At 39.5% G+C, this 144,179-nt stretch overlaps 3 protein-coding genes and 1 non-coding gene across 10 annotated transcripts; 2 read left to right on the top strand and 2 right to left on the bottom strand.

The window, feature by feature from the left end:
- Positions 1–56,623: 56,623 nt before the first annotated feature.
- On the bottom strand, positions 56,624–112,064 carry IFTAP (intraflagellar transport associated protein). 5 transcript variants are annotated; one of them, XM_069469836.1, is made up of 8 exons: positions 112,005–112,064; positions 102,260–102,368; positions 97,750–97,905; positions 78,060–78,199; positions 76,828–76,899; positions 75,400–75,466; positions 64,554–64,693; positions 56,624–56,834 (listed from the first exon to the last, which is right to left on the bottom strand). In XM_069469836.1, exons 3-8 carry the CDS (start codon positions 97,880–97,882, stop codon positions 56,670–56,672), a joined length of 717 nt encoding a protein of 238 aa, XP_069325937.1. In that variant the 5' UTR covers positions 97,883–97,905; positions 102,260–102,368; positions 112,005–112,064; the 3' UTR covers positions 56,624–56,669. The 5 variants fall into 5 exon arrangements, with proteins under 5 accessions (XP_069325937.1, XP_069325934.1, XP_069325939.1 ...); XM_069469833.1 differs by having other exon boundaries at positions 111,956–112,054; XM_069469838.1 differs by lacking the exon at positions 76,828–76,899 and having other exon boundaries at positions 111,956–112,054.
- RAG2 (recombination activating 2) lies at positions 108,090–114,516 on the top strand. 3 transcript variants are annotated; one of them, XM_069469831.1, is made up of 3 exons: positions 108,090–108,223; positions 111,613–111,803; positions 112,407–114,516. In XM_069469831.1, the coding sequence occupies exon 3, from the start codon at positions 112,435–112,437 to the stop codon at positions 114,016–114,018; it is 1,584 nt and encodes a 527-aa protein (XP_069325932.1). In that variant the 5' UTR covers positions 108,090–108,223; positions 111,613–111,803; positions 112,407–112,434; the 3' UTR covers positions 114,019–114,516. The 3 variants fall into 3 exon arrangements, with proteins under 3 accessions (XP_069325932.1, XP_069325931.1, XP_069325933.1); XM_069469830.1 differs by having other exon boundaries at positions 111,417–111,803; XM_069469832.1 differs by lacking the exon at positions 111,613–111,803.
- Positions 114,517–118,275: 3,759 nt separating this feature from the next.
- Positions 118,276–129,459, bottom strand: RAG1 (recombination activating 1). The gene is made up of 2 exons (XM_069469829.1): positions 129,348–129,459; positions 118,276–124,779 (listed from the first exon to the last, which is right to left on the bottom strand). The coding sequence occupies exon 2, from the start codon at positions 124,763–124,765 to the stop codon at positions 121,634–121,636; it is 3,132 nt and encodes a 1,043-aa protein (XP_069325930.1). The 5' UTR covers positions 124,766–124,779; positions 129,348–129,459; the 3' UTR covers positions 118,276–121,633.
- Positions 129,460–135,878: 6,419 nt separating this feature from the next.
- On the top strand, positions 135,879–136,016 carry LOC138385491 (U4 spliceosomal RNA). The gene has a single exon (XR_011233729.1). It is a non-coding gene; the product is annotated as a U4 spliceosomal RNA (small nuclear RNA).
- Positions 136,017–144,179: the final 8,163 nt, after the last annotated feature.

Here is a 144,179-nt window from a genome sequence, read left to right as displayed (position 1 = left end):
TCTGGAAGAATTCTGAAATCTTATCCATCTCTCTTCCACAGCCTGGGATTTGGTAGTTATGAAGCAGAATTATGTCATTGCCCTACATATCTGCAAATAAATGCTTTATTCTTGCTGTTAATACAGATAACTCTGTTAAGACATCCTGATAATCCCTCATGCTCCCTTATGGTGCGTGAAAGTTAGAAAATTTGGATATTCAGAAGCCTGGTGCAGGCCTTGACTGTGGAAGGCCTGAGGGTATAGGAATCTGGAGGTGCTTTCTGCCTTGGCTGTCGTAAGTTCTACCCTCCAAAGTCTCCCCTCCTGTTAGAGGAAAGGGCCCCTCCTGGGGAAAAGAGACTTCTGTGATCTCCATAAACCTGAGTCCAAAGCTTAAAGCTTAACACTGAGCTCTGCCCTGGAGGTTCTTCATATCATGATAATAAAATTGCCATTTACTATGAAACGGCTTTTCCTTTGTATGTTGTAGGTTACTCTGGAAACTCCAGGGACAACAGGAATAATCATGAGGAGTTAAGTGAGGTTCCCAATCCTGGGATCCAGTGATCAATCACAGTGAGGCTCCCACGGAGCTGCTTGAGGCTCCTGCACTGCCAAGCTCCCAGGAGTATCCCCATAACCCAGACACGCAGCACTCCCTGGGCCCTTCCAGGCTGAGCTTCTCCTCAGATTCCCCATTACTGTTATAAGTACCCTTAAAGCAAAGTATTTGGTACAAGAACCCCAGATTTCCTGCTACTCTTCCAAACATCCTTAGTGTAAGGTTTGTTGCACAGTCCTGAACCCCAGCTGGTTCCAGCCTCTGAGAACCAGATCTTGCCCTTCTGTATAGATCTCCAAGGCTGACTGAGCCCTGGTCTTATTCATTTGCTTGATTTTTAATTGGTGGCATCCTACAATACCACAGGCCTAGACTCATCTTCCCCATATCAAGCACTACCTGAAACATGCCAAAAATGGACACAGCCTTCGCACATGGAACCTTATCCTCACTCAGGGTGATCTTGGTAGAGAGGGTCCCCAAAAGACCCCAGCATTTCAGCGGGCAGATATGCCCAGACAGAACCTCTTCTTTCTCCCTTTGGTTCCTAATAAGTCAGCTTCACCCTTCTTTCTTTTCCATTTCATTCTGCCTTCTGTTGGAAATAGATGTGTTAGTCCATATTTGATGGATGCTTGATGTTTTAACTTGGGGTGGGGAATATTTTCATGTTGGAAGCCCACATTAATTTAGTTGTAATAAAATAAGGCTACATTCAAGAAACTTCAATTAGATATGCTTAAAAATATATTAATACATTATTTGGTAAAAATCTACTATATACTTAATAATTTCAAAAAATGAAAACTGTTCATTTTAAAGTTAACTAACCTTTTAATGACTTTGTTGTATCTGCTTTTTATTAGAAAGTGTTTGACTATTTGGTTGTAGCACGGAGGTCTGCAGTTTCAGTTGATCCTCTAGATGGGTATCAGTCATTTATGACCTTAAGGGCATCTTGATTTGGATTAGGGAGGAGAATGTAGATTCACAGCCACGGTGGTTGAAAAGCATAAAGCATTTTTCGGGCAGGTTGTCAAAGGCGTGGATATGCTACTGGATTTTCCCATATTTCAATTGGATCTTTCTTAGCAAAAAACAATGACTTTAAAATGTCATGTACTGACAGCTCAATCAATTGCATCTGTAATTCTTCAGGTGCCTAGGTGATATCAAGTAGGTGAGGCTGAAATGCTAATTTTAGTGTGATGTCATGATTTTCAAAGTCAGTTCCCCTTTTATTGTATTCTCCAATTAATAGGTCTATAACACCTGTGTATTCTTCAAATGATTTGTATATCATCCTGCTCATCAATGATCTTTGCTAACTGGGGGAAATGTTCATCCAAAATTTCCTTTTGAAGAAATGTTTTGAAAAAAGACAGCATTTTTCAAAATGCTTAGATTTTTTCCACATATCACATATAGACTTAGTTTTACCTCACAAAGAAATATTCAAGTTGTTTTGATTAGACATGATATCACACAGAAATACGTTTTCCTATAGAAATCTTCTTTAAGTAATTCACATTGCTGATTCTGTTCTTCATAAAATTTAATGATCTGTTCTCGCAGAGATAAAATTTTAGCTAACACCTGTCCCTGTGATAGCCAATTGAATACCTCATTGTTCAACTTTAGCATGTTAGGAAACTGACAATGCCATGTTGCCTTTGCAGATATGTAGTTAACAAGACTTACAACTTGTTGCAACTTAAATACTAGCTTTAGCACAGAGATTTTGCTGATGCAGGATACAATGAAAAGAAATGAGAGCATCTGGATCTGTTAATACTTTTTTTATCTGTGCAAGAAACCCTCATGTCTTCCCATCATGGAAGGTGCACTGTCTATACATACAATCACTAAATTTACCAAATTCAGTCCAACTTTATGACATTTATCTTGCAAGTTTTTGAAGATATCTATTCCCCATGTTCTGTTTGCAAGAGTGCCCAAAGCGAGTAACTCTTCTTAGCAAGGAAAATCTTGTGACCCAAATGAAGTATAAAACCTGTGCTGAGTCAACAGTATCAATTGATTCATCCAAATCAATTGAATAGTATATATTTTCCTTTTGAAGTATTGCATGAAGCTATTCTGTTAAGGTGAAGGCTAATTCATGCTGCTGATCAGTTGAAAGAGGCAGTTGTTTGTACTTTGAAACATTATCAGTATCTAAGCATCCTACAACTTCGACAATGCATTCTTTCACAATTTCTACCTCACTGAATGGCTTCCCTTTTTTCTCAAGTATATAAGCTATTTTATAAGTTGCCTCAGTGGCATTATTTCCAGGTCTTATTTTATTATTATTATTACTTCAGCATATCATGGGGGTACAGAAGTTTAGGTTACGTATATTGCCCTTGCTCCCCCACCCTCCCTGAGTCAGAGCTTCAAGCGTGTCCATTCCCCAGACAGTACACATCACACTCATGCTGCTTGAAAGAACTGTCTTTGCCTTTGCTTTTATCTTTTAATTTCTACAATATAACCTTTTGCGCCTCTCCCTCTGATTTAAAATATTTGTTGTCCTTATGAGTGTTATAATGATGATGAGCATTGAATTTCTTTAATATTGATACTGCAGAATCACAAAGCAAGCAAATCATCTTATCTTTACAAGAAACAAGATAATATTGCAATTCCCAATCCTCATTTAAAAATCTGTTTAAGGCCGGGCGCGGTGGCTCACGCCTGTAATCCTAGCACTCTGGGAGGCCGAGGCGGGTGGATCGCTCGAGGTCAGGAGTTCAAGACTAGCCTGAGCAAGAGCGAGACCCTGTCTCTACTAAAAATAGAAAGACATTATATGGACAACTAAAAATCTATACAAAAAAAATTAACCGGGCATGTTGGCGCATGCCTGTAGTCCCAGCTACTCGGGAGGCTGAGGCAGTAGGATCGCTTAAGCCCAGGAGTTTGAGGTTGCTGTGAGCTAAGCTGACGCCACGGCACTCACTCTAGCCTGGGCAACAAAGTGAGACTCTGTCTCAACAAAAAAAAAAAAAAAAAAAAATCTGTTTAAAAGAAATAATGTATGAAAAATAAACCAAAAACTACAAAATGAAAAAAAAAAAATCTGTTTGCTTCCTCCAGCATACTCTTGGTCATCTTTGACATGATGGGCTGTTAAGCAGGCAGAATTAAAAAATATCATCTAGCTGTGCAACTATTCACAAATTCCACTTCAAACAGAAACACAGTGCACTGTTGTCAAAAGCTGATAACAGACTGGCGTACTCGATCCCATAAACTGTCACCAACCAGCCGCCTGCAGTGGTGGCGCCAGTCAGGTGGGGCAAGTTAGAACTAAATCATCAGTGTCGCAGCCGTCGATTTAGCCCTTATGGCTACTGATGTTCTAATTGTGCCCGTCAATCTAGGGAGATTATTTTGTTGAAACTTATTTTACTCTTTGGTATTTTAAATATGTTCATTTTAAAAATACAATAATATAAAAGACAAACAAAAATGTATTAATAAAAATAAAAGGATTTGTTTGGTAAAATTTGGATTCAGTCAAAAGGCCGTACTTAAGGACCTAGAAGGCCACAGGTTCCCCTCCCCTGTTTTAACAAAGTAGGATTTTTTGATACAGATAGAACTATGTCCCCAAAATTCATACATTGAAGCCCTAAACTGCAATGTGGCTATATTTAGAGATAGAACTTTTAGAAAGTAATTAAGTTTACCTCCTAAATGAAGTCGTAAGGGTAGGATCCTAATCTGGTGGGATTAGTGGCCATATGAGAAAGGGATTATCTCTCTCCTTTTTCTTTCTCAACTAATACTCACTGAGGACCTATTATGGGCCAGGAACTGTTCTAGGTACCAGGGATATAGAAGTGAACAAAATAGATAAAAAACAAACAAACAAACAAAACAAAAAAAACCTTGTTCTCATAAAATCTATATTCTATCATGGAGATACAGACCACAAATAAAGAAATATATTAATATTATGTGTCAGATGGCAATTAGAGTCTATTAACAGAATGAGTGTGACTGGGTAGGAGTGAGGGATTATACAGTGTGAAAAGAGAAGGCCTTGCTAATAAGGTGGTATTTGAACAGAAATGAAAGAAATGGGAAATAAACTAGTGGGATTTGAGGGCAGACCATCCCAGGCTGAGGTGGTAGCAAGTGCAAAGGTCCTGAAGTAGAGCAAGCCTGTCCCAGAAACAGCTAAGAGACCAGTGTTGCTGGAACAGGGAGAGTGGGGAAAGGGAAAGAGCTGAGGCCAGAGAGGACAGCTCATATGCTTTTCTGAGATGCACTCAAAGCTCTCAATTCTTGCGCTGCCAGCATTTCCAAGGCCCATGAAGCAATGTAGAGATGGAAGCAGGACATATGCAACATGAGCCTGGAGCATCTAAACACGCCAGAAAGAAAGGAAGTGCTCAAGGGGGAAAAAAGGGCCAGGCACAGTGGCTTACGCCTATGATCCCAGTAGTTTGGGAAGCCGAGGTGGGAGGATCACTTGAGCCCAGGAGTTCGAGACTAGCCTGGGCAACATAGAGAGACCCCATGTCTACAAAAAAATATATTTAAAAAATAGCTGGGTGTGGTGACACGTGCCTGTAGTGTTCTAGCTACTTGAGAGGCTGAGGCAGGAGGATCACTTGATCCCCAGGAATTCAAGATTATAGTGAGCTATGATTGTGCCACTGCTCTCCAGCCTGGGTGACAGAGTGATACTCCATCTCAAAAAAAAAAAAAAAAAAAAAAAAAAAAAAAAAAAAAAAAGCCACAATGATGGGGGTATGTCAAAGGGACATGAAAGCCAACTGAAAGAGCTCTCAATGGCTATTTCTGGAATACCTTGAGCAACAATATTAATTTAACAAAAATAATAAGTGTAGAGAATTTAAACTCCCAACTGTCTATATGCCACGCTCTGTCACCTGGGCCCCAAAGCAACTTTTCTGGGAACTAATGTTTCTCTTGAACAGGTCCATCAGTTACCGACCATACTCCCTTGACCAGATTTTTTACAAGAAACAGGTCGATTTTCATTCCTACTCCTCTAACCAGAAGAATTTAAATCAATCCAACGAGCCCAGAGGAAACTGTTACTAAACCATCTGCTTCTTCTCCAATTTCCCTCAGCTCCTGCCCCCAGCCAAACATTTTCCTTCCTTTTACACACACACACACACACACACACACACACAGAGCGATTCTGTGAACACCGGAGGATATAAACATATGCTTGGAGGAGAGCGTGGAACAATCTGCACCAGCACTTTCCACACACCTCCCCATGAACAGCGCCAGGACATGACTTTTTACCAACTCCTTAATTAAATAAGAAAAAAAAAAATAAGGAAATTCTAGTGGGTTTTCATAAAACTAAATGTATTCCAACTAAATTTAGTTTTGAGATCTATTTTGATTAGCTGCTACAACAGAAACCAAACATCTTAGTGGATTTGTACAATAAAGGTATATTTCTCACTGTGCTGGTAATTAAGTTATTGCTGCTTTTCTGGAAATACCTTGCTATACTCTGCTCTGTGATGCTGGGGCTGGGATTCTACAAACCACATTCTGTTTTGGTAGCTGTTTCCTGAAGGTTCTACCAGTAGCTGGAGACTGCAAGGTTGGGGGAGAGATGAAGAGCATGCTCCTTCATGGGCTAGTTCTGTTTCTTTGTTGTTTGTTTGTATTTTTTGTGGGGTTTCTTTTGGTTTGGTTTGGTTTGGGTCTACCTGCCAATGTCACCTAAGCACCCTTTCTTTACCTGGCGATAGTAGCTGGTTCCAAAAGCAGTTGGTTCCAGTTTCCATTTTTGCCCCTCATTCCCAGGATAAGCCTCATTGAGCTCCAAGAGATACCAGCACTGCTGGCCAGTGTCCCCTCCCCAGAGGTCTGGGCTTCTGCTCTGTACCTGCTCCCTTAATCCAGTGAGGACAGTCCCAGCCAACAGGTGACCTCCCACATGATCATTTGGGTAGGCAGGCTCCCGTCACCGTGTGACTTAGCCACCATGAGGCTACAGTGATGGGGGCCTTTGAGGGCATCTGCCCCAAAGATGGAGAATCAAAAAGAGGTGCACTGTGAGGGAGGCTTTTATGGGCCAGGACAGCAAGTACTCATGGCTCATCTCACTACAAGCAAGGCTGGGAACTGCAATCTGACTGTGGCTTTTGCTGAATACACAGCAAACACTGCCACACGATGTCCTTCCTGCACTTGGGTGTTAAAATGTCCATTCATAAATAAAGGTAATAGTAGATGGGGGTGTATATTGACAAAATAAAAGGGTACTTGCCTCCAAAATCTCACTGCTTAGTAGGTCCATGAAATCCAAAAGGCTGAGAACCACTATTCCATGCTAATACAGCTGGCCTCAAATGCCTTCTTTATGCTCATCTGAAGGGATGCCCTGGATCTGTTTATGCTCATTTCCAAGTTATACTCTCTTTTCTTTCACACACAGTGATGCATAAAGCTGCTCTCCCACCATTATATGGAAAAACTTATAATCATACGTCATCCTCGATTCCTAACATCAGACTTATAATTGTTCTCCAGTGAACTAGCATATTTGAGGCTCCAAATGAGTATTGAAACTGGGGCAGAATGGCCCATGTTCTTTGAGCTCCCTAAAAAAAAAATCTATTAAAAAAAGAAGAAGAATACAAAGTTTAAAATAGTTTCTAAGCTGGTTTTAATATTATACTCATTTTTAGCTTTTTTAAAACTTGCTTTCTAGATAGTTGGTTAAGTTCACATATTTTCATTTGGCTCTTTTATTAATCTTTGAAAACTATGAAACATTTTCCAAAAACTTTCACTTATGCATAAATTACTATCTAACTCATATTAGGTATATAGGTCACTGAAAAGTTACAGGTTATCTGACCTTTAGAGGCAATGCTGATTATAAGACGCTCTTAGGATACCACCCTCTTGCCTGCAAAATAAAAACAAGTTTAGCATTCAGTACAATTCCTGTAAAAATAATAATAATAATTGAACCAGAAGCTTTTAGGGTGAACAGGCAGAACCCTTGTAATTAGTGTAGGAAGAATTTTTAAAACCCAAGTCAGGACTGTGGGAGGTAAAGAGGCATTTAATAGTCTTTCTCTCTTTATATTCATAACACCACCATTTAAAAGGAGAAACATCATGCCAGCAGGGTTTTTTGTAAGACAATTATTGTTTTTCTTTTTTCTGTAACTCTTGCAAATCCAGGATGAGCTAGATTGTAACTATGGATAGAATATCTTAAGTTCCAATTGCCTCGTGAATATCAAAACCAATGTATTAAAAACCTTCAGAAACCTACTCCTATTCCATTTGTTCTCTCCTATTCAAAGACAGCAACATCCACCCAATCCCTGGAGCCAGAAAACTTGGGATCACTCTTGGCAGCCTCTTATGTATTAATTCTGTACACATTAGCTATCATTGCATGCATGATATTACATTGTATTTATTATTAAAACTTTTCTCTCTTTCCAGCTACTTAAACACAGGAGCCATTCCCTAATTTTCTTTGTATCTCCAGTGCTTAGCCTGGTGCTAGCACACAGTAAGCACTAAGTAATGGGATGTGAGCTCTTCCTCTTCCCTATCTCTTTATTTTGGGTCACCAAGTCCTGACAAATTTTTCTCTAAGAGTTCTCTCGAATCCATCCTCTCCTTCAACATTCAGACCCTTGTCACTCTCACTTGGACTATCTGGAATCTTATATTAACTATCTAACTCCTCACCCCTCCTCCATATCAACCCTTCACACAGGTGCCAAGTTACCTTTCTAAACAGTTTCCCTTTTGTCTAATACCTTTAAAAAAAATAGCTCCCTAGTGTCTGGAATAGGGTCCAAATTTCTTAGCGTGATTCTCAACACAGTCTACATGCCCAAATTCATCTCCAGAAACTTGTCCCTGTGTGTTCTAAGCTCTAGCCATTCAAATACCTGATCATTTAATCAACAGAAATTCCTTTAGGTCCTTGTAATGTATTCTTTCTCCTTCCGCTTAGAATGTTTTACTCTCCTCAGAAAACTCCTACTGATCCTTCAAGACCTAGATTAAGTGTCATTTCTTCTATGTACACAAATTCCCCACATAACTTAGAAAACATTGCTTAGATATTGTTCTCCTCCACTAAATCTGTGCCCATTAAGTGTAGAGACCATATATAACTTATTAATATATTTCTATGGCTGTTACCAACTCAGTTTCTGACACATCAGCATCAACAAATCTTTGTGGAGAATAATTGCCAACTAGTATCTAGGGTTGCTTGGTATTCTTAAATACTAATTGGTATCTTCACTTCCATAAAGGCTAGATTCTGGCTTTTCAGGACTAATCCCTGAATGCGTTATTTTCGTGTAATTTGGAAACCTTCCAGCACCTCTGCTCAGAGTCACAGGCATGAAAACATCCATTTTTAAGGAGCTAAAGAAAGCGAATTTACTTCTTTGAGGGGAAAAAAAAAAAACTGCTGGCATTATAAATCTGAGACAAATAAAGTAAACACATAGTCCTTTTTGTTGACAATAATAATTTTGATAGTCTTACCTTGACTACATAATTTCTAAACCACTGCCACGTATATTGTCTTACTTGTTAACATATTGACATAGCCAGATATAGTCATGCATCAGCAAGGAGTTGGCTGGAGTTAAGGATATGACTTTGGCATTAGAATGGCCAGAATCCCTGTCCTAGATCCTCCTTATGCTAAAAATTTGGCCCTGAGAACATCACTTAACTTCCTTAAGGCTCCTTAAAACAATGTTTTCCACTAGTAAAAATAGGGATAACAACAGTAAGAATAATTATTGAGTGTTTCTTATATGCAATTACTATTCTAAGTGGCTTCCATGTAACTCATTTAATCCTAACAAAAATTGAAGTAAATACCATGAAATGCCTTTAAGTAGGAGACAGAGTCACAGCTAGCAAGTGGCAGGGCCAGGATGGGGACTCCTAACCACTATGGAAACCATCCCAGAGATTCTCATAAGTGTTAAATGATATCAAGTATATGCAGCTCTCAGCACAAAGGCTGAAACATAGCAAATCCTTAATAAACATTGGCTATTATTATTCTCATTATTATTATATAGAAGAACAATAAAAACCATGCAGCTGAACCATAATGTAATCAAATCACCTACCTACACTAGGCACCAAAATAGAATTGCTCAATATTCTACAGCCTCAGGAGGAAAACAAAGGGAAAAACAAGTGGCAACAAAATGAGAATGTCGCTATGAAGGCACCCTATGAGGAAAAGGTGCTTCAGAAAATGGGCACCAGTGCTGTGGCAGGTGGCAGAGATTTTTTGGAAGGTGCCACATCACTTGTATCCGGTTGTCCTACTCCCACCGTGAGGACAGCTCATTTTCCTCCTTAGCAACTGGCCCGATCCTATGGAAAAGTAAAAATGGCCCTAGACTGGGCTTTTCTGTGAATGAAAGTCACAGGATAATCCTGTCTGTGTCCACATGAGAGCAAGCATGGCATGGGAGGAACACCACCCAAACCCAGCCTCCCTCACTCTAGACCCCTAGAACCCCCAGAGGAGGCTCCCTCTTGCAATTCCACTGCCTTCCATGTATTACCATTTGACCTATTTCTTTTTCTCCACACCACATGGATTCACCTTCCTCATGCTTTTACTAAAAGCAAATAACAGCAGCTGTCACTTAACATTGGGGGATATTGATTATCTTTAATTGAAAGAACATGTGTTACTCTAAGCACATTCCATACATCAAGCAAAGATCCCCAATGCAGGAAGCTGTCCAACAGAATTTTCTGTGATTGTATTTTATGTCTTCACTGTCCAATATAGTAGCCACTAGCGACGTGTCCATACTGAGCTTTTGAAATATACCTCCTCTAACTGAGAAACTAAATTTTTTATTTCATCTAATTTTAACAAATTTAAATAGCCACATACAGCTAGCAACTACCATATTGGACAGCGCACCTCTATAGATTATCACTTACTAATATTAGTCATTGCAGAATGGTTACTAAGAGTTCCAGACCTGACGTCTCAACACAACCAAAAAAGTAAACTCAAAGGAGGCCAGTCCTCTGACGGCAAGATGACCTACATAACTATAGCCCTCAACCAGATGTTTCTAAAATTTGCTTCTGGAAGAACTGGGAGGCAGACCCTCAAATCAGCTGTGGGCCACTTAATCACAATTCGGTTCAAGGACGTGAAACAACTACTTCTATCAGTCATAAGCAAAGATGGGCTGCTGACATTTAAGCAGCAGGAAAAATTGGAATTGACTGCAACAGTTGCAGCAAGTACCGAAAGAAGAAATCGAAAATCAAGTATCATCTAAAGAAAAGCACAATTTGTCTTTATTCTTTATCCGTTACAGAAACATCTTCTTAGTCATGCTTTGGGCTAGCAACTGGAGTGATGTGCTTTCCTATGAAGATGGATTTGCTAAAGCAGAAGGGAAAGTGACAAGCTTTGCAAGGCATGCAAAGAGCAAAGCCCAGGCCTTTGTGAAGATGCATGTGTGAGCAAGGCAATGTGGAGCTTAACTCGTGAGAGAAATAGGAAGCTATTGAACGATTTGAGGCAGGGAGAAGACATGATGGGTTTGGGGTTTTATAAAGATCCCTGTGGTTGCCACGTGAAAGAAGTCTGGAGTGAGGCCAGAGGGGTGTGAGAGTCCAGTTACGAGGCCTTTGCCACTGTTCTGGCAAAAAGCAATAGACGTGAGGACAAGGAGAGAGCAAGAGAGCCAGAGAGCAGGGGCAGATTCAACAGATATTTAATGCAAAATGGACAGAGTTTCATAATATTGGCTAAAGGGTGAGGAGGAGGCAGGTAATGAGCAAGGGGTTCCTGGTTTTCACAGCTGAATGGAGGATGGAGATATTCACTGAGAAGGAGAAACCAGAAAGGACCAGATCTGGTGGGGGAGGGAGGGAGGAATGAGTTTCACTTTGGACACTTAGGATTGAAGCATCTGTCAAACACCGTGAGGATGGCAAGTAGACAGTTCGCTATGTGCATCCAGAGTTCAAAGAAGTGGTTTAGTCTATACTGCTGATTCCATTTTTTTTTAAAGGAGTAGAGTGGTGGTTTGATGGAATGTCTCACTTTTCAACCCATTAAAGCTGATGCCCAGAATTAGCATAAATAGAGGAAAGAAGATTTCTCCAGAATTTGCTTTTATAGGTCACAGCTTTCTCTTCACAGAACTTTAGGCTGCCCAACCCCTCCAGAAGAGACTACAGTCACCACTTATTTTGAGAACAAAATAAGTGTCCATGGTCTTGTTCTCACATATCCTACTAAGAGACACCTGCACATTTGCTGGCCCTTTTTTCTGCCTCTTAGGCTGGGATAGCGGTAAAATTTCAGCACTACCTGACTTTGGAGGCCATCTGCTGGCCACTTCCTCAATCTCCAGCCCCATGATCCCTGATCCCAGAGGAGGCACAACTGGCCTGGGGCTGGGATCACACAGCCAGTGTCTGCAGAGGCCAGGCTTGAGCCAAGCTGCTACCCAGCTTCATCCTGTTGTCATTCGGGAATACCCGGTATTGCTGGAGTTTACAAAAGAAGCTAAAAATGTGAGGGTTTTTAAAACATATATGAAATCTCTTTACTTTTAAAAGTTTAGCTTAGAGGATTTTTTTGTTTTGTGCTGGATTTTGGAGGAGTTTTGTTTGTTTGTTTGTTTGTTTTTAAAGAAAACCACCTGGGCCAAACAAAACCTCTCACAGACCCCCGTTGTACCAGGGGCCATCAATTTGTGACTTTTGGTCTCCTGGGTGACACATGTGCACCATGCATATATTCATTCATCCTTAATTGATACTCCTTCCTACCAAATCTGAATACACCCTCAGAATCCATCTCAACACAATCCTCCCCAAAGATAATGTTCCAAATATTCAGAGTTGCATGTGACTTGAAATTTACCTGCCATGTCTGTTCTCATGGTAACCAATGCCACTTCCTTGCAGGAACATAAGAACATCACAAAATGTCCCAAATAAAGAACTCTTTTCCTCCTTTCAAGAAAAAACTTCCTTGGGGCACACATACAAATGACAGAATCCTTCCAGTAGCTGCTTCTATTGGCACTGAGTCTATAAACTATTCCTGTTTCCTTTGCACTTTGTCTCTGCTCAGCGACCTTTTAAATGCCACTGTAGTTCAGTTAAATCAACATTTTTTTTCTTTTTCTATTCACTCTTGGCCTTCACTTCTCCTCTCATCTTTTTTTTGAAATCTGAACAGCATTTCCCTAAATACCTCATCCTGATTAAAAGTAAGACCTGGACACTTTTCTTTACATAATTCTCTAATGTGACAATAATTGATGAAAATGCCTTTTCACACACCGACCTCAGAACTCAAGGGCAATGGGAAGACTCTGCAAGCTCCTGTACCTCCTGCAAAGTGACTCACTTTGTTTTCACTCAAGTTTAAATGAATTGAAGAAAGAGTTCTCATTCATTCCAATTAGTAAAAATACGATCATTTTCCCATGTAAAATTAAAGCTTTAGCAGGCACCTTTCCTTGGGAAGATATGAAGCCAAACGCTTTTAATTTAAGCCAAACAAGAGCATTAAGAAGATGTATTCCTGTAGAGCTGTCTCCTTCAGGGGCCTTGAATGCCAGTTATTGGCTTTTTAGCCGAAGTGAAAGATCTTTTTGCTGTTGTCTTTATGGATAACCATTCGGAAAAGAACCAGCAGTTACTCCATTATTGAGTTTTCTTCAGTGGAGGCGGAGGGAGGAGGAATTATAGTCTCATGTCGTGGATAGCAGTTGTATCAGTTTTCTCAGGCTATCCTAACAAAAGCCCACAGACTGGGGGACTTAATAGAAGCTTATTTTCTCACCATTCCGGAGTCTAGAATTCTGAGGTCCAGGTGTGGGCAGGGTTGGTTTCTTCTGAGGCTTCTCTCCTGCTCTTGTAGATGGATGTCTTCCCCCTGTGTCTTCACAAGGGCTTCCCTCCACGTATGCCTGTGTCCTAATCTCCCCTTCTCATAAATTCACCAGTCATATTGGATTAGAGCCCACCCTAATGACCTCAACTTCAATTACCGCTTTAAAGACCCTATCTTCAAATACAATGACATTCCGAGGAGTTAGGACTTCAGCATATAAATTTTGGGAGGATACAAAGCAACCCGTAACAGCAGCCTTGAGGATATACTGGAGCAGAGTATTAGTGTTAGGGAGAAGTAACAGAAACTAATTCATGCCAGTGAGAACCAAATTATAATAATAATAATAATAAGTAAAAGAAAAAGAGAAAACGCTTTAAGGAAGGTACACCATCCTGCCTCAGGAAGGGACAGAAACCAAGAACTGAAAAACTTTTAAGATACGTTTCCTCCCCAAATGCTTCCTCTACAAATAAGCTTGCTCTCCCTCCACAGAGATGTTTTTTCCCTCACTCCATAGGCTAGAAAACGGTCCCCCGCCTTCCAGGCCTACATAGGACAGGTCCTATTTATCCAGAGTGACTTGGAAAATTTCAGTCCCAATTTCCAGGGGACAGAATTTGATTGTCCCAGCCTGGGGCGGGTATTCACCCTGGTCCAATCAGTTACAACCATGGCAATGTGGCCACCTATTTTAAACACAGCTGTTTGGGGCTCACCCCTGTGAACTGGGATGATTCACATGGAAAAAGGGGGTGGAGATACATGATTACTAGTCTGTGAATAGGCTAGATGCTCTAAAACTTGTCACCATGTCGATAAAGATTTTTTTCTGCATGTCTCACTCTTTCTTGTCAGACCTCAGCACCTGTTTCTTCTGCTAACTAGCCTAACTAGATATTTCTCCTCTTGAAGCATAGACAATAGGTAACTATAGCAACTGGTTGTACAGGTAATTGCTATAAAACATTGCCCAGAGGTTAGAAAGCCATGGAGACACTGATCCCTACATTCGACTGAGGCATTAGTTCACAGCCAAGGTGAGTTTCTTGTCTCCAGAACAATCAATGTTTTACCTTTTAAAAATAAAGAAAAGTGTGTGCTCCACAATTCTGCCCAAAAGCTCAGGTATTGAAGTGGGCCCGGGAGATGCGATTTCAAACAAGACTCACCTTTTCATCTTCCAGGTTCGTGACTTGGTGAGGTCTCAGTTGCCTCTAATCTTCTCCTTCGTCATCTTGGCTTCGGAGGCCCAGCATTTCCAGGAGCGGGCTGAGGAGGAAAGACGCAGGTTCAATAACACCACCCTTAGATCTAAATAAGACAATATTCCCTCCAACACAGTCGGTTCATCCCCCTGAAGGTCCAGCCAGCATGTGAGGCATCCCGGAATCCTTCAGCCCCTAATGATCTCCCTCCTCCTGAAATGCACAGACACAAGGACCACATCCCTGCCTCTCCTTCTCTATTTTAAACCAAATATAGCATTGGATGACTTACTTTAGAATCACTGGGCTTAAGGAAACAGACATAATTCAGGAATGTATGGGCTCATGTCTTCTTTGACTAATAGAGTTTGGGAGACAGCTTGGAGAGGGTGATTAAGCAGCACATATGTCCCTCGGCCAGTATCTAAATCCCTGCAATAAAACTCACAGGTAGGCCACCTATGTCTACCTTTAGCATGTTATTAACCTCTCTGAGCTTCGGTGTCCTCACAGAGTTGTTATGATGATTAAATGAGCTAATATGCCTAAAATGCTTAGAGTTATATAATTTATTGCTATTATTATTACTATGGTTACAATGTAAAATCTGACCTGAAGGCCATCCAGAGTTGGACGATGGCAAAATGTAGGGAAGTTCCTCACCCTTCACCACTCAGAGCCATCCTGCCTCCCTTTATTGTATCTTGCCACCACCCAGGCACTTGGGAGCCTCAGGCAACCTTCCCCCATCAGCACCCACCCAGAACTCATTCCCAAGTAGCAGCACTCTCTGGATCTTGTCTTCCACCCTTCCTTCACCCCTGTTAACATTCTGTCTTCTCACAGCAGGATCCATGCCCACCCCTTATTGCCAAAGCATGTCGTCATTACCAATGGAGTGAAAGGAAGAGAGAACTCCTCAGGATCCCTAAGGACCAAAGGGAAAGCCAAGGTTAAATAATGAGATTGGTCTCTGAGGCAATGCTAGGACTTAGCAAGACCTCCAGAACTGAGAAGGCATGGTTCCTTTCCACAGTACCATAGGGTCAGCCTTGCAGCTCAAATTCAGCTGCTTTTACAACTGGGCATTTTCCTCCCCATTGGTCTTCCAGACCTAGACTGACCTCACTCCAATCCATCCTCCAGCCTACCATGATCTTTCTAAAACCCAAAACCCAAATTTATTGATGTCACTCTCCTATACCAGACCCCTCATGCACTGTTCTGAACACATCCTACTATGCTGTGTCAGTCCTCTGTCCCTTTACATATATTTAATAAATATTTTTTATCTGGAAGAGAGTGTGGTTTGTGATCAAATTAAATTTTTAGAAAGAACTTATGTCAGTACTATGGACAGTGGATTGGAGGAAGAATTGGTGGTGTGACCAAACAGGGAGGCTGATGTCATGATCCAGGTAAGAGATGAGGGGTCCAAACTCAGACAGTTGCAGTCAGCATGGAAGGCAAGGGGCAGCTTTAGGAGAGATACTAAGTACAACTGGCATGACCAGTTGTACAGACAGCTATGGACAGGTGAGTGTATTATAGCAGAAAAAGTAAGATAAAAATCTCTTGTAAAAGCAAACAGAAGATATTGGGGATATTTTTCTCAGAGAGGAATTTGTGCAAATAAAGGGCTTATATGAAGTGTCCTAGATTGTTTTCTCATCTCTGAAACTTCTACAACACTTTGGTTTGGAAACATGCAACTTGGCATGGAATTGCAATTTCCACTGTCTTGGACAGTGGGAATCCAAAGATTAATAAGACAGGGTCCTCGATCTCAAGGAGCTCACAATCTATTAGGGGAGACAGATAGGTAAACAAATAAGTACAAATAAATATACCATGCTATCAACCAGGTATTAATAGCTGGAAAATCCCAGTCTTCCATGCCTCCACTTAGCTAACTTCTACCCATTTTTCAAGATCCAACTCAAAAAACACCTCCTCTTAAAGCCTTCTATGGTTCCCTCCAGAAATAATCAATTATGCCCTCTTCTCTATTCACTTAATACAATATATATGACAAAGTACTCTAAATATTTGTTTGCTAGTCTGTCCCTCACTCTTCTGTAATCTCCTCGAGGGCAGGACTCATTTCTTATCACTCCTAGTATTCCCTTCAGCATGAAGCCCAGTACCCAGAATAGAGTATGAGCTATATAATAAAAATATTTGATGAGTGACCGAATGAGAGATGGAGGTGGAAGGTGCTATTCTTTGGATACAAAGGTGATACCATTACTACCCTATCAACAAACCATACTTTTGAATATGTTTCCCAACATTGGGATGGATCATATGGATACATCCACATCCTCTCATCCTTCTTACCTGGGACCAATGATACCAGCATGGCTGAATGAGGGCACTGAACAGGCTCTGCCTAGGGACAAAGCCAACTGGTTCTACCCCTGCAGAAAATTCTCACCTTGACCTCCTCATGAGCATTACTCATTCCCCAGCTGAGCCCAGGCCCTAGCATAAGGTCAGCTTGCAGCATAGCCTGGCACTGGGATTGAGAAATGTAAGAACAAATCTTCTCCAACCATCAGTAAAGCTGAGACAGCCCATGTGCTACATGTCGGTGGATGAAAGTTTCCCTCCCTCCCTCCCTCCCTCCCTTCCTTCCTTCCTTCCTTCCTTCCTTCCTCGCTCCCTCCCTCCCTCCCTCCGTTCAATACAGAATAGCAAATGTGATGCCGGTGTGAAGTTGAACCTAACAACTTCAGTGGTTGATTACACTCCTCAGCTTCACTCCCTTGCTAATCAACTACAAAAGCCTTCACTACACACACCAACCTCAGAGAGATTTTATCACTTAATTACTATAAAACAACCCCACGGGTTAATGCATGCTTGATCTCAAAGGAGTGGCAGTAACCATTATGTTATTTATATCAATTGCACAGTTAGAAACAAATGCAGAGATTTCAGGCCTAGAAATGTGACACAAAGTCTTATTTAATGGGACAAAGGATGCACATCCTCTCCCTCCCATGCCTCTCCCTCAAAACTTGACCTACCATTTACTACGGTCTGAAATTCTAGAACAAGAAATGTATTCCTTTGATCTTTTTTCTGTTAAATAGCAAATGAAAGATAGGATAGATTATATGTCAAACCATAGTCAATCATGTAGCCTTAGAATGAGTAAACTTGACATTTTTCTGGGGCACTGGTGTTTGCAGGGAGTTAGAAGAGAGTACAGGAGGCAGTGACCTCAGTAGAACTCAGTAGTTGGGGCACGTCCATCATCAAGGGTGGAAAACAAGGAAAAAGAGGAGTGAGGGTCTGAGGAAGCAAGCCTCACCTGTTTTATGTCTGAACTTCCTGCCTGGCTTTGATACAACTGTGGACAATTCCACAGGAATAAGAGGTAGAGGAGTCTGACTATACCTGGCATCCTATTTGACAAGATTGGATGACTAAAACTGTCTGCCTCTGCATCACTAGCATCCCAAGACCAAGGCAGCATGAGTTACAACTGGTTGTTTCACTTTATACAGTATGCATGCTTCTTACAAGCTTGGGGTAAATAGTTTTTTATAAATCAAATCATAATATAGGCTTGCCAGGTGAGAGTTGGTGAGGTGATCATCTTGAACAGTGAAAATGTCTCAACTGTTTTGTATAAATGCATGCATTTGGCTTGCTTGCCAAGGGGTTTTTGTGTGTGTGTGTGTGTCTCTCTCTCTCCCTTTCTCTCTGAAAGGCAGAACATTTAGAACTCTATGACAACTGCTGATTTAATTAAGAAAATGCCTGCTGAGGTGGGCAAGTTTCTGCAGGAATGTCCAGATCATTTCACTATGTCTATATGAGATGCACCAGGTAAGTATTATCACCCTCAAACTGGTAAGAGATCTGCTTGTCTGACAAGTTAGTAGAGAAACAAGTAATCAGTCTCCTCTCATGGGAAATAGAAGAGACCCCAGGAAGTAGATAAGAGATTTGTTATATCTACAGGCTCATATAGACAGAACAACTGATAAAAAGTGTATTGGAACAAAAGCCTTGGTTTCACTGAAATTGTCAAAAGAAACTCAAGAATAATGATTATATCACTGTGTTATATGAGATTAGACACTCAAGTTGCTTCAAACATGGATTAACAATCGAAAAGGTATCTTGCATAGAAAAGCATCCTTTATATTTCCTCAATTTAACTGGATTTATGCACAATGATGGTTAAGAATATTTCACTAACAAAAATAATTGGTTTTTTTTAGGCAGTATCTGAGGGCAAACTGAATCATACCCCGAAAGAACTTGGAAATAAAGATGCCCGCTGACAGACAAACTAAATACAAGAAAAAGTCTACCAGATTCTTTACTGAAACATAATCAATGATGTTGGCAGACTGGGACCTCCCCTTGACCCAAAGGAAACATTCTTCAAAACTATCTGCATCCTTTTGCTCTAAATCCTTACTCTACAATATACTGATTAATAATGCAGCTCAAGACTTGGGAAGGGACCATTCAGGCAGGAGGAGGAGTTATCTCTTATTGTAAATAATCACACTGGCATTCCAGTTTATCCATGGTTCTCATGTGAATTGAGTGAGTATCCATCACCTGAAATCTGATCAATTCTAGGCATACTGATAAAGCCCAATTTCTGTAGCCCATGGAACTGCTGCTGTATATTGTCAAAAAGTCATTCTATGACTTTGTCCTTTCCTTGGCCATTGATCTTTCTCCAAGCTTTCATCATGGTTTAAAAGTTTGATTTCTTTTCATGGTGTTACTCATAAGCAGTATCAACATAACACTAAATGAGCTGGGTGATCTATTTTACTTGTTCAGTGAAAGTCCAGTTGAAATTGTTACTTAGCATCACTGGCAGAGACGCAAGCCTAGACTTGAGTATGCTCTTCAAGGACACCTAAGGTTAAACTTTGTAGTGCAACAGACCCCTTTCAGAATCTGATAAAAGCAGCCATGTATGGTGGCTCATGCCTGTAATCCCAGCACTTTGGGAAGCTGAGGTAGGAGGATCACTTGAGCCCAGAAGTTTGAGACTACAGTGACTTATAATGATATCACTGCACTCTAGCCTGGGCAACAGAGTAAGACCCTGTCTCCACAAAAAAAAAAAAGAATCTGAAAAAAGCTATTGATCTTCTCTCATAAAATTGCACAATCACAAGATTTGGAGTTTGGGAGGATCCATGAATCCCATCTACAGACTGCTATTTAATAAACCTTATTTCATGTATATCCCTCATTTTGTAGTTGGGGAAACTGAGGCTCAGTGAAGGGAAATGACTAATCCAAGGTTGTACAACTAGTTCCTGGCAGAAACAGAATTAGGTCTTTAACATCTTCAAGCCAACAGTTACATGACCAAATATATTTTCGCTTTATTTTATTTTTTTTTTTTTTTTTGAGACAGAGTCTCACTCTGTTGCCCAGGCTAGAGTGAGTGCCGTGGCGTCAGCCTAGCTCACAGCAACCTCAAACTCCTGAGCTCAAGGGATCCTCCTGTCTCAGCCTCCCGAGTAGCTGGGACTACAGGCATGTGCCACCATGCCCGGCTAATTTTTTCTATATATATTTTTAGCTGTCTATATAATTTCTTTCTATTTTTAGTAGAGATGGGGTCTCGCTCTTGCTCAGGCTGGTCTCGAACTCCTGAGCTCAAACGATCCGCCCACCTCGGCCTCCCAGAGTGCTAGAATTACAGGCGTGAGCCACCGCACCCGGCCTATTTTCGCTTTATAACAAGTTATTTTGCCACCGCACCCGGCCTATTTTCGCTTTATAACAAGTTATTTTGTCATCAAGTAGGCCAGGGGCAGGGAACCTGCGACCTTAAAGCTGTGGCCTTCTAGATCCTCAAGTGTACCCTTTTGACTGAATCTAAGTTTTACTGAACAAATCCTTTTATTTCTATGAATACATTTTGTTCATCTTTTATATTTTTATTTTTAAAATGAATATATTTAAAATACCAAAGAATAAAATAAATTTCAACAAAATAATCCTTCCAGATTGACCAGCACAATTAGAACATTAGTAAATCATAGGGGCTAAATTGATAGCTGCTATGCTCATGATTGAGTTCTAACCGACTCTGCCTGACTGGTGCCACTACCACACAAGGCTGGCTGGCAAGAGTTTATGGGGGTCAAGTACACCAGTCTGTTATCAGCTTTTGACAACGGTGCACTGTGTGTCTATTTGAAGTGGAATTTGTGAATAGCTGCATAGCTTGACAGTATTTTTTAATTCTGTCCGTTTAATAGAATTATAATATTGCAATCCCCATCATGTTAAAGACAACCAAGAGAATGCTGAAGGAAGAAAACAGATTTTTTAATGAAGATTGGGGATTGCAATATTATCTTGTTTCTGCTAAAGATAAGATGATTTGCTTGCTTTGTGATACTGCAATACCAATATTTAAGAAATTCAATGCTCATCAGCATTATAATACTCATAAGGACCACAAATATTTTAAATTAGAGAGGCGTGAAAGATTGTATTGCAGAAATTAAAAGATGAAAAGCAAAAGCAAAGACAATTCTTTCAAGCAACAATAAGACCTAGAAATAATGCCACTGAGGCAACTTATAAAGTAGGTTATATACTCGGGGAAAAAAGAGAAGCCATTCAGTGCTGTAGAAATTGTGAAAGAATGCATTGTCAAACGTGTAGAATAATTAGACTCTGATAATATTTCAAAGTACAAACTGCCTCTTTCAAGGAGAGCCATAACTGATCAGCAGCATGAATTAGCCTTCAACTTAACAGAACAAATTCATGCAATACTTCAAAGAGAAAATATATATTATTAAATCAATTTGGATGAATCAATTGATACTATTGACTCAGTTCAGGTTTTATGCTTTATTTGGGTCATAACAGAAGATTTTGTTTGCTATGAAGAGTTACTCGCTGGGCACTCTGGAACACAGGGAATAGACATCTTCAACAACTTTCAAGGTAAATGTCATGAAGTTGGACTGAATTTGGTAAATTTAGTGAGTATATGTACATACAGTGCACCTTCCACGACAGGAAGACATGAAGGGTTTATTGCATAGATAAAAAAAGTATTAACAGATCTGGATGTTCTCATTTCTTTTCATTGTATCTTTTATCAGCAGAATCTCTGTGCTAAAGCTACTATTTAAGTGACACTTTGCAACAAGCTATAAGTATAGTTAACTATATTCCTGCAAATGCAACATGGCATGGTCAGTTTCCTAACATGCTCAAGTTGAACAATGAAGTGTTCAATGAACAGTGTGGATTTGCTGTGTCATTCCAAAGGGCATCAGCCATGGCGGGGACAGGTGTTAGTCAAAATTTTATCTCTGCGAGAACAGATAGTTAAATTTTATGAAGAAAAGAATCAGCAATGTGCATTATTGAAAGATTTCTATGGGAATGCAGCATTTCTGTGTGATATCATGTCAAATCAAAATGACTTAAATATTTCTTTGCAAGGTAAAGCTAAGTCTATGTATGGTATGTGGCAAAAAAATCCAAGCATTTCAAAAAATGCTATATTTTCAAAATACTCCTTCTTCAAAAGGAAAGTCTAGATAAACATTTTCCGCAGTTAGCAAAGGTCACTGATGAGCAGGATGCTTTTGGGAATCATTTGAAGAATATGCAGCTGTTATAGACCTATTAATTGGAGAATACAATGAAAGATTCACTGACTTTGAGAATCATGACATCACACTCAAATTAGCATTTCAGCCTTACCTAGTTGATATCACCAAGGCACCTAAAGAACTACAGATGGAATTGATTGAGCTCTCAGCAGATGACATTTTAAAGGCATTGATGCTAAGAAAGAACCAATTGAAATATGGGAAAGTGCAGTAGACTATCTACGCCTTCAGCAACGTGCCTGAAAAATGCTTTCTTGCTTTTCAACCACTTATGGCTGTGAATCTATATTCTCCTACCTAACCCAAATCAAGACACCCTTAAGGTACAAATGATTGATACCCATCTAGAAGATCAACTGAAACTGCAGACCTCCATGCTGCAACCAAATATTCAAATGCCTTCCAACAAAAAGCAGACACGACAAAGTCATTAAAAGGTTAGTTAACTTTAAATGAACAAATGGTTTTCATTTTTTGAAATTATTAAGTATATATAGTAGTTAGATTTTTACCAAATAATGTACATTTTTAATTATGTCTAATTGAAGTTTCCTGAAGGTGGCTTATTTAATTACAGCTAAATTAATGTGGTCTTCCAACATGGAAATGTTCCCACCCCTGACATAGACGTTTGCCATAATGTAGAGACCAGTCAGTCAATTCTGCGTGAGCACCAGCCTCTCCTGGGGCCTGGAAAGTGTTCTAGAAGGATCTCATGATCCCATTCTTTAAACTGCATTTAGTCATTCAACTCCTGGCTGTTCATTTATATCTTTAAAAATGGGAGCTAAAGGAGGAAAGCAAAGCTGACCACTCCAGTCTGGAGAAGATTCCAGAAGTTATCAGCACGTCCACCTGCAGCCTGGACAACATAAACAAACTTTAGGTTTCTCCAGTGATTTCAGTCACACAATTTTGAGATTATAGAAATAAAATAGCCAGTTTATCTGAACTGATCAATGAAAACAGACTATCTAAAGATCCAAGGCAGCTTCTGCTGAAGAAATTTCTCTGTAAAATATTAACTAACACTTATACGGTGTTTTATGTTTTATAAAGTGATTTCAAGTATATATATCAACCAAGAAAAGGAAAAGGAAAGGGAGGGAGGGAGAAGCAAATCCTATGAGAGGCACCTTAGTATCAAATAATTCCAAAATAAAGACCTCTCTTCTTATCCAGGAGGAATCAGACTCAGATTGGCTAAGTAATTTGCATAACATCACAAAGTAATTAGCAGAGCCAGGACAAATCTTGATATCTGAGTACAATCCTATTCTTTCTTTTTGTTTTGTTTGTTTGTTTTGTTTTTGAGATAGAGTCTTGCTCTGTCACCCCAAGCGGGAGTACAGTGGCACGATCATAGCTTACTAGAACCTTGAACTTGTGGGCTCATGTGATCCTCCTGCCTCAGCCTCCTGAGTAGCTGGGACTACAGGCCTGCACCACCATCCCCAGCTAATTTTTTTACTTTTTTTTTTTTTTTTTAATAGAGACAGAGTCTGGCTATGTTGCCCAAGCTGGTCTTGAACTCCTGGCCTCAAGCAATCCTCCCGCCTAAGCCTCCAGAGTCTCAAAGATTACAGGGATGAGCACTGTGCCCCGTGCAATTTTATTTTCTAGATAACAAATTATGCTTCTAGGAGGTTAAGTCCCTGGCCCCATAAATTCAGCTCCTGAGTTATAGGGCCTGTATCTGAGTTCACATCTTTAGATCCTAAAGCAAGGGTTCATTCCATTGAGTCAATATTTCTCAACATTCTATGCAAAGCACCTAAATAAGAATCATCCTGTTGCCTGTACTTTGAGAAAAATAGGTCTGGAGTTAAGAGTTCTCAAAGGCTGGTCCCTGGGTCCAACAGCATTACCATCAACTGGGAACTTGTCAGAAATGCAAATTCTCAGGCCCCATCCCAGACCTACAGAATCAGAAACTGAGGGTGAGGCCCAGGAAGCTGTGTTTTAATAAGTTCCCAGGTGATTCTGATACCTGCTAAAATTTGAGAACTACCCATCTAGCGGCATGCTTTACCTAAACCCCCACCATGAAAGCAGCTCATTCATACCTGAACATTTTCTAGAGCAAACAATTTTGCTACTTATAACTTCATCTTAAAAACTATGGAAAGGTTATTCAGTATTTGATCTAAGCCATCGTACCTGCAAAGGCACCAAACCCTGTGGCGTTTGATCACACCACCAAATTTCATTTTACTCTCTTCCTTGGACACAGTTAGAAACCAGAGGACTCAAAAGTCTGCTGAAAGAACCCAAGCCTGAACATGTCCTCAGAGGTTGATGCCTAATGAAAAGAAAAGAGTCCCAAAAACATCATTTGCTTAGGAACATTTCACGACTCTGAACAGAATGTTTTTATATGTAGAAGTTTATATTAGAAAATGGTGTTTCTTCCAAGGGATTCCACCAGGGTAGGTGTCAGGCTTTGTTTTAGAGCTGAGCTGAGCAACTTGATGTTGGTGTGGGGCTTTTCACAGTTTCCTTATTTCTTGGTGGGTGGTTCATTTTATGACACTAAATGTTCATCTCAGGCAGGTATTAGCTGGATGGAATAAAACTAATTAGTCTGCTATTGGGGGAAACCAGGCATCTAAGACAAATTCAGACTGTATCCATGTGTATTGCTTTAATTACATGAGTGTTTTAACAAGGGGTGAAAATGTATTACTTTTCCTGGAATATGCTATATTTTATCACGGAAAACACAATCACTGATACCAAATACAAGTATAATGTTCACTGGTTAAACCAACACAATCCTGCATCTCCCAATTTATTGCTTAGCAATTGAATTTACCTGGAGTCAGGCTGTGGGTGGAGGTCTTGCAAGGAATGATGCAACACTGCCACCATGTGGTGCCCAGCGGGAAATGGCTGAGGCAGAAATAATATCCATCCCCGTTAAAATAGATGCACTTCTCCCCACGCCTCTCTACACGTTTAACCTTTGCATTTTCAGCTCAGAAGTCAGCGGGTGGAGAAGAGACAAGGCCTATTTCCAGAGGAACACAGGGCACAAGAGTAGCTCAGTTACTGAACTGCCATTTTTACTTCTCATTCCATTCTGTTCTCCTCCAACCCTGTTCCTTCCTTGTTAGGAGCGATTGTATGACTCCAACTTAATCAGCCTCCATGCCATTCCTGAATCTCAGCTGCTGGTCATTCCAGTGTGACCCAGAAATCTAAATCATAGATTCTACTCTCATGCTGATTCTCCAAGTTTCACAAAACCCACACCCAACCATTTGGAACCAAATCTTATCCTGGTCTTCAAGAGGAAAAAAAAAAAAAGAAGAAGAGTGAGAAATTCAGAAAACTCTAACAATGATCACTCCAGCAGTTGACCTGTCTGTTCTTTGAAATTTTTACCTCTTTATTCATCATGTAGGAGTTAGTAGTGTAAATATCAGAGTCTGACAAGCTATCTATAACTTATAGGGACAAAAGGAATTTTCTAAATGAATCAAAGACATATCAGTAAACTTATGTATCTGCAAAAAACAATCCCCAAAATTTTCATTAGTGTAGTTTTTGGGGTCCAATAGCATAAGATTCCTTGTAATCAGCCAGTGAAAAATTTGAGCATGTACTATGTGCCAAGCATTGTGTTGTGTGTTTTGGATAAGATAAAACAGACCTACCCCAGCTATCATGTCACTCACCAAACAGGAGGGAAGACATTTAACTTAAAAAAATATATATATCGATGAGATTTGTTCTAAAAGGAGAAGTACAAAATGCAACTGTTGGATCCCTCTGGAAGATTTTCTCACCTCCCCCTGGAGGCAGCAGTGTGGTGTAGCACAGAACATGGTCTTAAGTCAGATCTGGGTTTGAAGTCCAACCTTCACACCCATTAGCTGGGAATGTGGGTAGGTCCATTTAACTCTTGGAGCCTCAGTTTTCTTATAAATAGAATCAATACATAATTCTCTACTTCATGAGGATATTAAGAGGAGTAAATGTGATATTGCATGAAAAGATGTGCAAGTTCCTGGCACAGAATAAATGGTAGCTCTCTCCCCCCCTCCCTTTCAATGACAGGGCAGTTGATAGCCCACACACAACTTCACCTTAGAGCTGGTGTGCACAGTACTTAAAGACTAAAGACTGGATTTATTATCACCCAAGAAAATTCTGTTTATCCTATTCTTTAGGGTTATGCCCATATTATTAATGGCCCCTAGTGCATGACAGGGGCTGGCTAGGTCTTCTGTATCTATGCTGTAAGTCTCAAAACATTTTTTTTAAATGCCACATTTCAAAACTAAATGCACACACACAATTAGTATCTGGGAAAGCTCATTATCTGCAGTGGGAAATGAAGACTCTTTCACTCCTGTGGTATAGATCTGTGGTCCCTAACCCCTGGGACCATGGGGCATGGACTGGTACCATAGCCTGTTAGGAACTGCATGGCAAGAGGTGAGCAGTTGGCAGCAAGGGAAGCTTCATCTGTATTTACAGCTGCTCCTCATGGTTTGCATCACCGCCTGAGCTTCGCCTCCTGTCAGATCAGCAGTGGCATTAGATTCTCATAGGAGTGTGAACCCTACTGTAAACTGTACATGCAAGGGATCTAGGTTGCATGCTCCTTATGAGAATCTAATGCCTGATGATCTGAGGTGGAGCTGAGACAGTGATACCAGCACTGGGGAACAGCTGCAAAACCAGAATATCATTAGCAGAGAGACTTGACTGCACAATAAATGTGATGCGCTTGAATCATCCCGAAACCAATCCACCCCTCACCACCCCAGTCTGTGGAAAAATTGTCTTCCATGAAACTGGTCCCTGGTGCCAAAAAGGTTGGGGACCACTGGTACAGATAACAGCTTTGTTTTTTTCCTAATTAGGAAGTTAAATTCAAAATGGCTTTTATCCTCATCCCTGGAGATAAGTTGGCACTTAATGTAAAATGAAACATTTGGGCTGACCATTTGAAGGCATAGTAGATTTTCTAAGAGAATATGTATTAATACATTTGTTTGTACAAATCTGCCTGTTAGCTGCTGTAGTCAAACCATCATGCTAATTCCCACATGCTCACCCTCAGCTCTTCTGAATCATCCAGGAAAGACTCCCTCCCAACTTCCCTCCACCTTGGGAAGCACTGCCTCCTGCCGGCCAAAGCCTTTATGAATCGGAGTCTAACTTTGGAGTTTACAGAGAAGCTAGGAAATGTTCATCTCTAAAAGAACTTTAAGAAACATGAAAAAAACCACACACTGTAGCAGGATCAATATTCACTTTCACTGTACTCAGATGTACAAAAACAAATAATCCTTTTATTCTTCTATAATGGATCTGGGCATCCTCACAGGCTTTCACCCAGTTGATGGCAGGAGAAAAAAGATGTTTGTCCGACCTAGTAATTTAGTCTTCATGGGTATCGCATTTCTGCTTGGACGACCTGGGTCAATGCTCAGTGTCTCAGAGACTCAGGCTCCTGCTTTTTTTGCTCCTACTAAGGTGCACATTGGAGTATGGAAGAAAGGATGTGGCTCACATGACCTCACGGAGGCAGAGGGGAGAGAGCCAGCTGGGGTCCTGGAGATGCAGGCTGGGTTGACCCCTGGAGACCACCCAGGCACGACCGTGTGCCTTGGGCGTTGTGCTGGAGCCTCTGTAAAGTCTGTACCCATCATAACTCAGGATGCCAGACTAGCCCAACCTCATCCCTTCCGGATATAGTGGACAAACCTAAGGCCTGGCCAGGAATCTGGGCCCTGCTGTCCTCAGCAACATGGCTCTTTGCCCATAGAAGCAGCCCCTTTCTGCCAAGCTTCCCATTTGGACCCTACAAAATGCAGCCTCCAGCTCTGAGGATGTGGTGGGAACTCCTGGGTATTTTTCAGTCATTTGAGAGTTAAGGGAGGTTCAGGAAAGCCAAACCCAGGCCCTCCTCAGCCTGAAGAGGCTGAGCTGACCAGCATCCCCTGATGGCACTGCCCACAGGATGCTGCAAGGGCAATCTGTGAAACAAACCCACACAGAGAATCCTGAGCACACTGATGGTGTTACACACACATGCATGCATGCACTACCCAATGCCAGGGTTCAGGCCCAGGAAAAAAAAAAGATCAAAACCCATGTCTCACCCCTTCTTCACTCCTTGCTCCTTGTCTTCTTACAATCTCCCCATGCCAGAAAGGGTAGACTGGACTTTTTGCTTTTTCTATAAATTATTCTCCATCTGGGCATCAAGTCTTGTGCCCTGCCTGTCCCAAGCAGGTAGGAGAATAACCTCCACACTTGGAAAGTCTCTATGCTTTACCCATAGAGGACTTGATGTGGTAAAGAAAGCGGGGAGTAAAAAGTGCTTGGAACATCTTCTGTCTCCTGAACAAAGATCCTTTTGTTTTACTGCAGAATCAGAAAATACTGTTAAATACTTTAAATATCAAAATTGAAATATTAACACTTTGCATTCCTCTTGTAGCCATCCTAAAAGGTAGGAGGATGCCTCAGGTAGAGAGAAGATTATATGTAGGAAGTGCAAAATAAACAATATTTCAAATATCACCCAATTGTGCTATCACAGCTCTTCAGCTAAGTCCTCCAGAGCCTCACTGAGTACCCACTACATCCCCAGCGTTAGAGTGCTGCAGCAAGAGCATCAGGGAGGAGACACGGTTTGTGGCCTTGAGGAACCTTCAATCTAAGGGAAGAGAAACCATACTCTTGAATAATAAAGGGCAAGATCTGACTTGCACAAATGAGTGAAGGCAATAAGTGCTCTGGCTAGCAGTTCAAACGGCACTCTGCCAACTCCTGATTCCCCCTCCTCCTCTGCTTTTGGGAAGTTTTGTTCTTTTTTCTTAATCTCTCTGCTGCTTGAAAGGAAAGCACTGAAGCAAAGAGGAAGCAAGCAGCTGCTGCACACTGGTGGCTGCAAACAACCCATGGCCAGGATCCGGCAATTCCCTGGGGTACGAGCACAGAGGATGAGGACACCCACAGGGTCTCCGTTTTGCATATGCAATTTGTGCCCATAATCATTTTGATTCCTTCATGGGTCACATAAGGCTTTACCGAGCAAACATCCACTAATTAAGATTATGCAAAATGTCTCGTTCCTGTGCAGCTTTCTATATGTGAAGTATATTCTACTATAAAATAAATCTTACATCAAATAATTTTTACATGTCTGGATTCATTTCAATAATACCCTTTAAGAGAATGGTAGATGTAATTTAAGAAAAAGAGTCAACTTACATACAGAGATTTAAAAGGACATAGAACTAAATGTTGCCAGTATTATTCTGGATGGTGTATGTTTTTCCTTTGTGCTTTTTTAAAGATTAGTATCAACATTTAATAAGCCAAACAGAGCATGAAGTGTAACACTCAGAAATCAAAACGTCGTATACTTAGCTTTCTATAGACATCTCATTTGAGAATCACTTAGATTTCCATCAAAAGGGGAAAAGAAGACATGAAGAAGGTATGGGAAACCTGCTTGTGGACAGGGGCAGACAGACAACAGGAGGATGAGAAGGTCACCAGTTAGCGGCTCACATCCTAATTTGCCACCTCTGAAGTCAGATGGTCACAGACCCTCGTGGTTTTCTTTAGTCTCCTGCTCCATGGCCTTCTCCAGCGAGTGAAGCCACATCTGCTGCCTTATCGGGCTGGCCGGGAAGGCATCGCCCCGCTCAGGCCTTGCTCCAGACCAGTGCGATTTTCTGGTACACCAGACGGAACTTCTCTTCTGTGTAAACCTTCAGTACTTGGTGTCGTCGGGGCAAAGGGAATTTTCCTGCCCCAGCCCTTCTGAAGGTTTGATCATGTGAGTCTCTAAAACAAACTGGTAATAGATGAACAGGCTAAAAAGCAGGTAAGTTTGTCACATGTGGATGTGCACAGGAGCCACACAAAATATAAGACTCAATGAAGGGCCAGAAAACTGAGGTTTTTATGCTGTGTGGAATTGAATAGGGCCTGGGAGCTCCTGGGGGAGGTGGTGACATCACGTGGGGATGAGGGCAGGAAACCCAAGGGCGAGCAAAGGCTTCTACAGGTGAATTCCCTCGGGCAGCCGCCTTCAGAAAGAATAGATGAGAACCCGCGGTGAGCGTCTCTGTGGACCTTCCAAAGTATCAGACCTTTAGTCTCCTTGGCCTGGGAGTTCTCTGTACTTGGCAAATCCTTCCAAAGTATCTCTCCTAGATCTAGAAAAGAGGACCTCAGAGAAAGCCTCTGTCTACATCCCATTTGCCTACCAATGCAGACAGTTGTAAGTTTCTTTTACAAAAGAGAACTTTTCAACGCTATTTCTGTGTCTGCAGCTTTTCTGAATAACCAACTCAAAATATGCCAGAGAAGTATATCTAGGGGCGGCATATTTTGGTTTCCCGCTGTATCTCTGGCCTTCCTTTCTGCTCCTCACCGTGTAATCCTTGACACGCTGCCTCGGCGATTCTTCACACTCTCCACGGCTTTTAATCACCTTCTGTTTCCCAAATCCCTTGAAAAGAGCAACAGATCTGTCTGTGGAGCCCAGGTCTGCAGTAAGTTGATCTTTTTCTTTCAGAAGCTGCCCCATTGTAACGCTGATTCCAACTCTGCCAAACTCCTTCTGTTCCTGGGCTTCCCCCGTCACCACCCCATGAAGGGTTAGAGCACTTAAAATCGCCCCAGCAGTTTCCCCGACTCCAGGGTTGCACCTAGAACTCCTCATGCTTGCGTTTCTCACCCAGGTTCTCCCTTTGCGTGGCTGTAACCACAGTCCAGGTGCTCCTGGCAGCACCGCAGCATTGTCCTCGGGGAGGGGGACAGGGGCGATGAACAGAGATGGGCCAACGTATCAGGAAGGGGCCACCACAGGAACAATTAGCGCCCCTAAGAAGTCAAATTCTACAGACTTCCAGAAGGAGGCTTGTTTGTATCACAAATGCTGTTTGTCTCACTGGCTGGGGATCAATGTATTAAGAATGTCTTCCAGGAAGGGGACAAATTTGAGGTATACAAACTGTTTTCTCAGGGCAGATTTCTTCAGTGAGGTAGTTCCAAACTTCTCCAAGTAATTTACCTTGTTCCTCGTGGCTAGAACATGAGCTGGGTCTCTGCACCTCTCTCCTTTTTCGGGGCCCCCGGCAGGCTCCAGCCCATGCTGGGAAGAGGAGCCATCATCAGCTCCAGGTGCAGACAGCCTGAAGGGTTCCCAAAGAACTCACCGTTCCCTCCTCACCCACTGCTCTCCAAGTCTCCACTGAGATTTCTGTCTCTAATACATATCCTCAGATAATTCCAATTTCCATCCAAAATTGAGAAGCATGGACAAACGATTAAGTTGGTCCCCAGTAAAGGGGCCAGGTGAACTTAGAAGGGGTCTACACGAGAATGTTCCTCAATTGTCTCATTTCTCTTGAGTTTGGCTTTTATGGCTTTACTTAATTTGGGTGTTTTGTGATTTGCCAGAAAACCAGACAATTCCTCATATATTGCATTAAATTCTAGAGAATGCACTCTAGAGACAAATGAACATAAATTTTATATATATATACATATATATAATGCTATTGCTTTTGTGCTCCTGTATTATGTAAGTCATTAAGATTTTACTCTCTTGGCTAAACTGAGGTTCATCTAATACCTTCATGTCAGATATCATAATTTCCTGCCAATTAATTGAGAGTAGCATGTGCTAGCGGAGCACCTGACTACCTATCTAATACAAACTGCAGATAACTATTAATTCAAGTAAAATAAAATGCTTTGCCTTGCCCAGGTACTTTTTACTTGGCCTGCTGTCCTCAGGCCTCCACAAGGATTCTCAAACCTCAAGAAGCATCAGCATCACCTGGGAGATTATTAAAACACAGATTGCTGGACCCCATCCCTGAGTTTCTGGTTCAGTAGGTCTGGCTTGGGATCTGAGAAGTTGCATCTCGAAGCTCGAAGCTCGTAGGTGATGCTGATACTGTTGATGTGAGGCAAATACAAATCAGAAGTGAGACAAAAATTCAGTTCTCCCTGTTGCAAAGAAAAGGGAAAGAGACTTTCCCCCAGAGCCTTTTCTTTGAGCATTTACCTTAGAAAACTAGTAAATGTAAGCTCTTTCTCTGCCTCTTTGAAATTTATGCAAATCTTTTTAAAAGCTAAATAAGCTTCTTGCCAATTTTACAATCCAGGAATGTCTCCTCAAGGACCTGGGAGCCATCTCTTTGAAATGCAATCCTCTAGGACGATTGGGCCCCATATCTCCCAGTTCTTTGGGAGGGTGGGAGCCTAACTTCAGTTAATGCCCGGATCCAAATTGCAAACCCACCTCCAGACATAAAAATTTTATTTTCCCTTTGATAAAGGCAAAACACAGATCAAACACAGATGATCACTTCAATTTCTAGGTGAACTTAGGATGAACTGTGTGTAGCAAACGGTGCTGCCAAGCCCTCTTGAGGGCTAGTTACTGTTTATCTTGAGAACGTGTATGTAGTGGGTTGCATCTGCTTAACCACATAAAAGGTTAAGACTTCTTTCTGTCTTTGCAATTGCATAATGGGTGGCCTGTGATGCGTGTCACATTCTAGTTTAATACTTATTCAATAATCAGACTCTTTTCTTTGTCTTCCATGTTTGTTAGAGAGCTTTTCTGGATTGGCTGGAGTTTTTTTTTTTTTTTTTTTTTCTTCTTTGTGCTTTTTTTTGTGTATATGCGTGTGTTCCAAATTTTCTGTGTGGAATATTCATTACATGTGATTTTAAAATATCTTAATATTATGCCATGGAATTAAAATAAGAATTAAATTCATCTGAATAGCATTTAGTTGTCTTGGGTTAAAATAAAACTAAATAAAAATTAAATATCAGGAAGGAGGAATTCTGAAATATTCTACATAATCTTTAATATGATTTTTTTTTTATGAACACGATTACTATAGGCCTGGTTTCTCCATCTGAGAAATGAGGATTATACATTATACAACTTATATATTAATCAATTATAGGTTTTGGAAGATGTTTAAACATCTTTTCAATATGTCCCAAAGTACAGTAAACATTGGGCATAAGCACATATCTCCAGGCCTTCTTGTCATCTATATATTTTTTATCTGATGGAGGGATACTTCTTTTGAAACTATGACTCTTTTGTTGAGAAAGAAAGGGGGAAGAAAACAAGTTCAGGGCTTTTCCAGTGATTTTCAAGTAGTCAGGATACAAAAAGTAAAATAAATGGGTCTCTTTCATAATATTTGTATAAATCCACCATCTCCCTCATCCACATGATCTGTATTTCTATCAGCAAAATATTTAAGATTTGGTTCATTGAGAGTGTTGTTTATTTTTTTAATTACGCTATGTATTTTAAATCCTAGAAACAAATACTTCCTATACTTTTACTTACATTTGAAGAACACCACAGAAATGAATAATGGCTTCATAATCAAAGGCCAATGATAATTTTTTGTGCATTAAATCTTTTACCAACCCTAAATCCAAACGCGGTCAGGCTATGATGACTAATGAACAGAAGAAACAAGAGGCTGTCCGGCATCTAAATCCCTGCAGTAAAACTCACAGGTAGGCCACCTACTAGACTCAACATCATTACCAGTTTGGCTTTTGCCAAGAAGAGCTCAAAAGCTTTGTGTGCTGTGCAGCGTTGTATTGAGAGGGAAGAGAAGGAAAAGGGAAGGGTCCAGGGAGGGGGAGAATCACACAAGAAGCCCCCAAATTCCTAAAAGCCACAGAGGAAACAGCCCATCTTAACAATTAAGAGCACAGAATGGAATCAAACAAATCTGGCTTTGCAACCAGGCTTAACCATTAACTCACACTGGGACCTCGGTCAGGTTATTTAATCTCTCTGTGAAATTTCCTCACCTGAAAAGTGAGTTAAAATGAAATGAGATGATACCCTCAATAAAGGGTAGCCACAGATATTGTTATAGAATTGTTCTATCCAGGTCCACTGTTCAAATATATCAGAGTTCTTAGCTTTGTATATGCCAGTGTCTTAGTTTATGACCTTGATAATTTGTTTTTCTAAAAAAAAGACAGAAAGAAAACAGGAGAGGTTGGCAAAATAATCACATAAATTATCAGGCAACCAAAAGCTAATAAAACGCAGCCTGACTTTCCAATAAGGCACGAATTTTTCAGTTTGTCCCTTTAAGAAAGCAGAGCTCTGAGTACACCATTTAGCCAAAAATAAAATAAAAACTCAGCTACAGCTCATTCCTATCAGGGAGACTTACTGCTTTCAACCCAATTTATCATTCTATGGTATAAATCAGCATCACTACAGCATGTTTCAAATTAATTAAAAGACATTCCTTTCCATCCAAGGTATAATCAAGGCAATTTACTTCCAAACATAATCAAGAAATTATATAAAGGAAGATTAAACATATGAGGAATTTTTTCATGTGTGAAGTTAATTGATTTTCATCTCTTTTTTTTTTTTTTTTTAGATTTTAAATGAGGAGTCTAAGAGAATGGGTTTTCCAAAATATCTCAACTCAGCAGAGTTTTGAAATACTTCTTCAATGGAGATCACACTTTCCACCGAAATCACCCCCAGACAATGGGGGGATATGGGACACTTTGGTGGTGAATTTGTTATGGGTCTGCCAGAGCTACATTCAGAGTTCCTGGAACCCTTGGCCGGAGCTCCTTCTGGGTACTCAGAAGAAGGCAAAAAGAATGAGAATATATTCTTTCTTTCAGTAAAGCTTGGAGCTATGTACTTTAATAGTCCAGGGAGGGACAAGATCATTAGCAGTGCTGAGAATGAGAACGCAGTGGGAGGAAAGATTGGTAGTCAATGTTTGTTCATCTCCGATTCTCTCCAAAAAAGTGTTCATTTGAAACATTCACCTCCATGAAGAGGATGAGTACCCTGCCAAGAGCCAAATAAGAGCCTTATTTAGACAATAGACGTGGCAGCCTGGGTTGCAATTTGGGATCCTTAAAAGGTTTCCCTGGTCCCAAATCTCTACTCCAGCACTTCAGTGACCCCTTAATTTTCCTCCTGAGTCACTCCAGTGAATCGCCCTCTGACATGGAAATATTGTAGGAACAACATTACAGTACCACGATTAGTCATCAGATATGTTTGATCTTAATCTTCACGATTAAGAGTCCCTTTTATTGTATGCTTCCCTGCACTTCCCTGGAGTCCATGTTTTGAAAGGTTTTGCCAAAAAAACAAATGATGTTTATTATTAATATTCCTTTGTTCCCCACTTTTTAAAATAATGTAGGACATAGAAAATGTTCAAGTAAGTTGTGGTTAGCACAGGGCCACCAAAACTACCACAGTGGAATTAATATAATCCCAACCAAAAGCCAGTAAGAGTGATTCAGAGCCCAGTTTCTGGAACCAGAGGGCCAGCTCTGCCACGTGCCAGCTGTGTGACTTTAGGCAAGTTACACGACCTTTCTGTGCCTCAATTTTCTCATTTATAAGATGTGAGCAACAATAGTACCTACCTCATAGGGTTGTTGGAGAGACCAAATGAGTTAATCTATTTTAAAAAAACTTATAACAATGTTTCAAATATAGTAAATGTTAATTTATGCTAGCTCTTATTCTTTTTTTTTTTTTTTAACAACTTTAATCCTGAAAATATTCTTAGGAACTGGTGTCCCTGGATGTTTGGACCTAAGTGAAGGACCTTGCATTAGTGTCTTTTAAAAGTTTTATCTTGTTTTCATGTTGCCCACAATATAGCTGTCACCACTGTAGTTAATCATAGCTTTAATACTATCATTCTGTAGCAGGTGAGGTGAAAATAAATGATAATTATCCACACTAGACTAAAGATGTTAGTAACACTAATGCTGATCATGTAAACCCTCTAGATCTTTTAAAATGACTGTTCCCTCATTCATAAAGTGTCACTAGGAAGTACATAGTGTTTCCATATCCCTTATTTTATTTGGAAACTCAAGATACGAGCTTTTATCTGATAGAAACCAAGCACTTTAGGGAGAGAGGGATAATAGGAGATCAAGAGAAGTCAATCAATTCTATCAGATTTCTAGGGGGAATAGGTCAAAATGCCCTGAATGGCAAACTGTATTACTATGCCCAGATGAAATGAAGAATGCATTAATCTTGGCACAAGGACACAACTCTGAAAATACAGTAGCCCAATCTTTCCAAGTGCTGAAATGTATAACTACTTAGAAGGAGAGAGAGTCAGGCTATATGGTCCCCATGCCAGCCACCCTCAGGGCCACCAGCGCTGTGTCACTGTTCCCAAGTGCTGACTCTGAAGGCAGGTGCCTCCCCTCCCTCAACCCGGTTTCGCCAACACTGACTCTGTAAGCTCAAGAAGCTCCTCTGTGGCTTGATTTCCTAACCAGTAAAATAGAAACAATACCTGTGACTACTTCTGGGGTTTTATGAGAATTAAATGAGTTAATGTATGTAAAGCTCCTAGAACAGTAACTGACACAGATCAAATGTTACTATTACCTACATTAAAAAAATAATAATAATAACAGGTTCCTAAGTTTTCCCCAGATTCGTGAGTCAGAATCTGCAAATCTCCCTGAATGGTTCTGATGTGCAGCAGCTGTGTGAACCATGGATGGGCAACAGTTACTTGATTATCTCATTTAAAATATCTCTGAGTGGCCCAGAAACAGAAAGAGGAGACAGTTTGATGGATCCAGACCAAGAGGAGACAGTCTGATGGATCCAGACCAGTGGTTCTCTGGTCAATTTTTCCCCCTGTAAAGGAAACTGCAATTATTTGTATTAGGCAACAGGTTTCTTAGGCCAAACTAAGATGACTGCCCCAGTGTTTTTCCCGGCCTGGCCCCCCTGCCTAGCTGGCCTTCCTGGGAGGCGTGAGTCAGCACACTCATGTAACCAAGGTGTTATCTCCCGTGTGAGCCCATGTGATTGCGCTTTCCCATGGCATGTTGCCACTATTATTCAGAGCCATACATAAGTGCTCGCCATGTTCTCAGCCATGCTTTTCGCCACTGCTGTAATCCCCACCCCCCCGACAATAAAGAGTATGTCTCACCTGCCTGCTGCCATTCGCCTTTTCTTCCAATTCTGGAAGCCTGCGCTGGAGCACAAGCTAGCCACAGAGCATCCTCCTCACACTTGGCGTAGTCGGCAGGATCCAGAGGGGTAAGTGTCCCCTCCACTCCAGCAGGGGAGGACATGTGGCCTCCTACAGGCTGGTGGCAGCCAGTGGCAGCAGTCCTCATGTCATGGGCCCATGCCACAGGGTGGAAGCAGGTGGAATGTACCCCTGCTGCCCTGGAAAAGGCTTTGAAGGCCTTGGAGGAGTCGCTGCAGCCTAGGGAGCCAGCAGTGGCTGGTTGGGTGGGCTGGCTCTTCCTTACAGCCCTCCGGGAGCAGCATAAAGATGCCCTGTAGCGAGAAGCCCAGGTAAGGGAATTACAAGAGATAGAGGAAAATTTAGAAGCCCGCCTGCAGGAGTTGGAGAAAGAGTTAACCAGCGGTCTGACCTTGGATGCTGAGGAAACTGCAAGTATGCAGGAGACTGAGGGCAGAGCGCCCCCTCTGCTGAGAGCCCGCTGGGTCTACGGTCAGTCGTAAAACAGAAAACGGGGCATGCGCAACCCGTGGGGCCTGGGTTTAAGTAACAGAGCAGAACTCTTACTCTGCCTACACCCCCTCCGAGCTGCGGGAGCTGGGGAACCAGTGCAGGCAACGTCCTGGGGAGACTGTGCCTGCCTGGTTGTCGTGTTTATGGGATGAAAGGATGGACAGCGTCCTGTGCTGCCCAAGGGAGATGGAGCAATTGGCCTCCATAACTATACGCCCTTCCCTGAGGCAGAGGCTACAGACAGGTGGTCGCCATGGGGAGGGCGACCTCTCCTTACTTGAATGGCTTATAGCTGCCGCCGCACAGTATGGGATGACGCCGGAGAACTACCTGAAACCGTGAGTAAGTGGACTTTATACGCAGACTTAATACTTCAGGAGTTGAGAATGCGCCAAGCCATTTTTACAGTAGATAACTGGTGGGGGCCGATGAGGAGCGCTCCACTACACACATGCATGACCTAATCTTAGCTACAGTTCACCTGTTTGTTTGGCTCATTGTCAGCTGTGCTCACTTGCTCACTCCCTATGTGGGGAAGCCGACACATGAGGTCACCACTGCCATGGTGGCTCTGGGAGATGCCGAAGAGCAGAAAGGGGGAAGGGACAAGCATGTGTGCTAAAAGGACCCAAGAAGGGCCCACGAGCTCAGGGCCCCCTGCAGAAGAAGGCAGTACAAGAGGCCAGAAGGTGTCTCGAACCCAGATGTGACTAGACCTCCTATTAGCAGGAGTAGATAAAGAGAAGGTAGATAAACAGCCTAATGAGGTATTGCTGGCTTTGTGGAATCAGCTGGCTCCCCACCAGCGATTCATGAAAGCACTCAAAAGGCGGGGAGCTGAGACGCCCGCCAGAGAGATCCACAATGTGCCGCTGCAAGATCTTATGGTTGAAACCCCCCTCTTTGATATAGACTAGGGGTTAGGCCAAGGCACTCGGTTAGAGGGGACCCCCAATGACCAGAGGCCGCATGTGGAACTTGCTAATCATTGGTCCCCTAAGAATGTGCAGTGGGTTTTGGCCTTGGTGGACATGGGAGCTGACTGCTCCCTAATCTATGGAAACTCTGAGTGATTTGCTGGACAGACGGCCTACATAGATGGCTATGGTGGGCAAACTGTCGAAGTTAAACAAGTGACAGTTCCATTGGGAATAGGGCGTTTTGCCCCAGGCCTTGCACTGCGTATGTTTCCCCCGAAGGAATATATCCTGGGTGTTGACATTCTGCATGGCTTAACCCTAACCACCTCGACAGGTGAGTTCTGCCTCCGAGTTAGGGTTGTGAAGCTGGTGGTGTTCGGCCACCCCATCACCCACCGCAGGTCTTGCCCACACTTTGCTGTGTGATACGTACACACCCAACAGTATCGTTTGCCTGGGGGGCACGAAGAAATTTCACAAACCATATTGCAACTGGAAAAGGCCGGCATAGTTTGCCTGGCTCACAGTCCATTCAACTCTCCTAATTGGCCAGTTAAGAAACCAGATGGAACTTGGAGAATGACAGCAGACTACCGGGAGCTGAATAAAGTGACTTCCCCACTGCATGCCGTGGGCCGTCTACACTGGATCTGATGGATCAACTGACTTTGGTAGGCTTGGACAGACCACTATGTAGCGGACCTTGCCAATGCATCTTTCTCCACAGGCGTAGCTATGGACAGTCAAGACCAGTTTGCCTTCATGTGGGAAGGATGACAGTGGACATTTGTGGTGTTACCACAAGGTTACCTCCACAGCCCAACCATATGTCATGGTTTGGTGGCACAGGATTTGGCCACATGGAGTCAGCCATCCTCAGTGTTTTTCTTTCATTACCTTGATGATATAATGTTAACCTCTGATTCCTTTACAAATCTAGAAGAAGCTGCAGCCAGTCTTCGAACCTCGCTGGAACAATGGGGTTGGGTGGTGAATGACTCCAAGGTCCAGGGACCTGGCTTGTCAGTCAAATTCTTGGGTGTGGTCTGGTCGGGTAAGACAAAACCAATCCCCAAGGCAGTTATAGATAAGATTCAAGCTTTCCCTGACCCACTATGCTGAAACACTTTCAAGTGTTTGTGGGGCTTTTGGGGTATTCATTCCCCACTTGGCCCAGGTATTGTGGCCATTGCATTCATTGTGTAAAAAGGGGTCACAGTGGGACTGGTCCCCGGAGGCAGAGGCCTCTTTTATGGCAGCCAAGAGGGCTGTTGCACAGGTCCAGATGCTGTAAGTAGTAGACCACTCACAGCCGTTTGACCCTGATGTGACAGTCGACTCAAGCGGGATGGGCTGGGGTTTGTGGCAATGCCACCATAAGTTGCACGTCCCTATTGGGTTTTGGTCCCAGACTTGGAAGGGCCCCCAGGAACACTATTCCTTGGTGGAAAAGCAGCTGGCGGCTGTGTATGCCGCCCTTCAGGCCTGTGAAGCTATAACTGGGCAGTCTGAGGTGCTAGTGTGGACCACATACCCCATAGCAGGATGGGTGAGGTCATGGATAACCAGCCCACAATCAGGGGTAGCCCAGACACACACTCTGGCGAAGTAGGGAACTTACTTGGAGCAATGGGTTCAGCTCCAGCCCTTTGACTGCAGAATTATAGACAGTACTGGATCCTGTTGAATTTGTGTCTGAAGCTGACCCTCAGACCACAGTAATACCTAGGGAAGAGAGCCCATACCTTGAAGGACAGAGCCCCCCTCCAGTAGAGGCAGGGTACACTGATGGCTCCAGTCACAGCACCTCAGCCCAATGGACGGTAGTAGCCATCCAGGACAGAGAGCCCGTACCTTGAAGGACAGAGTCCCCCTCCTGTGGAGGCATGAATCATAATGAAACTTGGTTTAAAACAGGGCAGGGACAGGCAGCCAATGGGCTGAATTGTGTGCCGGGATCGTGCACGAGCTACCCCCTTTGCATGTCTGCACCGATATCTGGGCCATGTTTAAGGGCCTCACTGTCTGGTTACCTACATGAAAAGCCCAAGGTTGACTAGTAGGGCACCACCCAGTATGGGTGGCTTTATCTTCCTGCTCGTTTGACAGGAAGGTGCACTTGAGGAGCACGTGGGGATGGCTGTATGCCCCAGGGAAGGTCCTCCCGACCTTTACCAAGAAACCACACACTGGGTGGAACAGACTCCATGGTGATTCTACCTGGCAGCTTTCTTTTCCCCTGGGGGTAGAGCCAATAAGGTAGAAATAGAAGTGACTACCCTAGCAGAGCATACTGCTCAGGCCTTGACCCTCCTGGTGGGTGAAGTCACCCAGATGAGGAAAGTGGTTTTGCAAAACCACGAGGCCCTTGATCTTCGTACTGCAGCCCAAGGGGGCAGAGGTACAGTCATACGTACTGAATGTTGTGTATATACACCTGATCACCAGGAAGATATTTCCTCTGCATTGAAGGAAGTTGATGGCAAAATACAAGCCATCCAACAGTTAACTGGAGACCCACTACAGCAATGATGGGAACGTCTCTCATCATCCTGGTAGTGAACCCTCCTAGTGTTAAGAGCTGCTTGCTGTGGTCTGATAATACTATGTTGTTCTCTGTGTTGTTGTTGTGGCATTTATGCCCAAGGGGCCTCCCTCTGGGCCTGAGTCAGCAGCGAAACCTATTACGTAGGTGGTGGAATGTAAGGGAAACTGCATTTGTATAGGCAACAGGTTTCTTAGGCCAAACTAAGATGACTGCCATGGTGTTTCTTCCAGCCCGGCCCCCCTGCCTAGCTGGCATTCTGGGCAGGCATGAGTCAGCACACTCATGTAACCAAGGTGTTATCTCCCGTGTGAGCCCATTTGATCGCGCTTTCCCATGGCATGTTGCCACTATTGTTCAGAGCCATATATAAGCGTTCGCCATGTTCTTGGCCATGCTTTTTGCCACTGCTGTATCCCCGCTCCACCCCCCACCCTGCCCATAAAGAGCATGTTTCACCTGCCTGCTGCGATTCGCCTTTTCTTCCAATTCCTGAAGCCTGCGCTAGAGCACAAGCTAGCCACAGAGCATCCTCCTCACACCACCCAGGCACACTTGTCAATTTCTGGAGAAATTCTGGGTTCTGCCAATTGGAAGGGGGATGCTGCCGACATCTAGAGTTGAAGCCAGGTATACTGTGGAACATCCTACAATGCACAGGACGACCCCCACAACAAAGAATCATCAGGCCCTAAAATGTCAATAGAGCTGAGGTTGAAAAACCCTGATGTGACCAGTGCTTCTCAAACTTTTATGTGCCCACGAGTCACCTAGGGGATCTTGCGAAGGTGGATATTTTGACTCAGTAGATCCAGGGTAAGGCCCGAGAGTCTGCTTCTCTATCTCTCTCTCTCTTTTTCTTTGTGAGACATAGTCTCACTCTGTCACCTAGGCTGGAGTACAGTGGCACAATCATAATTCACTGCAGCCTCAAACTCCTGGCCTCAAGTGATCCTCCTGCCTCAGCCTCCCAAGTAGCTGGGACCACAAGCATGTGCCACCGTGCCTGGCTATTTTTTTTTTTTTTTAAATTTTTTGTAGAGACAGATTCTCACTATGTTGCCCAGGCTGGTCTCAAATTCCTGGCCTCAAGTGATCCTCCTGCCTTGGCCTTCCCAAGTGCTGGATTATGGGCGTGAGCCGCTGTGCTGGCTGTGGGAATGTGCTTCTCTAACATGTGTCACCAGGGAACTTGTTAGAATAATATCAGGCCCCACCCGGTACCTGCTGGATAAGGCTCCGCATTTTAACAAGTACCCTAGGGGATTTGCATGCAAATTAAAGTTTGAGAAATGGCTATTTTAGAAAATCCAATCCAGTTCCAGCTAATCCACAGAGAAGAAAGCTGTTTTTCAGAAGTATTGACAATGAGTAAGACTGCATATTCTCTACTCATTTTTTTTTTTTTCACTTAAATATGTTGGAGACTGTGGGGATTTCATTAAAGGAGACTCTGGGGTGGATTATTCAGACATTCAAAGTAGGCTTTATTCAAAGTGTTCCTTATTCAAAGCCAGAAAAATCTTAGGATGTCCTGGGAAACAGAAAGAAGGGAGGGAGGGAGAGAAGGAAGAGGAAAAAAAGAAAATTTACAGTGAGCTTAGGACATGTTCCATACCAGGTTAGGCAAAAACATCTTTCTTTACTACAGGACTTCTCAGAGGCTTTAATGTTCTAAAGTGCACTTTGAAATTCCAAAAGGAGACATTTCAAATACTTGACCAGAGAATCTTTTTATTTTAGAGCATCTCAAGGCCTTAATATTCTAAACTCACCTTTGCAAATGCTGGTCTGAGTAAACCATTCTATTGGCTGGAGCTGTGAAAGGACTGTCATGAACACATCTTTCTGGAGTACTCGACCTCAAGGGAATTAGCTTTCCTTAGGAACTAGAAGAGCCACTAATAAATAAAGATAGCTGCTAACATTTTTACCACCGGGCACATGCCAGACACTGTGCTAGACACATGATATGGATTTTCTCCTGTCCTTACCACAGTCCTACAAGGTGGGAATTAACATGATTTATGCCTTAGAAAAGTAAGACATGGAGAGGTTGAGAAATTTGCTCAAAACTACACACCCTGGTGAAGCTCGATGTGCCCTCCCAGCTCCACGTGATGGAACATTCGTTGCCTTCTGTGCACAGGGGAATGCAACCCAGGGCCTCAGACCAGGTCCAAGTCCTGGCTACAGACATCGGCTCTCCTTTAGACCCTACTTCCTCTTTGCTATTGAATGGCCTGGCCTCTGTCTCCGTTTCTAACCTGCATCTCCATCCTCATTTGCTTGCCTTTCCCGTCTCTACCTTGTGCAGTGTCCTCTGCTGTAGCCAACATTCATGGGGACGCCCACCCCCCTCTTTCCTACAAATGAAGCCCTGCGATGGAGGCACACAGCCATGGAGCTGCCCTCTCAAATGGTCCAGGTGAGTCGTATCATCACTTTAATTCTCTGCTTGGGAGGAAGCCCATCCAGCAGATAAAGGCATCCGAGGACCAGCCGCTCCCATGGGGGGGGTCCCCTTACCCCCTTCAGTATCTAGTAAACCCTGTTGCTGCATCTGAGTGACAGATGCTCCTTGTGCTGGACTTGGCCGGACAGCCTACCTGGTCACTTGACCTTCTGCCTTCATTTCCTGCTTCTCTTATTCAGATACAACATCTACCCGCAACAACCCACTATTATATTAAGTGAGTACTCACTTTATACCTGACATCGTGCTAAGTGCTTATACATATCACCCCTTTTAACTCTCCCAAGACTGCGAAGGAAGTAGTATTACCTCTACTCTGGAGGTGAGTAAATTAAGCCCATGGGGGTTACATTATATGCACAATCACCCAACTAATTTATGCTGAACTCAAATCCTGCTTTTTCTGACCCCAAAACTCATCCTCTTGCCCACTAACTGAAAACCCTCAATGAAACAATTAAATGCCCATAAAACACCATTGGAAGCAGAGAAGGAGAGGATGCAGACCAGTCACACTTGTTGCTTGGTTTCCTCATGAAAGGCTCCGCATGAAGGTTTCTTGGCAAATATTTCCGATGACAGATGTACAAACCGAGGAAGGCTGCTACAGCGTGCGATTGTATTTTTTCCAGCCCAAATTTACAACTAAACAAGACTGCGGTTTATGTCAAAACAAGATACTAAAAATGGGTTCACAAGCTCCAATTTCTCAGAGGCATAGATTTGTGAAGAAAGTTGATCAAAATCACAACCCTGAAAAATGAGCAGTGTGAAAACCCCCCCACCACCTCAGCTCAGTTCCAAGTGAAAAAGTTCAGCAAGTGCCCTTTATCCTGGGCTGCTGGACCCTATGGGACTTTTTCTTTCAAAAGATATCTTTAGGAGATCAGTTACTTCATCTGTAAAATGAAGGAATGGAACTAAACAATCTCTGAAACACCTTCCCACTCCAAATTTTATGGCTTTCTGAAATGGCAAAACAATTCAAATCGCCTGCCGGGAGCCGGCTTTCAGAACATTCACTAGAACAAGACATAGTTGATGTTGGTCCTCTCCACAAAGAAGTTTTCTGTTGCCTGTTCAAGCTCGGCTGTGTTCTTTCCCACGAGGTGGACTCCTAGAATTCCTCCACTCACTTCCTGTTTCCACTTTTCAGATACCCACCGAGGTTACACACGTCGGGACCGTCCTGACCCTCCGTGACCCACCTGTGATTGGAACAAGCCAAAGGAGGAAAGAGCAGGAACCAGCTCCCTTTCCCCCAGACGCCTTTGACCTGCCGTGGGATGTCACCACACACACCTTTCTCACGTGGAAAGGCAACAACCTTGTCTATTTTCTCAACCAGTGCTTCATCAAACCATCGAGGGCCAAAGACCAGTTTTGTATTGTCTTGTTTTTAATTTCCAATTTGTCTCAGATGGATATTTTATTAAATGCAATAAAAGTAAATTACTAGAAAAATGAAATGCTGCTTGGATGTCATAGCAGTTTCAAATTGCTATAAAAGTTTCTAAATGTTTTCTCTTCGTATCTGAACTTATCTTGCCTTGGACCAATAACAAACAGTCCATAACAAACAGTTCGCAGAACCACGCAGACTGCAGACCACACGGAGGAGTATTGCCCTAAATCCCTATTCAATCCCATTTCAGGCATTTATTAAGCAGTTTCTGTGTCTACGCTAGGCACCAGTGATATTTAGATGACTGGCTTTAAACCTCTTTTAGATGCTGAGATGAATGAGAATGAGGCTGGGCTAAAACAAAATAACAATAGTATTAAATAATCCATAGGCTTTAATTTGAAAAGAGAAGATAACACCAGGCTTAAGAGGTACCATATGCAAGTCAGAGTACATCATGTAAAACAGAGAAAGAAACTTCCTATGATATCATTCAGTGTTAATTTTGGAAGTTCCAGACAAATCCCAACCCCCTATCAATGCATTTTTCTTCACCCTGGCTTTAACCCTTGGAAATTGAAAGAGAAACCTGTAAAGCAAAAACCTAGGAGTCAGCCTCAACTCCTCTCATCCACTCACCCTCCCCAGAGCTAATCCTGTACTAAATTTTCATCCACTCTATCTCCAGATGAGTCCTGAATCCAGCCACTTCTCTCCACCTCCACCATTGATTTCCAAGCCAAGCCACCAACACCTCACGCCCGGGTTGCTGCAGCACTAGCCTGTGAGCTGGTCTCCCTGCTTTCTCTCTTAACTGCATCTCCACCCTCATCAAGCAGAGTTGATCTCTTAAAATAGAAAGCACCACTGTCAAATGCTTAAAAAACAACCTAATGGCCTCCCATGGTGCTGAGGCTAGAATTCAACTCCCTGCCATGGCCTGCAGTGTCACAGTCTCTGGACCCCCACCTGTCTGGCCTCATCTCTCACAACCTTTGCCTGCCCTCACTACACTCCAGCCACATAGGGCTTCCTCATGTCCCTCTGGCCACAAAGCTTGTTCCCACTGTGGGGTCTTTTATCTACCTATTGGCTCAACCAGGAACACTCCCCAGATCATTTCAGGCCGGCTCCATCGTGTCATCCCAGACTCAGTTTCCCTGTAACCTCCTCAAGGAGGCTTCCCCTTACCACCTAAATGCTGCTTTCACTGTGATGTTCATCGTGGCATTGATCACTAATACGAGTTCTGTCTCGTTCACTGCTGTAACTCCCGAGTGCCGGTGGCAGATCATAAGCATTCAATACATATTTACTGTCTATAAGGAAAACTTTCAGCACTGCTCCAGAGTTTGTGTTTATTTGCTACTTAGCAGTATGAAAAATAACTAATTCACTTCAAAAAAAAATGTGCAATAAAAGAAGCTGAGGATTTGTTTGCTGACTTACTTGGGCTTTAATTACATGGAGAGTTTTGATGAAAAGAAGGAAAAATATTATAGTGCATTATAGTGCTAATGTGTGGGAGTTTTCTTTGTTTACTCCTGTCTTCTGCCTAGGGTTTTATTAATGAGCCAGCTATCTTGTATGTGATAATGTATTACGAGTTCCATTTGGTTTCGGGTCACGATAAAATAGCACAGTGTAATTTAAATGAAATGATGTTTGCTTGGTGAATGGCAGACTCATTTAACACTTGCATCTCTGCTTATGCACTTCAGCTGTGCACACCCCAGTGGAACAGACCCAGCCTCCCTCCCATCCAGCTTATGGGAAGAGGTAGATGAGCCAGCTGTTCAGCAATCCAATTTGACCTCTGAAAAAAACAGGAACCAAGGTGGCCCCTCAAACGGCCACACATCACAAAGACTCACCACCTTGCCTGGCAGCCTTTGAATGACAGCGAGTCTTTTGACAGCCGCCTCTGATTTTCTGAAAAGCTGGGCAGGTATTCACCACCTGATTACTTCTCAGAAGCAGCTCCATGGGCCAAAGCAGAGAGCTGATCTCAGAGAGGTGGCATTCCACTTCAACAGACAACCTTCAAAAGGTGGGCAGCACCTTACGCCCACCTGTGTTAACTGTCAGCTGCCCACAAGAGAGCGTGCAGTGGTGGGAATGCCCCTGTTATCTCCAGCTTTCATCGTTGTGGTAGAGAGAAGCTGCTCTTGTGGGCTGAGAGGGCTGAGTTTCAAGGGTTTCTTTGCCTTTGATGCCAACCCTTCACCAACTCAAGATGAACATGTGCATCTGCGGTGCGGCAAGGTGTCTCACAGGGGAGCAAGGGGGACAGGCCAAGTAAATACACACATATACAGGTATTTGCCAGGGATGCTGCATAATTGAGATGAACCCTCTCTCTCCAAAAAAACACTGAGCTCAATTTCTAGAAAGTATAAAAAAAGTCTATTTACTTCTCCTTTTAGCTATAAAAAGTAAATACTCTATTTGAGTCAAACTAGTGTATTCCTGGTTCACCATTGGGTCCTCTAGGGCATTGCATAGACTTCTCTTCCCTGTTCCAAAATTTGCCTCTTTGTGATGTTATAAAGTATTTACTCACTCCTCTTCTTGCTCCCACATCTCACCTAAGATGTTGCCCAACTTGTGGTAGACACTCAATTGATATTTAGTATTTTCTAAGACTTTGTATTTTGATCAATGATGGTCTTAAAACATAATGACTGTCCTATTTGAGGAATAGGAACATGTGGGCACAATTTTTCAAAATATATTTCATCTCTCATTCTAAACTCTTACAATGGCATTGAATAGATTATTCATTTGATACATAGTATATTTGTATCAATTAATACACTAAATTTCAGCACAATGAGAAATGAGCACTTTGGGTACCAGCTGTGTAAAACCCTTTGTGAACCTCGCAAATGGAGGACAATAACTAAATAAGGTATGATATACTCGTTTAGGATGACAAATACAGAAGCCATTATGTCAGGGAAGACATTTTCAGAAAATAAATACTATGACCAGCACTTTACACTGTGCCTGACATATAAGGGACTCCAATGTCCTTAGTAGTTTTTGAACACAAAAGAGTCTTAAGTCCAACACCCAAGCCCTTGTCTGTCTTAAATCAAACCCCCTTCTCCAGAGTTCTGTGCACCTGCACATGGGCAGCCAGGTGTTCAGCTGTTTACACACAAAACAGCAAGCAGCAGGCATCTCCATATGTCACACTTACGCCCGGTGGGTTGGGGGAAGCAGAAGCAGATGCTATAGGCAAAGCCCACAGGTCAGAACGATAAAAAGAAATAAAGAGTTGAGTAAAGACAAATGCTGCATGTTTCTTGCCTGAGAAAGGTCAGCAAACTCAATTTCAGAAAAATGGAAAGGCAACACAGACTAATCTATGGAATTTACTGACATTTGAAAATAGTTGGATTCACTGCAAAAATATACAAATACATATATTCTCTATATAGTATGTATATATGTATATACAAAAACACTGAGTCATCAGAAATCATTGGAGCCAGTGCATGAATCACAGGATGACACTATAACCAAAATACTTTTAAAAAGGCATAAAATATTCTTCGGGAACTAAATCCTCCTTAGGAACTAGTTGACCTTCATATTCCAAAGCCAAGTCCTCCACAAGTCCAAGACACTGACACTCTTAAACTCAAAGGAGTGTAAAACAATTTTCACAAAAACATCTGATACTGTGATTTTTTTTTAATGCCCTATCTGTATATGATTCAAATCCTTTGCAGGTTTTCCCATCCTTGGGGGAGTGGGGGAGCAGAGAAGAAGATGAGAATAATTAGTGGCTTTTTTTCTGCCTGGTTGTTAAACATGCTAATTACTTCAAGCGCCGTTACCACCACTTGTGCATAAGCTGTCCTTTGAAAACGCTTTTCCGTCTAAATGAAAATTGATGCTAATTTCTTTCCAAGAATATAGCCAATATTAACACAATTTGGAGAGTTATTGGATTTACTTTTTTAATCTTAACAGGGATGTCAATATTCTAAGTGCACACAATGGAGATAACCATCTACTATCATCTGAAGTAGAACCAACAAAAAGAAAACTCTAGAAAGACTGCACATTTTTGTAAACATAAAAGTATTGTAATTATACATCATGTACCATAACCTTCATTACTGACTTGACGTTATTTTGGTACTAAAATGTCTTCCTATATATCCCTTCATGCAAAATTGACTTACATTAGAATTATATTGTTGGATCTTTTTTTTTTACCTCCCACTTTTGCACTAGGTAGAATAACTTTTTCTGATTGTTATAGCAATAAATCGACATTCTGGTACAGCTTGTGCAGACATTTTTCATTAGTTTCCTTACTATAAATTCAATGGATTAATAAATCATGACATTATTTGTTTCTATAACAAAATGTAACAAAGAAACCAGGCACTAGATAAATATTAGTTGAACGAATAAATCTTAATCCAATCCATTTTTGTGGCACTCAACCTGGGTTTTATAAGTAAGTGAAGTCAGTGACGAGAACCATAACGCGTAAGACCCAGAGCTTACTAAAGATGCAAGAACGAATCAGAGTTGGTTCTTGCCCTTGGGGATGGGGAAAAACATGTACACAAATAACTGTAATGCAAGGCAGAATGTGATGAGTGACAAGAATGTTACAAAATCCTATCAAGGTTCTGGGGAAGATGAAATTATACCTGGTTGGGAGAATCAGAAGGCTTCGTGAAGGAAGTGACCCCTGGGATGCATCTTAAAGGATGAGTAGAAATTCACTGGGCAGAAATGGGGGGTGGCCATCCAGAAAGGAAGAACAATAAGGACAAAAGCGTGAAGGTGGAAGGAAACGCTCAGGAGCCACATGCAGGCAGTTTTGTCTGTATCACGGGGCTTAGGAGAATAAGTCCTTGAATGCTAAGTTGAGATGTTTTAATAATTCAGTAGACAACGAGCAGCTAGAGGTAGTTTTAAAACAAGATAGCAGCATGAAGATTAATATGAAAGCAATGTGTAAAACAAGCTAGAATTGAGAGAATAGCAGCATTTAGAGACTGATCAGAAAATAAGAAGGCTTCTAAAGGAGATAAGTAAAAATACCATAAAGGCTTGAATAATGGCAGAGGGAATATAGACGAGAGATTGGAATCAAAAGTGCAGAGGCCAAAATAACAGGTGCTGGCAACCATGTGGTGCCGTCAACAGAAAGAAGAGGAACGACAGGAAAAGAAAGAGCAGCTGCTCTAGAGGACGGTGTTCCTAACACATGAATGCCTTGTACACACCAAAGGCGACCCTACCCAGAGATGACCCACCACCCTAATGCAACTCCTCCCTGTCTCAGCATCAGGGGTCCTAGAACTTGCCTGAGCAACACGTAGGCACACCTGAGGCTTTCTCCAGCATGATACGAATCTCCAAAACCCTCTTCTCATCTCACTCCATCTCCTACTGTTCATTCATTCAACATAGCAAGCACAAGTGCTTACACCAATGGGCTCAGCATTGTAAAGCATAAGGCACTATCTTATCCTCCCAGTTCTAATATCTGGTCCTGATGCAACTATGGCAGAGAAGGATGTGTTTTCTTGTCATTTGCCTTTTTTTTAAAATAGAAATGACTTTAATCTCTCTCAAATTTAAAAATAAGATAAAATTCAAAATAAGATAATATTACACACATTGCAATAAAAATGTGGAAGATAAAGTTGAGAAAATCAGAAAACAGAACAAACGGGGATAAAAACAGGAGAGAAGAGAGTACAAAAACAATTGTGTAGCAATATAAGAAGTTGGACATCCAAAAAGTGGACATTCGGGAAAGACAATAAAGAGGAAAATAGAAGGGGAAAAATCATCAACAAAAAAAGAAAATTTCTCTAAACTGAAAGTTTCCAGACTAAAAAGCTACTAAGTACACAGAAAAAAGGATGAAGATAGACCCATGCCAATACATGGCACCACAAATTTTCAGAATACTGGGGATAATGAGGTCGTATAAAATTCCAGAGAAGAGGCCGGGCGCTCACATCTGTAATCCTCGCACTCTGGGAGGCCGAGGCGGATGGATCGCTCAAGGTCAGGAGTTCGAGACCAGCCTGAGCAAGAGCGAGACCTCGTCTCTACTAAAAATAGAAAGAAATTATCTGGCCAACTAAAAATATATATAGAAAAAATTAGCCGGGCATGGTGGCACATGCCTGTAGTCCCAGCTACTCGGGAGGCTGAGGCAGGAGGATCGCTTAAGCCCAGGAGTTTGAGGTTGTTGTGAGCTAGGCTGACACCACGGCATTCACTCTAGCCCAGGCAACAGAGCGAGACTCTGTCTCAAAAAAAAAAAAAAAAATTTCCAGAGAAGAAAACAAAACGGCCCCTCCTAGTCCAGCCCTGCACACCTCTCCAGTGTCAGTCAGCTCCTTCCCTCCAATGTACGTCAGCACGGCACGGCCCTCCACTGTTTGAAACCTCTCATGGCTTACACTGCACCCAAATAAATCAAATACAAAGATAACAGGGGAATTAGGCTTTAAGTCCACCTCTGAAGTTTGATGACGCTATGAGCATTAACATTTTTGAATGAATGGATAAAGGATTCTGCTTTACAGACAGCTACTAAAATGGAGTTTTTCTTCTTCCTACCAATTTCACTCTTTCATGTCTTGTTTTCTTTTCCCTTTCTAGTTTTCCTTTAGTCATTGGTCCAAACTTTTTAATGTAGAATGCTGGCAATAACAGTATTGTATCCCATGAATTGCTTCCAAGTAGGATTTCTAATGTAAGAAGACGTAAGAAGGTTTCAAAAGAGCATCTGAGAGTGGGTAGAGTTCCCATGAGAACCAACATTCTCTCAACTCTCAATGGGATTATGGTGAGGAAAAGAAGAAACTTGTTGAACATGGAACATTTTTATACAACAGGCGAGGCTCTTCAAATTTGCACTGACCATCAGATTATCATCAGTGTAAAAAGTAAAAAATTTGTATATGCCTTAAATATTAAAAGTGTTCAATAAATGTCTAACCAAATTGAACTGATGAAATGTACCTCCAAGTTCTTCAAGCTAATAAGCTTACAGTTTTAGGTCTGATTCATTTAGTAAATATTTATTGGCCACCTACTTTGCTCCAGGCCCTTTTCAGGTGTTGGGGACACAGCAGTGAAAAGACAGACTGGGTCTGTGCCCTCCTGTAGCTTCCGCTGCAACGAGAGGTCAGACGGTAAACAAGACCAGGTAGGGTAATGGGATGCACAATGACAGGGATGGAGGTTTGTGAGAAAAGGTTTGCTTTATACAGGGCTGTCAACAAGAGCTTCTGGAAAGATATATTTCACCGTAGGCCTGAATAATGACAAGGATCCAGCCAAACGAAGACCAGGGAAGACCAGTCAGAAGGAAAAAAAAGAGTAAAGGCCCTAAGGTAGAAACAAGGTGAAGTGTTTGGAAACAAAACAAAACAAAACAAAAAACTGACCAGAACATAGTAAGAAATGAGGAAGATGGTACTAGATGAGACTGGTGATTTAAACAGCGGTTATATCGTGTAAAGGCTGGGTAAGCCATGATGAGGAGTATGGATTTCTCTTCCACGTATGGAGAAATACGTTTCTATAAAATTCTCAATAAGATTGTCTCTTTCACATCATTTCACAAGCTACTGGATTCACTTACCATCAACTTCCAAGAAGCAAGAAAATGGAACAATTTTTTTTCTTTTATTGTCGTTTTTCATATTTTAATTCAACCACAGTCACTGAACACATAGGCAAAAGTTCTTTTTCTAAAATGAAGATACAGTTGCATCTCATCTGTGGGAGACAAAAAGAGAATTCTTGACAAAAGAACCAAGGAAATTCATTATCAGAGCTGAATATTTTTTCTCCTTCTTGTGCTACGCCACACGAGATGGATCGCAATAGTTAGATCACTCAGCGTGCCACCGCACTGAACAAGCCAGGACTGGTGTTGCAGGCTTGAAGCGACATTTTCTCCATTTCAGCTAGTTTGTGTCACAACTCTCACATTGTTTCAAAATACTTTTGAAATTTTCATGTTCTTCCCTCCCATTTTGGTGCACACACCCAGATGCTTCTCTTTATTTCATACTCTTTATTAATCTTATTTCTGTTGCCACAACCTAATCCAGGTTAGCATTATCCATCAACATATGCATAGATTTAGTTGGTTAGGCTTTGCCAACCAATCTGAAACAAACCATCTCCACTGAGTCAAGGGATCTCTAAAACCGAAAGGCAGTTATGAAGAAGAATTTGCTAGTTAGAGCAAGAGTAACTGTACAATGGAGACAAAACAATTTCATTCAAAGACTTTAAGGGACAGACCCATTTTCCAATGTCACTTTTGCTATAATGCACAATTGTCCCCAAATAATGCAGAGATCAAAAGTTGGCAAGAGGAAGGAAGCCAAAACGTAGTATACCAACCCTGCCAATAGAACGTTCCACCTGCCATCTTCTCTGACTGGTTAAATAACGAAACACTCCACTGAAATGTAGTTCTTTATGAACTCTTAAAAATACGGTTTTGTTTCCTCTATTGTAAAACTATTTAAGTCCATAAAATGGGGATGTCTCAAAAGTGATGAAGTCTTTTCTTTATTGAAAGTACCAAAATGCTATCTATACTGAACCAAAAGAGTCTCCCATCCTGTGAACAATTATATTACAAGGTTGTCTCCAGTCAGCATGTACATAGATTGCACACTAAAATCTTGTCTTAATCTCACAACTGCTTTCATTTCTACATTGCATCAGTCAAGAATCCTTGCCAGTTCTGTTCCCAAATCTCTAATCAAATCAATGCCCTTCACTTTCACCCACACTGCCTTAATTCAGGCTTTTATATTCTCCCACACAAACTATCTTACCAGCCTTTAAACTTTCTCGCTCTGATTTAGTATCACCTTCGATCATTTTACCTTTCACACTCACACCAGAGTTATCTTTCTGAAATAGATTGGGTTATTAAGTATGGAATGTCCGATTTACTAAGTTTGACAGTTGATATCTCTGACATTTCACTTTGACATTTTCTTTGTTATTGTGAAGGTACATCCTCATTCTTTCAAATGCATGGTTTGGCTTTCAAATTTCTTTTAGGGCAATTTTTGTGAAACCATGGATAAGTAAAAACTTATTTTTGAATATGAGTTCCATTGTGGAACCAATGCAGCGCAGACAGCTCAAAATATCAACGAAGTTTGGGAAGGATGTGGCTAATGAACGCACAGTGCATCGATGGTTTGAGAAGTTCCATTCTGGTGATTTTAATCTTGAAAATGAACCATGTGGGTGACCTAGACCAAGGTAGATAATGATGAGCTGAAAGCTGTAGTGGAAGAGAATCCATCTCAACCTACACAGGAATTAGCGCAAGGTTTGATGTTACTGTTCCAACAATATTGGACCATTTGAAACAAATGGGCAAGGTAAGGAAGCTGCATAGGTACTGCATGAATTAAACAAGCATCAGAAGAGAAATCGTCTTGAAGTTTGCCTTTCTTTGCTGTTATGACATAAAGGCAAACCATTTACACTGCAATGTTATGTGGGATGAAAAATGGATTCTTTTTGATAATCACAAGCGTTCAGCACAATGGTTGGATAAAGATGAAGTCGGATCAGCGATGTCTACTGCAACCAACTGGATGAAATGATGAGGATGCTTGTGATTAAATTGGTCAATAGAGACAGGCCAATCCTCTTGCAAGACCACATGTTGCAAAAAACCACCTGCTCAAACTACAAAAACTGGACTTGGAAACTCTCTGTCATCCACCGTATTCACCAGACCAAGAACCAACTGACAACCACTTCTTCCAGGCTTTGGATCATTTGTTGCAAGGAAAAATATTCAAATCTCAACAAGCTGTGGAAAACGCCTTTCACAGTATCATCGCCACTGGCTGTCCAGGCTTCTTTGCTGCTGGCATAAGCAAGCTACCAGTAAGATGGCAAAACTGTGTTGGTAGTTCAGGCACATACTTTGATTAATTGTATTGATTCTTGTTGGAGGTATAATGAGCTTTTCATTGAAAATAGGACAGTTCATATTTAATGAATGAATATTTCCAATCTCGTTATTTCTCTCCTTAAAATTTTGTTCTTCTGCGACTGGCTTATTTCACTTAGCATAACATCTTGCAGCAAGAGAGCTTCTGTAAAGTATGTACAAATAGTACATGTCCACTTACATGAGGTTATCTGTAACAGTCAAACTCACACAAGTGGAAAGCAAAATGTTGGTTGCCAGGGGCAGCGGGGAGGGGGAAATGGGGAGTTGCTGTTCAATGGGTACTTAGTTTCAGTTATACATCAGTAAGTTCTAGAGACCTGCTGTTCAACATTGTGCATATAGTTAAACATACTGTGTTGAGTACTTAAAATTTAAGATTATAGATCTCATGTTAAGTGTTCTCATCACAAAAAAAGGAAATAAAGAAAAAAGAGAAGAAAAGTAATGCAAAAAACAAACGTACTACTCTGGTGCGGGATGTTGACGGTAGGAGAGTCTGTGTGTGGTGGAAGGAGGAGGCGTGTGAAAACCCTGTACTCTCTTCTTCAATTTTTCTGTGAACCTAAAACTGCTCTAAAAAATAAGGTCTATTTAAAAGAAAAAAAAATTAGTTATGACTAAGTGCATTTGAATTGTTACTGATTCCTGCAATAATAAAAATTACTTCATATTTATTATTGCCCCTTCCTCTGTGCCTTCACCTCTCGTCTCCCTCCCTGAGTGCATTTATGAGTATTCTACATAATGAGCACTTCAATAATATGTTTTTACATACTCTAATTGTCTTGTCTTCTTAAATTGTATTTTTAAGCTTCTGGAGATAGATCAACTCTTGTACTTTATAACGATTATCACACATGGTTTACTGATAATAATAAAATGCAAGAATGCAACATATGACAAATAATCAATTCTCAGATGCCTTCTTTTGCAGTGAAGCCTTTCCCAATCAATCCCAGAAGCCTAATCTCTCAACACTCAAAACTGACACCACTGTCTCTGGACACCTGGAACCAGTGACCTACTCATATTAGCAATTTTTCTCTAGGGTGCTACAATGTATTTTGCACGTGCACTTGTCCTTCACCCCAAGAAGGTGGGATCATGTTTCTGATCTTTGGTATGGTACCCCATATCACCTCACTGTCATCAAAGTGGACCCTTCAGTAGGTCCACTTTGTAGGTGTTGCTTCCTATTCCCATTTCCCACTCCCATCTCCCCCAGCCAGTCATAGGACGCAGCAACAACATGACAGGAGAGGATTCTATCAAGGCAGCAATCTCTTTGTTCTTGTTAGCTGCTCTATCTCCCTAATAATAGGTAACTCTCACAAATGAATGCACACATGTAAATTTCCACAAGAGGAATTATAGTAGGTTTATCTTTTATTCTGATGTTGCATAAGAACAAAATAAAAATAAACACAAATATGCATTAGTGAATCAGTCATGGGGTTCCTCTAAGTCTGTGTTGGTGTTCTTTCCCTTTTGCTTGGATAGCTCTTTGATGGTCTCTATCTCTGCAAGACTGAACTTGGGGGTTAGTATCACATTGTCATAATCAAATTCTTCATCAAGTGAGAAGGGTTGAACTTCATCTCCAAGTATCTATAAAAGGTAACAAAGGAGAAAAAAAACATATATAATCATTGTAAATGAAGATAAAGCAAGTTGAAAACATAAACTCCCTATTAATATTTAATTAAACTTTTTTTAGGCTTCAGCACTCTCAGCTGATTAAGCTGTTTTTAAGTAAAGGAATAAATTCAATTATTCAATTTGACCTAATTTAAGCCTCTTAATATGCCCCATTTGTACCATGCTGTATCTGAGTGAATATCATTAACTAATTCTGCCCAAGGCAAGAATCAGAAAGTCTCCCTTTGCACATATTCATTACATTTTTTACCACTCGTAGTGTCAAGGTAGAGGCATATGGAAAAAGTAAGAGTAATATTAAAATAAATGCAAGAAAATAGACTTTAAGATTTTGATCAGCCTTAAACACATTTTTACCATTTACTGAAAAAGATCTATATTAATAAAACATAATTATCAAAGATAAAAATACCCTACACTAAATATACTTCTTCAGATAATACCTGCAACTCCTGGCTAATAACACTAAAAATTAAAACACGCAGTTTAAATCAAAAAATCCAGGGTCCCTTTTTTCCTACCAAGAATTTAAAATATATTACAGTTTATCTATAAGTAAGAGTAGCTGCAAAGAGTTGTAATAATTGTGTGCCTACTTATTCATATTTTGTGAGTTTTAAAGACTTCCTAAAGGAAGATAGATAAAAAGCATATTTTCTGAAAAACCAAAAGAGAATGCCTTAAATCTCATTGCATCACTGCCTAAAAAGCCTCTCCGAAAACAAATGGTGTGTGATACAATGAAATCATCCAGCACCTCTATGTAGCTTTACAATATACATGTATAGTGATGCTGAAATAATTGAAAACTATGGTTTATGCAAGAATGAAAAAATGTCCTAAAGCTATAATCAGCTTTAAATATTCTTGCATGGAAGATGATCTCATTTAGTGGCTTTTGCAATGCTGGTAAAAATGAAGCATATAGCTCAGAAACTAACTGCTGTTGTTACTGAAGGTGAAAAAGAAATCAAGAAAAATGGTTACCTCTGATCTGTTTCACAAGTTATGTCTTGTAGTGTAGTGCTAATAGCAAACACCCAGCCATTTATGATCCTTTCTTAGTAAAACCAGCCAGAGAACAAATTCCCAGACACTCATTCATTTCCTCTTTATTAAAGAAAGTACCTGAGTGCTTTCCTGACACAGGTAATGATAAGAGCTGCCACTGCGTGAGTTCCCACCATGTGCCAGCCCTACTAGGAACCATATGGGCCTTAGCAGAATCTTCAAACAACCTGCCAGTAGTCATCTTGCAAAGTTCCCAAAGGTTAAGTAACTTGCCCAAGGCTATACAATCAGTAAGGGAGAGAAGCAAAATTGGAATCCAAGGCAATCTGCTTCAGATAAAGCTTCACCTGCTCTGCAAAAACACCAGCAAATATCAACTTTGAACTTTTTCCTAAGCCAACTCATAGCTCCTTGGGAGAAAAGACCTTTCCTGAATAAGCTGAAAAATTCCCATATCCTACCATAAAAAATGTACTTAAGGCTAATGTAAGACCATGACTATCTTTTAAAAGGCAGCTGTACACAGAACGGAAACAGCCTACAAAGTGACTGATGTGGCCATTTCGATCACTTTCTGAGATTGCATTTATTATTACTACAGTGGAAGTGACAGTGGGGCAATATTGCTAAGACCAGCTCAAATGAAAACACACACATGGAATGACAAAAGATGTTCATTGCTGGAATGAACATAAGCGTCCTTGCTGTCTCCAACTCTACTCAGCAGTAAGTACTGAGGCCTGCGGCTTGGCCACAACCCCATCCTGAGCCAATTCTAACCAATCCTGGCAAAGTATGAAGAGGAGCCCCCATCTCTACCAATACATTCACTCTGATGGGACTTTTGCTGCCCTCTCATGCCCCATCATCACATGTCTACCAAGCTTCAGGCTGCCCATACCCACATGTGCCCACTGCACTAGGACTTTGAATCCTACCCTGAGGCCTCTAAAACCTGCCTAGACCTTACCAGCCATTCTCTCACTAGGCACTTTGCTTCACCTACCTCCCAGTGAGGCTAGAATATAATTTCACATTAGACAAATCCCCCTGCTGCGCTAAAATCTCAGTGACACCTCACCATGCCCCCCACACTCCCTATACACAACACAAGTACCCCTCACATTCCCACCTCCCTCCTCTTTACTTGTTCACTCAATAAATACTTACTATGTATTAGACACTAAGAACACAAAGCAAACACAGCAAATCTGTGTCCATAAGTTTTCATAACTTCAAGGAGAAACAGAAGTAAACCAATGATTTTTATCATGTGCCATGCTCTCCAATGGAGGAATGCAAAAAAGGGAAATGGAAGCATAAAGGGGGAAGTGCAGAAGCTTAACTTACTCTTAATTGAGTATTGTCACCCTGCAGAAAATCCTGCTAGCCTCCCTACACATAACCCCACTTATACCCACCTTGTCTTGGCAACTCAGATAAAGTAAGGCTTGTGTAATATTTTGGCCTTCTAAACTCTCTGATCAGGGCTAACTCCCATGGCCAAGTTAGTTCTTCTAGGTATGGCCCAACCCATTGCCTTTTCTTACTCCTTCTCTTCCCTGAGGTCCCAATATACTTTGTGGCTATAGTAGTCAACATTATGGTACTACAGATAATAGAAATTTGTGTTTAGGTCAGGCGTGGTGCCTTACACACTTAATCCCAGCACTTTAAAAGGCTGAGGCAGGAAGCTCACTTGAGGCCAGGAGTTTGAGACCAACTTGGGCAACATAAATACAAAAAATAAAAAATCAGCCAGATGTGGTAGTGCATGCCCATAGTGCTAACTACTCTGGAGGCTGAGGCAGGAGGATTGCTTGAGCTCAGGAGTTTAAGGCTGCAGTGAGCTATGGTCATGCCACTGCACTCCAGCCCGGGTGACAGAGCAAGATCCTGTCTCACCAAAAAAAAAAAAAAAAAAATAGAAACAAATGAAATGAATGAATGAATGAATTTGTTCTTAAAGGAAAAATATCTTGCTTTCCTTTAAGTTTTTTTTCACACACTTAAATTATTCTCTGTTATGGAGCATGATTTTTTTTCATCAGTCACTTGGTATTAACCCAAACAACAACATGGAATAAAGTTTTCAGCAAATCAATAAATATAACAAGAGTTATTCATTTATAATATACTTAAAGGAATAAACATATACTTAAAGATGTATATTTCTTCACTTAAAAACTAAGATTTATTAATAGCAGCTACTGTTAGATTAAGTTCCTGGCAATCAGTTAAGTGTTGAAATAGAAAAGCAAGAATAGGCCGGGTGCGGTGGCTCACGCCTGTAATCCTAGCACTCTGGGAGGCCGAGGTGGGTGGATCGCTTGAGGTCAGGAGTTCGAGACCAGCCTGAGGAAGAGTGAGACCCCGTCTCTACTAAAAATAGAAAGAAATTATCTGGCCAACTAAAATATATATATACAAAAAATTAGCTGGGCATGGTGATGCATGCCTGTCCCAGCCACTCGGGAGGCTGAGGCAGGAGGATCGCTTAAGCCCAGGAGTTTGAGGTTGCTGTGAGCTAGGCTGATGCCACGGCACTCACTCTAGCCCGGGCAACAAAGCGAGACTCTGTCTCAAAAAAAAAAAAAAAAAAAACGGATCCAAGGATGTAGAGTGGAAAGAATCATAGGTTAAGCATGAAACCCTAAGGAATACCAATTCATAAGGGATGGATGGAGAGAAACCCGTTGAAGGAGGCAGGGAAAGAACAATTAGAGAAATACACAAAGAATCGGAGGAGAACAGTCAAGGGAAGAACCAGTGGAGCAAGGGTGTCAGGCGAAGAGCGATGGCATCAAACATGGCAGAGAAATCCACTAAAATGAAGACTCAAAAGTGGCCACTGCATTTGGCAGTTATAAAGTAATTGGTGACTTCATTCTGAAATCATTCAGGCAAGTCTAATAGCGTGTCAAGTCTGGATGAAAAAAGAGAGAAAAGAATAGACAGCAGTCAAAGACGGGTTCAAGATGAAGGGAAGGTTGTTTTTCCTAGTTTTGTTTCATTTTGTTATGGATGGGAGAGATTTGAACATGTTTACATGTTGAGGGGAGTGAACCAACAGAGAAGAAAAGAGAGAACAACCCCAACCATGTTATTACCATATACCAAGAAATCAATCCCAGGAATTGATGAGGCTTTTTGTTTATTTACTTGTTCATTTAAGAAATATTTATTGTATGTCTACCATACACATGGCACTAAGCTTGGCACTAGTTCTGACTTTTTGCATTTTAATTAAGTAAGCTTATGAAGACACTCAGGAGTGAATTTAGAATCTTTGAAGACAAGGGACACACATGTAATTCAAAGTGAGACTAGGTGTACAGTACAATTCAGAAGATATCACTGTGATCTTCTAAATGGCAGCTTTTAAAATACAGTAAGATTGCTTATCTATTTGTATATTCCAGCTATTGGCTGCTGTGGCATACTTTGGGAATTCTCTTCTTTAAAGTTAGGTTCATTTTCAGGTGCTAAGCTATAAGATGCCAAGGTGTTGAGATTACAAACTGAAATTCTGATTTATTTCAGTGAAGAATTTGTGCAATGGAACACCAAATCCCCTGTTGCTAAACAAAAAGTCTATGAATTAAGTTATTAACTTGTTATTTTTGCCTAAGGAGCTGAGAGAAATATGTGGATTTCAGGTGTATAATTTCAAATCTAATTGAAATTTTTTTGTAGCCTCTCAGGGAATAAAATTTAAACACTATTAGAAAACTTCGAGTTTCCTTAAAATTGCTCATGTGACTTATTCTAACCAAGACACAGTTAAAGAAGGAATCATTTTCATTCATAGTACCACACAGGCAAATTAAAAAAGAGAACTAATGCTCAAATCAATAATGGCAGCATTTAGCTGCGGGCTATTGTACAAAGTAGTATGGTAAATAAACTGTCTTTATAGGTGAAAATTTTTAGAGCCCCATTACAAAGTAGAAAAACAGGAGATCTGCTATTAAAAACAGGAGATCTTCTATGACCTCTTCCACAGTTTTTTGGGGGGAGGGAGGAATCACAATTTTTCATCCTTCTAATGTGAACTCTTTTTGCTCTATAAAGCTGTTCAAAACCTCAAAAATTCCTCAAAATAGAGCAACCAAGGCAAGAAGTTATTCACAAATAGAAAGTGAAAGTTTCTTAGAAAATATTTGACTCTAAGGGGAAAATGCATAAAGCCAGGAATAAAATTAGAGGAAAATGCCAACACAAGAAAATGATACTTGTTTGAGGTGACGGATATACCAATGACCCTGATTTGAACATTACACCTATACATGTATCAAAATATCACAGTGTATCCCATAAATATATATAATTATGTGTCAATTAAAAATAATAATAAAGGCAAAAAAATACCAAAAAAATTAAGAAAAAAATTAAATTGGTCCAATTCATATCAGAAAGTTGATGGATTCTTAATAGCCAATAAGAGACAGTCAGAACATCCAGAAAACATCCTCATCTTTTCAGACTGAAATCACAGAAAGCACCTACCATGTCTACCCCAAATGGCCTTCGGGTAAGCCCTTTTAGAACATATTTTCTGGAAATTGATGATTATGTTCTTTTACTAGCATTGGGTGCTTTAAAATAAGATTAATACTATTAAACCAAGGCAGAGTTGGTACAGTACAGGTTGAGTATCTCTTATGAGAAGTGTTTGGGAGCAGAAGTGTTTTGGATTTCATATTTCTTCAGATTTTGGAAAATTTGCATAACACATACCAGTTGAGCATCCTTAATCCAAAAATCTGAAATCTGAAAAGTTCCACTGAGCACTGTCTTTGAGTGTCATGTCGGTGCTCAAAAGTTTCAAATTTTGGAGCATCTTGGATTTTGAATTTTCTGATTAGGGATACTCAATCTGTATTATGATTCTAGACAGTGATGAAAAGTTACTCTAATAAATAATGATTAGAAATAAAAATCCCAACCAAGATATTACTCTGGATATTCAAAAAACAGCAAAAGTTATTCATCTATGGCTCATGAACTTGCCAACACAAAAATTGTTCATATCATTTTGACTCCAACATTAAAAAAAGTTCACAATTTTGGTAAGAATTTTATTTATATTCCTTTTAAAGACATAATCATATATGGGGTCTTAACTTGCATTTTACTGGCTATTTGATAGATTCCAGAAATCATTCAGCATTTTTTAACCCATTAACTAAAACCACTATGTAATAATTTCTATAATTGTACCAGAGTATATATATAACTGTACTGAAATATAATTGTATTTCTACGAAGGTACAAGCTGCCATATCCACTGGCTGGTCCAATAACTTGGACGGTCACAAGTAAAGTCAAGAACATGAACAAGTCTTAAAAAGAAACTGATTCCTGCTAGAAACAGCCTTGTTTTTTAGCTTCTTACAACTCAGAGAAAGCAATCTATTAACATGATTCAAAAAGCATACTGAAAAGTGGCTGTCCCTACCAGTTTATCTGCCAAACAATTTGGGAGTTTAATATAAGCCTGCAAGCATCCTGATATGCTTTCATGATGTCAGTGAACAAAACTACTATGAGAAAAGGGCAATTTAAAATTGAAATGTGTGGATTATTTCTGACTGAATGACTGATTCCATAACAGAATATCTTCCAGTTATAAGACTAGTACTTCATGATTAAATAGTCCAGAAAAACCCTAGGGATTTTGTTAAGAAGCAACAATAAAGAACCCCAATCCCCCTTTATGTTGAGCAAGGAGGGTGAGAAAGGTCATTCCCAGCACCACCAGCAGCTTCTACTGGTGCACATTTGTTAAGCATATATCAAAGAGTTGCAAAATGATAGCAAAAGATGACTTTCAAGTTGTGCATTTGGGAGGGTAAAGGTGTCGAAGAGGTTCCATTCTCCCTGCCTTTGAAGCACAAGAGTAGGTGATATTTCTCGGCCTCCCTTGCAGCTAGCATGAATACGTGACCAAGTGGTTACCAAAGGAATGTGTGCAGAATGAGGGATCCTGAGTTCTCAGCCTCTGGGGAACATGCTGCCCTCATGCTGTCCTCGCCTAACCCTCCACACATGACAGTGATAGGAATTGGAACATGCAGGTGAAGACAATGTCCTAAGAGATAGTGGACATCCAAGAGAGAAGGAACCTGGGTCCCTGATGACCCCAAAAAACTGAGCCACCTTCTCACATTTAAGGGCTCTCTACAGACTGTGAAATAAGAGAAATAAACGTCTATCTCCTTTCAGACATTGAATCATTATTGGGATAATAATTGAGCTGTTAAAGCAGCCTGGCCTTACCTTAACTAATACAAAGAGTTTATAGAACCTTAGAAATAATAATAAAAACAAAAACAGCCAGTTCAGACTAGAAGAGATAAGAAAACTGTCCTTTCTACTGTGTAGCCCCTAAGTAGCACTGTCCTGTAGCATGGCATACATTATAAAACAAAAATAGTTTTCACATAAAAACATAATTGCTCTATGTGTGTTTAAAAAGAAATATACACATTATAGATAGATGGCTGTGAAAGGGACCAATTAAGCAACTTGAACTCTCATTTTTCCCAAATCTGAGAAAAATACAAAAGCACAAGGGTATGGTAGTATTTCTTTGAAAGGACAAATTTACAAATCAAGGCAATGTCGAGAATGATTGAATTCCACGTGGAGTACCTCTTCCATTTGTTTTTCTGTGGCTGTTACGGTGGGCTTTGGCTTCACTGCACGGGAGAGCGGCTGGTCCACAGAAGGACTGTAGGAAGGCATGCTGGTGCTGACCTCCTGTTCCACTTCTCCTGGAAGCAGCAGCAAATCTGTCGGATACAAAATATTTCATTTGACCCTTTCACCAACTTTATAATTTACCTAAATAATTTAAAAGCCTAAAAGTCAAAAGAATGAAGCAAATATGTTCATACAAAGTAGGTCCATTTCACAATGTCTATTCTCACTTGGGGACTTGATTCAAGGGATTCCCATTTCTATAAAATAAAAACCATTGGTAACTTTATTTTCATTTTATTGTTGCAAAGTTACAGTCAATCCAAAAGGTCTGAAGAAAATACTGTTTTTGGAATAACTTGACCATGCCTTTCACTCTTAACCCAATTTCTACTTTTATAGGAAAATAAGGCAAGAGGATGCTACTTTTGTAGCATTTTCCCATATTTTCCTGAGGGGGTAAAGAGAAAGAAAATGGAGGGCTGATTTCATCCTGTAACAATATGGTACTATTTCAAGCAATATATATTAAAAAACAATGATGCCAGAAGGGAAGTACTTTAACTTTCAGCATAAAAATGAAATACTCTGTCATATTCAGAATGCATGGTCTAATTTTCAACATTTCCAAACAACAGCGTGTTTCCTGCTTGTTTAGCACAATCACTAGAATTCAATAACCAGTCTTGGTTTTCTGATCAATCCAGTGTAAGTGGTATGTTCTCCTGTTTTTGCACGTGTCATAGGACATGGATACATCACAGACAACTGATGATCTTCCACAGCTTGCATTAAGGAGGACAAAAAACCAAATAGAAGCACAACAGGTTTCCTCCTCAGTCTGTTTTCATAGGACCAGAAGGGCTTGCTAGAGCTGGCCAAGAACTTGCAGCTGGCTCAGGATGAGGCTGCCTACTACTCAAGGATGATCCTAATTAAGGCACTAATTAAGTTCTCAGTGGAAGTGATTAATTAACAACAGGCATGCCTTGGCTGTCGCAAATGGCAGCATATATAGGGAGATAACTGAGTAGATATTCAAAACTGAAACTTACTTGAAATGCATCTCTCACCACTGTAAATATCCCCTTAATAAAAAATGTAATTACAAAATTCTTAAGACTCCAGTAACAGAGAACACAGATAGCCTGGAAACAGCATTGCAGAGGGAAGATGGTGAAAAAGGTAGTTCTGCTATGATTAACTACTGACATCTTAGAATATGATCTCATTAATTAGCAGAAATAAAAACAATAATAATAGCCAACACTACGTGCCTGGCATTTTATATGCATTAACTCAGCTAATCCTCTCAAGAGGTTTCTAATTTCCTGTTCTGCAGGCAATGAGCTCTAAGCAGAGAGACTAAACCTCAAATAAAACTCAAGATCCCACAGCTAGCAAGAGCAGAGCCGGGCAGTCTGTCTACAGAGCCCACAATGTCACATTAAAAACTTCTTTTAAATAAGCATTTTTATCACATATTTTATTTAACTCAATCAGATTATACACTCAAACTCAGGACCAAGAAATTTCATTATTATAGTACATTAGCATGGTTAGGCAGCATCAGGTATGTTTCCCAAACATTTTATACCCAGAGAAGTAATATTTTAAGCTCAGTAAGTTTGGTGGAAAGACTGGCTTTCTAATGTACCTATTTATGAGTTTAAAGCCAAACTCCCTCACTGAGCTGCCTCGTGTAACAGCCTAGGACTGACACAAGCATGGTTAGGAGCCTACCAATAACAAGGACAAGAAGAGAAAGGTTTAGGCCTCTCAATGTTAAAAACCGTTATCTACCAGACCCATTGGCTGCCAATGCAAGCAGTTCAAATGCAAAATCAAAATCAATTCTGCTTTCTGGGCTATTTAAAATCATCATTCTGACTGACAATATCATGCAGTGAGAAGGATAACTCAACAATTCCTTTACTGAAACCCTTCACTTCCCTAATCTACTTGCAAAGAAGGTAGGATTTCCAACAACAAAAAAATGGTTTCTTTCATAATAATTCTACTGCCAAACGAACGATTCTTTCAAAACAAGACTCAGTATTCTCCAAGTCTTAAATTGTTGTCATTTGTTTCTTCAGTGTAAAAGCAAAATGTACCAATACATATCTACTGGTGTCTAACACAGCACCTTATACATAGTGAATTCTCAAAAAACATTTGGAGATAAGAAATGAATTTTATTCGTCTCAACTTTTAAACTGAACAGCAAGGATCAATAGTCTACCTGCCAATAAGACATTGTGGATGATGTAAAATAAGTATAGTCCTCAACCTTAAAAACTCAATCTTGTTGCAGGAATAAGACTTTGAGATAGGAAATTAATCAAGAACAAAATTAAATGGCTCTAACTCTAAAGATGACAGATTTATAAAAAGGTAAAACTAATATGGACAATAACAGTCTGATAAGGCATATGTTATAAAGAAAACTACTGCTATCTTTTAGCCATTTTACAATCAGGGGTGGGTTATATAAACACTCATATTCTCTCAGGGGAAAAATTGTTATATTCACTGATAAAATTCTATTCTGAAATTCCTATATGACTTTCTATTCATAATGAAAGTCCTTTTAAGAGACTTAATCTGATCTTATTGTTTCTAAAACAACCAAAGGCCTTGTTTTCATCTTAACTAAATGCCACCATCTTGGCTGATATGCACTATAGAGTCAGGGCAACTTTCAAAAAAGAATCTTGAGGTTGGATGGCAAGACTGGTTGAAACATTTTAATCTCTTCTTTCTCAATTACCTATTAAGAATTTCTAACATTTATAAACTTTCTATTCATGCCATTTGTCTTTCTATATTTAGTCTGTGATCAGCAAGTTAAAGACTACAGCCATGTACTATTATACAACATTAAAAAGCGAGCAATCTACCTGACATCTGATAATTCAGGCTACAATTATATTTAATCTGCCTGGTATATTTATAAAATTAACCAACCTGTTCATTTGTTGCCATGTAAAATGGTCAAAATTTCCTGAAAGTTTGGGCATCTATATCCAAAAAGGATATAGATAAGAAATGCTTTAGCCATCCAGGCCTCTTCTAAACATAGCTTTCAGCTATGATAGTCCAGCTTAGTGGTTCTTGTTCTTAAAAATGGTTGAAGACCCCAGAGAGCTCTTGTTTATATGGGTTATATCTACCAACATTTATCATATTAGAAACTCAAACTGACAAATATTCCAATATTTATGTATTAGAATCATTAAAAATAATCCAATTGCATATTAAAATAAATATTTCTGTGAAAAATCTATTTTTCAAAAACAAAGAAAATATTAAGAAGAGAAGCATTAGTTTACATTTTTCCCTATCTATTTGAATGTCTGGCTTAACAGAAGACAGTTGGATTCTATATTTGCTTCTGCAGTCAATTTTTAAAATATGCTGTTTCAGTTGAAGTAAAAAAAGAAAATCTGGACTCACACAGATCTGTAGTTGGAAAGGGGAAGGAGTATTTTAATAGTCATTTTATATAATTGTAGATATTCTTCATTGATACTGTAACAGAACCTGACAAATGATACCATTTTTAAAGATTTCAATGAGCCATCTGAAACCACGTCAGTGAATTTTTCATACTGTTAAATTAAAATCCATTCATCTATCCTGCACATTGAGTGGATCTTTCTCCTATGCATAAATATAAACACCATGAATTGGTCATTTGGAAATATTGGCTCACTGTGTTATGTAGTATACAATATAAAAATCACATTAAGTTAATATCACCAATTTTGCCAGAAATGCCTTTAAATATTGAGAAGGTATCAAGCTCACAGTGAAATCTGATTTTCACTTGATCCATTGCCAGTTTTATCACTGGCAACAAATACTGTTGGTTGTTTGCCTTGAAAAGACAGGCTCACTTCATTCATTTTTGAAAAATATAGTTTGTCAGTCTGTCATTTCTTTCAAATAAAAATGGTGATCCATGAAAGACAAAAATTAGTTCAGCACACCACTCAAATTACCCAAGGCCAGCTGTGTTGGCTCACACCTGTAACCCCAGAGCTTTCAGAGGCTGAGGTGGGAGGATCACTTAAGGTCAGGAGTTTGAGACCAGCCTGGGCAACAGAGCAAGACCTTGTCTCTACAAAAAAATTAAAAAAATAGTCAGGCATGGTGGCATGCACCTGTAGAACAAATAATCCTAGCTACTTGGGAGGCTGAGGCAGGAAGATAGCTTGAGCCTAGGAGTTGGAGGTTACAGTGAGCTGTGTTCACGCCACTGCATGAGCCTGGACAACAAAGCAAGACCCTGTCTCTAAATAAAAAAATGTTAAAAACTACAATAATAATAATTATTTTATTTTTCCACAAGACAACCATTGTATTTCAGTATGCAGTAGACGTGCTTTATGAATACTTACTATTGTGGCACATAAATCACTAAAAAGAGGTATATTCAAAAATCAAGATTTAATAAAATTAATAATTTTTACTACCTCTTCAAGGATATTTTCAGTGGAAACCAGCATTTGTTCTGACTATAAATTATGACAGTAAAAACTATGACTGCTAACAAAAGTTGGTGCCACTACCTTGATGCACACTAAGGTAGTAGCATCTTCACCCATCCTTGCTTTTGCAACACCAATGCAAACATCAATACACTTGACCTGCAGACCTCAGGGTTTCCCAGGGGCTCTCAGACTACATCCTCAAAGGTCTGCTCATCTAACTAATATCAGTCCAACCCTCCCACCAAGAACAACTAGAAAAGCTAGATAAATTATAAAAATCAACTATTTAAAGGCATTGGAGAGCTACCAGGGCAATCCAGGACTTGAGGAACCAAGATCCCAGGGAAAGCTCTGAGAACTGAGCCTAAGAGTCTAAGCTACTTTTCAACTCATGGTTTGCAAGCAGAGGCTAAGAAGCTTAGAACCTAAGAAGGAGTAGAGGCTGAAAAACTTAGAGCCACCAAGAGGTTCACATTGCTGGGAAGAGAAATATTAGAGCTCAGTGACTCAAGAAGGGGGGCTATGATTTATCTTGAAGGGCTACACCCTCGGAGTCAGCAAGAACTAAAAGTAGAACAACTCTCACAAAGCAGAAACCTAGTCCTTAATCATCTCAATCCTACATTAGATTAAGGTGATCTATTCCTCCTCTAACTGCTAGCAAAACATTGAAGAAAAGCTTCTCTAGAAGATCACATCAGCCAAAGCCTAAACAATTTCCATATACATTTAACATTCAAACAAAAATTACCAGATATACAAAGACATCAGAATAAAAGGAGAAATTAATACTATAAATGAACCCACAGGAGATCTCTGGTATTGAAGTTATGAGATATGAACTTTAAAGAACTGATTAATATGCTTAAAAACACATTACAAAAGTGAATGTTTTCAGCAGAGAACTGCAATCTATACAAGTAAATATTTCAGTTTGCTTTTGAAAACTATAACTGAAATATTAATAACCTTAACAGCAGATTAGATATAAATCAGGAAAGGATTAGTAAGTTAGAACATACATAGTAGAAAATATTCAGATTGAAGCACAAAAATAAATAAATAGTGATGGAAAATACAGAAAAGAACAAAAGAGATATGAGGCATGACGAAAAGATCTGAGCACAGGTAATATTTGAAGAGATAACACCTGAAATTTCCCAGCACTTACAAGAACCCCTACAAACCCCAAGCAAAATAAATACAAATAAAACAACCCCAAGGTACATCATAGTGAAATTACTGAAAAAGACAGGAAAAAGAATCTTAAAAGCAGCCAAATGAGGGAGAAAACATATATATCATCAAAGGAATAATGATCAGATTGATATGTGATTTTTAAGAGCTTCCAATGACAAACAGAAAAGAATGTAATAATATCTGTAAAATGCTGAAAGAAAATAATTACAAAACTAGCAAAAATAAGGGCCAATGAAATAATAACACTTGATTAATCCAAAATCATCAAGAAACAAGAGAAAAAAGAACATAGAACTGCCAGGAAAAGTAGAAAACAAAATAGTAAAATAATACATTTAAAGCCAAATATGACACGCTTGAAGTTCTGACTGGGGGGGATGGGGGGGAGGGGATGGGTGCACACCTACATGATGAGTGCTATGTGCACTGTCTAGAGAATGGACACGCTTGAAGCTCAGACTCGGGGGGATGGGCAATACATATAACCTGAACTTTTGTACCCCCATAATGAGCTGAAATTAAAAAAATAAATAAAGCCAAATATGTCAGCAACTACATTAAATGTAAATGGACTGTGACATTCCAATTAAAGACAAAGATTTTAGAATGTGTGTGTATTTGTATAAATGCATATATAAAAGCCATATGTGGCTTACAAGAGACACAAGAACTACTTTGAGAAAAAAATACAGAATAAATAAAAGCAGAAGTGCAATAGCAAAAAAGATTACTGCCTATCTAAGCAGAAGCAAGGGAAGATTTACTTCATGGATGGGGCATTTGACAGCAAAATAAATCATATACCTCTATTCTCCTAGCACAAAAATAAAAGAAAAATGTATATGAGTCAGAAAGATAAGAATCAAAATATAAGCTTTATAACTGGCAAAGGTGAATTTGAAAATGGGGCTTGTCCCGCAGTCACAATTGGGCTTCCTATTTAGCAGGCTTTCCCTCCAAGTCTGGACATTGGACTATCCCACTAAGAGAGTCTGCACAGCTGACATTTACCTATCCAGGGTTTCACGTCTCTAGAGCCCTTAGAGCAGGGACTCAGACAGTAACGTCTCCAGACTTCCCTCTAAAGATGATTTTCAGCGTAATTGCACGTTAGAATCACTTGAGCTTTCAAAAGTGCCGATTCCCAGGACACACATATCAGACCATTAAAACAGAATCTCCAAAGGAGAATCGGGCATTAGTATTTTTTTAAAACTCCTCAGGTAATTCCAGTGTGTCCCTAAAGTTGAAAACTACAGCATAAGGCAGGCCTGGGCCCTGTCTAAAGTGTGTTTGCTAAAAATATCAGGAGGTGCAGGCACAAAGAGAAGGCACACAACTTCCAAACAACATGAACCCAAAAGAAGAAACAGAGAGGCTGGTCCATATACACTTAGTTTTCTTTTTCCGGTCTCTTCAGTTAAATGAAGGCTTCCTTTTCCCTTGGGGAGAAACAGGCAAAGAGATGGTGAAAGGGCAGAACTGTCTTCCCAATTCTGTTCTCTTCTTGAGAACGAAATGGAAGTTTCCTCATTCAATCATAGGACTGGGCAGCAGGTCTGTTTCTGTAGTAAACATCACTTTTCAGCTGGACCTTAATAGATGAATATGTTTGCACATATAAAAATTATAGAAGTGGAAATAGAGGAATATTTTGAAGCAAGGGTTTTCTTCCCTTTCAATGTTTTTAGTGATCACTGAAGCAAGGAAAGAATTATTCATAACAGTCCTAAGTGTAAAATAAATGAAATGTCTAAACTATAAGTTAGCTGAAATGTGTCATTTTTTCCTAGCTCAGGACCTTTACACACACTGTTCCTATACTCTCCTATCTGCTCCTCACCCCACCCCCTCATCTAGTTAATGGTTACTCATCCTTTAGATCCCAGGCTCTCAGAGAGCTTTCTCTGATCCCACAGACAAATTTAAGTTCCCCTGCCATATGTTCTCCTGAGATCTAGAAAAACATGTAATAATATATTTGTGATTATATGATTAATGTCTGATTTTTTGGATAAATTATTAATTGCATAAGGGTGGAAACCTGGTCTGTTTTATTCTTCATTATATTCCAGGCACTTGCCAGCCACGGTTGTTAAATATTTATTGAATAAGAGTCTGTGGTCATTTAGAGGCTGCCTAAAACTGCTTCAAGTTGCAGATGAAGAAAGAATTTAAAAAAAAAAAAAAAGTCCACTTGACCAGCAAAAAAAAAAAAAAAAAAAAGTGACAGATGCTCTCATTGTTACTTGTCAATTAATTGACTAAAAGTGACCGGAAGTATAATAGTGGAGAACTTGAAAATAAAAATCAAACAAGGCTGCCAATCCTTGAGCAGGAATGAGTGCCCATTCTCATTCAACACAATCAGCCACTAAGTGCACCCAGTGGCCAAGAGTCTTGTATGAGACAGTATGATTAACAAGACCTCAGGAAAAAAATGGTCTCTTTAGCTAATCTTGCTCAGACAGAGAAGAGGTTGGGCCAACTGATGAGGCAAAAAATAAAGATGAACAGAAGATTCTTCCTAATGGCCTCAGCATAACAACTAATAGCTAATCCAAATGATAATTTCGCTGGATAACAGATTGTGCCAGCTTGTCTGAGGCACAACAGTCACCAGGTTAACTACCTTATCTGAAATTCAAAGGAGGAAAAAGTGATTAACTCAATGTCAAATAAACACAGGGCACCAAACTCTGTGGCAAATGTTACCCTCAGACAACGGCTCGATACCACTGCACAGAGTTGGCTTCGCTAAAAAACAGTCTCCACTCTTTCCACCTGAGGGGCTGCCCAAATGATAAACCAAATATTGGAAAAAAACTGTGCTCCTGAATCTTGGTGAATATTTATGAGTGTGAAAAGGGGGGACCAATAAAGTCAATGGTAGAAAAACAATATGCAACCCACTTTCTTGTTGCCCCAGGCAAATGTGTTGCTTAAACAATAACAACAGAATCTAATCAGTAAACCTTCCAGCTGCCAAAATTATACAAGCAACTTGACTATTTAAAATGTCACATTTTCCATCTGATATAAATATTTGCCTTCTGCTCACATTCCTGAAGTGTAATACAAATCAGGCCCAGACTAAAATTCACCTTGGCACAAACTATTTAATTTCTTTTTTCTTTTCAAGTGACCCAGATTGTGCATTATGAAAATTCTGAAGCCTTGGGTGACCTTTTTGGTAATTAGAATACATCACTGAAGGCTGGGTCGATTTTCAGCCTAGGCTTTGCACATTACTTTCCATGTGGAAAAGTCTTGACTAGTTCATTCAAGTCCTCCGAGACTTGGTTCAGTCTTAGTAATTTTTAATATACAAATGCAAGACTGCCTGTTATCTGATTTCTGGAAAAATCATACTAGTGAGAAGTTTTTATTCAATTTTTAACATAAAAAACTAAACCTGGTAATGAAAAAAAATGTAACTTGAAAAAATATTTAAAGAAAGCAATGTGAAAATAATGGAAAAGGTAAAAAAAGCTAACTTAAAAGATGGATATAACAAAAATCATATTTGTTGGCTGTGTCGGTTTATGTCAGTATATAAACCTCTCATTACTGGCAAGAAGTGAGAAATTTAAACCATCAGAAAAATGTCCATTACAAGTGCTTTTGTGCCCTCTTATAAAATTGATTTTATATTGCAAATGCATTACCTGCAGACCAAAACCATTTGTCTCCACATGTCATCCTCAAACGAACTGTATCAGAATTGCCTGGGGTATTGGTTAAAATGCAGATCACTAGATGCCACCAAATCTTCTGAATTAGATTCTCTCTTGGGAGCAGGACCCAGGAAACTGCATTTTTAAGAAGCTTCCCTCCCCAAATCACCCAAAATCCAAGACAGTGTGCTTGCTCTACAAATGCAACTTCCTGACAAGTCCTTAGCTCTCCCTTCTAATGCAACTGGAGCCCTTGTGCTGCTCTTATTACAGAAATTTAGAGCCACTTAGGATATTAAAGTTAGAGAACCTCTCTCTGGAGGATGTGATTCCTTTAGAACCCTGATCTCATTTAAACCAAATAAGTAACTAAAGAATCTGCAAAGTCTACTGGTTAATAGTGTGCTTGAGAAGCAATCCTTTCATGGAGTAGTGTAATGTTTGGAAGCAGAATAAAAATGCTTCCAATTACCAAAGCATCTCAAATTCAAGCAGCCAAAGAAGCTAGAGCAGGGGCTTATACAACCGATGTACAGATTGCCATCATCTCCAAACCAGCTACATTCAGTCACTTTAATTTCTGTCTGATTATAAATAAGCCATCCTTCCCCAACAATAATGACCATAATTCATGTTTATGACTACCGAAAGACTGGAAACAATAGCTAAACATCAACAACCAAACCCCCTTGGAAGCTGCCCCTGCTTTAAAATTTAACACTGACTTTGCGATCTTACATATTAAATCAGGAATGAGTGTTAAAAAAAAAAAAAAACCCTAATTTTGAATATATTTCAAAGGTCCTTCGAGCAAGAAAGGAACTACACTTACATAGAAATATTAACCAAGAAAGGAAAAAAGTTGTCTTCTATATAAACCTCAATGGATTAGCCTTAAGCCTCTTCCAGTCTGGACCATGTGGAAAAATGCCCCAGAAGAAACATGGACAATAAATCTTTAGTATTAACATGTTTAATTTATATATTTAATAAACTTTTTGAAAGTAAAAATTTGGATTTTCTTTGCTTTGTTCTTTTTGTGATCAATTGTGATATTCTTATGATTTTTTATGACTGATTGATATTTTATGTGTCCCTTCAAAATAACCTCAATTCATAAGACTGCATTTCTAGGAAATAAGAAGTTGACTTTACAATGGCTCTATTTGAGGCAATTATCCAAGAATCAACCATGTGGTAAATTGTAGGGAGGACTTACTTAAGTCCAAAGGTTTTACAATCTTCAAGAGTGTTGACCTTTCAGCTGAAATCTTTGCTAGTAAAAAAGAAAGCTCACAACTTCAGTTTTTCCTATCCCTGGAGAGGTGATCGTAAGGATTGCCATAAAAAGGAAAGCTGTCTAAAGCCTTATTTGTAGTTTCTAGAAAGAGGTCAAGCAGTATAGAAAGGAAATGGAAAACGTACCCTTGCTTATTTGGGGCTTAATCTCTTCATCCACCTCCAAATCTTCTAGATCTAGAAAATTGTCTACCTAGAAAATGATTAAAAACATTTTATGCATATTAGAATTAAGGAAAAAATGCAATGAATCCATTTCCACAACACTCAACTGAGCAGCTAAATCCACTTTTCTCAATAACTCCTGAGTCCCAGCTCAAGGCCTTTGTGTTCACTGTGCTTTCCCAGAGACATCTGAAAGAAGCAGTTAATTTGGAAGTTGGCCTGGATTTTGTAAGCACCATGGTAGACCTCTGTACTGAAAGGGAAAAAAACACTCTGGGAGTTTTTGAAAAGGGGCTTTGTTCCAGATGCTATCCCAGAATATATACCACCATCATGACAGTCCAAAACAGTGTTTCAGGGTTTTGTTTTTCACTTTATTGCTTTTGCCTGTCAAGTAAATGGTGGTGGTAGTGGGTCTGGCTATTACCGTAACAGCGTGCTTTCTTATAGCACTCTGAAGAGCCAGAGAGAAGAAACTAAAGAAAGCCAGAGAGAAAGGTCCATTTAAAACAAAATCACAACAAAGGTGAGCATGGCAAAAAATCAAGTGTTCTCTCTTTCAAGCAAATAAAATTGAAAATTACTTCAAAGGTAAAAAGCAGAGCAAATGACCTTTACAGACAACAATAGCAGCATTTCAATGAAAAACTATTCCACATGGACTACTGCTTTCCACTGCAAGCTGACAATGAGACATTTCAGATTAACAAAATGGTAACATTTCAGACATGAACTAATTCATCTCAAGGGAACAGCAAAGAGTGTAAATAAGAAAATGATCTCACCACCGGCATGAATGAGACCTAGTAAAGGCATAAGGTTGCAATGCCTTTTATGCTCATGACCTAAACACATGCATAACAAAATACCTTAAAATTACAAATTTAGATTTCATAATTGGAATTCAAAAGAGAGGCTGGGTCTTTCTTCCTTCAGCTCTACCTGCTGGACCATGGCTATTACACAGGAATTTAAAATGGTATTTCCATTGCTTATAAGTACATAACAGTGGTTATTACTCGGAATCCAAGTGACAGCAAAAATTTATCTTCCATATGATGGTTTCGGTTCTAAAATTTGCGAATTTGTTATTTTATATTGTCATTTTTCTTAATGGTGATGCTTAAGAGGACTATCGTCATTATTCTATATCAAAGCACTCCTTCCCTGGTTCAGCTTTAAGAAAAAGAGATCCAGAGCCCAGCCAACCAAGGCTGGTTTAAGATAGTCAAACACCAACTTAAAAAAAAAAAAAGAAAGAAAGAAAAACGTGTAAGGACAAAATCTACTGAAGTCTCCAACTTTATATAAGGGATAGCAAATGAATCCTGTGATTTTTGTTTATTTTTTGTGTTTTTTGCCCCAAAAGAAAATTGAATCATGCCTTACCTTCACCTTTCTTGCCCTATTCAGATCACCTTGAAAGGAACTGCCAACTTTTTGGCCTTCATCCATCACTATCTGAAAATACAGGGAGGACACATTGATGGAAAAATGAAACAACATAAAATAAAGAAGCTGATCTTGTAGCCGTTTAGATGATAAAACTCCCTTTCCAGTTTTTGTTAATTAGCTATGCATGACAGACCAAACTCACTAAGCCATAGCAGTGATCAGGGAGTAGGTTTCAGGAGCTCTGACTTTGACTTCTTCCTCTAGACTCATCACAGCATAACCTAAGTAGATTACTTAACCCCAGCCTTTTCATGTGTAAAATAGGAACATTCTCCACCTCCTATCCCATCCCACTGAACCTCTGAGGGACAAATCAGAGAATGCTAATACAACATTTTCAAGTTATCAGAAAACAATGCCATTAAACAATTCTTTGCCTCTCACATGCTGGTCAAAGACTCAACAGATGATATAATTTCAATTGCCAATAATTGCCAGTAAAAAGTGAATCCTCCAGGAAAAAAAATTAACAATAATCTCACTGAAAATAAGTTCTGGAAATAAAGAATTATAGGCATGTGCTATATATAAACACATTTCTAACACAGAAATTTTTATTCCCTGTATAAAATCACAATCTCTTACATAATTCTATCCACAATATCACAGGAAAGACATGAGGCAGAAATTACAAACTCAACTGGCTTAAAAAGTAGAAGAGCTTCCCCTGTGATTCTTTGATAATTAAAAAACATAGCTGAGGAGAATGTGAATAAAGTCTATAAAGTCTTCAAGATTTGAAAAAGAACATCCAACATTTATTGACCGAATCTTGGAAAAACCAAGATAACAGAAACTTTTAAGATTGAAAGAGATGAATCCAGGACGGGGAAAGAATGTCCCATTTTACACAAAGAATTATTAAAAGGAACTCTTTTGTTCCGAACAGAAGCTAAAAAATATAAATAATTTCAAGAATTTATAGATGGCAGATCCTTAAGAGCTTTTTAATGAAAATTGGGGATAACTAGATATATCATCAACAATGGCTGTTAAAATCATGAAATATAATGATGATTTTCAATAAAATGCCCCAATGGTACTCCTTATAGAATTAGGAGTTACAGTTCCAATAACTGTCTAATGTTTCTTACAGTCTCTCTTTTTTTAATTCATGAAGAATGCTTTTTTCCTCAGACGTTTCTATAAATGTGCTATGGTATTACCTGTTCTTCTTCTGAACATTGTGATGAGGTACGAAGAAAGATGGTTTTATTTCTAAGATGGTGGTCATTTGGTTCATTTTTATGAGCAATGTTTTCTGAAGAATCAATTCCAAATGCTCCCCTTTTGGTCCCATTATCCTCTGAAATGATAAGTTATATAGTATTAGGAAACATCCACCACACCCAGTCTGGTTTGTTTTGTGTTTATGGAAAAAGTTTCTTTCAACAAAAAAGAATACTTTTCAAAGAATTCTACAAACTAAATGGTTGAGGTATTAAGTACTTTTACCTTTAAAAAGTTATTTCTAAAAATACATAGAAAGATAACATTATTTCATTCGATATCAACAAATATTTATTGAGTACCTGCTACATATCCAGGACTGTTCTTGGCCATTCTTAAGAGGTCAATAAAGTATATTATTTGGAAGACTTAGACATTACCTATCCCTTTTTTATCTAAATTTAAGGAGCTCTCTTCCTTATATGGAAGTAATATATGGATGATTTTAGAAAATTTATGAGAAAAAAAGTAAAATATGAAAATCAATTATAATCTTACAAGCCATAAAAGCTACAACAAAAATTTTTCAGTGGTTATCTTTCTAATCTTTTTTATGTATCCATGAACTTCTAAAAATCAGAATAGAGTCATACTATATGTATTGTATTAACTCAACTTGCCAGCAATATCTCTTTTCGTGTTACTGAATATTCTATGTAATTTTAATAGTTATAGAGAATTCCATTAAATAAATATAAAAGTTATTTAACACATTGACTGCCACACTAGGAAAAAAATTTTTTTTCCTTGGGGTCATGGTATTTTATTAAGAAAACAGAATAAAAACTTCAAAAACAGAATGATTCTTTCTAATTTAATGAAAAATTTTTTATTTTTTTATTTTTTTCTGTGTGTGAGTTATGTGCAACTTGAAAAACAGTTCATGCAGGTCCCAAGATAAGCAGATGTGTATGTTACATATGCTTCACGAGGCCCCGGACTCAAAATTAACATGAGTTAAATACAACTCACATGGCAGTTAATGAGTTAACCAATCCCTTATTCTTGACTGCCTAAAATTATAAACAATGAATAGGTTTGTACTAAATCTATGTACATTCATAATCACCACTTCAAGCTAAGGAAAGTGTCTAAGATTAATCCTAAATTAAGAGACTGAGAAAACTATGATATCATGATGTGTCATTAACATAAATGTGGGGAAAACAAAATGAAGTAAGTTTGGTAAGAGATAATGAATCTAGCTTTGTCCATATTGCATTTGAGGTGCCAGTGGAAATCTTGGTAGAAATGACCCAAAGGCAGCCGCAAATGTAGGCTAAAATGTGGGAAAGATATCATAGCTATATGTAAATATTTGATCATTAATCATGCTGAGGTAACACCTTAAGCCATGAAGTTATTTTTAATATTGGTAGTAATATTAAAATTAATAGTAAAGGTTAACATTTATTGAGTGTCAGACACTCTTTTGTGAGCAACTCATGAATCATCTCATTTAAGCCTGACAATATTCCTAGAGGCAGGTACTGTTACATCTCCACTTTACAGATTAGAAAATCAAGGCTAACAGAGAGATTAGATAACTTGTTCAAGGTTATACAGATGGTAAATAGCAAAGTGGGGATCTAAACCCATGCCTTCTGACTGTTATCCTCCTAACCACTGTGCTTTGCTACCAGAATAACATAGCAAATGAAGGGAAAGGTCCTTAGAGAATAGAAGAAGCAGCAGAAAAAAGAAAAAAAAAAAATCCCAGATGAAAGACAAAGAAAGAAAGCTTACAACAATCAAAGAAGAATCAAGGGTACAGGGTACATTCCAAAGCTGGAACTTGCTTGCTCTAATGACAATACCAAATACAGGAATCTATCTATGTCAATGATCACTAGAAGAGTGATAAATGAATTCAAAAGAAGTCAAAAAGCAGAAATCAAGCCATTGTCAGGTTGGAGAATCCTGTTCCATTGCCTCACTAGACTCTACCATCCAGAGATGCAGCAGTTATTTTATCTGTGAGCTCCTGAGGCAGGTCTCTAACTGAAGGGGTTATGAGATAGCCTGACCCAGCACAGTGGCCATGTTTGTTTCTCCTGAGCTGTCAGTTGCATAGTATCAAAATCAGTAAGATTCATATTGTAATGATCATGGCCTGGTACAAGTCCAGTTGGAATCCCTCATTTGCCTCTGAATACTCCATCATTAGTAGAATTAAGACTTCTGAGGACGTTTTCAAGACATTAACACAAAAATAATATTGGGGAACAGAGATAAGGTAACTTAGTCTATAATACATCATTAATTAGCCAAAGAGGGAAAACACAAATATTGAATGCATCACTTTCTCTTTAAAAAATGTGACATCCATAAATAACACAAGCCCAGACCAGCTCTCTACCACTGCCTACTGCACCAGCACCAGTGACTCCTAACTAGCTGCTACTGGGAGAGGTGGCCCCTGCCTTTTGCCACAGTAAATCCCTAGAAACTCTGATGTGAAGCACCAGCCTTGGCTGCTGTGGGTGGAGCAGCTGGGGGACTGAGTAAAGTGTGGGGAGGGTTGCCAAGAATACCGCTGGGGCAACCCGCACTATGAAGGATCAGGTAAGTGAGGAAGAAATGGCCTTAGGACTTAGTCTCCCCAGCTTGTTCCTCTTTTACAGCCACAAAGATGTCCTGAATCAGTCCTAGGGCAACAGTAAGCAGCAGTAGTAGAGTAGAGCAAGATAGGCATGGAGACGCTTGGAAACTGGAGGAGTTAACTGAGGGATGAAAGGGTTCCTCAAACTTCACTAAAGCTGGAAGGAAAGAAGACTTCCTGTGGCTACAGCCATTCCTCAGTGCACTGTTCTAATAAAAAGTGGAATAGTTTCAGTTCTTCCTCTTATCCTTTAAGTCAAGCACAACCTAAATCTAGTATTTACTAAGAAAATACTATGCACCCAGCACAATACTATTGTAATAGTCTATTGACTTAAATACTTGAAAAGTATTTCAGCAATGTCTGAAAATAACAGATGTTCTGTAAAGACAAGTTCTATTTGTTCTCATAATCACTCAGTGTACTCTCTACCATTTCCAATAAAACACCCAAGTTATTTGACAGGTAACCAGATGAAATTATAAAGAACAAACCAGGTTCAGTGGCTCATGCCTGTAATCCCAGCACTTTGGAAGGCTCAGGCAGGAGGATCACTTGAGCCCAGGAGTTTGAGACCAGCCTGGACAACACAGAGAGATCCTGTCTCTACCAAAAAAGAAAAAAAAATTAAAAACATATTAGCCAGGCATGGTGGCACACACCAGTAGTCCCAGTTACTGGGGAGGCTGAGGCAGGAGATCGCTTGAGCCTCGGAGTTTGAGGTTGCAGGGAGCTATGATGATGCCACCGCACTTTAGCTTGGGCAACAGAGAAAGACTTTGTCTTTAAAAAAAAAAAAAATGAAACAAGGAACAAAATATAATGAAGTCCCAGCTTCTGATGCTGATGCTGAACTGCTGTTGGGATCTCAGATCTAAGAAAAATTCTTGTTTACTCTTAAAATTCCTCCTTTTGTAAACATAAAGTTTTCACTTTTAAAATATCAGGAGATGCAGAAAAAAACTTGTTATCTGTCTAAACCTACAGTTTAAGGCTCCTTTCTAAACCTCAAAATTAGTTTCACAAGAATATAAGATATAGTATCCCTCCAAAGACCCAGCTAGTGCTCCTTCTAAAGGCTTTTATCATTTAAAAAAAAAAAAAAAAAAAAAAAAACAGCAAATAATAAATCTCTTGGCACAATGAGATAGGAAAAAAGTTCTTTTTCAATATGATAATGTCAAAATGGCAGATGTTGGCACAGCCCAGAACCCGAGTGGCTGAAAGCCTGATTAGAGAGCCAGATGCTGCTTCCCAGAGTTATCCTGGTGGCAATCCAAACGTGCCACCCTGGTGTTCGTCTCATCTTCTTCTGTTTCTGTTTTTCATCAGAGTCCTTTTCCACCCTTTCATCTTATCCCTAATGTTTCTTTCTTTGAAATAAGTGTCAGACATGATACAGTTTAGAAATCCAACAGCAATATTTCAGAGAACAAGTCAGTTATTGAGACCTGAAAGAGCATTTCTTTGGGCATTTCTGAGTCAAAACTTCAATACGGATGAGACAAAAGTTTTTTCTAAAGGTTTTTAGAGGTTTCATTATTCTGAAGCAATGGAATTTCAATTTCCTTTTGATACCAAACAGATAAACTTCCAACAGATCTCCCTTACAAGGCCCCCACTATACCTACAGTGTCTAATTTCAGAACAGAGGAAAAGGTTATACTCCTTGAAAAGGTTGAAATTTTTGACGCCTTGATAAATTAGACACTAACCACATATTGATTATGTATCTTCCAGATAAAAGTGATTATTTTCAGAGAACTTGATTTTGAAAGAAACTTTTTTAAAAATTCATATTCATCCACACAAAAGCCAGACTAGCGTCCATGTGCTGAGAAGCATTACCACACTTGGGGTAGAGTTTTCACAAATCAGCATAACCAACATAAGAATTCACCACCAAATCCTACCAGCAACCTCAGAGCGTCTGCTCTTCTGCACTACGGTCAATAGCAATATAAATCAAGAGCACGTTCTCAGTCGTGAAGAGATATTGAATATATTGCTAGAAGGAAAGAAAAATTCATAGGGGGAAATTCTATGCAGCACTGGGCAATTGCAAAAAGCCTTCTGCAAAGAGAATAGGGGATAAGCAATCATGCTTATAACAAGGTTGGATACTTTGAAAGTCAGGGTGTGATTTTCACATTATACTCCTTGCCTAGAGCAATGTTTCCCTGGACAATAATATCTGCTCTTGATTTGTCCAGCCAAACTACTTCACTCCACTGCTTCTTGATCACATGCTTCTTGGTATCTGGACTCCCCTGGAGCGATAGTCGTTAGAACTAAATAAGCAATTTAAAAACCAATCAATCATAAATCAGAATAAATCCAAAGAAGCTAAATTCAGCAGACAAATGTTTTGTCTAAATTCCCTTTGCAGTGCTCTGAATTCCAACTGTTTTATGTTCTTCATCTGAAAGGGCACAGGGAGGAGAGGATTACCTCAGCCTGGCCAGTCAGGAATAATTGTACCTCCCCTGAGGCCAGATGATAATTGACTCATTATTCACAGTCATAGTCATCAACCTGCCAAGGCACAAATGCACAAGCCTGGCCTGGAAAAATGTGTGTCAGAAGCCCTAGAAAAGGGGCATAATAACAGTAAGTTTAAATTTTTGAAATGGCCAGGGTTAGGCACTTACAGAGAGAAAAATCTGAAGAGAGTATAAAGTTGCTCAAAGTTTATTTTCAGGAAGAAAATCTTTGTGATAGTTGAGTTACAGAGCTCATTCAATCCAAAAGTTATACTCTGGGCATTGACTATGTACAAGATGACAAAGATGGATGAGAACAAGTTCCTTGCCTTACAGAGTTTACAAACTAAGAAATTAAGCTGTGTATGCAAACCACCAAAAGAGAAGGCACCTATGGCAGATGATGGAAGGGAGGCGCAAAGCCAGAGAATGGTAAAATCATAATCCGTTTGGGACAATCACAAAAAGCTTCACATGGGACTGGGCCGCCTGCGCTGGGCTTTGAAAGACAACTACAATTTCAACAGGTGAGCATTAGGAAGAGATGATTCCACAGAGGGAAAATGTCATGAGCAAAACCCCCGAGGTGAGAAAACACAAGCCTGAGGAAGAATCACCAATTATACCAGGAAGATTAGAGCTCACATTTAGTGACACATGGACAGGGTATATTTGGAGGGCAGGACAAAAACTCTGTACTTGACCTAGGTCCTGGGGAGTCACAGTTAGAACTGTGCTCTAAGAGTGGTTCAGGTACTAGAGGCAAAAAATACAGAGGTATTGAGGTATTGCAGTGATCCAGGTGAGATGCCAAGGGAGCCTCAGCTGTGGTGGTGGTGGTTGGTGGTGGTGGTGGTAAGAATAGAAGAGATTTAGAAAAAAAAAACTCACGAGTTCTTTCTGTGTTTCTGGAACAGAAATGAAGGCACAATCTCCAACTGGTTATGTTTCCTTCCTCTAGATATCACAGAATATTCACCTTATCTTTCCACTGCAATCTGTGCCCTTCTTTTAATATGGCATGCCCTAGAAAACTTTTTTCCTTAAACAATCTCTGTGATGGTGGAAGTAGATAATACAGCATTATCTACTTCTTGGCAACCTGTCAAGTGGATTACACTTTGCTGCAGAGAGGCCACCCCATAAAATAAGCTTACCTTCCCGACTGACTTAGCCAAGGCCACAGAAGTGGCCCAGAGGGGGAGCACATGCAGTATATTCGAGCATAGGCTCCTACAGCTCTAGAATTCACAGGGTGACAGCTGCTGGTGACAATGTCTGCACAAGATAGAATCTGTTGCATCCAAGAAGTCTGTTTGTTTTTGCCCATCATCCTTTTCTACTTTAAACTTACAAGTCTATGTACAATTGATTTATTTTCTTAATAGGAAATATGTATAGACAAGCAGTACCCTTCATGTCTTGAGCCAAACCCAGGGTCACAAGGACACACGTTCCTCTGATGAAGAACCCAGGGTAAGGATCTAAGTATCCATGAATAATACCTCCATGTCTCCACAGATTTATTGAGGTATAATTTACATACCATAAAATTCACTCATTTTAAGTGTACGATTCAATGATTTTTAGCAAATGATTTTAGTTGTAGCATCACCATGATTCAATTTGTAGATCATTCCATCACCCCAAAAAGGTGCCTGGTGCCCATTTGTAGTCATTCCTTATTCCTACCCCCAACCACAGGCAACCACTAATCTACTTTTTCTTGCTATAGATTTGTCTTTTCTAGACATTCCACATAAACGAATCAGATGATTATGTGGTCTTTTGCACCTGACTTCTTTCACTTAGCATAACATCACTGAAGTTCATCTGTGCTGTGGTATGTATCATTAATAGTACTTTCCTTTTTCTTATTGTCAAATAATATTCCATTGTATGACTAATACCACATTTTATTTTTCCATTCACCACTGATGAAGTTGGATTGTTTCCACATTTTGTACCCCCTTAATTATGATATAGAGTTTGATCCAAAGACCGTCACCACTAATCCAATTCCTTACAGTGCCACAACATGATGAAATCAAACCACAGTATAACTACAGAGTTTCAACTTCTCTCCATACCCAGACAATGGGAGAAATGCATATGTTCATTGAGCCTACAACTCTCTAATCACCTTATGTCCTCTGTATTGTCACAGCCATGGAATTGGGCCACTCTCTACCACATGGTCCTGTTTTCTTCAAATTTATATGAAATCAGCTGAAATTACCTTTCTAAATTGTACATTGCCTATCTCTTCCCACTAAAATGTAAGACTAAGAAGAGCAGGGATCTCACCATCAGGAACTTACAGTTCTTGCAAGGTAAAACACTCATTCTCCACTCCAAAGCACAGGTAGCAATTGAGACTGGAATGTAAATTGATACTCAACCCTTCAACCAGCAAGTTCTGCACCAAGTGTTCACTATGTGCTTACCATTCTGCTAAACTGGAAGACTAGAAGAAAAGTTAAGAAAGTTAGAGGACATGGCCTCTGCCTATAAGAAACATAATCTATTCCCTTAAATCTTGTACTCACTCAAATGCACAACATTTTACATATAGTTCAGCCAGCATTTCCACGTCTAAGAATTTATCCAAAAGAAATGATTAAGTATGTAGGCAAACATTTCACTACAAAGCCAAAAATGTCTAATCTATTCCCTTGAAAATTTTTACTTAATCAAGCCCATAAATGTTTGCCTATCTTTGAACAAGCATTTTCCATGTGTAAAAATGTATCCAAAGGCCATAAATAAGAAGGGTACAAAAATGTCACTACAAAAAAAAAAAATTAAAAGAAAGGCCAAAGTCTTTACAAGGACCTACAAGGCTATCCATGCCTGGTCTGTCCCCACCTCCATGCCCTCTGACCTCAGCTTCCGCTCCTCTCACCTCTGCTCATGCTACTCCAGCCACACTGGGCTCCTCTCTGTTCCTCAACCAGGCCAGGTGCTGCTATCACCTGGCCTCTGCACCGGCTGTTCCCTGGGCCTCAAATATGTGCAGACTTAACTCCCTCACTTCCTTCTAACCTTCCTTCAAATTTTACCTTCCCAAGGAGGCATAACCAGATCACCCTGTATAAAATTGCCACCCTAACCAGCATTTACAATCCCTTACCCTGCTCTGATGAAGTTTTTTTTCTTTTACTTTTCTTTTCAAAGCAATTAGTATCTTCTAACACAGATATATTTCTTATTCATTATGTTTATTTTCAGTTTCCCCCTTCTAGGATGCAAATTCCCTGAAGGCAATGATCCTTGTCTCTTTTGTTCAAGTCTAATACCTTATCTTTGTCAAAAGGGCATGTAAATACCTTTGCCTGATAATTATGTAAGGCATAGTACTTAGAACATCCACCAGAGGCCAGTGTAGGATTATTCCCTGAACTGTATAGTCTTACACTATACAATATACCATATGCATGTACACTGAACAATATGTACTATACGTAGTTTTGTCTGTACTTCAAGGAATGGAGTATGAACAACTAACATTGTAGACAATATTTTATAATTTTTATATTTAGATTCAAGATTTCTTTACTATTTAACCTTGATGTTTCTCTTTCATATCGTAAAGAGTTACCCAATCATAAAACTTTATACTTAAGTCTTTAAAATTTACCAAGTACCATCATGTGTATTTCATCTAATTCTCACCACAACCATACAACACATACTGAACAGGTAGAATTACCTGTTCTGGTGGATATTCTTAATACTATGACTAAATACTACAATACCCAGAATTAGATGACCGGCTACAACCCCTTTTTTTCTAATCAGTGGTTCATAGACTACAAAATCTAATGCAAAAGGCAAGCTAGTCTGGAGAACACATGAAAATGGTATAATAATTCCTCCAGAGGAGTGCAAGAGCGAGATGACTGGCATCACTCAAATCTGTTTCCTCTGGAAAAAATCCAAAAAAGAAAAAAAAAAAAAGACACTAAAAATCACATAGTAGATAGATTGTGGTTTGATTTTCATAAAAGGAAGATAAGAGTTTGGTTAAAACAAAGTTTCCTGTTTGTATCCCTTTGGGTTTAGCTGACCATTTCAAAGAAAATATTATTGTTTCATGGTTGACAGAACATTTTGCCAAAACCATGATTTGCATATGTGCCCATTCAACTGAATCAAAGCACAATCTTATGACCACCTCAGTTTCAAACAAAGCAACTTATCCTTTTCCTTCAAGTGATGACACATCTAACAACAACAAGTAAAAAATAATATCTGAAGTTAAAGAGAAATGCATATAAAACAAGTGTGCGCCCACTTGACGTTGTTTAAATCAGCTATTTAAAGGTTGATAATGACCATTTTAAAAGTTTATTTGGCCATAAGTAGTTCTCTACTTGTATTTTATAAAAGTTTAAAATCCCATTTGCCTAGCTGAATTAGAAAGTTCAACTCTCTAATTTATATGTACACATAAAATATACAAATAGAAAAGATAGAGAATCAAAGATTATTCTGTTATTTATAGAAAAACCAAATTTTGAAGAAATTCTCATATCTTACTTTACTGAAAAAGCATTCTAGAGAAGTTATTGGAACAAAATACTACACATTAAAAACACTGCTGAAAATAAATTTAATGATTATAATTCAAAATGCCATACATATTTAAATACATTTTCTTTCCTTATCCAATTACAACTAAACTACAGCAGAAACAAAAAACAAATGGTTATCTATGGACTAAAGATTCATGTTTGGAATGAATATGAACAACCTCAGCGGAAGATCTATGCTAATATATCTAAAATAAAATGGCTTGATCAGCTCAAAATCTGTCATAATTTGAGAGGGAAAATTTCCTTCTGCAACTGAACCAGCAATTTTCTGTGTTTCATAATTTGTCAATTTGTTCCCTAAGTGTAGCGATTTAGTGATGACAAAAGAAATAGAGAAACAAATGAAAATTGCTTAATTACAGTTTGCAGATGTTCCCCCAAAGAGAAAAAACAGGTTAATGCTGCTGATACTGTTTCTTCCATAGGACTCTACCATTAATATAAATTAGTTCATTTTGCTCAATGCTTTTTTTCTCCGTTAGTGTTCTATGTGATATTTGATGTTATATTGTGATAAAGAGGTCACACACAGACAGCTACCGAATTTATGAGTGATATAAAATTACCAACTTTCTTTTTACCCTTTTATTCTTTTCAGCAATACCAAAAAACACGTCAATAAAAAACTTTAAAATAACACTGCTTTCTTACTCTCTCCCTTGGGATGCTAGATTAATTAAGTTTTTTTAATTGCCTACATTTACTAGCAAGTCCTCATATGAGGCCGTCTGCAAATTTCCCTGGAGTTAACATTACACTCATGGCCTATGTCCCATGGCCTATGTCTTAAGTTAAAGTAAGTTTATTGCTATTTTCTCTGTTATTTTCAATTGTGCTCTTTACTGTTAAATTCACATTTGCAAAAGTGCTTCCCGAGTTGCCTTTTTTTTCTTAACGCAGCTAACGAAAAAAAGGAAACAGAAAGGCACTGCAAATGGCCTGTGAACTAAAAACACCACTCAATATTCAGTAGGGAATTAAATGACTGATAACAACAGCACAGAAAATGTGGCTTAGGTGCCACCTGGAAGCACAAAGCTGGTCAGTTCGTTTCCAACTTCCTCTGGCAGGCAATCTGCCAGTTGCAAGGGTATCAAAACAATGTTAAGCCCTCTGGTCTCTATCTAATACTCGACAGAAAATAACTGCAAAAGGCTACACAGCAAGGATTATTTTTCTTGTTGTGTTTTCTTTTATGAGAGAAAGCTGTTTTTATGCTCTACTGAAATTCTTTTCCTGATCTGAAATTGGTAAGAAGGCCAGCTGCTTTCTATATTTTTCTCCGTGGTATTTTTCTACAGTAGATTTTAAATTCAGTCTTCTGATTGGGAAAAGCCTCTCTTTGTACCCCCATAGAAGTTTAAAGATGTACTTCTAACGTTCAAATTCAAAATAGCTTTGGGGACCAAAATGATATGTCAACTTTGGGAAATGCGTTGTTTTATGTGCTGTCACCAGTTTCATTTTTAATTACATTTTTCAGAAGCTGTCAAGTATGAGGAGTGATATTCTTTTGGCTGAACTGACAACTCAAAATTTATCAGTCCAGAAGTGTAAACCAAATCCCAATCCAAGATTCTAAGCTCTTGACAGAACATTCACTTAATAAGGAAAAAAAAAATTAAAGACTCCTGAAATGAGAGCTGTGTAACTTTGAAGAAGTCACTCGGCCTCTGTGGGCCTCAGTATCTCCTAGGCAAAATATTCGTGACTCTTCTTTGACTCTTTCTTCTTCCTAATCCTGTCAGTCACCTGTTACTAACATGCTATCAGTCATTCCTTCACTTGAAAAGTCTCCTAGGCCCTTTCACTTTCACCTTTCTCCTCCACTACCCTAGTGCAGACCTGCACCTGTGTCCTTCTGCTTAGCCTCCCAGCTAGTCTCCCGGACTCCAGATGTTTCTCTCCTTCTTCTTTGCCTCTACCTTTCAAAATCACTTGCAATGTGCATTATTGTTTGCTTGTTTGTTTTTAAATTCTACTGTGGCTCCTAAATACCTAGTATGTCAAACCCAAACTTGGGGCATCTTGACATGGTCTCCTTTGGGGGCTCTCCCTCCTGTGTCTAGCCATTAAATGTGGATGTTCTTCAGGGCTGGACCTGAAGCCCTCCTATCTGTCTGTCTGCCATTCTGTTTTTTCTTCTTTTATTTTCATTTATTCAACAAATATTTATTAAGCATCTACTCATTCAATGTTATCAAGGCATTGCTTTAGGTATTACAGTAATAGTGGTGAACAAGCCACAAGAAGCAAGCCCACATGGAGCTTATACTCTAGAAAAGACAGAATCAAGTGTATTTTGAGGTAGTACATCCATTCCTGTGGCTCATATTATCTACATGCCAGTAACTCCGAGATCTTGAGGACTGCCCAATGCTGTAAGAAAGGCAGAAAACACAGTGGTTCCAAGTATGGGCTTTGAAGTCACACTGTCTAGACCCATAGTCCAACTCCATCTCTTCTTATAAAAGCACCAGTCATACTGGATTAGGGTCCCACACTTATGACTTCATTTAACCTTAATTATCCCTTTAAAGGCCCTGTCTCCAAATACAATCCACATTGGGGGTTAGGGCTTCAACATATAAATTGGGAGGGCATACAATTTAGTCCATAACAGCAAGTTATTTAACCTTAAGCCTTAGTTTCCTCATCTGTAAGTTAGGAATAATAAAATAATAAAAAATAAAATGTAAAGAAAGGGCCAGGGGCAGTGGCCCATGCCTGTAATCCCAGCACTTTGGGAGGCCGAGGTAGAAGGATTGCTTGAAGCCAGGAATTCAAGACCAGCCTGGACAACACAGTGAGACCCTGTCTCTACAAAAAAAATTTTTTTAAAAATTAGACAGATTGGCCAGGCATGATGGCTCACGCCTGTAATCCTAGCACTCTGGGAGGCCGAGGTGGGCGGATCGTTTGAGCTCAGGAGTTCGAGACCAGCCTGAGCAAGAGCGAGACCCCCATCTCTACTAAAAATAGAAAGAAATTATATGGACAGCTAAAACTATATATAGAAAAAATTAGCCGGGCATGGTGGTGCATGCCTGTAGTCCCAGCTACTCGGGAGGCTGAGACAGGAGGATCCCTTGAGCTCAGGAGTTTGAGGTTGCTGTGAGCTAGGCTGATGCCACGGCACTCACTCTAGCCTGGGCAACAGAGTGAGACTCTGTCTCAAAAAAAAAAAAAAAAAAATTAGACAGATTGCATGTGCCTGTATTTCCACCTACTTGAAAGCCTGAGGCAGAAGGATTACTTGAACCCAGGAGTTTGAGTCTGCAGTGAGCTATGATCATGCTACTGCACTTTAGCCTGGGCAACAGAGCGAGATCCGTCTCTTAAAAAAAAAAAAAGGTTAAAAAAACGCCCAACTTCTAAGTTATTATAAGGATTAATAGAGATGATCCACATAAACTGTTAAGCATACCTAGTACTTAATAACTATTAGCTGCTATCAGTAATATTAGACTATTTTCCTTACAATCTCACACTCCCAGGTGTTTCTGTGGGAGAGATATGTTATAGTATAGAGGATGATCAGATGTCTGGAGTTTGAATCCTTGACCTGACCTCAAACAAATTACTAATCTACAATGACTTTCAGTTCCCTGAGCTATAAAAAGTAGCTATTTCTTTGCATCCTTGTGTCAATTAGATAAGTTATTCAAGACAAATGCTTAGTGAATATATCAATAAGTGAAATCTAAAATAAAGAGGACTAGAATGTCTCTTCCAATTCTACAGTTTAAAGAGAAACAAACTTTAAGCAATTATCTGATATATTAAAGGAGTACAGACAGTCCTGTTTTTTAAGGGACTGTAAATTATGAGAATTTGAAGTCTAAATCAGTGGTTCCTAAAAGTAATGGTAAATCAAAATCATTTAGAAAGCCTTGTGAATATAAAAAGTTTAGGCCCCTGACGATATAGTCTGATTTAATAAGCCAAAGCCTAGAAATATTAACATGTATTTTTATAAAAGTTTGCCACCATAAAAGTCTTTCTGATATTTAGCCAAGTTTGAGAACTACTGTGTATAGCAGCACTGCTCAATAGAAATATAATCTAAGCCACATATGTGGTTTTAAGTTTTCAAGTAGATATATTTAAAGGGTTAAATAAATAGGTCAGGCACAGTGGCTCATTCCTGTAATCCTAGCACTCTGGGAGGCCGAGGCTGGAGGATTGCTTGAGCTCAGGAGTTCGAGACCAGCCTGAGCAAGAGTGAGATCCCATCTCTACTAAAGATAGAAAAATTAGCCAGGTGTCACAGCTGGCACCTGTAGTCCCAGCTACTCAGGAGGCTGAGGCAGGAGGATTGCTTGAGCCCAGGAGTTTGAGGTTGCAGTGAGCTATGATGAAAATGATGCCACCGCACTCTACCCAGGGTGACAAAGCAAAACTCTTATGGTCTCAAAAAAATAAATAAATAATAAATAAAGTGAAGTTAATTTTAATATTATATCTTATTTAAACTAACTTTCCAAAACATTATCATTTCAAATATAGTCAATATAGGTTACTGAGGTATTTTACATTCTATTTTTATACAAGTCTCCAAAATCCAGTGTGTGCTTTATACTTATGGTATATCTCAATTCAGATTCTAAATTTTCATCAGATTTACTTGATCTGTAAATTTCATAAAATTTACATTTTAAAAAACTGATTCACATACCAAAGTTGTCCCCAACACCTTTAAAAGTTTTCCAATAACTGAATTGAATATCAGATTTTTAATTTAAGTAAATAATATTTAAAACTCAGCTCTTGGGTAGCACTAGCCACACTTCAAGTACTCAATAGTCATATGTGTCCAGGAGCTACTGTACTGGATGATCACAAATCATAGGCAATTATACATTCCTGAAATCTGTAATGGTGGCAAAGCATTAGCATTGCTCCTTAAATAACTAAATGTGAATAAAGTAAATATAGATTAAACTCGCAATGATCACACAATATTATTAAAATCTGAGAAAAATTGAAACCTATTCAACAGTTTGAAACTCCAAGAGTTTAGAACTATGAAAGGCCAGACTACCACCAATTTATAAAGCCACGGGCATGGACATTTGTCCTGAACATTCAGGCACACAATGTTCTACCTAACGGGGAATTTAATTCAAATATTAACAAGTATGAAAAGAGAAAGGGAGGTTGAGCTGAGAATTTTTTTCAAAGATATGTTAAAAGCACAATAAAATGCTAAAAGCACAAATTATTGCAAGTGAAATGAGAATAGCATAAAGAAAATGAAATTACACATCAAAATCTGAAATAAAATCTTTGATCTATACAGATGAAGATAGGTTAAAGTAGCCAAATATGCAGTGAATAGAAAGCTGTTAAAATATAGACTCACTTGGACAAGTGGATCCTAGGTATTTTAAGAGTAAAATGAGAGGCTGAAAAACAAAGACTTATTTAAGGGTTAATGATAAAATCACTGTAGATTCATTTCAATTTCCAAACTATTTTAAGTTGAATAGTTGGTAAGATAGGAAACTTTCACAGAAATTAATTATTTAGTCTGAAGCACACAATCAGAATTATAATGGCATGTGTGTGAAAGCATGTGAGAGAGAGAGAAAAACAATCGGAAATAACTACTGTAACTGCCCACAGTTACCATATTTAACAATATGGAGTTCAAAAGATTTAATGTCCATTTCTAAGTCCCTGGCTACTTAATTATACAATTTCTGTTTGCCAGCAACAGGAGCAGTAAAACTACCACTCTAAAAGGTAGGAGCAAATGCTTCCCAAATTGGATCGTGTGGTAATCCTGGGGTGGAAGGAAAATAAAAGAAATTGCCTTTTACTTTCAGCAGTTTAGAAGTAACTCTAAACCTTACTAAAGTAAGGCTACATCTTCATCTTGAAGACTTATTGTTTAAAGGAGATGTATATATATATATCAGTACTAAAATCAATGGAACCATGACTCAAAAGGACCATGCAAGCATTTTATAACAACATCTGTCAATATCAGCTCTTTTCTGTCAAACCTTTCTGTGCTCTACTGAATGTCTTGGGGCCCGAGGCAAGTTTGGGTTCAGTGGTTATTGAAGATTCACTGCAGGCATCCCCTCCAGTAGGTAGACTTTACTGCCCTCCCTGCCCCTACAGTGTGGGTGGCCCTCCTACCAGCTCTCACAGTGACACTCTGTGCTTCTCTCTACTCTGGTACTTAGCATGCATTAGAGCAAGCTCCTGCTTACTTATTTATCTCTCCCACTGGACTATGAGTGCTTGAGAACACAAACTACATCTTACTTATTTTTGAATCTTCAGCAACTAGACCATAACAAGACATTCACAGAATTAATGAATAAATGAATTAATTAACAAAAAATCAAATGTAAATATTCACATCTGCATTTTATAACCTAAAAAGAGATAGAAATATGACAGATGAGAAAGAAGCCTTTTTTCCCTTTAGACAGATATTCTAGAAAGTTCTATAAATTATGTTCACAAAGAAACTGAGATACAAAAGATTGACTCTTAGTTTCTAATCTTTACCTACAATAATGTCAACAACATAATAATGTCTTTACCAATAAGGAAAAATATCTGCATGCTGATTTTCTAATACATATCTTACAACCTGATTTACCCTTTTCAACTGAAGATACTACTGAGAATTCAATTATAACTGTTTAAAACCAATAATTAATATGCCTCTTTAAACATGATAGAACATTGTATTTATTATCAAATATGCACCATGATTTAAAAACCTAGAGTTGCTTTAAAAAAGAAAAAACTGGAAAACATGATCAAAATGAATGTACTTTAGTGAGAATTATGCTAGAATATTAACAGTCTCCAACTGTTTTCCAAGAGTCTGAAGCGGTAATGTGAAATTTCTTTCAATAAGGCTATAATTTAATTTTTTCCAGGGAAATATTTTTAATAGGATTACTGACCCTTTTAATACTCTTGGAAAGAAAATGAATCCCATAACCATTCTGGCGTATAACTATTATAAAAATAAATAGAACAGTCAATCAGTGGAAATGGTAATGGACTTGAGAAACTAAACTTATTAAAGAAATATACATAAGTATGCATGGTGATAACCACTTTAACGGAAAAGACCCACTGTATATCAGCAAAGCAACTAAATGCATTGAGACAAATGAAGGGTCTAGAAAGAAAGGGAGAAACAGGAACTCTGAAGAAATAACTTTAATGTTTTTCTTAAACCGAACTAACCGTACATACCTTAATCAATTCTGCTGGCTATCACTCAACCCATAGGCCTGTCCCTGAGTCCTGTTTGGTTTTTTAGAAGGTATTTAAATGTTTCAGGGGAAGAAAAGGACACTTACTGATTTAAGACACATTTTTGAAGTCAACAATTCTTTGTGCTTTAAGAGGAATTTTTTCAGGTCATTAGTTTATAATGTGAACTGGCGCCTAGGGATATTTTGAAAGGAAAAAACAACTAGTGTGCTTGGAGATGCAGTTTATGTGACTTGCGTCATCAATTATTTCAGCTCAATTTGGAGCCCAAAACTGAACTCCAAATGAAGTCACCGCATCGACAACAGTTTCTTTCTCAGCATGCAATGATCATACCAGAATTTGAAAACAGAATAGACCCTTTATCACAAAAATGAATACATTATTCATTTAAATACATTATTTAAATTTAAATTATTCACTTAAAATATCAAAGTCCTTAAAAAAGTTTTTACTCTTTTAGGGTACAAAAATAAAGTCAGGAGGGGAAGGGCATGCCTCTAATCCTCGCTTGGGTGAGGCAAAGACATAAAATGTAATCAAAACGTTTATACCCTCATAATATCCTAAAATTTAAAAAAAGTAAAAAAAAATTAAAAAAATAAAGTCAGTCTTACCAATAATTTCCAAAATAATTTGGTTTATCAAAATATTATTGGCATATCAATATTCACTAATTCTTCCAGTTTTACCCTTGTTTCCACCACCATCCCAGCCATTCATACTGCCAGGTTTGGGTCCAGAAAACAGGAACCAACTCATTAGACCCAGAGAAAGTAAGACTCTTTCTAAACCCAGGTTCCTAGACTTAAAGATGATTTGGCCATTCTCAAGATTAATTTGATCTACATATCATGTCAAAACAGGTCATTCACAGACAGCCCCAAAGTTAACTATTTCCTAAATTCTCTATTTTTCTTAAGTATAAACACAAACCCTTAAGTGTAAACCAAACAGATATCTATGATATTGTATCTTGCATGATAAAAGACAAAGGTTAGATCACTTTTCCTTTTCTTCATTATAAGGAACCTTCTTTTACATTTGTTTAGGACACATGAGTGATGACTTAAAATCATGAAGTCAGGCATCTTAACAGTGTCATGACCTCAGAGATTACGAAACTCCCTGTTCTCAAACTTGCATACATTAGAATCACCAGAGTAGCTTTTATAAAATACGGATTCCTTGGTCCCAGCAGAACTGGTATCAATATGTTCTAAAAGCTCCTCAGGCAAGTCTAATGTGCAACGAGGTAGAGAACCAATGGCCTCAAAAATGTGGGTTGATAACCCAAAAAGGACCAAGGTTGAAAGCAAGCTGATGGCACTCGGAAGCAGAACCCAGAACTCACATGCCTACAGGAGCCACTTAAGTGAATGAAGCAGGCAATGTACGCACACATCTGTAGACTATGTGAGTGCCAGAGAGCGTGACAAACTAGCGAGCTCACAAGGCAAGGGCCCCGGTGCTCCAGCTTACAGTGCCATGAGGGAAATAACAGATCTTCTCACTTGATCCAAGAAAAAAAACTCAAATCAAGATTTTCATGTAAAATTCCCTAACTTTTAAATGGTGGCTCAACTAATGAACAATAACACTGTACGAGGCAAACAAAACACATACTGAAACACACAACATGGGTTTGGCCTTTATAGGCTTCAGTTTATCATCTCCAGTCCAAAGGGTTGTTTCCATTCTACAGAAACCACAGCAGCAGCATCACAATAACAATATCCAGCATTCAGTAAGTACTTACTTATGTGCTAGTCACTATACTAAGAGTTTTACATGGATTATCTCACTTAACCTTTGATATGGCTTGGATGATTGGCCCCTCCAAATCTCATGCTGAAATTCAATCCCCAGTGTTGGAGGCGGGGCCTGGTGGGAGGTGTTTGGGTCATGGGGGCAGATCCCTCATGAATGTCTTGGTGCCCTCCCCTGGCAATGAGTAATTTCTTGCTCCATCAGTTCACACAAGAGCTGGTTGTTTAAAAGAGCATGCGTATCTCCTCCTCCCTCTCTTGTTCCTTCTTTTACCATGTGACACACCTATTCCCTCTTGGCCTTATACCATGATTGGAAGCTCCCTGAACCCCTCACCAGAAGCAGCGCCTGGCACCATGCTTGTATAGTCTGCAGAACTGCAAGCCAAATAAAACTCTTTTCTTTATAAATTACCCAGTCTCAGGTATTCCTTTATCACAACACAAAATGGACTAACAACTTTCATCAACCTTTGAGGGAAGTACTATTCTTATTTCCACTTACTCAATAACCATTCCTTCAAGGTTACATAGCAAGTAAGTAGTGATTCCAGGATCCAAATGTGTGCGGTATAAGTCCATAGCCAATACTATGCTTTATTTCTTAAGTCGTAAATATGCTTTTAACAACCTCTACTCTTTGTACTTGCCTTTCTTAAAAAAGTAAAGTGAAGGGATTATACTGAAGGATTTCTCAGGTCATTTTTAGTTATCAAATTCAATGGCTCTGACTCCATAAAACACCTCTTGAATGTATGAAGACATTAGTATTTACATGTAGCAGTCAAAAATGCCCTAATAAGAATTACCTGATCAAAGGAATGGAATGAATGCTCATTAGTCTTTCTGAAAAGGCAGCAAAGACTTATAATAAAATTCTTTATCTCTACTGTTGCAGAAAGTTTACTTCTCCATTTTACCTTTTGAAAGATGAGTAAAAGTGCTCAGAAATTCTTCATATGTTTGCTCATGACAATTAACAAACTTATCCAAAACTTCTTCAATTAATCGATCTTCATCCATTATCTCCAATCCTGATATTTGGGCAGGCATTCCTATTCACGAGGCCACTTTATCTACAAGAGGAAGAAAAACATGAGCTAGAGAGAGTTACGCAGTACCAGTCCCTCTGAAAATACTCTGGGTGGGTATGTGGGAGAATTCTAAGGCTCCAAAAGGACAGATCAAGACAGTTACTACAGCAATGATCTCTAGTTCAAGAGACCAAAGTTTTATTCATAAAGTTTTATTTGTAAATAAAACTTTGCTGCTGAATTGTTAACTATCACAATTTTATTTTTGCTTCAGTCTCCTCATTACAATCTTTTTCATTGACAAGAATACTGTTACCCAATTACACAATTAGAAATCCTAAGTCTTTCAAGGTAAGAACTTTATAGAGTACCTCAACTAATCACCCATCCAATGACAACAATAATAGCTAATATTTATTTAGCAACTTATTTAGCAGTTTCTAGGTACCAGAAGCTGTTCTGAGCACTGTTTTTCTCTTATAATAGCAGTCACAAGGCCAGTACATGCAAGTGTCAGTTCTTGGAGTCTGAACCTAGACTCTATCCATCGTGTGACCCCTCTCCCCTTACTACTGCTGACAAACAGTTGACTTTCCTGTGCTTTAACACATCCAGGGACTGGGAATTCTGAACATTCCAAAGAAGCCTTTGGACAGCTCTATTAAAAACTTACAAAATTGAGCCTAAATCTGTCTCCCTCTTTGCTACCTCAACTGGTTCCTTAGCCCCTGAGGTTGTACATAATAATTTCAATCCTTCTTGTACATGACATCCTTTTAAATATCTGAACAAGGCCATACTGTCCTTTGTCAATCTTCTCATTTCATTCACTGAAAAAAAATTTCTTTTTTAAAACCCAGCTCAGAATTCAGTTTCTCTGAAGGCTTTACCTTCCCATCTTCCACCACCGCAGGAAGAGTTAATCATAATTTCTCTGTGCTGCCTCTGCACTAATTGTTACATTTATCATGCTGTATTTGAAGTAGTTGTATGTATTTCTGTGTCCTCTACTGCTGTGGTCCCCAAGCCCCGCAGACTGGTACCAGCCCGTGGCCTATTAGGGACTGGGCCACAGAGCTCCACTGTGCATGGAAAAACTGTCTTCCATGAAGGAAATGAGGGGCCACACAGCAGGAAGTGAGCAGTGGGCAAACCAAGCGAAGCTTCATCTATACAGCCAACTCCCCATAACTTCTCACCTCCGTCCATGGAAAAACTGTCTTCTATGAAACCAGTCCTTGGTGCCAAAAAGCTTGGGGACCGCTGCTATTAGACTCAGAGCCGAGGAAAGGCAGAGTTCACATCTTTTCATCTTTGTATCCCAAATGCTTAATACTCAGGACGTGGCATAGTCCTGGCAGTCAATCCATATGGAGCTAACGTTACTCATTTGAGCAGGTACAGTGGTCAAATATTGCTAGGAGCTGGCAAAACACTCAACTGTACTAGCCCAGTTATCTCATCTGTGTTTTATATGACATGGTTTCAAGTCCTTTACCCTCCTGATAAATCTACCTGGAAAAGATTTCGTATCGCCTGCATCCCTTTAAAATATGCCATCCAGAACTGAAGACAAGACTCCAGATGTAGTCCTGATACAGTGAGAGTTGACTAATTCTCATATTCTCAACTTTGCACTCTTGCTATATAGCTGAAGATCACATTCACATGGCTGGTGGCCAGTTCACATTGCCAGTTCATTTAGCACACTGCTAACTGAATGCCTGTCAGTTAAGACACAATGCCTCAAACTGTGCACAGTTTGAACTTTGTTTTCACTTGTGATATTTCACCTTGTTAAACTCCATTCATTCTGTATAAAATATTATTCTTACATAGCTTTGAAGAAATTGAATATCTACAGAAGAGTAATTACTGCCTAAGTGGCCAGTAGAATGAATGCATGGGAAACAACACAAAGGAGCAGTTCTCCAATACTATTATATGGCAGGAAGACAGCACCAAGCTTCCTTTCTATTTTTCTGAAACAAGAGTAAAATTCTGTTATCTCTTGTCAACTTTTTCTCTCACTTTTCCTTTATATATTTATTCATGATTTAAAAAATACAAGTAACACAGATATGTAGCATAAAAATTAGAAGACACTCTTAATTATTTCCTGACCCTGCCAATTCCCAACCACCGGAGGTAAATTCTATTAAGAGCTTAATGAATATATTTCTAAATTCTTTCTCTGTAACGTTTATACAGAATGATAAAAATATTTTTCTAAAAATGGGAACATAATACGTATGTCACTCTTTGTAGCTTTCATTTAACAAGTTAATATGAACATATCACCACTTTAGAATGTATAGATCTAGACCACTCTTTGAAATGGTTATACAGCCGCAGCCCCCAGGTCTTCCACTTACTGTGCAGCACTAAGCAAGTTACTTGACCTCTCTGGATCTCAGTTTTCCCTCATCTATAAAATGCTATTATAATTGTACAGGCCTATATTTCCTTATCCTCAATCCCAAAATACCAAAAAGCTCAGAAAAACACAAAAATGTTTTCAGAAGATGATGCCCAAAAACATTTGATGGTGAAAACTGATTGAACCAATGTGAGAGTATTTATGGCTTTTAATTATTCTACTCAGTGTTACTATTCATACGTTTCCCTGCAGAAATACTAATGGGCTTGCATATCAGGTGCTTTTCTAACACTCCCTGGAGGTTCTGTGTAATATATGGTATATGCACTGATTACCTTTGTAAATTCCAAAAAATTCTGAATTCTGAAACACATCTGACCCCAGGGGAACTGCAAAGGTACACATATCTCACGGGATTGCTATGAAGATTAAATGAGTACACGTGGCACCTCAAAAATTGTCAGCCATAATGATGATGATGAATCAATCTTAGTAGTCTGTCATTTGCCCACACAAAGACCTGTTATGACTGTGACCACTCTATTTTGAAGGCACTGATGTTACCTAAAGATAAATCAAGATAATTCCTTATGCATTACAACCCCAGATAAAGTATGGTGTTGTAGAGGACTGAGTGAAAATTAAAAGTATAGCTGGGTAGCAACTTAAAAATGAAAGAAATTGTTTCAAGCTGTTTGTACCTGAAAAATTAGATATACAAAAAAGCATCAGTTATGGCTTATGCAAATTTACCTGTAACACTGCCAGGCTTCAGCAATGTAAAGCTTAATAAATTATGCCTTCAGTAGCCAGATAATAAACAACAATAAATAAACCCAAAGGTGGCTATTATTTCACTATCAGTAGGACATGTACTTGATTACAAGAATTTCAATGTCAGTCTTCTTTTCCAGAATTGGAGCCCAGCAAAATTCTAACCGTGTATTGTATCAATCTCTTCCTCAAACCATCTCTGGTAATCTACTTCAGCAAACAAATAGCAAAGAGAAGCAGCCAAGTTGTAGTTTCTATTGCTGTAAATGTCTTCTCATGAATGCTATAAGTGTGATAACAGAAATTCCTTTAAATTTCCTTTCCAATTCTCAAATTGGTATATTATGTCTCCTCTTAATACATCTCAGTGGTCCTAAAGGCAAACAATTAATAGGCTGTGCCAGCACAAATTCAAAATCCTTCAAGGCCTTTAATTTTATTCATATGGTTATTATAATACAGAAGAGATGTAATGTTTTTATTGACTTTTTTAAGACTTTTGGAATGTCCAGTTTTACAAACTGCAATTATTCGAAAAGTTTAACAATACCAATCTTCAAATATAGAATTTTCCTTTTCCATAAAAATACAAATAACCTAACGTTTAAAAATCCCCAGGGACTGACAGAGCAGATAATCATAATTGTTTACCAGACAGTCAAGTGGTTTATGCAAATCCTAGTGGTTTTCTAGAAGGAAGTAATGCTTTTTCAGTTACCATTCATGTACTTTTGTTTTTATCATGAAGTATTTTTCTAAGGGAGAGAGAGAGAGAGAGAGAGAGACTTGCTTGGATAACAGGATTTTTTTGTTTTGGTTTGGTTTTTATGTTGTAAGGCTTTGAGTTCCACATGAAAGATCTAGAACATATTCTGATGAGAAGTGAATGTGCATAAATATCTACAGGTAAATTGCAAGTAACATTTTCACAATCGTAGTCTCTAAAAAGAGATGCAGGGAGCATGCATTGCTCCTTGGACTCCTAAACTTCACTTCAAGATCACAGGCCTGGTTATTAACATGGTTCTCTTCTTTCCAAGTCACTGAGAGACAGCGAGATAAATTACATAACCTCCCTGAAGTCCTGTTTTCTACTATCAAATACTGAAACAACCATGTAAGCTAGTTAACGCTATGTGCTCTCTGAAACGACATTATTATAGAACATGGTGTATGAAATTGTCACCATTGATTTAGCACATCTTTGATATTTATCTTCAGATCCTTGCCTAATGAACTTACCCAAACAAAATGCAACTTTCAGAGACAAGAGTGGCAAGCCCATAGAAGCAAGTCGCCATGAGCTAGTCTTCTCTCAAAGTGCTTTTTAACAGCACAGAGGGTCATACGTCTGCAAAAAAAGTTTTTAAAAAACTGTGAGGTTTACCACTGCTACTTGAAAATAATAATAACACATTTTTAAAGGTTGTGCAGGGTCTATCAAAGCCCACTTACACAAATTTTTATAGTTCTGCTCAATAAGAATCTACTGCTCTGTAGAAAAGATGAAATATTATCCAAATAATTCACCGTGCCTAAGGAAATGAAACCATAAACCTTTGGACTTCACAGGATGGGTGTCATTTTCTATTTGTGTTAATGGTCAAGTCTCCAAAAGACCAAATTACACTCTAACTGCACAGATTTAATATCATTGCACAGATATGACAGAAGAGACCTGGTATGAGCTGATTTCTTCTTCCTTGACCAAACTACAATGATTTTACATCCTCTATTTTTTGTATGTGTCTTTTAGATAGCATCAAAAAGAAAGAATGAAATCCAGTGACAGAAATTCAGATTCTCGGAGTTGAGAGAAACCGGAAGGTTATGTAGTCCAATCATAGAGAATAAATGAACAAATCTGGGAAAGAAACTTCAGGTGGGATTTCTGTCAACTAATGACTCTATTGATTAGCAGTAATGTGATTTTCATATCATAAATAGTAATGAGATGCTCATGATTATGAACTTTAAGGTCTACCTGAAGTCAGCAGGAAATTAAGCACAAAGCAGCAATCTCACCCTGGATGGGTATATCCATGTCTCCAACTGCATTCTGTTCCCCAATAACATACAAAACACCTTGAGGCTGAGCATATGCATATGCTGTTGTGTTAGAGATCCACCAATACAGACAAGAAAACAAAGGAATAGATAAAAGGAGTAAGGAAAAAGGCAGAAATAAAAACAAAACATATAAAACATAAAAAAAAACCTAAACTCCTTTATTGTTTTTTATCAGGATAAGATGAAAAACATATAATTCTAGCATCAAAGAATTCACTGTACTTCAAGTTATAAGCTTTTATCAAAAGCCTTTTCTAACACTTATAAGGCACAGAACTCTTCATTATCACCAAAAAAGTTGATGGTATAAGCATCTAGATTTCTATATAGGTACAACTCTCTGCAGTGAATACTGAAGGAAGTATTTGGGGGCCGGTAGGAAAGGCTTTGGGATTATAAAGCTTTAGGAGTGAGACGTGTTGTCTTCCACGCAGCAGTCTTAGAAGTGAGTATTATCTTAACAGTTACACATTTTTCCATGACAAAATCTCACCTTAAGGAAAAGATAAACAGAACACATTCATACTAAAAACAACATATAATTTTTAAAATGTGAGTTCAGTTACATACTTATCATAAACATAGATATCACAAAGGTTGCCTTAACAAAAATAGATTTAATTCCTTCCCTAAAGAAGTTTATAATTTACATATTCTATACAGGACTCCATTTTCGTAGCAGGAATAACTTCAGTTTTTATATATAACTGTAGTTAGGCAAGATGTTAACATTGCAGAAGGCTGGATCAAGGATGCACGGGACCTCCCGGTACATTTCTTTGCAACTCCCTGTGATAACCTCTGAATCTATAATTATTTCAAACTTAAAAGTTTAAGAAAAAGGAAAGAAATCAGATAAGAATAATAAGCCAATTAAGGCAAAAGAGATTTAGGAAAAAAAATTATCACTAAAAGTTTACCAAGAATGTTAGAACATAAGTGTGTTGTCTCCCCTCTGCAGAAAGCTTTGGGGGATGGGAATAATACTGATCTATAAAATTACATGCTTAAGCAGAAACTTTCCTCTTGAAAAATTTGCTTCCCTTTCCTGTTCATTCATCCAAGCTAATGTAATGAGGTTTCTTGAGGCCATCATTCATTAAGCCTTTCTGTTCATTAGCAGATTGTATAAAATCAATTTTATTTCCCCAAATATACTCTTCCTCCCAGCTGTTTAAGTCAGTCCAGAAATATCTGCATTGACTCACGGAGGCAGGTCAACCAAGTATTAGACTGTTTTCAGTTACACAGTTATCAATTCCATTAAACAAAGAAAAATACAAAAATTTAATAATTTGGACTTTCTCTCCCTACTCCCTATCATTTTTTAAAAACAGATTAACTGTGTACATGGAATCTGCAGGATATACTCATAATACAAATCTTAGGAAACTATTGTTTTTGAAATCAGGAAGATTGCCTTTTCTATATCATATTTGGTTCTTCATTTGCTTTTCTGAAGAATTTAGAGTTGTGTGTAATCACAAGTAAACAACCAACCTTCACCCCCTAACAAAACTCCTAGTGTGCTTCCTAACAGAAACACACTAACTGACTTCTAGACTAGTATAGTTATCAAGAAAAATTTACCATACACATATTTCTATGCTGTGCAAAACTGACCTCTTAGCCTCAGAAATGTTACCAACTATATCAATGAATTATGGATGACAACAGTGAGTATTTAATGAAGATTTTTTCAAGACCACTAATAAAGTTGTGAATCCATAAGGCACAGTAGGGTTTCTGAGTCAGTTTTATAGCTCTATAATCATACAGTAATATTTCAATCATAAAAGATTTATTAGCTCAAATGTAATCCCACCTTCACATGGGATACAATGTCCCCTTACTGCTTATTTTATTTGTACTTTTATTTATTTGTATAACAACTGTGATACAAAGGCAACAACTCTTAATCAAAGATATCCCCTTCTCTCCAACTTCCTGAGCCTGGGAGCCACCTGCACAGTGCACAGCACTTTTACATTACCAAAAGCCTACTCTGAAACAAAACCCACACAGCTGGTTAGGAGCAGGTGTAGACCAACTGAACTAAATCAATTCTCTGTAGGAATTCATTTCTAAGTGTTTCAAAATGCCAGATCTTGCAAATAAAATCAACCTTTTCATTTGGTATTCTCTGAAAAGATAAGATTTTTAGAGATGTTTCCCAGCTATTTTTTAATTCAAAATCCTATGACTGTAGAATAATAAACGGGCTTTAAGAGGTAATACACTGCTTCCCCAGCTTCCAATTTCTCAACACTTTATTTGCAATTCTGCCTCAACGTACAGAACATAACATACACCTATACAGACATTAAATTTCTTTTTGCCCACATGATTTCCATGCTCAAAGGTAGAAATTAAGAATCACAAACTCCCTTCCTTCTCTAAAAATAAAAACTTTAAGTTAATTTTTTCCTGCGTGACATTATAAAACTCCTCTGAAAATTTTCCCCATTTTGTTTTAAAGCAAACAGTCCACCTTAAGTCAGAGATCACGAACCTTTTATAGAAAGATACTAGTCATTCTGATCCAGTGGCTATATTTAATTAATTGCTTTAAATAAAAAATGTCAAGTCATTTGTCATGTTCTTCTCTTGACAATCCATCATACTAACTGTAGATTGCTTCCTTCTATATATTTCCTTTTCCTTCCTCTTTTCTCTTCTGTGCCAGTTTCAGTTGTGGCTCCTATTGTGGAATTCATTCAATAAGCCAAACATCTCCCTTTCCAATTCTATTTATATTATTTCCTTAAAAATCAGCCATTTTTTTAAGAGTAATAATTGTCTATGCTTATCCTAATGCTATGAGAAGTTGCCACTGACCTTATTTCAAACACTTGTTACTCATTAAGTGACAGTGCAGTTTAAATTGTTTCTTCACTTATAAAATGGGGATAGAAATGCTTGAGAAGTACACTACATTTCTTGAAATGCATTGTCATGAGTTCACAAAGCATTGTTTCTCCTCTGCCTCCCCACAACCCACCACGTACACAGACCCCTGCAGCTGTGTAACTTTTCTGGCCCTAAGTAGTTTGAATGTAAAAATAAAGAAAGGGATTGGGCTTAAAGTTGTCTTCAATCTTTTTTTTTCCAATTATGCTTCCTTTTTTTGTCCAACTACTCTATCAGTAGATTCCATTACTAAGTCTTTTCTCTCTCCTGTGAAATAAAGGATATTCTGCTCTGAAATTATACTGACTTATATTCTTGATTAAATCAATATATTGTAGTAGGAGTTTGATTTTGATTCTGCCTCAAGGTTTAAGAATGGGCTAAATAACCTATAACTGTAATTTCTTGATGAACTTTTAAGAACTTTAAAGAAAAGTTGAATGTTGGAAGAATGTAAGGCGTGTTCATCCACAATCCTACCATCATGTATGTTCTTTAAGAGCAAGACCTGTGCCTGATTTTTTTTTTCCCCTAAATCTCCTCCTGACTTGTACATAGTGGATGACCAACAAATAGGGTTTACTATTTTGTATTTAGTTTCTATGCTGAGGACTTTGGGAGATCAGGGACCCTGGCTGAGATGACTGCAAATCTAGCGCTCTCCTAATGGTGTGGCAAGAACTCAGAGTCTTACAACCCATTTCCAAGTGTGTTTACTAATTTCCAGCCTCCTCAGGAGACAACTAACCTATTCAGCAACTAATTGTTATGCTACAAATTGCCTGTTTTTTGATGTTAGTAAAATTCAAAGGCTAAAACACTTGCCTAAACCTACCCATGATTTCTATTTTGAATTTCTTATTTTGTATTTACACTGAAGATATCCAATATATCAACTTTATGAAAGTGTCGTTATTGTTGCTGTAAATTCAAGTATCATAATCATTATATAACACCATAAATAGATTAGAGAACTAAACAATACCCTTCTGCAGGTAAACAAAAAGTTGTCATAGAAGGAACTAGAAGAGATGATGATGCTTTTTAAAAATTGATCAACATTTCAATTGATGAGAAACACCAAGTGATTAAGCTACATATCTGTTTAAAAAAAAATCAACCCTGAAAATATATACTAAAATTTCGCAAAAAAAAAAAAGTCACTTATACAAATATATTTATAGTATCACCATCATTAGGCAAGATTAATTGTGTACACTCTATATACCAGACATTTTATATCATTAATCTTTACAATGAGGTGAGTATCATTCTCATTTTAAAGACAAGAAAATTGAAGCTCAAAAACGTCACTCAGCTAGTAAGTAACAGAATTGAGACTCAAACCCAGATTTGCCTACCTCTCTAGTCATTACAGTCTATCATCTATATGACATGGAAACTGATTAAATGACCAAAAATAGTGGAAGATTGGGTGAATTGTGTTACATTTACTTGACGTAATTTTATACAACTATTAGAAAATAAAAAGGTAGTTTTTGTTTTATTTTATACTTCCTTGGCTGAGTACTGTATGTACATTATCTCATTTAATGTTTTCCCCAAAATTTTTTGAGGTAAATATTTCTATTACCCCCATTTCAGAGATGGAGAAACAGAGACTTAAGGGTTAGGAGGACTCCACCTGGAAATGGCAGAGCTGGCAGAGAAAACCAAGTCAGCTTGACCCCAAAGCCCATTTTCTTAATCATTACACTGTGCAATATTAAACACAAAAGAGCAATTCAAAGTTAAAATTATTAACACTGGTATTAGTAGTCTTTGCTTTAGGACAAATGATTTCCCATTTGATTCACAATAGTATTTCTCTAAACCACAGTAATTATAGTCATTTTTTCTGTGTTTTTCTAAAATGCTTTTAATTTTAAAAAATCAAGTTTCAACCAAATATTTTTTGTCTTTGCAAATGAATAATGAATTGTTTCCACTGTTGCTAGTAATGAAATAGTTAAATCTTGAGGGTACACCCTGGTGGATATCTCCCCCAACTATCTAAAAAGAAAAAAAAAAGGTCACAGTCAGTTACTCCCGTTAGATCAGCATTCACTAGAACATCTGTAGGCACACATACACACTCTTTGCTGTCAGCCTCCTGCTTGCCTCAGTCATAGTGGGCAGTCAGTGAATCTTCCCCAAGTGCTGACATTTAATACCCGGTTTAGCAGCAAAGATTCAGAGAGGGGTAAGCAGCCCTCTGGCCTTCAGGTAGGTCCAATACCTTCATTTCTACCAAAGCTAAAAGATGGGAGCCTATGTTTGTAAACTTTAAGGGAATGATGATGCCATACTTTGGCAACCTGTTAGTTACAGGTGGATTGGGTTTCTAGATAGGGAAAAGATGATGTAGAATTTGGAAAACGTGGGGCTTTTTGTTCTAAGGCTGCTGCAAGGATTTAATTCCCAGGCCTTCAAAGCATTATTATTTATCTTACTGTACATGAATCCTTCTCTGGCATAAGTATAGGAAGGAAGACCTAATCTTGGTTTTATTGCCAGCAAAAATTAAATAATGTATGCCTCAAACCTGATTAACTATGCAAGTAGTGTTAATTCATGCACTAAATATCTGCAATTACGTGAGGTTACCTGCTACTCTGGAGCAATCAAGAAAACATGGGCAGCACTAAGCAGCAAGATTTAATGCTTCAGAGTACAGTATCTTTCTTTGGAATAAAGAAAAAGTCAGTTCAGACACAGGAAACTACAAACCCAGACCTCATACCATTAGTCCTCTTTTCATACTCAACTGTGCCCTAGCTTCACAGTGAATAAATGAAAATCTCCCTGCTGAGAAATGTTAGCATGGGGTTGGGAAAATTGTATAAGTTTATTGGTCCTATATTTCTGTCTTTTAAAAAGAATCTTTAATGTGTTGACTTTGAAACTTCCCTCCGTTGAAGAACAGTATCTTATTTTTAAAAATCTGCCTGTTTTTAGCTAGCCTATTTAAAGAAAAACACTTCAGTAGGTTATTTTAGATCTAGTATAATCTTTTAAAAACTCATTTTAAAAACCAAGATGTGATAAATATAGTCATATTAAAACCATGGGAGAGATGCAATAGACTACTCCAGTGAAAATATATTCAAATCAGTAAAGCAAAAGTTCGAAAAATATGGCAAAATAATGTGAAAACACTTTCAATGTTCCTGTTTATTCTGTAAATATATATATGATCTGCTTAAAATGGGTACTCTAAAAATTAAACACGCAAACACTTGAACTGTGTTCAAGAGGAGGTAACTCATCTGAGCAATGGTAAACTTTACAACTGTTATTAGGGCCTAGATATTATAAAGTGAACCAAGAACAGAGCATCAAAGGGAGAACAGGTCAAAAACCCTATTCCAAAAATCTTTAGGGACCTAAACTGAGCTACAAAACTGGGCAATCTTTGGTCTTGCCCAAGAAAATGTTTCTGTTTAATCTACAATAACCATGTTTTCACTTACAAGAAGCCAAAATCCCTATTAACAATCTTAAATGTAAGCCAATGGTGAAAACATTATTTTAAAGCTTGCTGTTTAAGAGCAAATGTTCTTAGAGAACCTCTTTGGATCTGAAATGCATTACCCTGGTATGGCCTGCTTTATATACCAATAACAATCTTGATGGGTGTTTGACACAAGCAGGCTTTGGTTTTGGTGTGCCATCCACCCAAAATGGGACAACTCTCAGAATAATCACTCATCATGTTGAGCTTAATCACTTATGGTTTTCATTTACTGAATTGAGGGTCAATAGTATTTTCTTTTATTCCTATGAATAGTATTTTCTTAGTTACTCAAGTGCCTTTTCTTATGTAGACTTGGATAGGCCATGAATAAATAAAACACTTGCCCAGGTTATTTCTTAAGCAGGGCAAGTTGCTAAATCTACAAACAACCATGGTCTGAGAAAGAGAGAGGCTTGCTTTTACAACTTTGGTAATAATCCTTCCCAGTCACCATTTCCTCATTTTGTTTAATAACCCAGAAGATGATTGCTAAACGATCACACCTTGAGGAATCTCCCAAGTAAAACTGAAAATCATAAGTACAAGAGATTATTTAGCTATTAATTACACCTGATCTACAGAAGTGCTTCAAGGGAAAAAAAAAAAAAAAAAAACACCTCATTAGAGTGACCAAATGGTCCAAGGAACCTTTGCAGGAAAAATAAAAATCAATCATGGCATCAACTAACATTTATTGAGTACTTATGTGCCAGGCACTGTGCTATGTGATTTACATGTGCTATCCCATTTATTTCTCAAAACAAACCAATGAATAGGTACTAATTTACCCCCATTTTGCAGATAAAAAAGAACAGAGAGAAAAATAATTTGCCCAAGGTGGTTACACAGCAACTAAGTGTTATAGCCCACATTTGGACTCAGAGAATCCAACTTCACAGCCTGCATATTTAATTAGGGTTAGAGAAAGCGCAAAAAGAAAAATTAATTATCTGTTAATTAAACTGAAATCACCACCAGCACCCTCATCATATATATTTATCCACTTATTAGTTTAAAAGTTTATTCATCTATACCCCTTGACCTGATTTCCAGATCCTAAAGCCCCTTTTAATCCCCTCTGACACTTTAAATACCAGCCGCCATTACTGGCAAGTTATCGTGCACTAACAACCTTACTTTTGCTAAGTTCAAGAATAATTATAATAACTCTCATTTACTGTGTGAGAAGCCCTGTTCTAAGTGCTTTATATGTATTAAATTACTAATCAAGCTAGGCATGGTGGCTCACGCCTGTAATCCCAGCACTTTGGAAGGCCAAAATGTAAGAATCACTTGAGCCCAGAAGTTGGAGGCTGCAGTGAGCTATGATTGAGCCACTGCACTCCAGCCTGGGCAACAGAGGAAGGCACTGTCTCTTAAAAAAAAAAAAAAAAAATTACTAATCATAACTGACATCAATGTGAGATAGGTAAAATTATCTTAATTTTCAGATGAGGAAACTAAGGCACAGAGAGGTTAAATAACTTCCCTAAAGTCATGTAGTTAGTGACACAGGATTTGACTCTTGCCAGTCAGTATTGAAAGCCCATACTCTTAGCCACTGTTTTATACTACTTTTGAAGTATATTAACTATTTACTCTTAAAAGTCAAGCAGTTTGTACTGCTTTGTTTCCTTTAACATTTGGTGCCTAAGACTTACACTGCAAACAGGGAGTGTATTTCACATCTCTCTAAGGTAGGTAATAATAAAATAAAAAAATGTATCAAGCTTACTTCATCTGGTAAGTACCCTTTTTGTTATAATACAAATATGAAATCCTGAATAATTCTAACACTTCTTTAATTAGTGCCTTCTTACTACAGAATTATTAAAGAATTACCTCAAAGTTTTTGGGCTAGAAAGAGATCTGAAACAACTGCCACTAACTCTGTTTTCCTAGAGTAGGGAAGAAGGGGAGATGTATTTAGGGAGGTTCTCTGCTTCCTTAAAAGAACTCTAAAAACAGAAGTAAACGCAGTAAAGAAAACAAAGGACCTTAAAGTGGCACTTACAAAAGTCTAATAACTGTATTTCCATTTACTAAATGTAGGAATGGTAAAAATCGCTATCAGGCAATTTCTCTCCTGCACTCTTAGGTATTCAAGGACTCATCTTTTGGTTCTGCAAGACAGTCACAGTTTTGGTAACCTCGCAACCCCCTTCCACTCCCTGTCCCAGCAACCCAAGGAGCCTCAGCGGTTCAATTCTGAGTCGCGCTCCAAAGCGTCCAGGCAGGAGTCAGTAACGACACCTATGCCTAGGCGTCCCTTCAGACTGTGGTTTCCAGGCAACCGCTCTCGGGCAGCAGTTCCTACCGGGTCACCTGTTTCAGAGTCCCCAGGAGAGGCTGCAGCAGCACCCAGGCAGGGGTTTGCCCGACACCGCGCTCCTGGTGCTGTAGCCTTCCCGTAACCCGGATGTTAATGCAGCCACTCTCACCTCCTGTTCCCCAGTTTTTCACCTTGGTTCCCATCTAGTTACTTCGCACCTTTGGCGTCTTTATTCACATACATCCTAGGAGTCTCCTCTCCTGAAGCAACAAAGACAAATTATCCGTAGCTACACATCCCCAAAGAGAACGGATTCCTGGGAAATGTAGTTCTTTGGGCTGACGTGTGGCGTAACTCTTTAGGGAAAAGGACTACAATTCCCCGAAATCTAAGGGAGGATAGTCCATCTCTAAAACATGTCCCAGCTGCTTGGATAGGTATTAGGCATGAGGGTTCTGTGGATCTTTGCTGGCCGAATTCCCTGGATTTTGCTCATTCGGTCCCACTGTACTTGGGGGAGGACTTTTTCTTTAAATGTGCTTTGTACATGTGAGGGACTCTAAATACGGTGATTTAAATGAAGAGATACTCTAAGCCATTTTATTTTGTAATTCTTTCAGATAAAAGATCTACCCATAATCAGAAAATATGTCGCTGCAGATGGTAACAGTCAGTAACAACATGGCCTTAATTCAACCAGGCTTCTCACTGATGAATTTTGATGGACAAGTTTTCTTCTTTGGCCAAAAAGGGTGGCCCAAGAGATCCTGCCCCACTGGAGTTTTCCATTTTGATGTAAAGCATAACCATCTCAAACTGAAGCCTGCAGTTTTCTCTAAGGATTCCTGCTACCTTCCTCCTCTTCGCTACCCAGCCACGTGCATGGTCAAAGGTAGCCTGGAGTCTGAAAAGCATCAATATATCATCCACGGAGGGAAAACACCAAACAATGAGCTTTCAGACAAGATTTATGTCATGTCTGTTGTTTCCAAGAACAACAAAAAAGTTACTTTTCGCTGCGTGGAGAAAGACTTGGTAGGAGATGTTCCTGAAGCCAGATATGGTCATTCTATTGATGTGGTGTATAGTCGAGGGAAAAATATGGGTGTTCTCTTTGGAGGACGGTCATACATGCCTTCTACCCAAAGAATCACAGAAAAATGGAATAGTGTAGCTGACTGCCTGCCCCATGTTTTCCTAGTGGATTTTGAATTTGGGTGTGCTACATCATATATTCTTCCAGAACTTCAGGATGGGCTATCTTTTCATGTCTCTATTGCCAGAAATGATACCATCTATATTTTAGGAGGACATTCACTTGCCAATAACATCCGCCCTGCCAACCTGTACAGAATAAGGGTTGACCTTCCCTTGGGTAGCCCAGCTATTAATTGCACTGTCTTACCAGGAGGGATCTCTGTCTCCAGTGCAATCCTGACTCAAATTAACAATGATGAATTTGTTATTGTTGGTGGCTATCAGCTTGAAAATCAAAAAAGAATGATCTGCAACATTGTCTCTTTGGAGGACAACAAAATAGAAATTCGTGAGATGGAGACCCCAGACTGGACCCCAGACATTAAACACAGCAAGATATGGTTTGGAAACAACATGGGAAATGGAACTATTTTTCTTGGCATACCAGGAGACAATAAACAAGCTGTTTCAGAAGCATTCTATTTCTATATGTTGAAATGTGCTGAAGATGATGTGAATGAAGATCAGAAAACATTCGCAAATAGTCAGACATCAACAGAAGATCCAGGGGACTCTACTCCCTTTGAAGACTCAGAAGAATTTTGCTTCAGTGCAGAAGCATATAGTTTTGATGGTGATGATGAATTTGACACCTATAACGAAGATGATGAGGAAGATGAGTCTGAGACAGGCTACTGGATTACATGCTGCCCTACTTGTGATGTGGATATCAACACTTGGGTACCATTCTATTCAACTGAGCTCAACAAACCTGCCATGATCTACTGTTCCCATGGAGATGGACACTGGGTCCATGCCCAATGCATGGATCTGGCAGAACGCACACTCATCCATCTGTCAGCAGGAAGCAACAAGTATTACTGCAATGAGCATGTGGGGATTGCAAGAGCACTACAAACCCCCAAAAGAGTCCTACCCTTACAAAAGCCTCCAATGAAATCCCTCCGTAAAAAAGGTTCTGGGAAAATCTTGACTCCTGCCAAGAAATCCTTTCTTAGAAGGTTGTTTGATTAGTTTTGCAAGAGCCTTTCAGATTCAAGTGCATTGAATTTTTTAATCTATTTTAAAGAATCATGATGATGATAAAAAATTATATCCCTATTTTTGTTTATTAAAGATGCATATGTTTTAAGTGCCAGGTGAAAATGCTTATAATGCAGTGCTACCTTCAGTCATTCTAGAACCTATACATTTTGAAAATATTTTACTCAAATAATCTATTCATTTATTCTTATATGAAAATTGAAATCTTAAACACAAGTAGTAATAATAATCAAAGTCTGTTCACATTCCTTATGTGATTTTTTGGTAACCAATAACATACAGAGTAGGTAAGACGAATTTAACCAACAAAGAAACTGAAACCCAAAGTAATTAAATTAATTATTTTGTGCAATATAACAATTTGGTGGTTAACCAAAACTTAAAACCAAGATTAACTACATCCTATGCTAATCCTCTTCTTTCTATAATTATGCCCATGAACCAAACAAGTTAGTTCCTTACAGCTTTTACATACACATGTATACGTAATCTCCATTGACATGAACAAGAAAAGAATCTATATCAAGTTTGGTATATTTTCTTGAATATCTGCATGCACTTTCTTCACGGATTCCCCCTCCCCATTATATGATGCATGAATGAGGTGCCAAAATCAGTCCCTTGAACCAATTATTTCAGGGAGTTTTCATGGAAAACTTAAGCCCGCTGCTACTTAGCACTCTGGAAAAAGGAGATAAGTGAGAATACAATAAGAAAGGACCACCAAATAAATCTCATGGAGAAGAATAAAATTATTTTCCAAAATAATAAAATTTTAAAGAATTTTATGAAGTTAATGGGCAGGAGATTTTAAATGGGAAAAAAGAAATTTATTTGTGTGTGTGTGTCTAGTTAACATGTGGAGTTTGCTGCCAGAGAATATTATAAAATCAGTGAACTTGCCAAAGTTCAATTAGACACTTGCTAGAATGAAACTAGTTAAAAGGATTGTTAATTTTAAGGATTCAAGACATCATTTGATACTTAGATGACCTCAGAAACAAATGTCTTCCCTCCTGGAGTATTATTCTGGTAAATCATTATAGTTTATCTTAAGAGCTTCAGCCATAGATTCTTATTCATCACTGTTCACTGAGAGTTCATAGTGTGTAAGGTACTACTATCAAATTTAGGGGAAACATGAACTATGTAGGAGATGAAAAAATGCTGGAGCATAAGTTCTTCTGCTAATAATTTCATGTCCCAGATACTGATGTTAACTTAGATAAGCTAAATCATGTTTATTCTGTTTCAATGTCACTTGATGAATATTCCTTTTGAACAATTGCTGTATCATTGATTTGATTTTTTGTTTATATCACCTATATAAAAATAATAAAATATAAAAGTCTTCTGTTTATAGTGATGTACTCAAATTATCAACATTTAAAGTTACCCAAATAAAGGCAAAATTAAGCATTTAATTTTCACAGGATGACTCCACTTTGATTTCCTTTTTATTTGCTAGTAGAAAGTAGTTTAGTTGGAGCAAAAATATCCTTTACAGAGTCCAAAAAAGATATTCCCCCAAGGAGTAGGTGTATTCCCTTTTCTTGATTTGCCTACAGTAATTCAGTGGCTAAAGAACTATTACACCATATATATTTTTTAGTTGACGAGATCTCATTGAGTTCCATAGCCAAACCCAGATCTCAAACGGCTGCTTTTGTTGTGTTCGTGTGTGTGTATGTGTGTGTGTGTGCCTGTTTCAAGACCAAGCAGTTTGGTTATACTGATCATATATTTGAGTAAAAATAGGTCTTTTTTAAGTCATCTCACCAGAGTCCATCAGATGTGACTTTAAGGTAATGATGCTACATAAGTTTGTGCAAACATTCCAATGAGCCACATTAGAATAGTAAACACTTAGCAATATTGCCTTTCCCCAAAACATTTCAGGGGCTCACATTTCAATTACCTTCAGATCCATGGTTCATTCCTCTAAGGTGTTCAAAAGTTGTCCCTCTTCCTCCATTAAAAATGGATTTAATTTCAGGAAACAGACAAATGTCACTCAAAGCCTAGCAGAGTGTAACTTTCAGTATTATGTTACCACTTTAGGTCAAAAACAATGTGAATACCAGCTAACAAAATGGGTTTTCTGAGATGGCACATAAATAGGTTTTAAAGGTAGGTCCTGAAATTGATTGCACAAGAGTACAAGAGCAGTACCAATAAATAAGTATATGGCTTCCTAAAGTAATCATTTAAGGAACTAAACTCATTTACAAGTATAGATGAGTTCAATGTGTTAGGGGAAGGAAAACAGTGAAATGGCCATGTGAGACTAGGTATTTATTTGGACCTTGATCAGACCTCAGTAGAAAAATAATTTGCAGGTCTTGGCCTCCAACTAAGTCAGTGTGCATTTTGTGAAGGCAGAAATATGTTGTCATCATCAAAAGGGGGAGGAAATACTATATCAAGGCCAGGGGAGGGGAACAAAGGAAATCTCCATGAGAAAGAAGGAAAAAAGTCAGGGGGGAAAATGCTGGCTTCATAAGAAGATAAGATTATCAAGGACTACAGAACCTTCCTTCACCTCCTCCATCCTGGAGTTGGACAGTCATCTGAGGGAGTGAGATGTATAAATTAGTAGGCAATGTATCACTGAAGGAAAAAAATGCTTGGAATTGCTACCCTATCATTTAAATCATATGCATAACCCTTCTCAAACTTGCACAAATTCCCTGACACGTCATCCTTTCCAAAAGCCTTTCACTCGTGCCCCACTCCTCAGGTGGTGTGGATTGCATCCTCTGCCTGCCTCAAACTCCCAGTGGTTTCCCTTTGCACTTATGGTGGGATTCGAAGTCCTTACCAAGGGCACTGGGTCTTGCATGATAAAGCGTCTGCCTGATTCTCCAGAGCAGCACTTCCTCAATCTGCCCCTTCCTTCCGTGACGAACCACCTGATTGCTCTTCCCGCCCCAGAGTCCTCCCACAGGCTCAGTGGGCTCCAGGTGTACCTCCCCAAGTAACTCACCTGACCTCACACACTCATTCGACCATTCTCCACTTAAATGCTCCCTCTTCGTATATGTTTTCTCTGAGTCTCCAGGTTAAATGTTACTGTCCTGTCATACTTCATCCTGTACTTACTGTGCTCTGATCACATCCAGTGCTTTTCTTTCATGACACCTACTAGAGTGTGTTGCCAGGCACTTGGTGTTATTGTTGAGTGGCCGTCTACATCCCCCTGGCTTTTTGTGACCAGAAGCTGTGTTGCTCACCACTCTATCACCAGTGCCAAGCACACATTGCCTGCTCACAGAAGGCATAATATAAATATTTGTTTAAAATGTAGGCTGAAGTCATTAGAAAGGATGTTGGAAAGAAGGCAGACCCTAGCTGGGCCTTAAAAGGTAAGGAGATGCTACACTCTCAGAGGCAGAGGTAGTGTTCAAATACTCAAAGACCCAAGTCCAGAAGGCCCCCAGCTGTGCCAGGAGTTAACCTGTTACTTGCTGATCCTGGAGTGATCCAGCATTCTTGGAGGATGAAGTAGGGTTGCCAGAGAAGTGGAAGGGCACCTGGGCCTTGAGGCACAGGCTGCTTACCTATAAATACAGACATATTCTGATATTTTTTAAAATGGCATAGCTGTAGAGAGACAGCCAGACTGAATCTCTGGATGTAAGTAAAAGGGAGCCAAGAAGACTGCAGCAAAGGTGGGGTTAAGATACTTGAAAACGTGTAGATGTGGCTTTGCCGTTTTCTGGCTGAGATAAGCTTCCATAACTTCATGTGTAACATGGAGATGATAGTAGTATCCACTTCTAAAGGATCAAATTAGAAAATATATGCAAAGCAGTTAGCGCAAAAAAAGTTTGGTAAATGGCCATTATTACTAATTACAAAAAGCAGTAGGGACAAAAGAACTTGGGCTTTAGCTAGTTCTGCCATTATCTGAATGACCCCGGGGAGGTCAACAACTCCGACCAAAATTTTGAGTACATAAGTACGTGAATTTTCTGGAAAATAGGTCTATATTTTCGTCAGCATCTCAAAGGAGGTAAAAAGCAAATCAAAAGCTTTACTATTTACTTGCTGTATATGGAACCAAATTGTCTCATCCTCTATTAGGATAAATTATACTCATTATCACTATTCTATTGCCCTTTATTCCAAATATCATCAAATTTATTTTTATTTCTCTCAAAAAAAGTTGTTAATTTTTAAATGCTATACTCGATATTATTTGAATAAAAATCACAATAGCCATTATTTTCAAATCTTAAAATTTTATTTCAAATACTTACACACGAAATTGCTAACAATAACCATAATATTAATTAATGGAAACAATAAAATATAAAAATAATTACTGAAACTCATATTTCATTTTCTCTGAAAATGTTTAACATGAAAATACAGGGCTTCGCCCACCATCAAATAAATCCACTGCATCTTGGTACGTGAACTTTCTTCAAAACAGAAAAAAACACAGCTCTTGGAAGCTGTTACACAAAATGCAAGATTATAAAGAAAATAAAGTGAAGTGCAGTTCTACAAAAAGAAAAATCTTACCAAAAATGGATTCTGAGGTATATTTAGGTAGATTACAGTAGTTAATGGGGAGAAAGTAAAATGGGTAACAAAGTATCTACTCTTATTTAAAATCTCTTAACATCAGAAGAATAGACCATTTGTCATACAATCACTGAAGACACCAGAAGACATCAAAAACCACTTGCATCCAAATGATGGTTTGTTCCTCCCAGCCACCACTGGTGCTTACAAATCCTGCCACCTAGCTGTGTGGAATTTGAATTCCGTTTGATATAATGTGAGATCCACACTTTCAACCAAAGCAATTTTTATCTTCATCTATCTTGTGAAAACAAATTGAGGCAAAACTAAATTTTAGCTCACTTGGAAGGAAAAGACATCTTTTCCTCCTGCTTTTGGTTCTCAGTGCATGTTTATTAACCCCAAGGCTCTCTTTGACCTCACCGACCAATCATCAATTTTCATCAGCCATTACCACTGGTCCCTGCAATGCACCTCAGTGGCTTAGCAAGAAAACTCGCAGAATCGGGTTTCACAGGAGAAAAATGAATTGCACTTCTAAAGTCCCAGTCTATACTTCAAAAAAAAAAAAAAAAAAAAAAAAAACAAGTTCATTCTGTGTGGTGAATTTCCCAGGAGTATGTGACTGCATTTGCAATGGGCATTGTTAAAAATAAAACTCAAGTATAAAACCAGGGTCTGGGATATTGCAATCTCAACAATGAGGGCAAAAAATAACCATAGGCAACATTTCTACATATTGAAATTCCTGCAGCCAGATGTTCCTGGGGTTTATCAAAATGTGATCTGATTAAAGGATTATTGGGAAGGTTGTGCTATAAATCATGCTCTTAGTCACAATAAATTCAAAATAGTTCCTACAATGCTAGAAAAGGGGAATTTAATATTGAAAAGTATTTACAGTACCACCAGTCGAGTAACAGAGTGGAAATGGGAAAAAAAAACAAAAAAACTACAAACCAGCACCAGCATGCTTCAGGGAACAGGATGATTATGTGAATTTATCTGTTTATTAGTGCAGGGACATGCTGTAAGGATTAAGTGAGATGAAGGGAAGAGGTGGCTTAGAACCTATTAGTTCCCAAAACACAAAACTAACAGTTTTCAAAAAAAGTAATATTAAAATATGTATATGTTTTGACAACTAAATTATAAATGGCTTTGATATCCTGTATATAAAAAGCAAAGAAAACTGCTGTATATTTTAATGGAAAATACCGAGTTCAATCCCTGCAAAAGCACCAAATGCATACCACTTAGGATAATGCCACTGATGCACGTTTGACAACTAAATTACAAAGCTCTTTGATATACTGTGCATGAAGAGTGGCAATTATGGCCAATAAAATCAAAGAAAGAAAAAAAACTAATTAACACTAACATATCATTATGACTCACTAGCATATAAAATCCCATGCCTGCTCTATATTGCCAGCAACTGGCAAATCCCAGATTCCTAAGGATGCAGACAATAGTTTCCAAATAACTGGAGCCACCAGAGGTCTTGGGGACTCCCTGGAGCTTTAGCATTACTTTCTTCTAGCAAAAGGTCCAAAGCACACAAACAACTTAAAAACTTACCCACTCCTGCCACCTTCAAATGTAATGCTAAAGTTATGAGCTATAATGATTAGTTCTGAATCCTAAAGAAAGTCTGATACTGCCTTATAAACAAAAATGGTGATCAATTTTTGTGGTAGAAAGAACACAGAATTTGTAGACAAAAGGCCTGGGTTCAAATTACAAATCAGGTATTTGTTGTCCCTGTAACTATTGGCAAAACATTTAAACGTCCATCAAACGGGAATAATAACAACTCCTACCCAGCAGAGTTGCCATGGGCCAAAATGAGTGTGAAAACATTCCAAAACTGACCAAAAAAAAAAAAAAAAAAACCACTGAACAAATGTTAACTCTTCTACTTATAAGAGCAGTTTCCATCTAAACTTAGCAGGTAGAAACAGTACCAAGATTACCCTGCTACAAAATTCTGAGTACGCGTTGGAAATAAACTAATTATAATAGAAAGAATAACATATTGCAGAGGGGAGGACTCTATAAAACCTGGATTTAGGTTTTATTTGGATAAAATCTCGCAGAAATTTTCAGCAAGACATGAAATCTGTTTTTAGACATTAAGCAAATCCAAATTTTTAAAAATCCTCTGTGGCTTTGAGATTGTATGGGAAAGCATTTAGAAACTCTAAATTACTTGAAATTTAAAAAATAAAAACAAAGACTCATATTCAGCTACTGATAGCTAAGTAAATACGTATTATCAGAAGATTTAATAACTTACTGTGGCTAACAGGTGTATTTTTCTAACTTCATTATTGAAAGATCTATGACAGCAGATGACCTCCTAAACTTAAAAGGTTATAATAGATACACCATTTAAACCTATAAAAGGACTAATTTTCAAAAAAAATTTGTGATGTAGGGTATTTCTGCGTAAATGTACCAAATGAGAAAATGCATTAAGAGCACTTTGTAAAGGTCATCATGCCATACAAATGTAAGATATTATTAGAAAATTCAAGAAAGCTCTTTTGAACCTTGTAGAATGAGTCAAGATATGTGAAATTTATAAAATAAAGAATTATACGAAAATGAAACAGAAAACATTATATCTCAATATAAAATATAATAAACCAAGGGGGAAAATGAAAACCACAAGATAAATTTCTTTCTTTCCTGGCTTCACTGGCTGTTCTTTGACAACCCTGGCTTTCATTTTCACAACACTCAGTCATGCACGCACATAGATTTTGTTCGTGTCTGGTCCCCTGCAGTTACTCCTGTTCTGAGTTATTGAGCTTTCAAACAACTGATTTTTTTCCTGTTGCTTTTCTGAACTCACTAAACGACTCAGGCAATCACCTTATTGGTAATCCATTCCTGACATGAGAGCATCTGTAGCCTCTCGCTCCAACCGACCGCCTCTTGGGTGGTGAAGCCCCGCACACAGTAGTGAAGGGTGCTAGGAGAAGCCTTCAATGCAACCCAGAAGAAAACTCATTTGCAAAAACCAACTCATAAGTGGCTTCTCTACTTAAAATTCCATTGAATCTTGGCTTTCAAGAGAGTCCTCTATGCCTAATGGGTCCCCGACACTTGCCTGAGAGCTCATAGTAAACCCAGAGTTTTTTAATGCATTATGAGCATTCATAAACTTCTGGAGGTATTTGGAAGTATACAACCAGTGGTGTTTCAGGACATCTTCCATTTCATAGCACTTGGACTGCCTGGCATTCATTTTCCGGAAGCGCCTGAACAGTTTGTTGCCAGACTCATTTCCCTCACTCGCCCATGCCCCAATAGAGCCATCCCTCTCGATAATTTCAGGGACATGTGCCAGAGTTTTGTGAAAATAATTGGTGATTTTGCCCTCGTATCTATACTTGAACTTGGTAGAGAGGAGCTCAGCAAAACGCTGAGAGTTGAAACTATACTGGCAGAGGGATTCTGGGCACTCTTTACCAGGGCATGATGATCGCCACACAGGTTTCATCTTCAGGTAGAGGTCCATGAGCTCCCTCAGAGCTTCATGCCTCTCCTCGGAAGGAATTAATTCGCAAACTGCATCAACAGTCTCTTTGGTCATGAGCTTTCTGGCAAAGTTGCCATTCATCCTCATGATTGGTTTTAGGTTCATCTTCTTCCGGAGATGCTTGTCCAGTGTGGCCTGCCATCTTTTCCTTTCCTCTTTGGAAGCATTAGGATTCTTATATGCCTCCCCTATCTCTAGCTGAAAAATCTTGTAGAACTCAGCTGCATTGCCAATGTCACAGTGCAGTGCATCTATGGAAGGGACCGTCTCAATGAAAGGTTTGGCTGAGACCCCTTTCACCCTGTCCCGCAGTTCTTCCACAGACTCATGGTACGGGTTGGAACGCCAGACCTCATAGCGTTCCAGGTTCTCAGCATGGCTTCTGGTTATGGAGTGGAAGACAAGGTTTTGAGAGGCTTCCAGACGGGTGGCATCACAAAGGGTACAAATGTAGACCGAGCCAGAAGCCTCGAGGCCTTCCACTTCCCGGACAAGTTTTTCATCATATCCGGTGCCCCTGAAGATGAACTTGAAAGTCCTGAGGATGCCTCCCATCTCAAGCATCAATTCACTGTCCTTCATGGCCTCCCTCTCAGCAATGAGAGGGCTCAGGATGGCAGTCAGGGTCTCGTGGTCAGACTCATCTGCCAGCATAAGACACAATGGCTTGCAGCATAGCTCAGAGTTAGGTTTGGCTTCCTCAAACACCTTCAGAGTCTGTGAGCCATGCGCAATAGTAATTTTCATGATCGTGAATGAAAAACGAACTGCCTTTTCCGGGACTACCGGCCCACTGCCGTGCTTCTCACTCACATCTCCCATCCCATCACAAGACTCCTTCACCACTACAGTGAAGGGGCCACTCAGGTAGTCATCCAGGTCTTGGGATCTCATGCCTTCCAAGATGTCTTCTTCCATGTCCATCAAAGCAGACACCAAAGCCGAATCATAGCGGAACCTCTTGGCAATGGTGTCCACTGGGTAATCATCCACGGAGGAGGATAGTCCAGACAGCCCATCAATAATGCCTACATCGGTACTGGAAGACACGTTCTTCAGAGGTGGCTGCCACTCAAAGGGGTGGTAGCCCGGCAGGAGGACCTTCTCAGCATTCCGAAGGGCATGCAAAGGCTGAAAAATCTGCCTCCCCGTGATGGCTTTCACGGTCCTGTACATCTTGTGGTACTGACTGCAGCTGAGGAAGGTGTTGACGCGGATGGCCAAGCAAACAGCTGGCTGCAGGCCAGATCCCCGTCCCTGCATGATGGCCTCCAGCTCGTCCGCTTGTCTGTGCTCATTCCTCGCCCTCAGGGCCAGCAGGAACAAGGTCAGGCACACAGACTTCACGTCTCCACCTTCTTCTTTGTCAGCAAAAGCCTTGACTTGCAGCTTGAGCTCCCTCAGCCGGTGTTTCTGAGCTCTCCGGGTCAATGAGAGAAGATGCTGACGGGGCCGGCCTCCCTTATTAATATGCACAAAAGTCTCTTTTGATTCCCTGTGACTTGAGACATGGTGATTATATTTTTCCAAACTGACCTCCTCATTGCACTCTTTTGCTGGACATCTCACCATCAGGGAATTCAAGACACTCAGAAAGGACTTCACTGGACTCTCCAGGTCAGTAGGGAAGCATGGATATTGGCAAGAGGGACAATAGCTGCCCATGACTTTGAGGCACCTGAGAATGCAGATCCTGCAAAATACATGCTTACAGCTGGTCTCCACAGGGTCAGCCAGAATGTGTTCACAAATCCGGCAGGAGATAGCTTTCACAAAGTGCTCTGGGAAGTCCACTGCAAGGAGCTTAGTACTGAGATGTATTTTACTGCAGTTGGCAATCTTCTTCATGACTTCCCTGCTACGGATCCTCACCTGAGCTCTTCTCTTGCGCTGACGGGCTTGTTTCGCTTGGTCAAGCACAGTTTTGAGTTTCTTGCTGAGCTGCACATTTGGCTGAGGACCCTTCCTCTTGAGTCCCCGACGGGCAGTGTGGCAGATGTCACAGGAGGGTGTGTGGGGGTGCCACTCCATGATTGTTTTTCTTGGGAAGTAAACCTCACTTGGGGCACTGCTAAACTTCCTGTGCATGATGCTCCAGCAGTTATGGCAGAACTCAGTGGGGTGGATCGAGTCAATATCTGCCTTCACATCAATCCGGAATACCTTGGCAATGAGGTCTGGCCAGGAAGTTGCTCTCTTTTCCTTCTTTCGTAAAAGGCCTTGGGTTTTACCATCCACAGGCCCGTGGACTGGGTATCTCCTGTTGCACTCATCAGTTTTAAAAGAATCCCCACAGATGCGGCAGAGATGTCGAATGTTGGCTTGGTGGATCGCTTTGCCTCTTGCTTTTCCATCATCGTGGGATTTCTTTGAAAACTTAGGGTGTGCTTTTGATGCTGGTTGAGTCAGGACTGGCTTCTGACCACCAGTCTTGTCCGGAACTGCTGGAGATTGCTCTAGAGAGGGTTTCCCCTCGGAGAAATCCTTCTTTTCCTTTTGAGCTTCTTCAGGTGCCTTCTCGAAGGATCTCACTCTGAATAGCTTAAATTTCCATTCTGAAAATTTAATATGTGGGTGTTGAATTTCATCTGGGGCAGAACTGAGTCCCAGGGTGGGTGGGAAGGAGACAGCCATGCTGGCTGAGGTACCTGGGGACAATGAACACAAGTCATATTAGGAAAAATATCAATATCCCACAGATGTATCTTGAAAACAACAAAAATTAATATATTCAATTATTCATCTATTCATTCATTCCAAAAGTTATTTATTAAACTTTTTATTTTAATATACTCTGTTAGGTGCTGATCTTACAGCAGAGAATAGAGTTGTTCCCTGTTCTGACAGTGCTTATGCTCATTTACACCTTTTACACATATATAAAATTTTTAAATATGTACATAAAATCTCATTCTCTTTCCACAGAAACCTGAAGGTCTTTAAGGACAGAATCTTTGAGTGACTCTTCTTTGTCTTCCTAACATTCCTAGTACACATTAGGTGCTCAATAGTTATTTGCTGAATAAATGCAAAGATAAACTGGCTACTAAAACCAAAGAAAAGTAATATTTTCCACATTGTATGAGCCTCATTGCACTAGCTGGACAATATATTTCCAGCTTTTTAAAGCAGTCTTCCAGGAGTTTGGTTGTTTATTTCTTCCAAATGGGTCATAAAGAGATGATAAAGTTACAAACCCAAAGAAACTAATTACTCACTACTTGAAAGGATGAAGTGAATTTTGAGCTTTATGAATGCAAACTAATAATAAGTATCATGGGTAGTAATTATGCTTACAATTTTAATTAGTGAATGCTGCTGTAAATTATAAAACTGTTGTCTACATTAGAAACAAAAACCACAGAACTCTAAACCTGCAACAAACCAGAGTGTGCACAGACCAAGATTCTGAAGGACTTTCAAGATGAAAAATTCAAGTGGTTTCAGATAAAACTCACACAGGTCATCCCGAAAGTCATTGCTTGTCAATGGTCCTTAGCTCTATAGTTTTTAATAAGAGGTAGGAGTAATGTTTTTCTTCTGGTAAAAAAGCATTAGCAATTACATATGCCAGGAAATCCTACTGATCTAGGTTGTAGGGGAGAGATCAGTTGTGATGCAGAAAAAAATCTGACAGCGCCATGTGAGTACTCTCTAGACCCAATGAGATCAATCTTCCCAAAATTCTTTAGTACACATAATTGGAAAAACAGCAACTGTATTTTCAACCTATCATCCCATCTACCTTTCTCTCAAATTTGCTTGGGTTGAGAACTCTTTTGACCTACCAATTATATCAAGCAACATATGTTTTTCCCTCAATTAATTAACTTACCAAATAGATGAGAACTTTTATAGTCATATAGTCATGGAGACAAATCCTCAGATGAGCACACTTCTACCAGGGGTGGGATTAGGAGGGTTGGGGGTGATGGCAGCAAGGGCTAATCCTGACTGCTGCTATCAATGTTTCTTTGCAAGTCCTCCCTTTAAACTACCAAAGTTTGTTCCATCGTAAATGCATTACGTATCAAAGATTAGTGTTTTCCATAAAAATTAAAAGCAAACTTCCAAGACTTGGTTAAAAAGGAAATCCTGCTAGAGTGTTCCCCATGTAGGACTGTATGAGAGTTAAACAATTCCAAACCATTTCAAAGGTCTCATTAACTCAACAAGTATTTCAACTGCAGCCCAACAAACATTTCCAAGTCACTTATAGTTCATTCTAGCTCAGTTCTGTTCCTTAATTCACCTGGGGCAGGTGCTAGGCCTATTCCTGTCTCTCCTGTCTCATTGCCTTGAACTCAACCCCAAATGTTTTCTCATTCCTTTCGCATTTCACTTCCCATTCTTTTCCTAAAGCACTTCCTTTCTGGAATTCCAAGATAATACTTTGAGTAGTTACCGGGAAAAAAAAAAAAATGCATGACCATCTCTGGAGCTCATCGAGTTAAATACTGGCCTCTCACATTGAGTAAATCAATCACAAGTCATGTTGCTAAGACCTCTAGAACTACCTCCCCTTCCTACACATTCCTCTCCTGACTCCTATTGGCCTAAAATATTATGCCAAAATGCACCAAAATACATTTAAATAATCCCATGGAAAGAGTACCATCACCAAGTAGTTATTAGCTATTGACATCCGAATCAAATTTATTTATTAGATTGTTTTCCAACCCAACTGCTAAAAGTTTATCCAAACTAGAAGCAAGAAAAGGATGGAAGGGGTGTATTATTCTTGCTTTTAGAGGAATATACACCAGGATGCTAATGATGGTTATCTGTGAAATCTATACATGTTTTATATTTTTTATCCTTACTTATGATTTTTACTCTTTAAAATAAACATATATTATAATACTTTTGGAAGAAGATAGAATTTTTAAGAACTAGACTTAATGAGATTTTATCTATCCAATTAGCAATGATTAAAATTATTGATATTACTCAGCATTAATGAAAGTATGAAGAGATTAAGATATCTCCATACATTCTTTGGAGGAGTATCAATTGATATAATATGTCTAGTGGAAAATTTAGCAAAGTCTTAAAAAATTAAATATATTATCTTTGGTGCAATAAATCTCCTTTTAGGAAATTATTCAATAGTTATTTTATAGAAACATTACCACAGGAATACAGTGACACTTATATGGAGACAGAGAGAGGCTTGTTAAAAAAATTATTTCTTTGAAAAATAAGAGACTATATAAATAATTACCAAAAGGGCATTCCTCATTAATTAAACCAGGGTCCAGACATAAATGGAAAGCCATACAAGAAATGAAATTTTCTATGTGCATTGATGCATATGTGCAATTTGTATATACATCCATGGTATGGAGGAGGCCCACATGGAAAAGCAGAGAACAGAACACTAGTAGCAAGTATAATAGGACCCAATTTATGCATACATGCTCCTATTGTGTATGCACGAAAGTACAGAAATTCTGAAAGAATATGCACTAAAATCTTAACAATGTTTAGTCTCCAAGAAGAGAGCCTCTTTCAGTTTTTATTTTATTCACTTTTGTATCATTTGAATTTTTCACAAAAAAAAAACATATATTTTTAAAAACTTTGTGATCAATTCATTTTGGATAAAACTGTTTTTAAAACTAGATATATATGTACTCATAGTCATTTTTTCATATCTCTTTCTAAATTCACCCAGGAAAAGTTTAAGACCCAGCTCAGCCTCAGATCTGACCACCATCCTTAGCTTATCTTTGTTTTCTGACAAACATGTAGAAAGGAGAGTAAAATATGGACCTGTGGGCAGCATGAAGTTGGGATTATGAAAGAGTTATCTTGTAGGCATTTTTGACTCTCAGAAATCTTGCACATGCTTGGTCTCCTCTCTTTAACAAAAGGTCTTAGCCGTAGACCAGTCTCAGCATCTGAAAGGCTGAGGAGCTGGTGCTGGCTCAGCCCTGTCCCCACCAGGCACTGCCATCATCTGAAATCACAGCTGCAGGGGTGCCCCGCCCCCAACAGGGCACGGATTCATTTTGACAAACTAGTCTGGGGTGGGGGGTGGGGCAGGAGCTGTCATTTCTGGTAAGAGATATCATTGGTTACTTACTTCATGAGGCTGGGCCCCAGCAGCAACTCAACATTCGCTCTTCCACCCCAGACATCCACCCTACGCACGCATAGAGACACACACACACACACACACACACACACACCACACACACCGCAGCAGTTGGCCCACAACCTTCCCTCCTCACGTCTTTCACCTGATCTGTACAGAATTTCCAAGTGAGACTATATGCCCAGGTGTGACTTCTCATTATCACACCTGTCCTACTCATTTGTCCATTCCCTCCACAAATACCATTGCCTATTATTTGCCAAACACCATGCATCAAAAAATCAACATCATCAAAAGCCTTTTTGTAAGTCTCAGGCATCCATAAAATAACCCTAAGATTCTTGCCTTTCCCCCAGACAACTTCTTGCACAAAGCACTTCAGAAAGAGAAGTGGACTCTCACAACCCCTGCTCAGGAATCCTGATGCAAGAACACAACCTCAAAGCAGGGTCTCTACCATGGCAATTCCCAAAATTAATATGAATCAGAAAGAATCACTAGGGAGCTTGTTTTAGAAATACAGATCACCAGGTCCTGGAGAGTCTGGGTGTTTGTCTGGAATAGAGTCCAGAAATTGTATATTTTAACAAACATTCTAGTGATCCTGATGTGGTGGACGTTTTGAGAAACACGGGTCTCCTACTGAATCCGATCTCGTTCAGGAAATGCCTGACTATAATACTCGGCAATACCTGGGAAAATACACATTTCCTCTCACGCTGGAATTTGTTTGTTCCTGATTATTTTTCTTGCCTGGACTAACAGTACTTCTCTCCAAGAGTCTCACACCCTTCCTTCTGCTGATTTGTTTACACATTCATTCAAAAAGCATTCTTTAAACCTTTCCTCTGCTAACAGCATTCATTTATAATAATTCAGATATTTTGCATATTTTCTATGAAACTTCGGCATCCCTAAACTTGGCCTCTTGTACCTCTTCTATTTTCATACATTAGAAAGAAAAAGAAGCTAGAAAGAAAAACCAAACTGATGTCAGCTTCCCTCACTCCATCCCCTCATCACTTGCAAGGAAAAAAAAAGCCCAAGGACTTCTAATTAGAAATGTAAAAATGTCACAAATATTTTGGCTCAAGGCATGAAAAGTATGAGTGTTACCTTGCTCAGGAGGCTGCCTGGCCACAGTGTTGGGATGTCTGCAATTCGGTTGCTATTACTCAAGACCAAGGAGAAGGCAAAGTGGGTTCTCTGCTCCCTCCTCGCTCTCTTGGCCCTCAGAGCATACAGCTGTGCTATTTATCAGCCTCCACTGTCCTTCCCAGCCTCCCCCACCCTGGAGGGCTAACCACAAATGATGGCAGCCAATAACAGGAGGCCAGGAACCCCTAGCTCCAGCTGGCACCCAGCTCTTTAGGAAGCCTGGGGGTTGGTGGGGGTTGGGGGAGGAGGCTGAGTGTAGAACCATGCACAGGTGTGTGCTGGAGCTCTGGCTGCCAGTTCACTCCCCAAGAATGGTCAGGATAGAAACGATCTTGCCAACATGAGCTCTGGCTTCTGCCAGGGTTCAGGAGCTCTGTGCCTCAGTGCCACATCTGTAAAAAGGAAACAGGAGGAATGCATACCCCAAGAAGTCAACGGTGTCATATAATGAGAGTGATTACTGAGAAACGCTTGAAACAGTGCCTGCCTCTTTGTCGAAGCTCATCGAACAGTAACAATACTCTGATTTTTTTTATTATTTTGAAATGGTATCTAGTCTCAGATCCCTTCTACCTGGTTAAATCTGGGTCAGAGAAGGTTAATGATCCTTGTAACTACTCTAAGTTTAAACATTATTAGAGTTTTAATTGCACCTCCCTGGCTACTTTAGGGGCCTGGATCCAAGAACCTCCTTTTTTTACTTTCCAATGTCTTAAAATGATAAATACAGAAAAAGAATATTTATAACCTTTCTTATATAGTGGAAAAAAAACATTACTAGAGTTTTGACCTGGATTTAAATCTCGGCTCAGGACTTTGATTCATTAAACTTTATGAGCCTCAATCTTGTCATCTACAACCTAGGATTGATGATCTTAGTCCCTCAGATCTAGACTTTTTAGTAAAAAAGAAAAAAAAATTTAAATAAGGAAAAAAAAGATTAGTTCCCACTACTGAGAGCAATTGGCTAGGCTTCTCAGTGCTTTACATGTCATTTAATTCTCACAACAACCATATGCATTTGATATTATTATCTCTAAAGAGAAGCAGCAGAGGTTCAGAGCAATGGAGTAACTTGCCTGTGGTCACACGGCCACTAAGTAGTGAAGGTGGGGTTGGATTCCAAAGCTCATGTTCTTAATCACTCCACTGTACCATAAAAGGAGAATAATGAAAGCCACTTTGTAGCATAGTTTGAGGACGACTCAAGAATGAGTAGGTGTATACCTAGCACAGTCTCTGTTTCAAATCCCCTGTATAATTCTCAGGCTAGCTTTACCCCCAGAGTCCTTCTGTATTCAGCTAATATGTGAGGGATTGCCTTGCTCATTCGATTCTCAGCAAAAACGATGAAGGAAGAAGGGGCAAGGATTTCTCTGTTCTGTGCTGCCCTCATCAGACACTTTTCTTGTATCCCCCGTTCTTTTGCACTTGGACCTGTCCAATCACACAACAGTCCCAGGGACATAGCTTCTGCTCACTAAGCTAACAACAGGGCAGAAACCATTGCAGTGATATTGGGAGAGAGGAGAAATTGGCCTTGGCTTCTGGGAGCTCCAGTGCGTTTACACTCAAGGGGGTAGAGCCTTCGCCTGAGGGTCATATTTGAGGAGACATTATGAGAAGGAGCAGGTGAGAGCTGAGAATTTCCTGAAGACAGTGTTCATGTTCAGCAGGGCCATCAGGAAGCAGGCTCTGTGGCCCTGATGCCATCCTCATACAGTGGGGCCAAGCAGAGAGGAGTCACGATGTGACTTACATGGAGGAAGGTGACCTTCCCACTCATCTTCCCACTCCTCAAAACTCTACATCTCCACTGGACTCACAGAGAGAAAAAGAAAGGGCCAGGGTCTATGCCTCACCTTGAAGGAAAGAGGAAAACAATATCTCACCAAATTAGAGCAAAGCAGCAAGTTCAAGCTTCCAAGGACCAGGTTTCAGCTGCCTAGGCTCACTGAAGAGTTACAGAGAAGCTAAGGTGACCAACCATGCCGGGTCGCCCTGCACTTTCTCAGTTTAGCACTGAAACTCCAAGGCAAACAGAGCTGGTTGGTCACTCATGGTCTCCAAACCAAAATCTCTCCAGACTCAAAAATTTGCAAGTAGAATCCTTTTCAAGTTTTCTTGGGGAAGTAAGTTCATCAAAGAGACTCATCCAAGAACGTGCACCAAGCCACTGGGGCTGGGGGCACAAGGGTCAGACCAGATAATGGAAGAGCTTTCTCATTTTTTACCCTGTTTACCATAGATTTCTGTATTGCTTAATTCTTTTTACCAGTCATGTATTACTTTTATAAATAGGAAAAATAAACCACAGGATTTACAAACAAAGGACAAAACAAAATATTGGATGCATATGAAGATACAGTTTTCTAATTGTTTGATAAAAGTCTGGATTTTTATACAACAGACTCTTCAAAGGCAGGAAGGCCTATTTTTCGTGTTCTTCCCCATCTCACCTGGAGTTTTCTTTCTCCCAGCCACGTTAGAATCAAGTCACTTGTTTCCTGCTGAGAGCTGAGACTCCATTGTATCACCTGGAAAAATAAGCTGAGTGATGGACACTTGTCCCTTTGGACACTAAAATTCCATCCCCTATGTTTCAAATCTTTTCCACGTGACAAGCCCCACTGGAGCAAACTTTGACTTTCATCATAAAAGAGCAAAGTCAGAGCTGCCTAGGATTCCACGTTGTTCCAAGCAAATTAAAAATAAGACACTGCTGACAGATGTTGAGCAAATTTTGCAGGGGGCAAAGAATGAAAACGGTGAACTACAGCCTGGACGATCTGATGCCAGGCTCCAGCCTTGGGCTCAATGCGTCCGGCTGAGCGACTAGCTGTAGTTAATCCTGTAAGTGCTCACTGGCCTTGCTCCTCCAGGCATGTGCTCTCTGCCATCCTTCCTCTCACTGCCTCTCCATCCAAGCCCCAAATGCTCCCTAGCAGGTTGCCTATGCCTATTCCCCTTAGCCCCCCAAAGGCCTTTTCAAGAGACCTTTTCAAATTCAATTTCTTCCCAGACTGCAATGAGCTCCAGTTGCTGATATCCATCAAAATCTCCTCCTGCAGCGGTGGTCTGAGTGCATGAACACTGCATTTGCACTCTTATCATAACCCAGCAGATGCTGTTTACAGACACTGTGATTCCATGTATGAGCACGTTTGTGAGTATCTCCAAGGAGCAAAACTCTCGCCTTCTAACATCACCAGATAAAAAGCCAGAGTTAAAACGGGAACTTAGAGGTTATCTGGCCCAATGGATATATTTTATAGGTGAGAAACAGTCCCCGAAGGGCAAAGTGTCCTGTTCAATGTCACAGAAGGGAATTAGCAGAACCAGCACTACCAATCCAGTCTCCCTGGTCCCGGGACAATACTCTTTCCACTATGCTGCAAAGGGGACATCCCTCCCCCTCTCACCTCCCATGTCATCTCGCCTCTCTTAGCCTGGAAAGAAACTCAGGTTGGCAATGGAGCAGAACCTTAGCGGGTCACAGCTAGAGCAGAGCCTCCGGTGACTGGGCAAACTGGCCACCTGCGCTGGCGGTGGAGAGACAGCGTCTCCACCTGCTCATTTCTCCCCTACTTTCCCAGTCTTAAAATTGCTTTCTAATTAACTCACTGTGGATTATCCCTGTTAGGAAATTCTCTAATGCATTATTAATTGCTCTAAACGTCAGCCACAGCTCACTCCCCGCGCTTTCAGCAGTGCCGCAGGGGGCTGAGGGAGCTAGGCTGTTTCCTAAGCAACTAGTGCCACCGTGTGGGCAAAAAAGTCTATATCCTTGAGCTATCACGAAAGCCGTCAGAAAAAGTCTCGGGAGGTTATTGAATCCATGAACTGGTTAAGGAGAAATCGTATGTTTGCTTTTCTTCTCTTCTCTCCTCCCCTTATCACAACCTCTGTCCTCCCTCCTCATCCCCTCCACCATGCCCCCTGATTTCTACAGACTAGGAAACAGAGCCAAAAGCTTAAAGGTCAAAGTAACTTGCACAAGACCTCTCACCTGTTAACTCCAGTCTCCCACTACAGCCAAGGGACCAACATGGAACTCCGTTCTCATCGTTTTGCTAATCCTGACGGGCCCCCGAAGATATGTGATAAATGCCTCCTCCTTATTCCGCAAACAAGTGAAGACGTGAGGACCATGTCTTCAGGAGGGAGTTTGGAGAACTGAGAAGTGACGGCAAGTGTAGGTATGGGACTGCTAGACATCCTTTCTAATTTGAAGACATCTGTTCCACTTTCAAACCCAACGACAGAAAGGCATTTCTTGGCCTCATCATCCTATTTACCTGCATTGGATCTATGAATGAGTTCGGACATCGATGTAGGAGGAATTTGATCTAACTTTCTCAGGGCTGGTATTCAGGTTTCTGGAATGAGCTTTCTCAAGCTAGAGTAAACATAATAACCTGAATGCCAAATTGCAAATAGCAACAGACATCTTTATAAAAAACCAAACCAGGCAACTGCCCAAGCTCTATAAATTGGGGGCTCCCAAAATTTCACAATAAGTTTTGGAGGGTGAGACAGGAATTTTTTTTGAAACAAAGAGATTTTAACTGTAATTAAGTTGAACAGTGTTTCTATCTACAGTTACTATGTGCCTTTATTTTATTTATTTATTTTTAAGTCATCTTTTCTAGTTATTTTTATTTTTTTATTTAGTAGAGACAGTATCTTGCTATGTTGCCCAGGCCAGTCTCGGACTCCTGGCCTCAAGCAGTCCTCCTGCTTCAACCTCCCAAAATGCTTGGGATTACAGGTATGAGCTTTATTTTATACAGGGGAACAATTGCTAAGTTTTGAATAAGTTTTAACTGAAAACTATATTTTCTTTTAACTTATGAATAATGGTTATGAAGAGAGATGGAAAAATATTAATAGAATCAATTTCTGGTTATTTTTGTACAAAAATCTGCTGTTGAATGGTCTGTAACATGTTTCTCAAAAAATACTTTGTGATTTACTGTGTAATTTAAATGTTTATCTTGTTATAAATTTTTCCAAAGAACATTCCTCCCACACAAAGAGTACAATTTCTAAATGCATATAAATCCCATTTTCCCACTATCATTATAGAAAAGAGAAAAGTCTATATCTTTATTTTCACATCTGGGGATGGCTACTAGTAGCCATATTTTATTTATTTCATTACGTAAGTTTTTATAATGACACATCTGGATTCTACTGAGTCTATATGACAATTTCAAAAAGTAACTTTGCATTTTGACAAATAAGAGGAGATTGGTTGAGTTGAGCTGTAGTTGAGATTTGCAGTTCTTTATCCTGATATCGAAAAGGATTTACATTCATTCTGCTCAGGCCTCCCTCGACCTTCCCAATCACTCCAGTCCCCTCCCCCCCAAAAATTAATCACCGGTGTAACAAAAACCTATGATTGTTTTTAATTAGCGTGTATCAACAAAATAAGAAATGATCTCAGCAACATGACAAGACATCACGAATAATGCTTAGGCCTCCTAAGCCTCTTTGTAACTTCTCTGTTGCTCCCTGGCCATGACTGTTACACATGTAGACATTAAGTGTAAGATACCAGGAGTCAACTTCAGGTGCAGTGGCCTTTTGGCCACCTGGACTCATAATTTCCTTTTGCCAACAAAGGTATTTCTCCTTGGTAATAATCAATAACAATATAGTATGGCGTTAAAATAATTTATGGTTTATGCCTGTTGACCTGACTGTGGGTGTTACAGGCTGAACTGTTTCCCCTCAAAATTCGTATGTTGAAGCCCTAACACCCAATACCTCAGAATGTGACTATCTCCTTATCTAGAGATAAGGGCTTGTATTAATCAGGATTCTCCAGAGAAACAGAGGTAGGTGAGAGAGAGAGAGAGAGAGAGAGAGAAAGAGAGAGATTATGGGATTTGACTTACATAATTATGGGGGCTGAGAAGTCCCCCCAGGAAAGCCAGTAGTAGGAAAGCCAGTGATGTAATTCAGTCCAAACCCTTAAGTCCTGAGAACCAAGAGCACTGAAGTCTGAAGACAGGAGAAGATGATGTCTCATCTCAAACAGAGAGAAAATTAGCCCTCCCTCCACTTTTTTGTTCTATTCAGGCCCTAAACACATTGGATTATGCCCAATCACACTGGTGAAGGTAATCTTCTTTACTCAGTCTACTGATTCAAACACTAATCTCTTCCAAAAACACCCTCACAGACACACCCAGAAATAATGTTTTACCTGCTATATGGGCACCCCTTATCCCAGTCAAGTTGATACATAAAATTAACCATCACAAGCCTTTAAAAGGATGATTAACTTAAAATGAAGTCATTAGCGTGGGTCCTAATCCAATCTTACCGGTGTCCTTATAAGAAAAGGAAACTTGGACACGTTCCTCCTTAAGGTAGGTCATATTTGGACTTTTGATTATAGCAAGTATCTGGTCATCTTTTGATCAGGTACACAACTATTAATTGGAAAGCCAAAACACTCATTTTATAAAAAATCTAAGGTTTGCACAGTGGCGTTGTAACCAATGAGGTTTATCCGAGGTGCGTTTATTGCTAATTGAAAACTTTTCCCAATACCCCGCCATGGTGACTTGTAATATAGTTGGCATTGGCAATTTTTGATGGTCCCTATGGGGACTGAATTTAAAAAATAAATAAATAAGTAATAAACAGTCTATAATGTTCATTTAGCACCGTTTGTCATAAACAGTTGAAACTAACCTAAATGTCCATCAATAGAAGAACAGAGGCTGGAGAAAGTACACAATAGTGTGGATAGCAATTTGGCAATAATTGTTAACATTACTTAGGCATTGCGTTCGTCTTCTAGGGTGGCAGTCCCCAACCTTTTTGGCACCAGGACCCGTTTCATGGAAGACAATTTTTCCACCACGGACCAGTGGGGTAGGGGGATGCTGAGCTCTGCAACCTGGGGGTTGGCAACTGTGGCTCTAGGGCTACCATAACAAAATACTACTGGGTGGGTGGCTTAAACAACAGAAATTTATTTGCTCACAGTTCTAGAGACTGGAAGTCCAAGATCAAGGTGTCAGCAGGATTGGTTTCCAGTGAGGCCTCTCTCTTTGACTTACCTTCTGGCTGTGTCCTCACATGGTCTTTTCTCTATATATGCACTTTCTTGGTGTTTCTTCCTCTTCTCATAAGGACACCAGTCCCACTGGATTCAAGCCCACTCTTATGACCTCATTTAACCTTAATTACCTCTTTAAAGATCCCATCTCCAAATACAGTCCCATTGGAGGTTAAGGCCCCAACATATGAATTTTGGAGGGACACAATTCAGCCCATGTACTCACCATTTGACCTACAAAGTGAGTATCTGCTGAGATTCATCCCAAGAATATTCAGATATACTTTAATGCAAACAAAATGATATATGCACAAAATTATTCATTGAAGCCCTGCTTGCAATAACAAAATATTGAGAATTACAGTTGTCACTGAATAAATAAATTCTAATCCATCTTTTCAATGGCATACTATGTAACCATAAAAAAGAAATGGTTTTAATGGAACAATCTTCAAGAATTCTTGTTAGTCGGGGAAAAGCACGGTACAGAACAATGTATGTGATACCATTTAGGTGAAAAGAGAGGGAAAATATACAAACAAGTATTTTGCTTGTGTATGCCTCAAACATCTCTGGAAAGATGTACAAGAATCTAATAATACTGGCTGCCTTCCGAAAGAGGAAATAAACTGGAGAAAAACTCTTAGATTCCTCTGGTACCATTTGAATTTCGAAAGGTTCTAGGGCAGAATTAGTACCTTCCCTCTTCCAGCCCCTAGAGTTGCATTCCTTATGTGCCATCAGAGTGGCCACATCACTCTGATCTCTGCCTCAGTGGTCACGTTGTTGTCTTCTCTTCTGTCTGTGTTAATATTTAATCTCTCTCCCTCTCTCTTATAGACACTTGAGATTGTATTTAGGGTCCATCTGGATGATCCAGGTTAGTCTCCTTAACTTACAGTCTTTAACTTAATCACACCTGCAAAGTCTCTGCGATGTAAGTAATATTTACAGGTTCCAGGGATTAGGACCTGATATATCTGAAGACCATTATTCAACCTACTGTGCCTACCCTATGAGAATGGCTGAAGGAGGTTTACCAGGTCATTGTGGCAAATGTCCCATAAGAATATAAGATGTTAATAGAAGAAACTAGGTGCAGCATATATGAGCATTCTCTGTACTATCTTCTGAATTTCTTTGTAAGTTTGAAACTATTCTTTTTAAAAGTCTATTAAATGAGAAAACACTAAACATGCAACTACCATTATGACCAAGGAATTACACTCCTGGGCCTTTATCTCAGAGAAATGAAAACTATGCCCACATAACAACTTGTACACAAATGTTTATAATTAGTCAGTTGAAACTCATTACCCAGAAAGTAAGTCCAAAAGAAAATGTTTTGATTTGCCTTAGCCTGGGCCTTCTGAATTTAGTGTGTTCCATAAATAATAAATTTGGACCAAGAACTAGGCCATCTCATTCCCAGATGTGATCAATATTCCTGGGGGTGGAGAAGGAGGTTGGAAGGAGATATGGAAGAAAGGAAAGAGGCCAAGCAAGAGAGAGGCTGGTGAGTCTCCAAGAAGGGCCCCCGTGCCCAAGCCCCACCTTATTCTCAGTCAAAAGCAGAATGGGGGTGGTGGGGAGGCACAATAGGACCACCTCCCAATAAGTTTTGGGATCTGAGAACAGAGAAGGTCTGACTTCCTGGGTAGAGCCTGGAAAATCCCATGGTTCCACCATGGCATTCCTGTACGAGGCCTGGCAGCAGCAGAGGTAATACAGCTGTGTGGGATCCAGGGCATCCAAGGGCTGAGACAAGCCCACCACAGGTTCTCTGATGCTGGCATGGTGAAAAGGACACAGAGGTAGTTGAGAGACGACTTCACCCTCACAAAGAAAAAGAAGGGGCAGAGGTATAGTCAGATGACCAGTGATGGAAAAGAGATGGGGGCTGGGGAGGGGGGTGGTGTGATCAAGACCACATCCAAGACCCTAAGAGGATGTCAGCCAGGTCCCCATAGCCATAATGTCAGACATGCAGGAGTCACCAAGGAAGAAGGAGAGAGTGGAAAAGAAAAAATCCAGGAATGACTAGTTTAATCTGAAACGACAGAGAAAACTAGACATTGATTATATTAATTTTCCTGCCTTCTAGTTGAATGAGGATTCCTGATGCAGAGTCAGCTGGCTTATGAAACTAAAGAAATTCACTGATTTGCACAACTGAGATTTGTAACTGTTCTGCATGTGAATTTTATAGATAGGCATTTTCCCTCTATTTTTCTACATTGGCGGCATATAACACTTATAACAATAATTACTTGATTACAAGAAAAAAATCCAAAATACGATTTAAGGCCCCAAGTTCAACAACCATTGACAGCAAGCTTTATGGCTGCCACACAGCACTGCCAGTTCATATGCCCCTTGGATATGACCGAAAGTCCCCTGTTTCCTGTACCTTTCAATGCCACAGAGGCCACACTCCCAATTCTTTCCTCACTGTTCTCTTTGTCTTCCAGGGACCAGCAGAAGGGTGGCTGGTGGGAGACCTTCTCTGTGCACTAGGCATTGTCAAGATCCATACAGATGCCAAGCGCCGGGTATTTCTGGGGCAGTCTCTCCTCCCTCTTGGACATCTTGGTCATAACAGATACCACTAGTCCATTGTCCCGTCTCAACTCAACCTCTCAGCAAAACATTCCAAAAGAGGCCTCAGTTTCTTCATGTGAAGGAGCAAAGGAGAAGGAATGAACTATGCCAGCATCTCCATAACTTCACTCTGTGTACCACCTTCACAATTTTTCCCTTATCCAAATACCACCCGCAGTATTATTTGTTTAATATTTGTCCTTAAAGGGACTCATCTTGTTCAGTTAAATTAACTTTTCTAAAGGACTTCTACGTGATACCAAATTGTAGTAGCCGAAATATAATTCATGTAGGAGAGGAAATGCTCTCTCTCTTAGGTAGAAAAGGAAGTGAAAACAAACAGAAGTGTCAAAAGGTGTACAAGCACCAAAGAGATACTTTTTCAATTCCAAATCAAAAGGATTGAAAGAGTACTGGAAATGCAATTCAGCATTAATGTGCACCCAATGTTAATGTGCATCCACCTAAGATCACCTTGTGTGTTATCTAAAATCATTTCCTGTGCCACAACAAGACTTTGTGAAACACCAAAGCATATGATGTTTAAGAATTCTCTCCCAGCATGACTTGTGTATGTTACAAATCATTTCACATCCATCGCTGATCAGCTGACAATGGAAAGTCAATTCAGGAATAAGCCCAGTAGGTGGCAGGATAGAAACAGATGCTGCAGATGCAAGGCCTTTCTTAATATAGCTTCCCTTGTTTACAGCTCTGCAGCTGTTGTTTACAGCCCAGCGCCACCCTTCCTTTTCACCTGCTATTTGTCTACATCTGCCTCTAGGTCCCTGAGGAAAACAACAAATCAGCGTATCACATCATGTGGAAACCGGAACTGGGGACTCCTAAATAATCTCATCCCAGCTCCTCTTCCCTCACCCCTCACGAAATCTGAATTCATGTCTAAACCTATAAAACAGAAAGGAGCAAGATCACTGTGCCCCTCGATCCAATCAAAAATAAAAATGTAGAGACAAATCTCTGAAGTTTCATGTTTTATTAAGAAAGAAAGAATTGCAGTTCAGGGCATACGTGCAGACCAGGTGGTCTCTGGTATGTCCAAAGAACAAAGAGAAGGTTGGAGGTTTTATAAAGAGGAGAAATGCTATATCTGCTCTTTGAGAAAGTTCACTGGCACTAGTCGGTTTCTGGGGAGCTGGCAAGCTCCAATTGGTGAGTGATGGTGGCAGGTAATATTGGTCTTAGCTTTGCAGCAGGTCATTTCAGAAGCCATTAGATAAAACCGGTTTTAGGTTACAGTAGGCAGTTTCAGCAGCCAGGCTTGCAGAGAATTACACTCTTGGAGCAATGTGATGTGTCCTGAGTGCTTTTTATCTCCTGGCTTCTCATCTCAGTTTTAGTTGGGTGTAAAAAGAATGACGTATGATCAACTTTCACACAACCAACCCTCCAGCATTTTTAAGTATAAGCATTGTGCTAGACAGGGATCATAGAACATAATAACCTTGTAAGCCACAGGTTAGTTGGGCAGGTGTTAAAGCTATTGCTATTGATGAATGGAACAAAATGCGACATAACTGCTGTCAAAACCACAGGGGAGTTTTGGTCTAGGTCCGGTTGCTCATCACACAAAGATCCAATTATTGAGCTATCAAAGATTGCCTTTTTATATGACAGATATTTTGCTGGGTGAACAGGAGAAGCTGCCTCAAAACCCTCTTGCCTACCAGAGGGATCCTGGAATTTTAAAGAAGGGGCCACCTGCCTTGGGCAGGTCATGGTATAACTAAGGAGGGGCTAGTGCACTGGGGCAGGTCATAGGGGACAGTGATTCTTGGCTCAGGGGAGTCTTGCTCAGGGGCCTTTGGAATCTCAACTCTTTGTCTTGCATAACATCCACCATTTCTGGGAAACAAGGTCAAGTGGTTAGTTAAGGGAGAGAATGATATAGGGGTCATTGAAATTTGTTCAATGGGGAGCTGGTTACATAACTGCTAAATGATACAATAGAAACCATAAGAAATGTGAAGTTTCAGAGGAGATTGATAGAAGGTCAAGTGGACCCTTTTTTCCCAATATCCCATTAAAATACCTAAAAAACATTCAAAAGAACAGAAAATTTCAGCAGCATCAGGTATCAGTGGTAAAAATTGGACATAAGCCAAAATCCCCAGAAGGAGTCTCTAAAGATTAGCAGAATGTTGGGTAGATAGGGTCTGTATTAGCCAACTAGGACTGCCATAACAAAACAACACAGAATGTGTGGTTTAAACAACAGACATTTGTTTCTGACACTTCCAGAGGCTGGAAGACCAAGATCAAAGTGTCTGGATTCTTCGTGTCTCCTGAGGCCTCTCTCCTTGCCTTGCAGATAACCGCCTTCTTACTGTGTCCTGCATGCATCCCTGGTGTATCTCTCTCTCTCTCTCTCTCTCTCTGTCTTCCTATAAGACCAGTCATATTGGATTAGGGTCCCACCCTTATGAGTTCTTTTAACCTTAATTACCTCCTAAAGGCCCTATCCCCAAATGCAGTCCACATTTGGGGTTAGGTCTTCAACATAGGAATTTGGGGGGTACCCAATTCAGTCCACAACAGAGTCCCAATCCACTCTTCAATTTTTGCAGAGAAAACTGTGTAGAAAAAAAACAGGGAAGAAAAGGAATGAGAAAGATGTAGAGGGAGAAAAGAAAAAGTGTATTGATGATTGAATTGAGGCCCCTTCCTGAGCCACAGTATAGCCCCATAGACACTTTCCAACTTGGAGATGGGTGGGAAGGGAGGTGTGATATTGTGAATTATGTATTTGATCTTCTACCAGGTTTCCTGTCATACAACTCCTAAAATCTTTAGAATCTTCAAAGGGATGTGTTTTTGTAGGCTAATGATTGATGAATGGCTGGCAGCCCCTAGGCAGCTCCAGGATGGGGGCAGGTCACAGGAAAGACCAAGGCAGGGTTAGAGGGTTGAGACTTTCACCCCCACCCCCCGACCTCTTGAGAGAGAAGAGAGGCTGATGATTTAAGTTGATCACCAATGGCCAATGGTTTAATCAATGATACCTATGTAATACAGCCTCCGTAAAAACCCAGGAGGATAGAGTTTGGAGAGCTTCTGGATAGGCAAACACAGGGAAGTTCTTGGAGGATGGCACACTTGGGAGGGCATGGAAGCTCCGTACCCCTTCCTATACTTTGCCCTATGTATCTATTCATCTTTATCCTTTGTAATATCCTTTATAATAAACTGGTAAACATCAGCATGTTTTTCCCTGAGTTCTGTAACTACTCTAGCAAATTAATCAAACCCAAAGAGGGGATCATGGGAACCCCACCTTACAGCTGGCAGCCAGAAGTTCTGGAGGCCCAGACTTGTGATTGGTGTCTGCAGGGGGGAGGGGTAGTCTTGTGGGACCGAGCCCTCAACCAGTGGCATCTCACACCATCTCCAGGTAGATAGCGTCAGAATTGAGCTGGGTTGAGTACACCCAGTAGGGTGTCCACTGCAGAACTGATTGCTTGATTGTTGGTGGGAAGAAATCCCCACACATTTGGTCACAGAAGTCTTCTGTATTGATTGTTGTTCAATGAAAGACTAGAGAAAAACGCTTTGATTCTGAGTGAGTTTTTCTATTTGGGAGGCAACCCTGATGCACAGGGCTGCCCAAAGCAAAAAGGCTTTGGAGCATGAGGCTGAATAGAAAATCTGTTTCAGATAAGCAACTGTCACAAGTAGTTGAGAAGCAGACTCCAAAGGCAAGAATAAAAATTCATTTTAGCCATGCAGCACTGCACTAATCAGGAAATCAGCCAGAGGGGAAAGGTTAAAAAAACCCTCAAAAAGCCTCTCCCTAAAACTCCACTGTGCCTCTTTGCAACCGCAGCTTCAGAAGCACGTAAGATTTATGCTGAGTTCAATGAACATGTATTTGCTGTATCTAAAAGAAAATGTTATGAAACTAAAAGGAGCCCACAAAATACACAATAAGCTGTTACTGAACCAAACTGGGGTCCACTCACCCAGCACAGCAAAGCCAGACACTGAAGCCGAGAGTTGCAGTGAGAGAAAAAGACATTTTTATTGCATGGTACCACGTAAGGAGAATGGGCAGCTAATGCTTAAGAACTGAATTCCCTGATGGCTTACAAGCAAGGGTTTTTAAGGCAGGGGTACATTTCAGGAAAGCAGAAGTGGCAGGTAAAATTGTAAATCAATACATGGAGGTCATACATTAGCCTAGCCCAAAAGGTGGGATATCCTGAAGCAGGGGGCCTATGGGTCATGGGTGGATTCAGAGATTCAGTCCTCAATTCCCCCTTATCTGTATTTTCCATCCTATGGGGGTTTCTGAAAAACACTCAAGAACATATTTTAAGATGCCATCTTTGAGTTTCCATAGGGAACCCAAACAACTCGTGAGTCTGCCTTGCTGGGTGCCTGGAATTTCCCCTTCAGGGATTCAAGATTTTTCTTAGTTCCATGCTTGGGGGACCCAGTCTCCAAGCCAGGAACCTACCCCTATTTGCATTCTTATTCTTCCAAATAACAACCCATTGAGTCAAATAAAAACAGTTTCAACGTGAGTCTCTTTGCCTTTGCCTCAAAGAGTTTTACATTTGGAAAGAAAGCTAGCATTGTTTTTCCTGGACATGGTAAATTCAGTCTGATACCCAAGCAGAGACTGCAGCTAGCCCCTGGAAGGCAGGAATTGCAGCTGGCACCTGGAACTGTAGCCCGGGGAAGTCACCCTGCATGGCGCTGGGTAAAATAGACATCATAACTGTTCTTGAACACCAGCTCTACATAGAATTCTCCTCTTTCTAAGGTGAATAATAGAACAAAATCAATGTGATATCTATGAAGAAATTCTTCAGCATAAGGAAAAAACATTTTTAATGACCAAATAATTCAGTAGAAAAGGCTTTTTCTGAAATCAAAGAAAAATTCCAACATATTTATTTTTGTTCCTATGGGGAATTGCCTCTATAGAGTAAGAAGCGGCTTTGAGAAAATAAGCCAAGAAGAAAGTGCAATGAAACTAACTCCCAGGGAGAGAAGGTAAAGTAAACTCACTGGATTCTATAAAAGACAAATTTACAACTTAGTGACGCAGAAGACAAACTAGAGAAACACTTAAGATTGCATAA

This window comes from Eulemur rufifrons, chromosome 6 (assembly GCF_041146395.1).
Source record: "Eulemur rufifrons isolate Redbay chromosome 6, OSU_ERuf_1, whole genome shotgun sequence".
Classification (NCBI taxonomy): domain Eukaryota; kingdom Metazoa; phylum Chordata; class Mammalia; order Primates; family Lemuridae; genus Eulemur; species Eulemur rufifrons.
The sequence above is the reverse complement of the archived record's forward strand: the minus strand, read 5'-3'. Positions and strand labels throughout refer to the sequence as shown.

Coding starts and splice junctions, on each gene's coding strand:
- IFTAP (XM_069469836.1), bottom strand. CDS start 97,882: ATGCCTGCCCAAATATCAGGATTGGAGATAATGGATGAAGATCGATTA. Junction 64,694..75,399: donor TAAGCCCCAAATAAGCAAGG/GTACGTTTTCCA, acceptor TGTATCCGACAG/ATTTGCTGCTGCTTCCAGGA. Junction 56,835..64,553: donor CAGAAAAACAAATGGAAGAG/GTACTCCACGTG, acceptor TACCTTTTATAG/ATACTTGGAGATGAAGTTCA.
- RAG2 (XM_069469832.1), top strand. CDS start 112,435: ATGTCGCTGCAGATGGTAACAGTCAGTAACAACATGGCCTTAATTCAA.
- RAG1 (XM_069469829.1), bottom strand. CDS start 124,765: ATGGCTGTCTCCTTCCCACCCACCCTGGGACTCAGTTCTGCCCCAGAT.